We start from the raw sequence: 144,179 nt of genomic DNA, 5'->3' as shown, positions 1-144,179 counted from the left end.
AAATTATCACAATAATCAACATTTATAAATATGTTTAGCTAGTGGATAAGGTGGTTTTATTTGAGAGGAGTAAAATCTCATAAGTGAGAATAAATTGAGTGATGTGTACACTTTAAAATAAATGCTGTCAGGTCACGACAGACCCAGCAGAAATCCAGAGGATCATCAATACCTACTTTGAGAACCTGTGCTCTAATAAAATGGAAACCACAGAAGAAATGGACAAATTCCTAGATAAATATGAATTGTCAAATTTAAATGAAGAAGATACAGAAATTCTAAACACCCTGATTACAATGAGTGAAATTGAAAATGTAATACAAAATTTACCAACAAAGAAAAGCCCAGGTCCTGATGGCTTCACTGCTGAATTCTACAAGACATTTAAAGAAGAACTATTGCCATTACTCTTTAAACTCATCAAGAAAATTGAAAGGGAAGCAAGGGTTCCAAATTCATTCCTGGAAGCAAGTGTTACTTTGATTCCAAAACCAGGGAAAGACCCAACCCCAAAAGAGAACTACAGACCAGTCTCCCTAATGAACATAGATGCAAAAATCCTCAATAAGATACTGGCAAACAGAATACAGAGGGTCATCAAGAAGATCATACACCCTGACCAAGTTGGATTTATCCCAGGGATGCAAGGATGGTTCAACATTCATAAATCAATTAATGTAATACACTACATTAACAGAGTCAAGGACAAAAACCATATGATCATCTCAATAGATGCAGAAAAGGCATTTGACAAAATCCCACACCCATTCATGATAAAAACGCTACAGAAAATTGGAATAGATGGTCTTTATCTCAACTTGATTAAGGCTATTTATGAAAAACCAACAGCCAACATCACACTAAATGGTCAAAAACTGAACACTTTCACACTAAAATCAGGAACAAGACAAGGATGCCCACTATCACCATTCCTGTTCAATATGTTTCTTGAAACATGAGCCACAGCAATTAGAAATGAGAAAAAAATAAAAGGAATAAAGATAGAAAAGGAAGAAGTGAAACTGTCATTATTTGCTGATATGATACTTAACATAGAAGACCCCCAAAACTCAGTCAAAAGTCTTCTAGACCTAATTGACAGATTCAGTAGAATAGCTGGATATAAGGTCAACACTCAAAAAACAATAGCCTTCTTATCCACAAATATCAGACTCACTGAGAGAGAAACTTGGAAAACAATTCCTTTTACAGTAGCATCCAAAAAAATGAAATACCTAGGAATCAACCTAACAAAGGAATCAAGAGACTTCTACACTGAAAACTACAGCACTCTGAAAAAGGAGATAGAGGAAGACATGAGAAAATGGAAAGATATCCCTTGTTCCTGGGTAGGAAGAACCAATATAGTGAATATGGCCATACTTCCAAAACTACTATATAGATTTAATGCAATGCCAATTGAAATTCCAACAATATACTTCACAGAACTAGAGAAAACAATCCAAAAATTCATTTGAAAACAGAAGAGACCTAGAATAGCAAAAGCAATTCTAGGGAACAGAGACATGGCTGGGGGTATCACAATCCTCAACTTGAAACTATACTACAAAGCTACTGTGATAAAAACAGCATGGTACTGGCAAAGAAACAGACCTGAGGATCAGTGGAATAGGTTAGAAGTTGCAGAAACAACTCTAGACATACTCAGCCACCTCATCTTTTATAAAGGAGCCAACCACCCTCACTGGAGGAAAGATAACCTCTTTAGTAAATAGTGTTGGAAAAACTGGATTTCAACCTGCCATAGATTAAAACTATACCCATACCTATCACCATGCACTAAACTAAGATCAAAGAGGATTAAAGATCTAAATATTAAGACAGAAACACTAAAATTTCTGGAAGATAAGTTAGGTAGAACTCTTGAAGACATTAGCATAGGAAAAGACTTTATGAATAAAATCTCAGTAGCACGGGAGCTAGCACAAAGAACCAAAAAATGGGATCTTATCTTATTAAAAATCTTCTGCCCAGGAAGAGAAACCACCAACAGAGCTAAGAGACAACCTACAGTGTGGGAAAAAATTTTTAGCAGCTGTACCTCAGACAAAGGTTTACTATCTAGAATATACAAGGAATTGAAAAAAAATCAGACACCCCAAATTCAAAGAACCAATTCAGAAATGGGCATCTGAAATGAACAGACATTTCTCAGACAAAGAAGGAAAAGCACCAAATAAATACATGAAAAAATGTTCAACATCACTGGTCATTTGAGAGATGCAGATGAAAACAACACTGAGATTCCACCTCACTCCAGAAAGAATGGCTGCTATCAAGAAATCAATCAATAACAAATGCTGCTGGGGGTGGGTGTGGAGAGAAAGGAACCCTTCTCCATTGTTAGTGGGAGTGCAGAATGGTGCAACCACTGTGGAAATCAGTATGGAGATACCTCAAAGAACTAGGACTAGAGGTCCCATTTGACCCAGCTATTCCCCTGTTGGGTATCTTCCCCAAAGAATTAAAAGAATCATACCACAGCGATATATGTGCACCCGTGTTTATAGCAGCACAGTTTGTAATAGGTAAAACTTGGAAACAGCCCAAGTGCCCATCAACTGAAAACTGGATAAAGAAGATGTGGTTTTTGTTTTTTGTTTTTTTTTTATAAAATGGAGTACTACTCAGCCAGCCATAAAGAACGAGAAACTAGAGACATTTATAGATAAATGTATACATATCGAAGCCATACTCTTAAGTGAAATAAATAGGACACATGTGTAAATATGGAAGTTTCTCTAGTGTGAGAAACTGAAACTGTAAATAAGGATTAAAATGAATAATTGACAAATTTGAAATAGGAAAATGTCCAAAGGCATAAGGGTGGTGGGAGGAGAAGGGGAAAAGGAAGAAGGGAAAGGAAAAATTATTAGAAAAGAAAAAAAATGGAAATGAAATTTATGTAAATAGGGAAGGGTGGAGGAGGTGAAGGATGCACAGGCAGTGGGGAAAAAAATAAGAACTAAGATACATCATGTTCAGGTACAAGCACCCAAAGATAAATGTAAACGTATTTTATACCTAAAATGCACCAATAAAAGAATATAAAAATAAATAAATAAATAAATTCTGTCAGAATATTCCATATTCTCAAAACAATATATGTTGATGCCTTTCTCCATATTTCTTTTGGCAGTGGCTGGTTGGTTCTTGGTAGAAGTGAATTTGATTTTTTGGATATGACTTAGGAATCCAATTTCATTTTCATTTCATAGGGATAGGTAAAATTCTGATGATAGCTTATTGAAAAATCTACCTATTATGACTGATATGCAGGGAAACATCAGTATTATGTGATATATACATGAACTTACTTCCTGGCTTCATTTTTGTTGTATTTCTCTAATCCTATACCATTATCACATCTCTATTACCATAGCTTCAATAAATCTGAGGTATGTTACAAAACAAATACTGGCAGCCAGGGATTTAGCTCAGTGGTTCCACCACCTGCCTCGCAAGCGCAAGGACCCGAGTTCAATCCCTGGTACCAACAACAAACAAACAAACAAAACAAATACTGGCACCTGTTCTTAATGATTGCATAGACCAATTTTAAGTTTTTTCTTTATAAATTTTAGTGTTATCTGCCAATTCTTCTAAACCCAGTTCTATTTGACATTTTATGATGATGTCTTAACTATTCATCATGAATGGGCTTTGTTGAATGTCCTGGCTTGAAGGATTGATATCTTTCATCAATTCTGATTAGCACTCAAAGAAAATATTTTCAAGTATTACCTTCCCCCATTGTACTACGGGGCCCCCAAGAACTCTCTTTTCATAGTGCACCTTCTTTTTTAAAGTCTATTCTATCTTCTGTGTGTTTCAACTTCATATTTTCCATTTCTTTACCTTTCTGGAGCCATTTCTCCAGGTCTTTCAATTGAATCTTTTTCTCTTCAAGCATATGAAACCTGACATTTGGTCTTTTTACGTTTTAATTGCATTTGTTTTAGTTCTCATTTCCAAAAGTTTTTGGTTTTGTTTCAAGACCTTTATTCATCTTACATAATGTCAGTATCTTTAAAAGACATATTTAAATAATTGAACAATTATTTTATTTTCAGCATCTGATTTTAATGGATCTGCAAGGCAAAATGCAGATTTGTGGTTTATTTATCTTGCTGAATTTGCTGTTTCAAAAAGATCCTGGCTTTGGAAATTTCCTTGAACTTTATTATAAACTGCCCTGTGACAAGATAATAATTTTTAAGCATTTAGTGTACCATTTTAAATTATTCTTATTCAGGAAGAGTTTGCTACATATTAAGGCCTCCAGTGTTTGACAAGAAGGCTTCAGGTTTTTAAGCACTGTTATCATGGATTTTAATTTTTAAAAGTATAATTCATGGTGAAATCTCATTAATATTTTGTTATCATACTCTTGTTTAAATTGAGATATATTTTCCCTAATAGCTTAATTGCTCTAGAAGTTTACTGTTCAAGATAATCTGCTTATTTTAAATCTCTGATTTCAGGATTCTCCTTTCCCAGCCTATATATTACATAAAGTATAGGTAAGACTGGTAAAGTCTCTCAAGCAGCATTTCTACAAATTGTGGTAGATTCAATGGGTTCTAGTTCTTAAGGTGCTTAATATACAATTGCCAACATGTCTCTTCTTTAATGAGAAATCCCAGGACATTCCCAGGATACTGCTTGGCCACAGTGTTGGATTGCAGGGATGTCTAAAAAGTCAGCCTACCTAGGGGCCAGGGATTTAGCTCAGTGGTTCCGCCCCCTGCCTCCCAAGTACAAGGACCTGAGTTAGATCCCCAGTACAAAAGAAAAAAAAGTCAGCCTACCCATGTACCTTCACCAAAGTGCTTCCAAAGCAAGAGAAATTCATTAAAAAATGCCTTTTTCTTCCCTGTGTGTGAGTCTTATAGGTGAAGTTCTCCTCAGAAAAGTGTATTTTTCTGTGGATCTGGTCCCCTATGGGTGCTCCCTGTCCATCAGAGGCTGCACTAGAGTGATCCGACTTTCTTGCCTGCAGCAGAGTGTTAACCCACACACTGGACCTCCTCCATTAACCTGCCCCACTGCATCCACTCAGAAGAGGGTGGTAAGACAATAGAAGACATACGCTTGGACAGCCATCTCCTCAGAGCAGTTATTTGCCATGTTATTAAATTGCTTGTTAAATTAAACTGTTATTTTATAATAAGGACTTCATTAGTTTCTTTGTTTAAAAAAATGGTAATTTTATTATCCAAAACAAGAGTTTTTTCATCATTCATTTACTTTTCCAGATTTTAATTTTGTTGACCACTTGGTTAAAAATGATTCTGCTCATCCAGCTGTTATTTCTAATTACTTTTCCTCTTTTTTTTCTTTAAAAAAATGAAAATTTCAGTTACTGAGTCCATAGAAAAATAGAAATATTGTTACTTAGGATTTACTCAACTGTACTCTTCTCCCAGAGCTCATTTTAACCAATTTGGGCCATCTGGGACTCTGGGTTTATCATTGCAATCATGAGCGACTATCAGAACCAAATGGAGTAGACATAGAAGAAGAAGACACCTTTTCAAGGATTAAGAACATATTTATAGACATATAAAAAGAGTGAAATATTGGATGGAACATGCCATTCTACTGTTTAAATTTTAAACTTTACCCTATAAAGAGACAATAGAATGCAATGGTTGATGGCTTTGACCCACACTGCCTTGGTTCAAATACATTTTTTACCATTTATTGCATTTGTAGCCTAAATAAATTACTTAATTTACATTGCCTCAATTTTCTACCTATAAAGTGACACCTTTTACTTATTTAATATGGTTCTTATGATGATTATTTGAGCAAGCCATATATAAATATAAGTATTACTAAGAAGTTGAACATGTGAAAAATCAGTCTATCTCAGAATCCATTAGCAGAAGTAGAATAAATCTAGGGAGTCAGGCTAGAGTAAGATGCATCTAGCTTGGCATTGTGACACCATAACATAATAGCAAACCTTGGGCAAACATGTTCATTAACTCCTCTGGTCCACAATTATTTCTTCTGTAAAATATATATATAATAATATCATCTTTCTGGAATTGTTTTTAACATTAGAAACACGACCAGAGTGCTAATACTATACAACCTTGTATAAAGCAACTTTTTAAGAGGTTTCAAATTATTTTTTACCACCATCATTACCAAATGAGTGAATGAAATGTGCATGGAATGATAATCTCTTCTGTCGACTGATCCCATTGCAAGGACTCAAACAGAACTGGAAAAAGTGGTACTGCCATAATTTCTGATCTGAAATGAAAACTGCTTAAAATTGTTTTATAATAATTATTAAATGAGTTAGTAGCATACACTTAATTCCTTTCCCTTTTTATATAAATCTTGCTTATTTCAATTTTCCAAATCACGGAAGACAGGAAAAAAAGTGCAGAAAATAGGATGAATGGAGAGGAGAGAAAAGAAAATCCAGTAATGTTCATCGCACCATTGTTTTAGAATAACAAGAATTGGAAGCGACCTACATATCCATCCATAGTGAATAGGGATAGGTTACATATCTTATGGTATAAAGTAAATACCCTGCCTTAATTTTGTGTTGTGGTAGAGTATAATGTCAATTAAGTAAGAAGAATCTCAGCAGTAGGTAGAGCTTTATTTGAACCAGAATTCCACAGTGAGAAAGGAAGCATTAGGAGGTACTGCTTCCTCCAGTCTCCTTGCCAGCTAGTAGCAGGATTCTTTTTCAGAGAGCTTCACGGGAACTTAAATGTTCCCTTCACCAAACAAAGCATCACTGTTACAGATGGTGTTTTCAAACTATTTTCTTAGGGCCTGGATATTGGATGACATGTCTCCAACCTCTTGCTTCTTTTGTCTATGAGTTCTATGTCCCAGTAGTATCAAAAATGACCCTTCCAAGCTTCTTTATAACAATTTATATCTGATGCCCAGTTAAAAAACAATCATATTTCTCCACTCTACAAATTTTCAGAGCCCCAAGTAGTACCATTACAACTGATAGTCACCTATTTCTGCTCACTTTTCTCTATTTTGGATTCTTAGGTGGGAATCTGATACCAGTGTTTCATGGCTGTGTGTACTATATTTCAAAGCTTTGTAAGTGGTCTCAAATGTGCTTAGACTTTTTAATCTCTGCATTATTGACATTTTGCCTCAATAATTATTTGTTGTCTGGGGCTGTCCCATGTGCAGGATACTTAGCTATGTCCCTAATCTTTACATACTGGATGCCAGAAGTACAGCTTCAGTTATGACAACCAAAAATGTCTCGAAACATTGCTAAATGTCCTGTGGAGAGTGAAATTCTCCCATGTTCAGAAGGCAGCATCTTGCTAAGTCCTCATGGAAAAAGTCAGAGACAGCACGGCAATGTTCCTCCCTGAGTAGGAGATTGTATCAACCCACTGCTGTTCTGCCCTCTTTATCATTTTAAATCTTCCACTGTGGAGGGGTCTTGAGAATCATGGAACAGCATTACCTCATTACTACTGAAATTCAGATGTGTTTCACACTTAGGTATTGAGATCGTGGAAAGGAAAGTACAATATTCTGGGCCACATACAATACACTTGTGTTTGTATGCACCTGTATGTATTATATTTGAAAAAATTTTTCCCAAGAAAGAATGACAAAGAACTGTATTTACAGACATGGAAAGATGCATAAAACATACTTTTAAACAAACAGAGGAAATCAGAAGTTAAATACTAATTACATGATCTACTTTTTATTTTTTATTTGACAAGTAAAAATTATACATTTCTATATATCATTTAATGTTTTGAAAATATGTATACATTGTGGTGTATCTAAATCAAGTTATTTAATCTATGTATTACTGTATGTACATACCTTTTTGTTATAAAGACACTTAAATTCTACATTCTTTGCAATTTATATGTTTTGTTTTAACATTTTTAATTGATACATATTCATGGGGTACAGTGTGATATTTTGATGGAAGTATACAATGTGTAATGACCAGGTCAGGATAATTGGTACATCCATCAGATCAAATGTTCATTACTTCTTTGTGTTTGGAACATTAAAAATCCTAACACCTATTTTGAAATATAAAATTAGATGTTGTCAACTGCAGTAACCTTACTGTGTTATAGAAAATTAGAAGTTATTCACCTTCTACCCAGTTGGATCCTACATCTTTTAATTATCCTCTCTTCATTTCACCTTTCTCCCCCCGACCTTTCCCAGCCTCTAGAAGCTAATGTCTAAGGCAATAATATTAATTATTTTAGCTTCCACATATAGGTGAGATCATGTAGTACTTGTTTTTTTGTGCTGGGCTTATTTTATTTAACATAATGTTCTTCAGCTTCATCCATTTTGAGGCAAGTGAAAATATTTTATTTTTTAAGTTGAAATAATCATATATATATCACATTTTCTTTATCTTATCATCTGTTAATTTATATCTTTATTATTTTCTTGCATTGGTATTGTGAATAGTGATTCAAAAAGCTTGGAGTTACGGTATCTCTCCAATATGTTGATTTCCTTTCCTTAATATCTATACACAGTAGTGAATTGATAGATGATATGGAAATACTTTTCTAGTATTTTAAAAATGATAACCCACTTTTTTAAAGGAATAATTTCCATATGTACATACACACAGACAAATATATACACACTCATACAAATCAGAGTAATATGCATAAAACACTAATAATTCTTTTGTAGAATAGCTTAAATGTGTAATGTAATTACTAAAGATATTCAAAAATACATATTTAAATATGTTAATTTACTGTTTTTAAAATTTCCAAATTAAAAAAATAGTATAGGTGGCTGTTACTACCCAGATTAAAAATTGGAAAAAAGCATTAGATATATTTCTGAACATTATAGTTTGGTTGGAAGAAAAACCATGAAATACAGAGATCAATAGGTTATAAAACAAATGTATCTATTATATCCCTATGGTACTTCCAAGTGGTTTAGTAAAGTAACTGAATGTAGTGAAAACTTATTCAAGGTTTAAAACCAATGATATTAATAATTAATAAAAAATTTAAAAACCTTATTTTAATGAACAAACATAATATGAAAAAAACTTCAATCCAGGCTATGAAAAGCATTAAAATAAAAATTAGAAAAATAATATTATTAATATCAAACAAGGGGGTAATTCACAAGTGTCAATAAATTTGCAGCAAAATTCTGTTTAAAATTAATACTCTATTACATTTTTTTCATAAATTTTATTTTGTTTTATCCCATTCCTCTCCTCAAACTCCCTCCCCTCCCTATGTACCAAAACTTTGTCTCTAGTTTTTTCTCTTCTATTTTCATTTTTTCTTGTCTCTTCCTTCCTTTTTCTCTCCTTCCTCCCTTGTTCCCCTTCTCATTTGAACACTTTTTTCCCATTCCCCAACATCCATTATACATCTCAGTTCTTATTTCCACATTCAGTTTCTCATACGAGAGAAACAATGTGGTATTTAAACATATGGGTTTAATTTATTTCACTTATCCATTTAGCTATAAATATCTGAAGCTCATCCTTCTTTATGGCAGAGTAGTACTCCATTCTATTAAAAAAATCTTCTTTATCCACTCATCAGTTGATGGGCATTTGGTCTGTTTCCAAGCTTTAGCTATTACAAACTGTGCCTCTATAAACACGGGTGCACTATATCCCTGTGGTATGATGTTTTCAATTTTTTCAGGGAGATAACAAGAAGAGGTATAGCTGAGTCAAAAGGAACCTGCAGTTTTAGTTCTTTGAGAAATTTCCACACTGATTTCCATAGTGGTTGCACTAGTCTACACTCCAAGGTAATGTTTTATGTATTTTCAATAATCCCTCCCATTTATTTATTATGCTTATTTCTTTTTTAACTTTTCATTAAGCTTTTCATGGACCTTTGAAACACAATCTATTTGCATTTTCCTTGATTTCCTCCTTGAATTGTAACATATGAAATAAGTCAATACATGTAGTTATGCCAAATATCAATTTTTAAGTTTGGGAAATTGTTATTAAATTTTCATCTATCCACTTCCCAGCACCCAGTGAATTTGATCTCATTTCATCCTTCTGAGTGTTATAATTATTCCTGTCCCCATCTTTCCAGACTTCCTGACATAGAGTTGATCGTTTTTCTCTCACTTCTTCTATACCTTTTTCTTAGGTAGTGAGTTCCTTCAGAGAAAGGACCTGAAAATACCTAAAGACAAGTATGGAATGTATGAAGTTACTGGATTTAAATTTACTTATTGTGGGAAACTTTGGCACCTGTAGGGGCCAATTTTGACTCTAATATTCCTTGCTAACATGATGAAACTCCATTGTTTGTGCCTATATGTTGATTGTTCCCATAATCAATTTACCTTATTTGTTGCTCTTGTATCTATGCTTCATCTATATAATGATCATGATTTCTCTATTTCTTCCATATCACTTTTATCGCCAACAATTAAATTTCTATTCCACATTCTTGGGAGAAAAAATAAAAACTGACTAGTGTTTCACTTTTTTCAGTTGGTATTCCCCATTAGGTATAAGTCAGTCAACTGTTGAAAGATGGGTACTTTTTTGAATAGGACGACCACCCTTTACCCTATCAGAGCGCCTAGGGAAGTAACAGTATTAAGAAATACAAAACATCGCTTGCTAGGACAAAACTGAGTATTTCTCTGCTACTTTCCTTATGAAGGCAAAGAAGGTTTTTCAGGCAATGATTGAAAAGTCCAGTAAAAGACAAAATAAAACCTTGGCCATTATTCCTAATGCAAGCATTTTTCCAAGATCCTGTGTTAGTCTGAATAGATTATTTTCAATTTCTATTCTTTAAAGTAAATGTGACTTGTTTGAATTTCACGGAGCTCCCTGACAAGTCTCATTCTATCACGTTGTATTGTCATCTCTGGCTCTAGGACAACTACTGAACTAAAGGCATTTCTTCAAGTTCTAGATGTTTCAGATTCCATTGTCAGAAGTGCTGATTCATAGAAAAAGAGTTACATTTAATGACATTGTGTTATAAGTGTGCGAAAAATCAACATATGCCAAGTGAAGCAGAAGAAACCAAAAAGGCATCTTAATGTCAAACTTTTAACAATATTTTGCCAAAAGTGGAGAGTAGACAAAAATCTAAAAACATATATCAGCTCAATTGTTTGTTGGTATATTAAACTAAGGTAGTAGAAAAAATAAAGGAACAAATAGATAACAATAAAATATTATGAATGTATACTAAGGAGATTGGGGCAAAGCAAATACAAACTACAAAATCCTAGGTATGGCATTTAAAAATTCTTCCAATACCTAATATCTAATAGATATCTCTGAAACTACCTTTGCTCTGTTTTCTTATTTGGTATTGCTTGAATGATCTATTTATTTTATCTAATTTTTGATCTCTGAGAGAAGAACATTTTAAAAGGAATACCTTATGCCTTTTCTATAGTAGGAAATATTATGGGTGAAGTCATCTTTACATAACTTAAGATGTCATATTAACTCTTAATCCAGCTCCTCTGATATATTCTCATTAAAACATGATGTCAATTTCATAATTGACATAATTTTCTTAAAAGTGAGATTTGCATTTAAAAATGAATAAAGAATCAGCACCAGAAGGACAAATTTGTCTTGGAATTTGTTTCATAATTTAACGTGTGTTGAAGTTCTAATTTTACTGAGGTAATTTCCTGATGTTTATGCAACAAAAAACTTTGTGTCTAATTCCTAAAACCAATAGTAGCTATCATTTTACAAATGCTTTATGTTTTTCAAAGCAATTTTGTAAACATGCCTGGTTTCATCCTTACAGCACAGGTTGTATCCTATAAAATAAGTGAAGGTATATTGTTGGTGTTTTGTAGATGAGAAAATTGTGATGCAAAATTAACTAGCTTAACCAAAGTTACAAACAAGTTGACTGAGAAAAGCAGTCTGAGAGAAGAACACTTGTATACAGATACCTTATGACCTTTTTCTTTGATAGGAAAATTATGAGTGAAGTCATCTTTAAACTGTCATTTTAGCTCTTAATAGATCAATACCCTCCAAGAAGCTGGTATATTCTTCTCAGCTACTTACTGATTCCCCCCGCAGAGTTTTTCCTGATCTTCCACATGCATTCTCCATGACAGGAATAATTGTCCTGCTTGCTTATGGAATAACCAAAAGTAAACCATTTTAGAAATAAATCCCACTACTGCAGTGATACCTGTATTAACATAACTTTATCATATTATCTGAGGCAATATTTAGGCCTCAGAAGATTTTAAAATGTGAGTATGTTTTTAAAATTTCAGGAGATGTCACACACCTCTTATATCAAGTCTTTTAAAACATTAGTGGTATAGAATAATTGAATGGTATAGACAGGTAGGAATTATGGTAGTGGGAGAAGACACTTATAGAAAATTTATCAGGTATGTGATATTGTACTTTTTGATCGTGTGAGTCATAAATGATGCATTTTTATAATTGAGGAAATTGAATTATGGAGCAATAATGATTTTCTCTAGATCCCAAAACTAGTTCATACTTCTACTACAAATAACTGTAAAAGTGGTATTCAGTTTACCAATAAAGGAAGCATGCTGAAGAAACTATCTGAATGGGTTTTTCAGAAAATGGTAGTGAACCATTCTTAAAATAACCCTGTTATTCTATGGAAACATTGAGATTTTGGCATACTATAGCAGAGGAAGCTATACCAAAGATGTTTCCATTTTTCTAACTCCAAACCTTTTATTAACAGGAAAAAATGGTGACTACATATCAAAAAACTAACAAGAATCACATGGTGGTTCAATACTTGACCTTCGAAAATAAAATAGATTTGAATTTTAAAAGGTTACTAAACATATTAGGGAGGTTTAGTTGGTGATACTAAAGACATTGTTGAATCTCAAAACAAAAAGTTCAATTACATAAACAAGTATTTGAATGAAAGATCCTTCAGGTTTTCAAATTTATAGTGGAAAAATCTATATAACCTATACTATCACTGTTAAAAGTATTTATCTAGGGTAGGAAGCTCAAATATTCCTTTAAATGTAAAGAGAACAACATGTCTGCTTTGGGAGTGAAATGAGATTGAAATATGAAATGGACTGTTCAGGTAGACTCTGGAGTGAAATTATCTCTGCTTCAAATCCAAAGTCCTCTCTTTTATCCCTCCAGAAAAGTAAAGATTTTACAAAGAAAATGTTGAAATATGTTTACAAAAATAGGTTTGCTTTTGCAGAAAATTCCCTTTGAACTTTTTCTATCCTATTACACAGTTCTGTTATGCGCCAATGAAGTGTTTTCCTTATGCATCTTAAATTAGTTATGCTCTCCTTCAGGATCTTCAGTGGTATTCAATTTCATTTAATGACACAATTTATTTTGGGGTTTTTAAACTGCTTTCCTAATTTATTAATGACACTTTTCTACATTTTTGAAAATCATAGATGCCTCTATTAGTTTTACTCTTGGAAAATTCCCCAATCTGGGGGCACATGGTCTCGCTATGCAGTTCAGGCTGACCGTGAGCTCTCTATGTAGCCCATGATGGCCTCAAACTTAGAGTGATCCTCTTTCATCAGCCTTCCGAATGCTGGGATTATAGGTGTGTACCACCACACTCAGCGAACTCCCAAATTTCTTTTAATTTGATGACTTTGTACCTCAGGTTATATAAATTTAATTGTCATAATCTTAGAAATTCATTACTATATGCCATGGGCTTTTATGAGGCTACTATTCAGAAAGCTATATCAATTATGAAGGAGTCAAAGAAATAATATCCCAGAAGAAAATGGTCCAAGTGGAGGGGAAATTACAAAGGTGATCGGTGCTTCATGAATTCAAGAAGCAGCATGTCTGTGCCCATGGTTTCTGCATAAAGACTATGGCATGAGGAATATGATTGATGGGGCAATTTGATTTGGCTATGAGGGAGATAGTAAGATTTTGGAGAATTTTTTTGCAGAGGAGAAACAATTTCATTTATACTTAAAAAATAGTCATTTTGACAACTTTATTGGTAATAAATTGAAGGGATCAGGGAGAACGTATAGAGATACATTTGGAGGCAGCAATTTTAATCTAGTCAAGAGGTTGTAGTGGCCTGAATTAAGGAACATTTAAGGTATAAACCTTGGTTGAACTACAGATATGTGATTTGCTGATGATTTATGTGTGAGGTAAGAGCAGACTTGAGTCGATAGGGATTACAAGTTTATGTTTAGCCCTAACATAGGAGAAGAACAGTGTAGCCATTTACTGAAACTAAAAAGCCCACTGCACTATAGAAACTGGTTGATTGGAGCAAAAATTAAAGAGAAAAAGAAGTGTTCTTTAGTAAGCATGAAGAGGTAACATGTAATGCAAGTGAGAGAGTGAGAGTAATTGGTCTTAGATGGAGGTTTGGAAAGCTAATTTGTTGCAGGATAAAGGAAGGCAGGATCTTGGATGGCTAATGATACTATATGAAAGTTCTGTTCCATACTAATTTTCTTCTGTTTTATCATTAAAAATGAAAGCAAAATAATTAGCCAAAAATTAGTATGAAGAAGACTATATTGAAGGTATGAGAATGAAAAGTAATTACTGTGCAAAAATGAAAGAAAGAAAATAGACTAGATAAATCTGTGTTTCTCTTCAGCCATAGTGAATTATCCAGGTTCGGGCTTGAGCAGGTAAAGTGCTACATTATATAGAGCATATTTGTCATTTGTGTTAGACAATTTTTTATCACTGTGACCTTATACCTGAGAATAAAAACATAAAGGAAGGAATGTTTATTCTGGCTCATGGTTTCAGAGGTTCAGCCCATGATCAGCTAGATCCATTACTTTTAGTTCTGTGGTGAGACAGAAACATCGTGGTGGAAGGCTGTGATGAAGGGCAGTGGCTCAACTTAAATTTTGGTCTCATCAATGGATTAATCTTATTGATGATTAGAGTCCTTATGATCCAATCACTTTACAAAATGTCTATCAGCTGTCAACCAAGCCTTTAGCACATGAAATCTGGGGAACATAGCACATCACCATTCATATTGTTATAAAGAAATGGAGTAGCAAGAAATCTCAATATGAAGGCATAACAGATGAAACCACATAGGGGTAGAAATTACGACAGCAAACAGGTAAGTGGTAACACAAAGTTGGTAAGATAAATGGATTACAGGTCCTTATTTAGGCATAGAAATATTTTTTGTATTATATTCTTTTATTGGTACATTGTAGGTATACAACACAATTACATTTCTCATTGGGAATTGTACCTTTACATAATGCATCTTGGTTCTTATTTTTTCCCCATTCCTAGCCCTCCCTTCATGCCCTCCACCCTTCCCTATTTACAAAGACTTTATTTCCATTTTTTCCATTTCTCATCATTTTTTCCTTTCCCTTCTTTCCTTTCCCCTGCCCCTCCCACTACCCCTACCCCTTTGGACCTTTTGTTCCTATTTTACATTATTGATTATTCATTCCAATCATTGGTACATTTTAGGTATACAACATAATGACATTCATCATTGGAAATTTGCACCTTTACATAGTCTCTCTTGGTTCTTATTTTTCACCCTTGCCCAGCCCACCCTTCAAGCCCTCCAGTCCTCCCTATTTACAAAGATTTTGTTCCTATTTTTCCATTTTCTCATATTAATCCCATTCCCTTCTATCCTTTCCCCGAGCCCTCCCACTTCCTTCCCCTTTGTCCCTTTTCTTCCTATTTCACATTATCTATTATACATTTAGTCCTTATTTACACTTTCAGTTTCTCACACCAGAGAAACTATTTGATATTTACACATGTGTGTCCTACTTATTTCACTTAAGAGTATTCCCTCAATGTGCATCCACTTAGCTATAAATGTCTCTAATTTCTCATTTTTTATGGCTGAGTAGTACTCCATCTTATAAAAAAACAACATTGTCTTTATCCAGCCTCCAGTTGATGGGCATTTGGGCTGTTTCCAAGTTTTAGCTATTACCAGCTGTGCTGCTATGAACATGGGCGCACATATATCACTGTGGTATGATTCTTTTAATTCTTTGGGGAAGATCCCCAGCAGTGGAATAGCGGGGTCAAATGGGACTTCCAGTCCTAGTTCTTTGAGGTATCTCCATACTGATTTCCACAGTGGATGCACCAGTCTACACTCCCACCAGCAGTGGAGCAGGGTTCCTCTTTCCCCACAGCCCTGCCAGCATTGGTTATTGGTTGATTTCATGATAGCAGCCATTCTTTCTGGAGTGAAGTGGAATCTCAGCATTGCTTTCATTTGCAACTCTCGAATGACCAGTGATGTTGAGCATTTTTTCATGTATTTATTTGCTATTTCTACTTCTTTGTGTGAGAAATGTCTGTTCATTTCAGATGCACATTTTTGGATCGGGTCTTTAAATTTGAGATGTCTGATCTTTTTAAGTTCTTTATACATTCAAGATAGTAGACCTTTGTCTGAGGAAGAGCAGGTGAAAATTTTTTCCCACATTGTGGGTTGTCTCTTCACACTGCTGGTGGTTTCCCTTGCTGTGCAGAAGCTTTTTAATAAGAAGAGATCCCACTTGTTGATTGTTTGTGCTAGTTCATGGGCAACTGAGGTTTTGTTCATAAAATCTTTTCCTACACCGATGTCTTCAAGGGTTCTACCTAACCTCTGTTCCCACTGGTTCGGAGTTTCTATTTTAATATTTAGATCTTTAATCCATTTTGATTTTAGTTTAGTGCATGGCGAGAGATATAGGTCTAGTTTTAATCTTTGGTAAGTTGAAGCCCAATTTTTCCAGCACCATTTATTAAAGAGGCTATCTTTCCTCCAGTGAGGGTATTTAGCTCCTTTATCGAAGATGAGATGGCTGAGTGTGTCTGGCGTTGTTTTTGCATCTTCTAATCTGTTCTACTGGTCCTCAAGTCTGTTTCTTTGCCAGTACCATGCTGTTTTTATCACAGCAGCTTTGTAGTAGTGTTGCAGGTTGGGGATTGTGATACCCCCTGCCATGTCTCTGTTACCTAGAATTGCTTTTGCTATTCTGGGTCTCTTCTTGTTCCAAATGAATTTTTGGATTGTTTTCTCAAGGTCCATGAAGTATGCTGCTGGGATCTCAATTGGAATTGCATTAAATCTATATAGCAGTTTTGGAAGTATGGCCATTTTCACTATATTAATCCTTCCCACCCAGGAGCAGGGGATGTCTGTCCATTTTCTGATATCATCTTCAATCTCTCTTTTCAGAGTGCCATAGTTTTCAGAGAAGAGGTCTTTGATTTCATTTGTTAGGATAATTCCCAGGTATTTCAGTTTTTTGGATGCTATTGTGAAAGGAATTATTTGCCCTATTTCTTTCTCAGTGAGTCTGTCATTGGCGTAGAGGAAAGCTATTGATTTTTGTGTGTTGACCTTGTAACCAGCTGCTTTACTGAATTTGGTTATTAAATCTAGAAGACTTTTGGTGGAGTTCTTGGGGTCTGCTATATAGAGTATCATGTCATCTGCAAATAATGACAATTTGACTTCTTCATTACCTATCTTTATTCCATTTATTGCTTTCTCTTGTCTAATTGCCATGGCTAATGTTTCCAGAACTATATTGAACAAGAGTGGTGATAGTGGAAATCCTTGTCTTGTTCCTGATTTTAGTATGAAGGATTTCCATTTTTGACCATTTAGTATGATATTAGCTGTTGGTTTTTCATAGATGGCTTCTATCAGTTTGAGGTAGAGACCATCTATACCAATTTTTTGGAGGGTTTTTATCATAAATTCATGTTGGATTTTATCAAATGCTTTTTCTGCATCTATGGAGATAATCATATGGTTCTTGTCCTTGGCTCTATTGATATAGTGTATTACATTGATTGATTTTCATATATTGAAACATCCCTGCATCCCTGGGATGAATCCCACTTGATCAGGGTGTATGATCTTCTTGATGATCTTCTGCATTCTGTTGGCCAGTATCTTATTAAGGATTTTTGCATCTATGTTCATTAGTGAGATTGGCCTATAGTTCTCTTTTTCAGTTGAGTCTTTCTCTGGTTTGGGGATCAAGGTGATGCTTGCTTCCAGGAATGAATTTGGGAGTATTGCTTCCCTTTCAATTTCATTGAAGAGTTTAAACAGTAGTGGCAGCAGTTCCTCTCTAAATGTCTTGTAGAATTCAGCAGTGAAGCCATCAGGGCCTGGGCTATTCTTAGTTGGTAAGATTTTAATTACATTTTCAATTTCATTGGTTGATATTGGGTTGTTCAGAATTTTTAGGTCTTCTTCATTCAACTTTGGTAATTCATATGTATCTAGGAATCTGTTCATTTCTTCTGTGTTGTCCATCTTATTGACGTACAGGTTTTGGTAGTAGGTATTGATGATCCTCTGGATTTCTGCTGGGTCTGTTGTAATTTCACCCTTTTCATTCCTAATTGCATGGATTTGGGCCTTTTCTTTCCTTTTTCTGACAAGCTTGGCTAAAGGTTTGTCAATTTTGTTGATTCTTTTGAAGAACCAACTCTTGGCTTCATTGATTTTTTTGTATCATTCTCTTAGTCTCCATTGCATTGATTTCTCCTCTGATCTTTATAATTTCTTCCCTTGTATGAGCTTTGGGGTTGTCCTGTTCTTCTTTTTCTAGAAGCTTGAGGTTCAGCATCAGGTTGTTTAATTGGGCTCATTCTGTTTTCCTAATATGTGTATTCACTGCTATGAATTTCCCTTGTAAGACTGCTTTCATTGTGTCCCATAGATTCCGATATGTTGTATTGTCATTGTCATTTAATTGAAGGTACTGTCTGATTTGTTCTTTAATTTCCTCTGTGACCCATTGGTTATTCAGAAGTGTGTTCTTCAATTTCCACGTTTTTGAAATTTTTTGAGTTTCTTTTGCTATGGATCTCCAATTTCATGTCACTATGGCCTGATAATATATAGGGGACAACTTGAATTCCTTTGCACTTACTTAAAAATGTTCTATGTGTGAATATGTGGTCTATTTTGGAGAATGACCCATGTGCAGCTGAGAAGAATGTGTATTCTGATTTTGTGGGGTGGAAGACTCTGTAAACATCTGTTAAGTTCATCTGTTCAAGAGTTTGATTGAGTTCTAATATTTCATTACTTATTTTTAGTCTAATTGATCTATCTATTTGTGACAGTAAGGTGTTGAGGTCCCCCACTACAATTGTATTAGTGCATATATGTCTTTTCATGTCCATTAGTATTTGTTTTATATAGTTGGGTGCACTAGTGTTTGGTGCATAGATATTTATGATTGTCATCTCTTCCTCTTGGATTCTTCCCTTTACAAGGATGTAATGTCCCTCTTCATCTCCCTTAATCAGTGTTGGTTTGAAATCTACTTGATCTGCAAAGAGGATAGCTACTCCTGCTTTTTTTCAGGTTCCTGTCACATGGAGTATTGTTTTCCACCCTTTAACTTTCAGTCTATGAGTTTCCTTTTGAATGAAGTGTGTTTCTTGTATGTAGCATATTGTTGGATTTTGCTTCTTGACCCATTCTGCCAGTCTATTTCTTTTGATTGGTAAATTGAGACCATTAACGTTGATGGTTATAAATGAAACATATTGACTTGTCATTACTATGGCTTTTTCTTTTTGTTGGGTTCTCCCCCTTTACATTTAATTTCTTGTCATGGCTTTGCTTCTGCTTTGCTTCCTGGGGTTGTGATCCTCAATGTCTGTTGCTAGGATATTGTGTAAAATTCTTTGGAGTGCTGGTTTGGTATTCACAAAGTTCCTAAGATGCTCTTTGTCATGAAAGTATCTTATTTCTCTATCAATTTTGAAAGATAGTTTTGCAGGGTACATCAATCTGGGTTGGAGGCTGTTTTCTTTTAGGGCTTGGAATAGGTCACTCCGAGCTCTTCTTGCCTTGATGGTTTGTGTTGAGAAGTCTACTGTGATTCTGATGGGCTTTCCTTTGTATGTGATTTTTTTCTTTTCTCTGACTGCTTGGAGAACTTTGTTCTTCTGTTGGGTTTCTGGAATCTTAACAATTATATGCCTATGTGTAGATTTTTTTTTGATCAAGGCTATTTGGAGTCCTATATGCCTCACTTATCTGTATGTCAAGCTCTCTTCCCCTGCTTGGGAAGTTTTCTGCTATTACTTCTGTGAAGAGTTTTTTTATGTCATTTCCACTCTCTCCTGTTTCTTCATTTTGCCCCATCAATCTTTTGTTATTCTTCTTTGCATCATCTAGCAGCTGCTGGATTGATTTCTCATGTTCCCTTATAATTTTGAAGCAATTTTTCTTTTCCTGGTCACTAATTGCAATCTTATCTTCTATATCTGAAATGGTGTCCTCACATTGGCTCATTCTGCTGTGTAGACCTTCAGTGGAATTTTTCATGTCCTGGAAATCTATTTGTATCTGTTTTATGGATTCCATTTGTTTCTTATGTTGGGATTCCATCATGTTCCTGAGCTCCTCTCTAGATTTATTAATCATGTCTTGCACTAGGGGCACAATTTCTCCTGTTATCTGAGAAATTATTTCTGATTTCATTTTTTCCAGATCCCCTTTTGTTGCCAGTTCAGTGGGTCCAGGTGGTTGAGTATCAGAGTGTTCCATCTCATTTCCCTTTGGGGTTGCTGTAGGTGATCTGGAAGTCTGGTTTTGAGACTTATTTATGTGTTTTCTCATTTCGACTGGGGCAGGGGGCTGTTAGCACCTGCACGGATTACCTCCTCTGAGCTGGGTGAGGTGGGACAAGGGCCGCGAGCAGCGGTAGGGATGGTGTCCCAAAAGCCCTTTCCTGTGGGCTGGGAGCAGCGGGAGGGATGGTAGCCAGGAAGCCCCTTCCACTGGACCAGGAGCAGTGTGATGGTGGCTCAGAAGCCCCTCCCTCTGGGCCGAGAGGGTGGGAGGAATGGTGGCCTGGAAGCCCCTTCCTCTGGTCCAGGAGCAGTGGGACAGAAGGTGGCCCAAAAGTCCTTTCCTCAGGGCTGGGAGCAGCAGAAGGGATGATGACCAGGAAGCCCCTTCCTCTGGACCAGGAGCAGTGGGATGGTGGCTCAGAAGCCCCTACCTCTGGGCCAGGAACAGTGGGAAGCAGTACCTTGGTCTGGTGGTCTGGTGTCCTCTGCATCTTTGTAGTGTGGAATCAGGTGGCTGCCTGTCTGCAGCGGGGTGATTCGGTGTCTTCCGCCTGACTCGGGACCTCGGTAGGGTGTGCACAGACCTTCCTGTCTGCAGCGGGCTGACTCGGGTTGTTCTGTGCGACTCAGGACCTCGGTAGGGCATGGGCAGACCTGCCTGTCTGCAGCGTGGTGATTAGGCGTCTTCCGCGTGACTCAGGACCTTGGTAGGGCGTGCACAGATCTGCCTGTCTGCAGTGGGCTGATTCGGCCTAGGCATAGAAGTTTTCAATGTAAGTTACTAAAGGGAGTAACCTGAAAAAGAAAGTAACTTGTTATTAGCTTTTTGTCTGTTATCAAGATAATTCAAGTTAATTTATAACATTTGAAATTGACAATTGTGAAAAACACAGTTATTTATCCTTGCAGTCTCAAGTTATTCTATGCTTGCATAGGTTTTGTTAATTCACCATCTACCACTGAAATAGTTGACTGTAATGTGTACTAGAGTTCAATATCCGAGAGGAGGTAATGAATGTGCAACATATCAAATAGCAATACAAAGAGCATCTTTATGAATTTAAGCATTCTGAAAGTAATTAAAATCATTAAAAAATCTGAGGGAGGATTAGTATTCTATTTACTTATTTTTATTACTGTATGTTTGCAATAAATAATAACTATCTTCACCTTGGGAAATGGTATAATATTAAAATTTAATTGTTCTTACTTGTTCCTTCCTTCTTCACCCTCCTGACTCCTCCATAACCAGATCCCCTTTTCATCTCTACAAGGTCTACCTCCCTACTACATATCATCCTTAATTTGATCTTTAATTTATTTATATTTTGAGTTTTTATGTAGTAGTAACCATGTGATATATAACCTGTGTTTGATTTATTTCAGTTAATGTGACGGTGCCAGCCGTCACTAGTCGAACAGTACCTGAGATGAGGGGAGAGGATGAAAGAAAAACAAAACCTCTGAGGAAAAGAAAAAGGAGAGAGAGGCGGAGGAGAGACCCCTCTTCCCACTTTATTGCCCTTTATATACCTTTTCCATAACCCCCAACCCCTCCTCTGTACATAATTCGGTGACTAATTATTTTCCAGGGAAAAGGTCAAATGTATCTTTACAACTCCGGGAATAACATTCCCTTGCATTACAGACATTCGAACTCTTTCTATTTAACCACTCTCGTTACAAGTAACCATCCTTGTTTTTGTGCCAGCTGCATATCCAGGATTCATTATGTTCTCAAGAGACTCAGAGGTCTCTAAAGGTTATTTCAACCTTTCGCTCTCCACAAGTTAATATTGTTCTCAACGTACATTCATTTTCTGACAAATGACTCATATGTATCTTTCTTTAAGGCTGAACAGTAGGCTATAGTTTATATGTACCACAATTTCTTTATCCATTTATCTGCTGATGTGCCTGTAGGCCAGTTCCAAAGGTTAGCTACTATGAATTGAGCTGCTATAAGCATGAGTATGCACATATTTTTATATACTGTCTTTAATTATTTTAAGAAGTTAAGAAGTTACTTTGAAAGGGAATAGCTAAGTAAAATAGAACTTCTATTTTTTTTTTGAGGAATCTTTACACTGATTTCCATAGTGGTTGTACTGGTTTGCATTCACACCAACAATACAGAGGGATTCTTTTTTCTCCACAGTTTTACTAGTATCTGTTATTAATTGATTTCTTGATGATAGGTGTTCTTTTTGAGGTAAGATGGAATCTCACTGTTGGTTTAATTTTCATTTCTGTACTGACAAAGATGGTAAACATTTTTTTCACATACTTCTTGGCAATTTTTGCTTCTTCTGAAAAGGGTCTATTCATTTAATCTGCCCAATTTTTGATTAGTTCTTTAATTTTAGATGACTTAGTTTTTTGAGTTCTTTATATGTTACTCTGCTGTCAAAGGAGTAGCTGACAAAAAAATTTCCTATTCTGAAAGTTTTCTATTCACTATCATCTTGTATTTTTCCTATTTTGCAGGTTGTTTCCTTTGTTGTGCAGATTATTGATTTGATAAGTTTCCATTTATTGATTTTTTGGTGCTAGTCTCTGTGAACTTGGGTTGTGTGCAGAATGTCCTTACCTATGCCCATGTCTTCAAGAGTTGTACCTATGGTATCTTTCAGCAGATTCAAGATTTCTCTCTTTTTTTTTTTTTGGTACTGGAAATCAAACTTGGGACTTCCTGCTTGCAAGGCAGGCGGTGGAACCACTGAGCTAAATCCCTGGCCCTCTAAAAGTCAAAGGGAGATGGTGAGAGTCTATTCACTGCTCAAATCACATTTTTTTTGGTACCGGGATCGAACTTGGGATCTTGCGCTTGGGAGGCAGGCGGCAGAACCACTGAGCTAAATCCCGGGCCCAAGATTTCTGTCTTAATATCAAGGTATTTAATACATCTTGGTTTTATTTTAGTACAGGATGAGAAATATAGGTTAATCTTCTGCATGTGAATAACCAGTTTCCCCAGAACTATTTGTTAAAGATGCTGTCTTTTTTTCCAGGAAAACTTTTTCTCCCTTTGGTCAAAGATCAGATAAATAAGTGGAGTTAAAGTTGTTTCTGGATTCTCAATTCTGTTCTATTGATTCACATGTCTGTTTCTATGTTAGGTCCATGATGTTTTATTTTTATCACTGGAGCTTTGTAATATTATTTGAGATCTGCGTTTGTGATTGGCCTGTTTTACTCTTGTTGCTCAGGAGTGGTTTGGCTATTTTAGGTCTCTCTGATTATATCTATGTTTTAGGATTTATTTTTGTTGTTCTGTGAAGAACTACAAAATTATTATTATTATTGTTATTGTTTTGATTTGGATTACATTAAATCTATATATTAGTTTTGATAATATGAATACTTTGACAATATTAGTTCTACCTATCCAAGAACAGGGGATATCTTTTCATTTTCTAATGTCCTCTTCAATCTCTTTTTTCAGAGCATTATAGAGTTCTTTTATTTCATTGGTTAGGTAAATTCCTGGGTATCTAATTTTTTGAAGCTACCGTGAATGGGATTGTTTTTCTGATATTTTTCTCAGTGGGTTCACTGCTGAGGTACAGGAATGCTATTGACTTTTGTGTATATTTTGTATTTTGCTGAATTTGTTTAGTAGTTCTAGAAATCTTTCGATGTAATTTTTTGGGTCTTCTATGCAAAAGACAATGTAATTTGTGAAGTATAGTTTCATTTCCTCCTTTTCTGCATCTACTCATTTTACTTTTTTCTTATGCCCAATTTCTCTGGCTAAAATTTTGACTACTGTATTGGACAGGATTGGTAAGAGTGGATACCTTGGTCTTGTTCTTGATTTTAAAGGAAATACTTTCAGTTTTTCCCTTTTTGGTATGATGTTGACAGTGAGTTTGTATATATGCTTTTAGTCAGTATTAGGTGAGGTATTTCTATCCCTATTTTGGTCAAAGCTTGTATCATGAATAGATGTTGGATTTTGTCAAAGCCATAGCTATAGAGATGATCATGTGATTTTCATCCTTGCTTCTGTTTATGTGATGTATTGTATTTATTGATTTATGTATGTTGAACAATTCTTGTATCCCTGAGGTGAAACCAACTTGTTCACAATATATGATATTTTTAATAATTTGTTGCATTCGGTTTGTAAGTACCTTATAAAGGGTGTTTCCATCTATATTCATTAAGGAAATTGGCCTGTAGGTTTTTTTTTTTCTTGAACTCTTGTCCTGTGCTGGATAACTTTTTAAATTACAACCCTTCACAAAGTCAGTACTAACAACTTATATTTTTAAATGTTATACCTGGTAAGCAGAACAATGGTCAGGGAAAACGGTCAAGTTGACCTAATATATTTTTGGAAATGCACATCAATCAGTACATCTGTGAGTAAATTTTTCTGAATTCCAATATTGAGGTAAGCAAGTCATACATTATGCTGTGCAGGATTTAGAAAAAAGATAAACACTTCTGGGGCTGAGGATTTAGATCAGTGGTGTGCCCTGAAAGTGCAAGGACCTGAATTCCACCCCTGGTACAAAAAAAAAAGATAAATATTTCTGCTGTCAAAACTACCTTCTTCTCATTGTATCTCCTTGATCCCATTATCCTCTTTCTTCAGCTACTGTTCATTACTTTCAGGTCCTAGTCTCATAAATGACTAATTCAAATATCTAACCGAGTTTTCCTATTCTCCACAAATACCAACCTGTTCTAAATTTCTCTAGAGCCTGTAGTTTAGAAAATATTATGGGATATTTCATTTTAAACATCTTGAAGGAGATAAAATTCCACATGTCACAAGATGTTTTTAATTGAAAGCACAAAAATACATTATCACAACCTTCCTGTTAATTTGTCTCTGTTATTTCATTTTATATCAGTAGATCATATTTGGCAATGCAGAAGTTATTATTGTGTTTTTATCAGGAAGACCATTATTGTAAATTAATACTTTAATTTTATCAGAAAGAAGTAATGTTCAAAACCATTCCACCTTGTTTTAAAATATTATCAGTCAGAAAATTTGACACAATTTTCCATTCTTGATTCATCTCCAGAGGTATTTCCTCTCCATTGATCAGAAAGCTTACATATTGTGGAGTTCCATTATTTATCCTCTTAAAATTACAGTAAAATAGTGCAGTAATTTTCTGTTATACATAATGGCCACTGAAAGGTCCTGAGTGGAAGAATGTATCTAATTTCATATATTTGAAATTAGAGGTAAGTCAAGCCATAAAATGTTCACTTTGTGAAATATAAGCTGAATTCTTGCCAAGACTTCAATGCGTCAGTCAAGATTTGGCCTTTGGAAAACTGTTCAAATGTTGTGGATTATAGAAGAACATATGAGGTCCCGTATTATCACATCAGTAGTACAAATTTGTATTCTTGAGTTGAAGACTAATTATTAAGAGTTTTTGGTAAGTAATTTGGTAAAAAGCCTCAAAATGAAAATTTTGTGTTGGAATTCTAGGTTTTGGAAAAATTCTAACTTTGGTATTTTGAAAAATTACTTTCAAGCATGAAAATCCATATTTTCTTGTGCATATTAAGGGTGTCAAGGGTGAGCAGAACAAAATGTTTTCTGCCTGAGCTTTTAGTGATTGCTCAATATATAGCACTGGAATTGGGTGTCCCATTTTACGCAGCAGCGATAGCAAAGTTTAAGTACACATAAGATTAATTGTATTTTCTTTCCTTGACATTTTCCAACTTAATTAGAGCTTCCATAATGTCAAAGGTTACTCATATTAATTCCTAGTAATTGAAGACATGATATTCATGAATATTGTGCTTTCCTTTTCTCATTCAGTTTCATGCCTTTCAAAACAAAAAAATGGCACAGAGCCTTGGCACACAGGGACACTCAATAAAAATTTAATGTGCTTTTGATGGCAGAGACATTAATAATATTAATAGTAACATGTCTATTATGCCTACACTGCCTCTAGATTAAGAGACACTAATTTATATCTGTTTTGACAGGTGTGTGGCATTTTGCCACAGTGTTGTGACACTAAGGATATTGTAAAAGAACTTACAAAAAAAACAGAAAAAGAAAAGTGATTATAGTTCAAACATTTTGTACATTATTTAAAATATTATCAAGCGATTTTTGAGACAGATATTCTCTTGCATGTTTGGGCTTTCCAGCGTTCTTTCTAGGGCTGAGCCAGGTAAGTGGCATAGACAGGATGTGAGTCATTGTGTCCTACACGCGAAGTGACATTTGGTATTAGCTTTGCACATATTGCTTTGACAAAGACATCATGCTAAAGTGACTCAGGAAATCAACCATGACACATGTCCTGTTTTAGTTTGTGATAATGTGTTTCAAAGAGCTCAAAAAAGATAAATATTATGATTGCTCTTTTGCTATTTTTGGGGAATAACTATTCTTACTTGGTTAAAACCAAGCCAAGTTAATCCTTATACCAAAATATATGTTTTGAATCTTTTATCTTTTAGATTAGTTTCTTATATACTTTCAAAATGTAAAAGAAAACAAATTTATTAATTTTTATGACAGCTAAGAAAAACAGTAATTTTCAGAATCTGAGTGATTTGAGGAAGAATATGAATAAACAATCTTATAAAAAGCAATATTTATTAACAATTTTGTTTGAAGAGATGGTTATGGATGTCATGTTTCGGCCTCAAATCTATGGAAATCTGATAGAAAAATATAAGGGTCATTTTGTTCCAAATACTTTATTTCGTTAAAAATAAGGTCTTGGACTTTATGAACAAATCCTCAGTAGCATGGAAGCTAGCGCAAATAATCAACAACTGGGATCTCATCATATTAAAAAGCTTCTGCACTGCAAGAGAAACCACCAACAGAGCTAAGAGACAACCTACAATGTGGGAAGAAATTTTTAGCAGCTGTACCTCAGACAAAGGTCTACTATTGAGAATATATAAAGAATTGAAAAAAATCAGACACCCCCAAATTCAAAGACCCAGTTCAAAAATGGGCATCCAAAATGAACAGACATTTCTCAGACAAAGAAGGAAAAGCAGCAAATAAATATATGAAAAAATCTTCAACATCGCTGGTCATTCGAGACATGCAGATGAAAACAACACTGAGATTCCACCTCACCCCACAAAGAATGGCTGCTATCAAGAAATCAACCAATAACAAATGCTGGCAGGGGTGTGGAGAGAAAGGAACCCTTCTCCATTGTTGGTGGGAGTGCAGACTGTGGCAACCACTGTGGAAATCGGTATGGAGACACCTCAAAGAACTAGGACTAGAGGTTCCATTTGACCCAGCTATTCCCCTGTTGGGTATCTTCCCCAAAGAATTAAAGGAATCATAACACAACGATATATGTGCACCTATGTTTATAGTGGTGCAGCTTGTAATAGCTAAATCTTGGAAACAGCCCAAGTGCCCATCAACTGGAAACTGGATAAAGAAGATGTGGTTTTCTTATAAGATGAAGTACTACTCAGCCATAAAGAATGAGAAACTAGAGACATTTATAGCTAAATGGATGCATACAGAGGCCATACTCCTAAGTAAAATAAATAGGACACACATGTGTAAATACCAAATAGTTTCTGTAGTATGAGAAACTGAAAGTGTAAATAAGGATGAAAATGATTAAAATGAATAATTGATAATTTGAAATAGGAAAAGGTTCAAAGGTGTAGGGGTGGTGGGAGGGGAAAGGGAAAGGGAAGAAGGGAAAGGAAAAATTATGAGAAAGAAAAAAATGGAAATAAAATCTATGTAAATAGGGGAGGATGGAGGGGGTGAGGGGCGCACAGACAATGGGGGAAGAAATAAGAACCAAGATACATCATGTACAGGTACAAGCACCCAATGATAACTGTAAACGTATTGTATACCTAAAGTGTACCAATAAAAGAGTAAAAAAAATAAGGTCTTGGCTTTAGAAATAGAATACTTTTTAAAGGATTTATCTGTCCAGTTAATTTGACAACCTATAACTTTAAGAATACTTATTAAACTTATTCTTAATTATTTATGAATCCCAGATTTTAGGGCAGTGGCCCTAGCTTATTGCCAAGAGCTTCTATTCCATGTGCAAGGCCTAGGTTCAGGTACCAACGAAGAAAAAATAATATTTAATTGCCAATTTCTTTAAAATGTAGGAAGGCACAGACATTCTCCAGAGACACAAAGTTCAATGGAGCAAACCAGAGAACCCAAGAATATACCCATAAAATAGATAAATTTTAACAAAAGAGTAAATAAATAAACCAATCAATGTCTGAAAGTCTTTCTGATGAACGGTAATCCAGCAACAGGACATCCTTGGGGGGGGTGGTGGTCATCAAACTAAGTCACAAATTAAGTCAGAATGAGTCACTGGTTATAAGTGTGAAATATAAAATTATAAAAATTTCCACTGCAAAATAAAAAGGAAAAAAATCAACAAAGTCACAATAAATATAATAAAAATTTATAAAATGGGCTTCAACATTAAAATATTTTTCACTGCCATAGATTCATGGAATGATAAGACTCAGACCAGTGAGAACATATTTGTAAACCACAAATTTGTTAAAGGATTAGTGTCTAGATCATATGAGGAATTTCCAGTGCTCGACGGTATAAGCAACAAATACGATTAGAACATGAGTAAATATCAAGGACAGAAATTGCACTGAAACAAATATTCAGATATCTAAAATGCATTTGGGAACATGTGGAACTTCGTTAGCATTATGGGAGTAAAATGTAAAACGACAATGAGACAACTCTGTATATCAGAATGGCCAAAAAAATAAAAATAGTGATAGTACTACAGTTGGTAAGAAGTATAAAAATTGGGCCATTTAGACATGGCTGCTAGGAATATAAAATGGTAACAGCTACTTTCAAAAACAACTTAGCATTTTCTTAAAATTAAACACACAATTATAATACAATCCAGCAACTGCCCTATTGGACATCTAACATAAAGGACTTGGAAATTTTACATTCAATGTTGGCAGCTGTTTTGTCATAACCTAAAACTGGAAACAATCCAGATGTCCATCAACTGGTAACCTGTAAAAGTACTGTGATAAATATCCAGACCAGAAAACACTATTCAAGATTCCGGAAAAACAAATTAGTGATACAAGCAACAATCTGGGTAAATCTCCAGAGAAATATACCAAATTAGAAAAGCCAGTTTCACAAAAGTACATACTCTGTGACTCCATTTATATAAAATACAGGAAAAGACAAATTAATATCAATAGAGAGCAGATAAGTGGCTGTCGGAAATGGAGAATGTTGTGGGTGAAGAATAGTGTGGTATAAAAAGAAAGTGGATATAGTTGTACAGAGCAGGGTGTGGGTTTCCAGCTTTGATGGAAATGTTCCATTTCTAGACCTTTGATGCCTTACATGTTGATCGTAATATTGTGCTATAGCCTACTCCAGCACTGCCACTGGAGAAGGTTAATAAAAGGTACACAGAATTTGTTTACTGCTTCCTACAATTTTATATGACTCTTATAATTATCTCAAAATAAAAAGTTTAGCAGTAATAGTATAAGGATTAAAAATGTACACATGCTGGTTGGGAATTTAGCTCAGTGGTTCTGCCACCTGCCTCGCAAGCACAAGGTCCCAAGTTTGATTCCCAGTACCAAAAAAAAAAAAAAAAAAAAAGGATACATGCTGGACTAATCAAAAGTAAGCTTGAGGGCCAGGGATTTAGCTCAGTGGTTCTGCTGCCTGCTGTGCAAGCACAAGGACACAAGTTCGATCCCTGGTACCGAAAAACAAAAAAGTAAGCTTAAAAAAAAAAGTAAGTTTGAGTAGCTATATTAATGTCAGAAAGTTGATTTTAGGGCATAAAATGTTATCAGGGACACACAATATCATTTCATAAATACAAAGCTGCTCAGCCACTTCAGGTATATACATCTCTAAATGTTCATCCACCTTACAGAATATTAATATTTATGAAGTAACACCTGTTAAAATTGAAAGGAGAAATAAACCCATCCTAATTTATAGTCAAATATTTCCATAATCTCCTCTCAATAATTGGCAGAACATGTAGGCAAAAAACCAGTAAGATAGCACAAGATTTAATCAACACTATCAAATGAAATACCTAATTGATAATTATAGAACATGTCTCACAAGAAGAGTAGAATATAGATTATTTTGCTTTCTGTAAGTATCAAACATTTATCAAGATTTGCCATTACTAAGAAAAGTATCAAAAAGGTGTACAAATAATTAGTTTTAGCAATAATTATATTTTGTGACAAATTTATAATTTTTTCAATTACAATTTTAGAGAGGCAGGCTTAGATAAATTAAACATTTATATTGTTTTTTATTCATTAAGTTTATTGGTACATTTTAAGTATACATTATGATCACATTCATCATTGGGAATTTATACCTGTACATGATATATCTTGGTTCTTGTTTTTCCCATTCCCCTTCCCTCCCTTCCACCCTTTCACACTTCCCTATTTACAAAAGCTTTGTTTCTGTTTTTTCTAATTTTTTTCTTTCCCTTCTTTCCTTCCCCCCACCCTCCCTCTCTAGTTCCCCTTCCCCTTTTAATCTATTCTTCCTATTTCACAATATCCATTAAACATTTTGTTCCTCATTTACACTTTCAGTTTCTCACATCAGAGAAACAATTCACTATTAACACGTGTGCCCTATGTATTTTGTTAAAGAATATGGTTTCAAGTTCCATACATTTAGCTATAAATGTCTGTAGCATATCATTCATTATGGCTGAGTAGTACTCCATTTTATAAAAAAAACCCTCTTCTTTATCCAGTCACCAGTTGGGCTGTTTCCAAGATTTAGCTATTACAAATTGTGCTGCTATAAATCTAGGCAGGCATATATCACTGTGTTATGATTCTTTTAATTTTTTTGGAAAGATACCAAGAAGCGGAACAGCCAGCATTTGTTATTGGTTGATTTCTTGATAGTAGCCAGTCTTTCTGCAGTGAGGTGGAATCTCAGCATTGTTTTCATTTGAATTTCTCAAATGACCAATGATGTTGAACATTTTTTTATATGTTAGACATTTCTCAGACGAAGAAGTAGGAGCAGCAAATAAATATTTGTGTTGTTATCCCAAGGCCAATCAAGTACTTTGCATTATTATTATTATATATGTGGTTTATATTTTACAATATATATGATATAATACTGTAATTATATATGATAACAAGTTGTAAGTCAGGATGAATACTAAATTGGACCTTAGCTTTTGATATTTATTGAAGAAATAAAAAGCTGAAGACTTGTTCTTTCAGATGATAGCATTGAAAGTCCTTAGACAGTAGAAGTTTTCAAGAAAAGTATATGTTCCAGAGCATATTAATTAACTTCTCAATATCTACTATGTTCTAGGGCTTGGGGAAACAGAGATGAATACGGCTAACAAAGCCCACAACCTAAAGCAATATGTTAGCTCTATTTTTGTAAAGAAAGCACAAAATCCTTCTCCATGGGGAAAGATATAAAAAGTCAAAGAAAAGATTAAAAATTTAACCATTTCTATTCTTAATACACCAAAATAAACAAAAAATCAGAAGTAGCTTCCAAGTGAGGACTTACTAAAAGAAGATTAAATGGCTTGTCCAAGGTCACACACGCTGTTTGTGGTCATGGCAACAAAGCAGATTGGTCTCATTCCCAGGTCAGTTCTCTTTTTGATAGATTAGACTATCATTTAGTATAACTGTAAAGATGTTTGAAATTATTCTTTAATATTAGCTGAATAAGTTTAAGGCACAGTGGCATTCATATTTTATATTTCTACGAACATCTTTTAGGGATAATTTTTGAAGATTCATTTGTACCAGATAGATGGGCATGCAAAAAATAAAATTCTCAAAAAAAAATTTAAAAATTATTTTTAGGATCTCAAATTTATACCTAATTCCTTAGCTTTAAGAGTCATGACAAGAAATAGTATGCCTATTTAGTGCCAATAAAGTTCTCTTGGAGAACTCATCAATAGTTTTCCTTCCTGCCTCAGAGCTACTAATTTTTCTAGGAATCAGAGTCAAGGTGAACTGGAAGATTGGAATGAGATGAGGACTTGGCCAGAAAATGGAAAGACAGTCATACTCAGGATGAGGCCAAGCTGAGTGGATCTGAGGCTCCCTTAGTCATAGGCTGAGGAGGACAGTGGACTTCAGGAATGCAGAGTTCAGACAGCCTCCTTCTTCACAGACCTGCTCCCCTTTACGCCCTCTTCACTTAACGATCTGAGATCACACTGATCGCTTCAGCTGGAATCTGTTACAAAGACCAGATTCTATACCTGTCGCTCTTTATTTTAAAATTAATTTTTCATTTTACGTATTCAGGGAATACAGTATGATAATGTAATACATGTATACAATGTTACAACATCTCGGGATAAATCATATTTAATGAAATGTAAAGATAGGTGAAAGGAAAGAAAATGCTTAGAACATTAGGTACCAGGAGTAGTAAAGGTCATTTTAACTGTGAATTAAAGTAATTAGATTTTTGAATACTGCATGCCTGACATTGTCAAAATATAGCATCACGGAATTCTGTAGCGTCTGTTACTGTAAAGCGCACTGAAAGGAAAGCGATGCATCATAGTCTGAGTAACAGGTACAGGTGTATTTGTCTTCCAAGTTAATTTTTAGACACATACACTTTAATACTATTCCACTGATTATTCTGAACAAGGGATAATTTTCAGTACTGATTAAATCCATAGCTTTCATTTAACCCAGGCTATTTTTCCAGTTTTAATTAATGAAACTTCCTTCAGAAAAGAAAAGCCTTTCTGACATTTGGATACTGACTTGAGTCTGGAATTTGTAAAGTATGATGATTTTTGAACAAAAGGGGCACATGTTTCTAAAATAGAGGCCTTTATTGTAGCCAATTGATATTTATGGGGAAATTGTTCAGTTAAATTAATGATAGACAAGGAATCCTCAAATTCATCAAATTTTATTACCCATTTGTTTGGTCAAATCATTTTAAGTATCTGGTTATATGAAGCTGTCAAAATAACTAATAAAAACCAATAGTGCTGCATGGTTGAATTTTGGAGGTAACATCAAAAGCACCAAATTTAAAGGACACATTTTGCCCCCAATTAAGGAAGAAATAAGTTGTATTCTTTCATGATTGTATGCTAAATGTTTTTTGGAGGGACAGAACAAAAACAGCCAAAGGCAAAAAGAAAAAAAGAAAAAAGAAAGAAAACCCCCCCAAATTTCGAAAGAATTGGAAACAAAAATCAGAAAGAACAGACACTATCAATTTATATCAGAATAAGCGGAGAATTTTGAGACTCTGATAAAGAGAACAAATGTGATCCAAAGGCTTAGCTTCTACCCTAGAGGATGTGATGAATCTCAGCCCCAAACCAGTGAATGAGTCAGAGTGAAGGAGGCTGGTGCCCTTACTCGCCTTCTGCTGCAGACGCCAGCACAGGGACTCTCTCTCCCAGGTGCAGTGGCAGAAGAGTGGGTAGCACCTCAGCATCTCATTTTGAAGGGGAGTGAGGGAGATGAAAGGAAAAGATAGAACTAGAATACTAAATTGCCACCACTAAATGAAGTCAGAGTTAAGAAACTCCTTCTGTTTCCTACGATTGCTAACAAGTCAGCCTGGTCTACCCACTACTCCCCTCCAGAGTTAAGAATCTGCAGAAAGGAATTTACAGAAGAGGTAGGGCTAGGAAACAGAATGGCAACAAGAGCTGACTAAATTTAAAACTGTTGCTTCCTCAGAGATACAGATGGCAAGTTTGTTGTAGTTAACTCATCATTGGAGGTTTTTAAATAGCCCTGGTTGAGGATCAACTTATGAACATATAGCCATTAAAATGCAATAAATCTCCTCAACACAATAAATATGCAGTGAGCAAGAACTATAATAGGTGGCTTCACATTCAACTTTAACAATGGGCTCAAAAAGGATTGATTTTAATTGAGGTTTAGGAGAATTGTATATTCAAATTGTGTTGGCATGGAACACAATGGAAAAATAAAAGAATTGTGTAAAAATGATATAAAAATGAGATCTTTGTTTTTTATGACCCTGTCTAACATATTGTTTGGAGTGGTAAAAATCTGTTTACTGCAGCAATAGTTTTAGGCTTATTTACCAAAAAAGATAAAGGTCAACCTAATGCAGGAAAGTGAAACACATTAAAACTAATACATACAAGATGAAATAATATTAATTGCATTTGGGGGGGTTATTTGTCCTTTGCCAATAAAAATCACTACCTAGAAAGCATTTTTCTTATTAACAAGCAGGGTTTAGAGGATTTACAATAATCTAATGCTAGGAATTCAATATGGATGTGTTATTGCTACTCTATGCTCTGAGGTTTTCTGAGAAGGGATTAACTCTGAAGGCTTTGAAAGTGCTGAAATGGTCCATCATAGCCCAACTCCCTAGGGGTGTCATTTTACCTGGAGCTGGAACTGGTTTCTATCCAACTGGTGCACATCTCTCCTGTTGGCACAACTATATTTAGACTCTGTAGCTAGAGAGCTTAGGGCTTCTCAGGATGATATTTTTAAATGTGTCATCACTCTAGACATGTTCTTCCTCCCTCTCCAACTGCTTCAGCCTCCCTCATACTTTCACACATCCAATGGAAAAGAATCAAGAAAAATCACATTCTGAATAAACCTGTGACACTAGTCCCATCCAGAATGTTAAGCTCTGGGTTTAGAAACATGTTAATAGCTCCCTTGAGTCTTGTGCTTAGTGAGAACTGAATTCTTCTAGCAGCTCAGTGGTTTAATGTGGAGCACTGTGTTAGGCTCACTGTTCAATGTCAGCTTCAGGAAGAATATAGGAAGGTCCAGTGGATGTTTTTCTTTGGATTAGGGGGGAGTAAAGCTTTACAAAGTTTGCATGCTGGAACAGAAAATTCTGGCAATTGCAACGTATGAGTCTGCTTCTTGGTATATAAATAGTGAGGTGACATCATGGGGAAACCCAAGCCTTTCTTCAAGCTATGAAGTTATCTCTTGTGAGGCACTAGAGACAAGAAATAAAGTGAAACTGTGTACATGAAGTGTACATGAGATAACAACATTATTAGCATGTCATTGGAATGAGACATCTTTTTTGATACAGGAAAAATCTTCCCTTTAGTACATTCAGATTTTTGAAATCTGCTTAACAAACCAGCACTATTTTACATGTTTTGGATATACATGATCCTGAGACATAACAGATTTAATATTGAGAGACTTAACTCATAGCAGCATTATTAGTTCATTTATATCAACCTACCTTGTACCTGACTTGTGAACTTGTATATAGTATGTTGCTGTATACAGTGAATCTCTAGGAAAAAAGAAGATGGCTTATGTTCCTCAAGATCTGGTTAGGCAGACCAAGATATGTATAACAAATAAACCTCCAAAACAAGATTTAATGGTAACCAGGCACATCCAAGATTTGCATAATTAAGTGGTGATTGGTGGGTACCACAATTGGCTTATGTAATAAGAAAAGCTTCAAGAATATGTAAATTAAACTGGCAGAAATAGCATCCTCAAAGTTAAAGAAAATAATAGAAGCAAAAGGAACATAGGACAAGTGAGATGCAGTTTGAAGTCTGGACAGTAGATGCAGCCAAAGCTACTTGACAGCATGGGGAAATCATGACAGGACAATGTCAAATAAGGAAAGTGAAGGGTTTCCTGAGGATGGGATAAGAGCATTATATATTTAATAGCACAACGGTGGTATTGTATAAATGGGTTTTAGGCTGGTGATTTTGGTAGGAACTCATGTATAAATGGAGAGGAGAAAATCTGAGAAACAAAGATAACAGCTTGTTTTAATACAAGATGAGGGTAAAGAAAGTTTCAAGATGATTGAGGCCAAGCTAATGGAAAAGGACTATCTTGAGAACTGTTATTTCCAATGTCACCAAATGTAGAGAAAAGGTAGGCACAGTGTCCTCTGCATATACAATACTGCATAAGAGACTTAAATTCTTAGTGGCAAATGAAAAGCAATTATAATAATAATAAATAATTTTTAAAAGGCCCAAAATATGATGTACAACCAAAACTCCAATTATAACAATAACAGTAACAAAAATTTACTGAGTTCTTATCACAAGACAGCAGAATTCTACACTGTATGCATGTTTTTAAGTTCCAGCTCTCCATGAAGTATTATTTTCTGCAATGCAGAAATGAGAAAACAGAGATTAATTAAATTTTTCAAAATTTCAATCATGCCTGACTTGCTTACAAAAAAAGGAACTTCTCATCTCTAAATATATTTCCCCAATCAATAAACCCCATATGCATTCTCATATTCCCTTCAAATGTGCATTATTCTTTTATGCTATTTTTCTCATATACTGTATGTCTTTCTCATGAACTGATGCAAATCTTCCCGTGCCCATGCCGATTTGTGGTTTGTTCAGGGAGTTACGTGTTATTGGTTCAGTTATTTAAAATAAAATCAGCTCATTATATGTTTTTGAATTGTTTAAATGATATAACCTGAAGTATTGCAAGTCTGTCCTAGTATCATTTTACTTCCATATTTGTGGGGTTTTTTATTCTCTTACTCATGTTACTGATATAGAAATGAGTTGAGAGCCCACAACTAAGTCATATAATTGAAATGTATCTATCCGTTTTTCACCACTCTAGAGAATGGTTTCAATGTATGTATGCCAATTTACCTTACTTTCATTGCCTATTTTGACTGTTTTGTACACAAAGCTTTCTTAGCTTCACTTGATAGAAGTTCCAAGTGCTTCTTGACAAGTTTGAGAAACTCAAAGAGAACCCAAAACATCCTCTTGATGTCATTGTTATTAAACTTTTAACTGCCTCCATGTGTCCTTATGGTCCTTATTCTAAAAGAGCTCTCAATTCCTGTTCGGATTTGTCCACACTGGGGAAAGACAATGCCATCTTAGATGCATTAGAGGAACATTTTCCTGCAGGAATAATGGACTGCCCAGCTTCATTTTTGAAATTGCCAGCACACTTCCATTTGACTAATAGCACATCATAATGAGATGGTTGAAAATGGCTAGGTATGCAGTATTAGCGATGAAATAGAATTTTTTTTCTCCTTTATCCATGTGACCTTTACTGAAATTAAAAATGGAGTTATTAACACTAAAGTCTAACCACCTGAACTAAATGTACCAAGCGAGCTGAGCCTACGTGAATGTCATATTGCAAACTATGCATGAGGCTGTTTCAACTTTCATGAGAGAGGGCTGAGGATTGTATGATGACAAAATTAACCAATTGCTTTTCTTATGAGCTTGTCATGTAAAAAAGAGAAGAGTACATCCTGTACTTGGATTTCTGAACTGTCCAATGCCAATTGCTTTTCAAAAATCCATTTGACCCCAAACATAGGCCTGTGAATAAATATTGTCATCTCTGTTTCATGGAACAGGACACCAAGGTTCAGTTTCTGGTACTTACTAAATATGGATGTAACTATAAAATGTATATGTTAATTACAACATACACAAAATTGCAAGAAGATAATTGGCCTAGGTAATTGTATGGGAAGATTTTTATTTCATTCAAAATCAAACAAATAAATAAAGCTGCCTAAAGAACGTTTACATTCTCTAGCATTTGTTTTCCTGGTAGATATTTGTACTTTATTGGGGCTCAGTATAAATCCTCCATATCCTAGCATTGCAACTGAGCTATAATTTCCGGGGATCTGACTGCACTTTTATCATCCATGGTCTTTTCTCTAGATTTATTCAGGCAGAGCCAATGAAGGAAGGTTGCTTCTGATAGGCAATCTGTTCTGCTACCAGCAAAAACCACCTAGGACACAGATCCTTACGAACTTTCAGAACAATGTGCAGTGTAGGGTGAGGAGAGCCCCGCCTCAAGCACATGCGTCCTTCACACCACCACACATCTCAGTCTGTCAGCTTTGTAACTGTCATCTGCTCCGTCACGCTGATTTCTGTCAGCCTTTTGGGTCTCAAATACACCAATGTTTGAGCAAGAAAAATAATCATGGAAAACAAAATTGTGGCTTTCAGGCTAAAAAGACATATATAAAAACCAAAGAAGTGTTTCATGTTAACAGTGTTTGTTTTTCATAAAATTTTCTCCTTTAGGAGTATATCCCTGTAATTGCTCGACTCTCTGTCAAGGGGACTTGTCACAGCAATGAGGTGTAGTAGAAATGTTTTGCTACTGCCAAAGGTGTGAGGTCTGATATTATTATCATTAAATCAACAGTGACAACTTCTACAACTGGCCGTATTTCAATTGTCTTAGTGCTGTGGATTGAATGTGATTTATGTCTCCTAAAGAGCCATTTCCGTTAAGAATTGGGCTCTGAGAAAGCATTTGAAAAGTGGTGGAGCCTTTGGGAGTTGGGACCTAGCAGAAAGCCCTTAGCATACTAGTGACATGAAGTAGTTCTTCTGCAGTCCTTTGAGTACCTGTGAGAAGACTGTGGAAAAGGCTGAGTAAATCTAACCTCACCTGTCCTCCCTCCTTCTCTCTGCTTCTGTTCGAGTTGTGACCATGCTTTCCCATTATGATGTGCAGTCATATTTGGTCCTCACCAGAGGCCAAACCAGTGGGGCTTGTCTGATCTTTGACACTGAACCTCTAAAACTTTGAAGTAAATACACTGTTTCTTCTTACAAATTATCATGTATTTTGTTGTAGTAACATAAAATCAACAATTGCACCGTACTTGTTTGTCAATGAATATATATAAGGCATTTAGTATCTTCCAGAAACTACATCTAGAAATTTTCATGAATTATATCTTTAGCTTTTAAAATCATGCATTGGAGAAGGTTTTATAATTCTCCCTTTTAATATGGGAAAAGAAAGGCTCAGAAATTCAAATAAATGGCCCAAAGTCATACGAGTGGTAACTGATTGGGTATATTAACATCCTGACAGAGTTTTTCCTTCCTCTGTATACCACTATTCTGGGTGTTGCTGGTACCAACAAAGCAAATTCAAAGTCACATCTGTCTAATAAAAAAAACTGTGGTCATAACCATTATATTATCCTGTCCTTCATTCAGTTCTAATAATAAATATGAAGTCAAACATTATCTTTAAAATGCATAAGAAGGATGAAAGCAAGAAAGAAGAAAAGAAGGAAAGAAGAAATGAAGGAAGGAAGGAAAGAAGGAAGGAAGGAATGAAGGAAACCTTCCCAGCAAAACTTATTTGTATATAATGCAATATGATAATAGCAGAAGTTACCTATCTCTGAAAGAATACTTAAAAAGTGGCTATAAAACAATATAGTAAAATTTTGAAAATAATTGAAATATATATTTAGTCTAAGGAATTAAACATTTTCCCATTTTCACTGAGTTATAACTGACAAATAAATCTGCATATATTTTAGATATACCTATGATATTTTCATGGTCATTTTCATGGCCCATGATTCACCGAAAGTAGAAAAAGCAATCAAAGTGCACTCAGTGTTCTGTTTGCTGCATTGGGAGCCATGACCAATCATCTGCTGTGATGTGATGGAAATCAGGTTTGCAAGTCACTCCTCTTGGGAGTTAAGGCCACTAGAAATTTTCCTGTCAATAGGGTCTTCCTGAATAAGTGATATGTAACATAATTACATTCTCTCCCTCCCTCTTCTCTCACTGTCAGGGTCACTCTTGCTGTTTCACTTTTCCTGACTTTCTTTCCCTGAATTATAGAGAAGCACCATTGCACTGTAATTGAAGAATCTGTAACTTCAGAAGTTTCTAATAATAAAGAAGAGCATATATATATATATAAAACATATAAAATATACATATATACATATATAAAACAGTCTGTGTATTCCGATTATTTACATATTTATTTATTTTATTCAGAAATGGATTTTGTTAGTAAATATATATATGTCCTTATCACTTATGGCTATATAATTATATAATCAGGAAGGTTTAAAGTTAGCCTTGTGAGAAATCTTGCTACATAGAAATATGTTACCATTTTATAAGTCCTCTCTAACAAATCTGGATTTATATTCTAATGTTATTTATTATTCACAATTACGTCTCCTCTTTCAGCAATTAATGAAACAAAATTCAGAAAAACTGTAAATTAAACACCATTTCCAATCAACATGACCTAGTTGACATTTATAGATTATATCACCCAACAATAGCAGAATACACATTCATTTAATTTCACCTGGAGCATTTATCAAGATGCCCCATATGGTAGGCCATAAAACAAGACTCAATCAATTTAAAACAGATGGAACCCTTACAGTATACCCTATGACTAAAACATAATAAAGAAGAATAACAAGGATGTACTGGAAAATAAAGTTTGGAAATTAGTCAGTGAACTTCTAAATAACTCACAGTTCAAAGAAGATATCAATAAAAGGAATAAAAAATCATGTTGAATAGGAAGAAAATGAATGCTTAATGTATGAAAATTTGTGTGACATAGCTAAAGCAGTAATTAGAGAAAGCATTATAGCATTAGATATTTACATTTTAAAAATGGAAATATTAAGTCAGTGAACTAAGTTTGCTTGTTTAGGGGGCTATGGAAAGCCTCTGATCTCCTCTCTGAAGCATAGGTGCTTGACAACTCCAGCTGCCCCTCCATATCTATCACATTTCTCTTGCAGCCATGCCCCATGCTGCTTCTGGGGGTCTCAGAGCATAGTAGATGAGGCTTCCCTAATCACTGAAAATGGCTTGAGGAGTCCCCTTCAGTCTGACGGAAATTTCGTAGCACTGTATAAAAGTCTGTGACTGCCTACCCAGTGATTCTTTTTTCTCCATGGATATAAGTATCATACTTATATATAGGAAGATTCAATATTGTTGAGACATCAATTTCCTCTTAATTTATCTATATTTTAGACTCAATCCCAACCAAAATCTCAGAATTTGTGCACAGTTCTGTGTAAACCTTCACAATGTAATTCTAGAATCTTTATGGAAATTAAAGTGACCCAGAGTTGCCAATTTTGAAAAAGAATGTTGAAATACTTAACAATCTGATTTTAAGAATTACTATAAAGTCCCAGTAATGAAGTCATTGAGGAATTAATATAAAAATGGATGTGTGGAACACAATAGAGTGTATAAATTTTCCTACAGACAAATGGATACTCGATTTTTAACCAGAGGACAAAATTAAATGGGTCCCAAGTATCCCTGCCTCCTGGTGTCCACTTATGAACTGTCCTCCCATTTTTAACAATAAAATATGGCATGAGCAATGATATGTCTCTTATAAGATCATTTTGTGGTTGTGTCCTGTGCTCTTTTCTCTCTTGGCTTACTTGCTCTACGAGCAGCTAGCCACTATGTTGTGAGGACACTCGTTTCCTGCGGAGAATGTTGCTTGGTGAGGAATTGATCAACTAACTACAAGAAAATAAAATTTTCCAGTAGTGAAGAGAGTGTGCTTGGCAAGGGTCCCTCCCTACTTGATCCTTCGGATTGTGGCTTTGGCTACAGTTTAACCAAAAATTCATGAGAGACCCAGAATCAGAGGCAGTCAGCTAAAATGGTCCTGGATTCCTCCCATAAAACCATGGGTAAAATAAAAATAATTTTTTCAAACTTTGTTTCATGTTCAGCTAAAAAATTTTAGATAAGTTACATGACGATTGATAACTGACACAATATTATAAAATTATCTCTATTTCATAAATGAAAAATCAAGACTATATAAGATTAAATTAATTGCTAAGTCATGATGCAAATAAACACCACAAATCATATACAAATCAACTTTTCTTCTTATAAGAGGTTACATTTCTATATATACATATATAGATATAGTCTGTATCTATATAAAGCATATGCATTTATTATATGAGCCATACTTCCATATGTATTCATATAGTAAAAATCACAAAGCTTTATCTAAGCTTTTAAAATGTGTTCTCTCTTTTTATCTAAGCTTTTATCTAAATTTTTTAAAATGCTTTCTCTCTTTTTTCAATTTTTATTCGCAACAAGTTTTGTAATTTGTTCTGGCATTTTAATCTGAATTATTATATCAAATTAAATCCAAGTCTTGAAAACCCATCATTGAGTTTTAATTTCTCTCCTTTGTAATCCTTCTGATTTCGTTGAAATAGTAGTGTGAGAATGAATGAGGGAATACATGGGAACTATTTCAAATATGGGATAAAGTTTATATAATTCATCTCTTAGATGACTCCTGTAGGATTTTTAATTCTATTCTTCCTGTTTCAGATTGGAACAATATGCAGATTATGATTTTAGGATTCAGAAATGGGGGATGCGGTGGAAGTAGTCTATTTCTTTTTACATATTTTGGTTGTTTTTTCATCATAAAACAAGCTAAAAGATTCATGAACTGTTTCCAGGCTGGTTATTCTCAAGTAAGCCCTTTTTGGAACTAGATAATGACCTGAGACTTACTACCTACTTTTACAAGTGATTCTATCTCCCTGTGCCTCAGTTTTGCCATTGATGACAGTGGGACAACAATAACAGTACCTACTTCATAGCACTGCTGTCAAGATTAAATGAATTGATTTATAAAATAATTATAATGGATTTAATTACTGATGTAAAAACTACTGACCTAAAGACTATATTACTGTTTTTCATACACTGTATAATCAATTTCATATACTGTATAATGCAATTTCATCTGCATTCCAGTACTATTACTTCTGCCAGTCCTAGTTTTTCGTATTTTGCCTGTTTTAATTTAGCAAAATGTTAGAGACTATCATAACTCCTACTAACCAGATTCTATTTGGAGAAAGGGGTACCAAAAGTACACTGGTAAGATATTTTACACTTAAGTATAGAATCTTAACCATTATCAAATTCATGAAGAAAAATTAAAATAAAAGTATTATATGTATTGCTAGCTAATGTTGACTGGTTTAAATACTTTATGCATTAAGAAAAATTTAGATTGAGAATTCTTCCAGCCTCTTAGTCTGTTCAGTTTCAGTAGAGGTTTCCAGGAGATTCTTACTTTCATCAGCTGAAGCCTAGTGTCTATTAACTTCATGAGCGTATCCTTTCCAAGTTCTTAGAACTCAGAACAAATTTTGATATGTGTTTCTTTTCAAAGAACCAAAGGTTGTGACATATATGAAAGCTTATCACAGTAGACATCACAAAAGTAGATGGACAAGATGTATGGGTTTTAGCATTGCCAAGATGTCAGTTAATTCATAGTTTTTATCTAGAGTCCCTGCATGGCAAACTCAAATCAGGTTGTAGAACTAGTTCATCCAGATGAGAATGCAGACACAGTGAATCCCTCTCTTTTTTCAGAGGGTGACATTTGAAGCTTTTCCTTTTTCTTGTTGCAAAATTATATACTTTTCCCTTATTGCCAACTTATTTATTTTCAGTCACTGGGTTTTATTACCCTTGCTAAAAAATATTAAGACCAAAGATAATACTATTTCTTTCTCATGTTTTCCAAGTGTTGGACAATATTAATAGATAATGTGAATAGATAATGTGAAATAGGAAGAAGAGGTCCAAAGGGAAAGAGGAAGTGGGAGTGGTAGTAGAAGGGAAAGAAGGGAAAGCAATAAATATGAGAAAAGGAAAAAAAATGGAAAAGTGTTTGCAAATAGGGAGGGGTGGAGATGTTGAAGGGAGGGCAAGGAAATTGGGAAAAAAATAAGAATCAAGTTACATCATGTAAAGGTACAAATTCCCAATGATGAATTTCATCATATTGTATACCTAAAATATACCCACAAAATTAATGATAAAAAAACTCATATGAGTTCTTAATACTTGATCTACTTCTCATGGTTTTTTTCCTTGATTTTTGGTGGATTTGTCTTTATTTTTTTCTTGTTCTTTTTTTTTTCCTTTCTGATATATTTGTTGAGGTTCTCTTCCTTTTCTCCTCAATCATAGCATAAAGCAGGCTAGACTTGATATTACCCAGGATAAATACAATGAGAGAAACAAGCACTGTCTAGCCTGTCCTAGATAAGAAATTTTTAGACCAATCAAAAACTGATTAGAGAAAATTTTCCTTTACATAAGAATCACAGCTGGGCAGGGGATTTAGCTCAGTGGTTCTAGTGACTGCCTTGCAAGAGAAGGTCCTGAGTTAGATACCTGGTACCAAAAGAAAAAAAAAAAAAGAATCACAGCTAACAAATCCAAGGGGAATAAAAGATACAACTTAAATGATATAAATAATACATTGTGGTTCAAAGCAATGACAATTAATGCCTGCTAATTCATTATGTACCTGATAACTAGCACTTTGAAATAGAGGTGTGTGGCCTACATCACTTGACCCAGTTATTCAATCTTTACTTCATTAAGGGTGTTCAAATGGAATACTCTGAATCATATTTAATATCTGAATGCAAACATATCTCTGGATCAATCCCGCGAACTTATAAGATATTCATCAATAGAGGACTATGTTAAATAAAATTACTTTTCACAGAATGTGGAAAATTACACCAGAGAAGTGATCAAGTTTCTACAACACATAAAGATGAAGGTAAAAGTGGGAAAGGGAACTGTTCCAGATAAAAAGAGATCTCAGAGGGCTGGAGATTTGGCTCAGTGGCGCCCACATCTGCCTTGCAAACACAAGGTTCTGAGTTCAATTCCCAGTACCAAAAAAAAAAAAAAAAAAAAAAAAAAAGAGAGAGATCTCAGAATTGAATGTGTGGCCTTGGGTAGATCTTTATTAGAACAAACTTACATAGATGTGTTTTGGAAATTTGGGCAAAGTTGGATGTATACTGTGTAGTGGTGCCATCAAATTTAATTAATACAAAACAAGCATATAGCTAAACAATTAACATTTCTCAATTTAATAAAAAATAATATTGGGTGTGGTGTAGTATTTTTGCTAAGTTTTGAAAGTCTGTGTCAGAAATATATTTACAGCTGACATTATCAGATATTTAGGAATTACTTCACAATACTCTAGGGGAAGATAGAAACTGAGTTTCGGTGGGGCTGTCAATTAAACAAAGGCAGTTAAAAATAGGACCCAGAAGGCTTATTTTACCATCATCTCTATTTTTTGTATATGTGAAAACTTCAATTACAGAACACAAATTTAGAGACACAGCATATAAGTAACATAAATCCAAGCGGCTATCTTCTCTTTGTGCTGTTCACTAGCTGAGTTCTAAATGCAGTTCAGGAAACATCAAAAGGAACAGGATTTGGAGAAGCCTATTGATAGTTGCATCCCTAGGCTTCTCATTAATAATTTGAAACTCTCACCTTCAATATGTAGGGGATTGTATAATTTATCACCCAGGAAATACATGTTAAATAGGATGGAAAAAGGGGCCAACGTCATAAACAGGGAATGTTCCAGGCAAGAAGTCACATAGGGTACAGTATTGATATGCAGTTTAAAGTAGCTCTTTACAGAAAAACCGATAAAGAGAGGAAATTCTACCCCTAGTGCCTGAAAAGATTTAGTCAAGTCTGTTTCTTCTTTAACTCCAGGCCATTCTCCAACTGCATACTTGAAAAGCTGGCCATTGTGACTTGTATCTGATGAATGTTGTGACAGCGGGACTCATCTATTGGAGGGTCATTTGTCTTTACCTATATGATGTTATCTTACCTGGTAGGTGCCTAAAACATACCCCAAATGTATACACACATTCCTAATTGAAGAAAGCTACCACAGAGCCAAGTAAGGGTCCAAATATCATATTACCTCATGCTTTATGTTGCTTAGGCAGGATGAGGCAGACCATTAATGGAAAAAGAACCCTGCCTAGATGTATTTAACATACATATCAAACTCCTTAACATTAAGTGTGATTTTGTGGTCTAAAATCCACACATTTATTTTCCAACACTTGTAGGTTAATGTACCAAGACCCACTACTCCATTTAATTGAATTTTTCTCAAATCTGCAGCCTTCTTGGTCATCACCATTAATTGAAAAGATAATAATTTTACCCCATGACAAAAGACTCAAACACCTGTGCTCTGCAGTTGGATCCCAAGGGGGAAAAGCAGACACTGACCCCAGCAGGCCCATTTCTAGTTGGATAAGTCACTCCTCTGCCAGGGTGGGGAGGATGATAGTGTATTAATGGATGTCTGGCCACATAAAAATATTGTAATGGAAGTTTACAACTATCATCAGCAAAACTTGGAAGATATTTGAGTACTTAAACATGGTAAGCAATGATTAAATAACATTAAGAAGGTAAGAAGTAGTGGTAGAATAATTTTATACCTTTGTTCAACTTGTTTTGGTATCTTTAAACATGTCTTCTAATAAACATGTACTGGTTGCAGCTTTTGATTTGTGTCACACTTCAGTGATGATAAAACAGTCAGCTGATCAGAAAAACTCACAGTTCTTCTAAAAACAGAACTATATATTTTAGTGCTTGTAATCATCGTAACTTTCTTCAATACTCCCTGTCTTCCAAGCCCTAAAGACAAAAGTATAGGTTCAATTCTTAGCCTGAAGGAGTATCCTAATAATATAGCCAAAAAACACATTGCTATATGTACCCCAAAAATCTATAATTACATTTTCTAGGTTGTATAGAAGGATGTTTAATGAATATAAAAATGATTAGAGAAGATTAAAGTTATAATTTATTATTATAAGTCTAGTGAGCTATGTGATTATAAATTAAATAATTATTGGATTTCTGCGAGATTATCTTTAAAACAAATATGTATTTCCACCACTTCAAAAGACTTCATTTCACACTAAAGTGGAAATACAAAATGAATCTTTGTGATCCCACTAAAAGTCAATCAAACTAGAGGATCAAAAATGCTAGAGTTTGTTAGTGGGTGGATAACTAATGCAATAAACCTAATGGAGAGTGGAATGGTATCTGTCCTTATTTCTAAGGGCAAAAGCAAGCCATTTTTTCTTCAGAAGATAAATAATGCAAAGGAAAGTGTTGATAAACTTAAGAGTACTTGGAGAAAGGGCTGACAGCATTGAACTCCCCAGATCCATGAACAATAAGCTGCAGTTGTCATAAGGGAAGAACATGTCATGCATCCCATGGAGTTGAAGAGTATGTAAACAGAGAGATGGCACCTGTTTGTGTCTGAGTCCTGATCAATAGGAGGCCAGCTCATGCAGTGTATAATAGGGAGGCCCACAGAAGGCATGAGGAATGGCACCAGCCATAGGCTGGAAAAAATGTCTAAGCTTCCCTTAGCACAAGAAGGTTGTAGATGAGGTAAATATTTTGGACAATATTTGTGAGAGTATTCTCAAGACAGTTACAAAGACTTGAAGGATACTAACAATAAGTAAGTTTGAGGTAGCTGGGCAGGGTGGCACATACACACACGCCTGTAATCACAGAATTCTGGGTAGTTGAGACAGATTACAAGTTTGAGCCCAACCAGGGCAACTTAGATACCCTGTCTCAAAAAAAAAATTAAAGAACTGGGGATATAGCTCAAAGCCAAAAGCTAAGCTGGGGAGTAATTAATGAGGTGATGGGTAGCAATAACAACAACTGATTCTTCTGATACAAATACAGGGTCCAAGATTTTACTGAAATAGGTAAAATATCTGAATTTGTAAGACATTCTCCCATGAAAGCCTGATATCCAGAGATCACCAGGGAATGACATTTTTACTGCATGACATGTTCACTGCAGCTCATAATATATTTAATATGGCTCCATTCCTATGGAGCAAGGATGAACTCTCTGCTGGACATACCAGACTGTCATCAGGCCACAAAAAAGAAGTGAAAATAAAATGCCTAAATCCTGTAGCTATAATGTAATAGTAATTAACAAAATAGATTATACTTACAAACACGGAAATTTATTTTATGTAATAAGACAATTTACACTAAATTGTCAGTATTGAGTTTATGCCTGCTGTGCAAGCACAAACACCTGAGTTTGATCCCTGTTACCAAAAAAAGAAAAAAAAGAAAGAAAGAAATAGAATAAACATATCAAAGATGAAAATATAGCCTCATGAATAGAATACATTTCCACACACACGAAAAACTTAAAAATGATGAATCATTAAACACAAAACTCAAAATGAGCTAATATTAAAATAAAATACTGTAAAAACAGATAGCATAGATCAGAAATAAAGTAAAACATAGAATGATATCCATTATAGAACAATGAATAATTTAGAAACATTAAGAGACAACAAAAGGGTAGATTAAAATCAAAATATGAACATAAGTAGCTGTTTGATAAAATCATACCGACTGGAGGAAAGAAAGGACAAGATCAAAGCAACAAAAATGAAGAAGATAATTTTAAATATCAGGCAGAGATAATTCAACATAATTTTTATCCTTGAAGTGGAACCTCAAAATTAAGACAAAGTCTAGTGGCAAAAGAAATAAAAGGAAGAAATAATGGTAAAGTTTTAAATACATTAGGAAATATTTCAGAAAGAGGTGATTAAAGGACAATTTCCAGTGATGCATAATTAATTTATTCATCTTCAAACATAAAGAAAGCACTCTTTGGGTAACTGGGCAGAAAAAAAAAGTCACCTAACATGGAAAAGTAAAAATGCAATCTCAACTTAGGTTTTCCTTGAGCAACATTAAGTGCCTCCCCAAGGGGAAAAAAATAGTGCAATACTACATAGTTCTAAGGGAAGATAAAAATGTGAGCCAAGATTTTACACCTAACCAAATTGTCCTTCAAGTAAAATAGGACAAAACAATACAAAATGACAGATATTTTCAGGCATGCAGAAACCTAGGGAACATGGCATTTATGGACCATTTTTGGAAAAAAAAAAAGAAGCAAACTTGATAAATAACTCCAGTCAACTAAGTGACAAAGCAAAACAGAATAAAATCTGAAATGGAAAACCTGTCATAAAAGTACTGGTGGAGAACACACTGAATTTATTTAAAGAATAGAATTAATATCAAACATCTCTGGAAATGAAGGTTTAAAGCAGAATATGAATTTTATAAACTTTGAAAGTATAAATAATGTGAGTTACAAAAGTTGGCAGGTGAGGGAGAGCATGGGGAAGCAGAAATCTGTTCACCTAATCATTTTAAGCAGGGATCAAATAATATTCTGTAAAATTGAAACAGGCAGCTGAAAAGTCAACATTCAATTATTAAAGACCAATCATTATTGAAGATTAAAGATTAAAGATTGTCTGTTTATCTTTATTAACCTTATACATTTTAGATAGAAAAGCTTACTTAAACTATATTAACACATTTTCGTTTCACTGAAAGTATCATCTTGGCATGATGCAATTCCTATGAAATTATTTTCCATCTCTCCCTGAAATTATTCAGGTAGAGAGCAGGAAAGGCATGTCTAGATGAGGTTCATGTAAAATTAAGAATGGCAGTAGAGGAATCTGGAGAGATTTTCTACTTTCCACCAGCATTTATGCTTTTCTCTTTTACTTCAATATTTAAATTCAATTCCAAGGATAATGGAAATATATTAGGTTTTCAAAATCAATAGTCATTTAACTTAAGAATGTAAAATGATTCTTATATATGATATTTTGCTTTTAACAGTTCAATGAAATATAACTACTTTCAGCTGTAAATACTAACCCGAAAGTATATTAGATACACTACCATTCTGTTGGCTCCTTGATTCTTCAAGTTTCCCCTTCTTTCCTTCACAATGACAGGAAAAACAAAGAAAAGCTTTCTGGGCAGCACAGACTTCCTGTTGTACCACTCCTATGAGTCTTCTCGTTCCTTGGGCATTGAAATCCTCTACTTCTGCTATAAAGAGCTACTTTTGGTTCATGAAGCCAGTCATTCCTTACCATTTCTAAGTGTATTGGTGCAAGATGACTGCCTCTAAATGTGAGTCCTTGTTCTTTAACCCACTTCAGTTTGTACCCCATGAGTCTGACTCTCTTCCTCAAAATTTCACTTGTCCAAGACCTCTGTTTTTGAAGTCTTCAAGTTTCTTACCCACTAAAAAGTTTCCTTGACTGATTTTGGCACACGAGTTTCCATGTTCCCCCTTTGAATTCTAGCGTAATTTACCTGGCATTCAGAATAAAAACTTTATTCTCTTTTTCTCTTATATCTGCATCTTTGTAGAAGGAGGCCTGTATAGACACATATTTGCTCCTATGCTGCATAGACTGTGAACTCCTGAAAGACAGGGAATTTATGTCATATCTTCATGGTATCAGAATTGTATGCAATGCTGTTTACATTGCAGATGTTTAGGACAAGTTTATTAAAAAATAGTTCAAATTTTCATTGGAATCATGTCTGCAATCATTAAAATTATGCCTTCCCCACACTGACCTTGTCACAGGCAGAATATCACAGAAGGTATGTGTGTTTGAAGCCTATAAACATACTAAGTCCCTTCTTTATTCATGACTTGTTACCAGTATTATACTTTCTCAGGGACTAACCCTTGATTTTTACAAATAACCAACTGATTTTTAAAGTGTGTATTCTGTTAATGTGTGCATACAAACTGACACATAACATTCCCTATAGGACAAAATTCATTGTTCCTATAGGACAATGAATTGCCTAAAACTATTGAAAATAATCTTCATATCAGGTTTTACAAACTTGTTGATGCAATTCCTGTATTAACCCAAAATTCTCTGATTCTCAACTTTTACATATTCCCTCCAGTTTGAAGAAACAGTTCCTTTGAGGTCTGGGGAAGGAAATGTGATTGATAGTAAAATGAGAGCAAAGATTTAAATTAATATAAACCTATGCTATTTTAAGAAAGTAAAAAAAATGAATGAGGTATTTTTAATTGGAAAGTTGATTTTTGAACTTGCTAATAAAATGTTGCATGTCCAATCCCTAAGTGTCCTATTAGAGGTATGCTATTGGTTTTGTTTAGAACTTACTGGCCTTGAGCTAAAACTATCATAAATATCATTAATTATAAGATGAGTTTAAAACAATAGTAAAAATCCCAGTGATCAACTTGATGATGAAACACCTATATCCTTTTACTGACAAATCTGCATCAAAACAGTAAAAAAAATTAGCATCCTGAGTTCTTAAACTTACCTGTATAGTAACATGTCAGATAGAGTTATCCTCAATGTTGCTTAGTAGGGAGAATCTATAAGAAGAGAGATATATACACAAAAATTTCTCACTTATATTTAAATTGACCTAGAAGTTGAAAAAAGTCTCTTAATAATGGATGTGCCTATTGTATGCAGAAAACAGATGATTTAAGATTATTAATACCAAAACAAAACTAATTTCTCAATTTAGACCAAATTTCCAGTTTCCAATGCTTAATCTCTACAGTGTAAAGACTCATTTTTGGTGAAATGACATTCGGTTAAGAGGCTTCCATCAAAGAAAATGTACAAATTCTTCTAGCAAAATAGATTTAGAATAATGAAAATGAAAGTTACCAGGAAATATACTGTATTAGGTTAAAAAATAGGTTGGAACAGGAGAGGGATGGGGAGAATGAGCCTCTAATCTTATGGGATCTAAAAAGCCATATGAGATGTTTTTCTCATAACATGTTTTGTGGGCAGGTGACTTTCTAGGGTTGCTGTTTCCACAGAGATCTTGAAGAATACTTGACATTGAGTCCTCAAGTTTCACCCATCTCAATAGAAGCCATTTGAGTTGTCGGAATAGAGGAGGAGATAAGTGGAGAAATGTGGAGGTCTTGTCATGTTACATGCCACTCTTGCACTGATTTCTTTGGCCAGAAACATCCACATGGTGATGTTCACAAGGAAAGGTTCTAGAAAGAGGGAAGCACAACTGGACATGGAGAATATATAGCATCATCTCCATTAGATTCATCCTGAAAAGTGCTCATATGACCTAGAACAGAAAGGAAGACAATCTATAAATAATGTATTGTTCATCAGAATCCTTTCATCCCTCCTGAAGCCCTAGTTATTTTCCTAGTACAGAGATTTCCTCAGTGTTTTTACACATGCACATATGTGTTCTTTCCACATGTGTTCTTCTTTTAGAATCTTAGAAGTTTTTAACCTTCATTCACAGGAAATCTGAATCTTTGATTTTAAATACAGAAGAGATGATTCTCCATTCCATGACTCCTTTTCCAAATAACCTCACTGAAGTTCATCATTCTTTATGTTGGCTTTTATTGCTCATTTACAATGTATATGATATTGTATATAATATGTAGATTTATTATGTTTCCACCCCTCATTGAGTTCCTTGATATCATATAGACTATATACATACATATATATATTTAATAAATAAGCCTATAGAATTTGAAAGAAAATATAGTATTATTAAGACTAATTTTAATTTAATAATATAGTATTGCTAAAAGAGCATGGTATAGGCTACATATTTCCACTCAACATCATTTTATAATTACTGACGTTTTACTGGTTTTAAGGACAAGAATGTTATTTGGTTCATGGTGTAGAATAATTTATGCAATCACAAAGGATCTCAGGAGAGTATACTTAATTATTAAGCCACTTGATATTTATGTAAACTGATTACCAAGCTTCTAAGGCACAGTGATTAACTTTTTATTTTTATTTTTTTTTAATTTGGAGTAAAATATATATAAAAAAGTGGAGACAAAAATCCCAAAGATTGAAATAAATGTATGAATTTGGGAAGAAATGAAAAGTTAGAAATAAAATAACTTTCTTAGTTCTTTTGTTAGAAACAAACTGGAGTCACTAATAAAATGTAGAATGATTATTTATTCATCTGGTAGATGATTATAAATGTTACTATTAGCCCATGTCACATTATAGCTGCTCTTGCGAACGTAACCACGACTAACTATGTATTATCAGAAGGAAGTGACAATGCATTAGAAAATAATTTAAAAAGGAATTCCACATGTGGATTTAGGTAGAGTTCCATGGAGGCAGACCAGTAACATTATTAACACTTTATTTTTGTAAAAGAGATTAGCTATGGAACCTCATGGTGAAAGGATACTGAAGTTGAATTCATAGAACATCCATGGGGCTTTTGTAATAAGCCAAGATCATGAGATCCTAGGTGAGGTCAGTGATACTGGAGACAGACAGTACTGAACAGAGATAGATTTGAATGGTAGCACCCTCCTTAATGTCAGGGTATGGGAGAGAAGAGCCTTGGATCTAACTCAAATTCCTCTTCTGAATGAAGACAGAGATGGCTATTCCATTAGTCAGGGTAAGCACTTCTAGAGAAAAGGTGAAGATGTGTTAGTGCAGGATTGCAGGGGCTAAATATCTCAGCACAACCTCCAGACACTCTTCTACTGAGCCCTGTGCATCTGTGTGGCATCAGCTCTTCTTTTGCTATCATGGTCCAGGCTAAATAAACCTCATGACTTTTCAAAAATGCACTGGACAGTTTCATTTCTGTAAGAGATCTCCCCAACTTGTGGTCTTGAAAAAGTCGAATCTACCCTTCCAGCTTAGATTGAAAGTCCCTACATTCGGTAAAGTCTTCTCTAGCCTTTCAGTACTTGGGAACATATGGGAATAGGATAAATGATTAAATGAATACTTTAAGATAGGTGTATTGAAAAATTAATCAAGATAATAAGAGCATTACATAGGGGTATATGATGGGTCAAACTTTTTACCAGAAATAATCTTGAATGATTTCATTAAAGACCCAATTACAAAGGTGGTATGACCTGGTAACATTTTGAGCATTTTATTTGACTTAGAGGAAATGCACTAAGCAAGTCTGAATGGTAAAATATTCTAAGAACTATAGGATAATGAGCCAGACCCCCAATACTTGCAAAATGTAATCCTAATATCTGATATTTAATAAGTAATGTATAATTTTTATTTATTCCATGAATTACTCAAAAGATGATATGAAAAGATTAGCCCAACAGAGTAGACAATAAACTCATGTCTCCATATGGGCTGTACATTTTACATATGTGTATATACATATATCACATTAACTGTACATAGTTGTCTTAGAGTCAGAGTATTTATACAGTGCTAGATTTCTTTTTTTACTAATAATAATCTGTAAAGACATTTTCAATGTGTTGATCTTATTGCTTTAACACTGTTTGGGGCATTCATACCTGTATATATTGTTACTGTGTTTTGAGTGGAATATATATTGGTTTATATTACCTTGATGTTCAAGCTGTAGAAAAGGGCATTTAAGATACTGTCAGAACAATACAGTTGAAGCAAAACAAAGACTAACAAAACTAACAATTTCCCAGATGATTTTCTAAAGGATAAAATATTACTTCAAAGCAACATTAAATTAACAAAGTTTACATGAAGCTTTGAAATCTAAAACTTTTAATGAGCAGGCTGAATTATAAGAATGTTTAAGTTGGCAAAGATATTATCTCTGAACTCCTTTGAATTACAGATTAAAATAATAATTAAGTACTTTTGAATAGTGCCTTTGTAACTGTACTGACATTTTGTGATATTTCAGTTGTATTCTAGAACACTGTGCTCAACAAAAATGTGTGTTTGGAATCAGTTGCTCCAGATTCCTTGCTTTGGCTTTCTGAAGATGCTGTTTTTCCACTGATTGTTACAGGATAGCTACTTTTGATCCAAAGTAACCAAAATAGAGACATGAACATGCATACAAACAGATTTAAAATATGCTATGAGACATTATTTCATTATGCTGTACGGATATTACAGAAATTACTATGTTTAGGAAAAAAATTTCAAGAATATCAGAAATCAAAGCTCAGTAAAATTTTAAGAGGACTATTTCATTTTAGTCAGGACACCAGAATTGCATTTACTTGTTAAAACATACCATATGGCAACTAAGGTAGGGAAAAAGCATATATACATAGTATATTCTGCTTTTAATTGCAAGTTAATCTTAGTTGTAAATTGCACAAAAAAAGGAACATCACTGTTAGACATATAGGTAAACTGCAAGAATCACTTAACTTTTCTGGACTTCAATTTAATGAGACCAATTTTACCCTAAATAAGAATATAAAACTAAGTCATCTTAAAATAATGTAGAAAACCTTGCATTTAGTATATTGCCTTATTTATATTTTACAGAACATCCAATTTCTCCTTTATCTTTATCTCTGTCTTTATCTTACTATTATTGAAATTTATGTCTGCATGTTGTAAGGGCATTATGAAATCCTGTTATTTTAATCCTGGGCTTTTATCCAAGAGTAAAGGAAGTAATAATACTCAGTGAAAACAGAAGGACAAAAAATTTCAGATTGACGCCAGACTTCTGACGAAAGTGTGAAAAGCTTTGCTGTGAACTAGCATTGCTTTGGAGATAAAGGGAAGTTCACAACTCCCTTCCCTTCCTTCCCACCATTCCGGATCATTTTCTTCTTTCATTTTCTTGTCTCTTTTTATTTTCAGTATTTAAAATTGATGCATTTACTTCCTACTTAGCTATCAGGTATCTTCTGTTAATGCAGTATAAATATTTCTAGGAAAAAGGAAATTCTTATTCCTTTTTCACTGTGAAACCTCTAACACTTAGATCTGGCAAACTGTAAAAGTCATTAGATATTTGTTGAATGAGTGAATGGATTTTAGCACATTATTCCTCCAAGATTATACTTGAGTGACTTTTCTGAGTACTGTCTTTGTGGTACAAACACATCTTAAGAGAGTAACATGTTTGCTCTCTATAAGAGAGTATTTGTTAAAAATTTCAATGTCGTTAACATAAGAAGGGTAATAGATAATGTGAAATAGGAAGAAAAGGTCCAAAACAGAAGGGGAAGTGGGAGAGGCAGGGAAAGGAATAACTATGAGAAAAAGAAAAAATAGAAACAAAGACTTTGTGAATAGGGATAGGTGGGGAGGTTAAAGGGAGGGCAGGGGAATGGGGAAAAAAGAACCAAGATATGGTATGTAAAGGTGTAAATTACCAGTGATGATTGTCATCATATTGTATATCTAAAATGTACCAATAAACTTAATAAAAAAAGAAAGGTAATCTCTTTGGCAAAATGTAGGAGTACAAATCATATAGACTCAGAAAGATATTAGCTGTAGTAGGTATGTTTAACATGTCAAAACATAAGAATCACACATGACTTACATAAACATAAAAATAATTACACAAATAAAGCCCTGATCCATGGAAGTATTAAGAATTCTTCTCTCTATACTTAGTTGTAATTGTCACCTGCGGAAATGATAGCAGTTGTTCAATGAAGGGCAAAAAACAGTATTCCTCAATGTGAATTCATTTGCATGAATGATTTTCAGATGTTCAGATGTGTATGAATCAAAGGGTAATCTTAAAATGTAATTTCTAAATTAGTAGGCCTTAGCAGTAGGAATAGGACCTCGGGATCTACATGTCTAAAAAACTCTTAGGTGAAGTCCTTCAACTACGTTTTGCATAGTACAGAAACAGCCTTCAAAGTACATCAGTGTTTTTTAAGTTTGTTTTTTTTTGTTGTTAAATTCTTTTATTGGTACATTTTAGGTGTACAATATGTTTACATTTATCACTGGATGCTTGTACCTGTGCATCATGTATCTTGGTTCTTATTTTTTCCCTGTTACCTATGTGTCCTTCACCCCCTCCACCCTTCCCTATTTACATAGACTTTGTTTCTGTTTTTTTCTTTTTGCATAATTTTTCCTTTCCCTTCTCTCCTTTCCCCTTTCCCTCCCACTTCCCCTACCCCTTTGGACCTTTTCTTCCTATTTCAAATTATCAATCAGCCCAAGTGCCCATCAACTGGAAACTGGATAAAGAAGATACGGGCTTTTTTTTTTTTTATAAAATGGAGTACTACTCAGCCATAAAGAATGAGAAACTAGAGAGATTCATAGCTAAATGGATGAATATTGAGGCCATACTGTTAAGTGAAATAAATAGGACACACATGTGTAAATATCAAGTAGTTTCTCTAGTGTGAGAAACTGAAAGTGTAAATAAGGATTAAAACAATTAAAACAGAGTTTTATTTTAATAGTTTATTCCTGACTTCTGTATATGTACATATTAACTATGCTAAAATACAGTGAGTCTAAATCAGGATTTCTGCCTTGGATACTGAAGTGGATCTATCTCTAACCAATCATGTATCAACTGATGGTAAAAATAGGAGCTCCTGGGATAAGAGGAAGATCAGTTTATGCTGTGGAACCAAGGACATAAAATGGGAGTCATGTGAGGCTTTGAATGCTGAGGAAAATTCTCTATGTTATTTCAAAGCACCTCTCTAGGAAGTTTGAAAATATTTCTGGTGAAATTGATGGGAATACTTATAGAGCAATTCAATAATATTTGTCAAGAGCTGCACATGAATCTATGATTATATGGAAGTTCTACTCTTGGGAAATTATCTTACATATATTTGAAAGCTCTAGAAATACAAATGTTAAATGATTACTGATAATAGGGGACTTTCAAAAGTTAATAGATTTTTTGTGTGTGATGGTACTAGGGATTGAATCAGGGCCTTCACACTGACCTTCATCACCAATACTTAATTTTTATTTTGAAACAGAATCTATTGAAGGTGCTAAATTTCCCAGTCTGGGTTTGAATTTGCAATCCTCCTGCCTCAGCCTCCTAGAGTGCTGGGATTATAGATGTGTGTACCACATACAAATAATTTGTAATTTTGAATAATTAAATGTGTAAACTAATTATATATTTTAACATTTATTACTATTACTTACTAAGAAAGATATCTGATTTACCACCCCATCTAAACTTTCCACATAAATATTTGACCTCTCCAAGTTAAACCACTTCACTTCTGTATACTGAATGTTCTCCTACATCAACAGATTGCATAATCATCAATTATAGAGCACACTCCAAATTGAAATATAAAAAAAGTTTCAAAAGTTTAATACAAATGTGAAACGAACAAAGCTATAGTATTGAGTCTAATTATGTCTTAGCCAAAGCCATGTACTTTTTAATTGAAAATAAAATTTAATGCGTTTATCATATATGACATATTTTGAAATGCATATACTTTGTGAAATGCCTAAATTGATCTATTACATCTTAAAATTAATGTAGTTTACCATGAGAAGAATTTATAGCAATAGTTCCTACCAGACTCCAGAAAAGAAAATGCTATTTCAGTGGGCTATTGTACTCAGGAAAGATACACCCACCACTTAGAGAAAGGAACATTTGAAGAACATTCAAAGCAGAAAAAAATGCTAAGAATTAGTGAAAGAAGGCAATTGAATCAATTAAGGTCTGATTGGGAGAGTTTGAAAGGGAGTTGTTACTAGAAGAAAAGGCTTTTAGAAATAGGTCACAAAAATCTCTTATCAGGTAAGCCCTGGACATAGGAAAAACCATTCTTGGAAAAAGGAGGGGTAAATGATTCATATCTCTCTATGTATTTTTCTAATTAATAATAAAGAGGAACTGAAAATAGCCAACAATCATTTATTGAATATCTACTCTAAACTATTGCCTTCAAATGGGGCATCACTGTCTTTTCATCTACTCCTCACAACATCCTGCCAGACACACATCCTACAGATGGTATTGTGTCTTCGGCTGGGCTTTTGAATTGGCCTACTTACTCACCGATGACCTGAATTTTGACTACAAATGTATCATATGCTGAAGCAGCTCTGCACCCTGAAATGATTTCAGCTGGCTACGTTTTCCCCTCCTTGTACCTCCGCTACATAGCACAATCAGGGGATGCTAGGAAAGACAGAGTGACTCTGAATACTTCTGATAGAAGCATGGAAGGCAAAAGCTCTGACTAGAAGAAACTGGCTTGAAATAGAAGATAACATCCAGACAGAGTGAGCTTTGTCCTGGAGAGAGAATGAAATTCATTTGAATTTCCGGTGCTATGTCTTTGGATTTTCCCTGTTTTTTGTCTTTGAATGGCTTAGTTATCTTTTGACCCTTGAATATGTTGTTATCCTCGGATCATTTAAGTCTTAGTGATCTTATCAATTCACTCTCAAAATTCCAGGTTAATATGACACTAAATAGATGAAAGCAAATGATTTTGTCAAAGTTATCTAACTACTGACAATGGAGCTGAGATTCAAAGTCACCTGTAAATGATACTCTTTCTAGTCCACCCTCATTGTCCTATAGCCACTAACTATATATAGCTACTGAGCTCATTATATGTGGCCCTTATTCTGATGAATTAAATTTTTAATTTTATCCCATTGTAATTTATTTACATATGATTGGTGGCTATCCTCCTGGACAGTGTATCTTTATACAATACCATGTGCTTTCCTAACAGTTACTTAATATCTATTTTCTGATGGTTATTGTGGTAGCCAGTCTCTACTGGACATTGGGCAAGATGTTTTTCTCAAGAAAATTGTCATAATAATTCAAACAAACATATGAGTTATAATCATACATATCAGGAATTAATATAATATTACATATAATTATGTAACCTATGTAATATAATATCTAATATTATAATGGTTGAGAGAAGTGGTAGAGGTGATATGGAGTACGGATTATCAGATTCTACATCTTTGGCTTTTGTAACTGTCCGATGTTAGTATATAGGATTTCAAATCAAAAAGGAGTAACAAAAATGTTTACTTTAGTTTTCTTAAATCCACCTGAGCTTTGACTATAAAACCTTACATACTACTGAGGACAGTGTTTCACCTTGGCTAGACAGATTCACTAACTTTTTGGTACTGGAAGAAGTTATTTTAACTCTTCAATGACACAGGGTTCACATGGTCTCCTTGTAGATAAAGTGGAGTTTCATAAAAGATGAGATATCTCTACTTGTTGAACATAAAGGCAGCATACTGTTTATGGAGAAGAAACATTACAAATGATTATAAAAAAGAAAGGAAATGATTGCATATCAGATTAAAAACTAAGCTAACATTGATTTTCAGCAAATTACAAATAGTATCATTAGAAGGGAGAGTGACCAGTGGTTGGGAATTGAAATCAATAATGAATTTAAAAGTGGTGTCAGGTTCACAAAACAGTGACCACAGTCACACCTCAAAATAAAGGGTCCTCAAAAGCAAATGCAGAGGACTCCATTGTAATGTTTCATTGGCATTTGTAAAAATCAATTATTTTTACAGTGAGCTAAAACTCAAAAAGGCTTTGGCAGCTTCCACAAGGGAAACACTGTAGGTATAATGTGAGGAATTTGAATTTCAAAAACTTCTGTAGGAAGAAAATCTAGCAAGACAAAAATCTAGTGTGTCTGCATAGAGATGTAGTAAATGGAAATTTATCAGACATGGTATGTGAGAGACCATTTGAGTTTCTAAAAGGCTCCATTATCACTGAAGCAAAAAAGGAGGTTGACAGAGCAAATGGTTTGCTTCACCTAACAAAATAGTATTCAGTCTCCTTGATGGATCTTCATTGCTCCCAAATGTACCCATTTCAGGGACATTCCTCAAAGAGAAGCTCAAGCTTGTTACCGTGATAAAAAGTGCACTGCTAGCAAAATGTCATTCCTTATATTCACGGGTGACTTCAGAAAAGACCTGGAACCGTTTGACAGAGCAACTGAAACCAAAAAAATGTGTGGTTTACAAATATAGAGTGATTCACATAAAATCTGAATTTGAAACCTTTGAGAAAAATATGTGAAAAATAAAAATCAGTAATCTATCATTATGCTGTCATATATGTTGTCAAATCAATTTTGTTTTCTCAAGCTAAAGAAATAGTTGAGAAATGTTGCTAATATAAGACACCCTTTGGCTTTTGCAGGATGGATTCACCTGGTTCTAGACAAGACCACTGAATGGAACAGAATTGGACATTTGGAATAAAACGGGCAGCAAGATAGTCTACAGATCAGTCAAGCTGTGTATAAGTACAAAGTACATCCAGTTACAAGGAATTTAAAAATCTTCTCCTCTATGAAGGTACTGTTTATATCTTTAATTATTTTAATATCTCTATTATGAGTCTCAACAGTGCACATTTAACCTCTAAGCTTCAAGATAGTCATAAACTGAGCTCTTGAGTCTAAAATATTTTGTATTGAAAAAGACTACAGGAAATCACCAGCAATTTCAAGTTATATAAGTTGAACTTACACATACAACAGAGAGAGCTATCTTTTGACAGAAGTCTGGGTAATTATGCATATAATTACATTTTGACATGTCATCAATGGACGATAACTTGCCCATATTCAAAGAACATTTTTACTTTCTCTTAGGCACCATTTTATTAAAAAGTTTACATCATGTAGGTATCAACAATAATTGCCTACATTCCCATAAATTTGTAGTGGAGAAGTGCTGAAATATTCTTTTGAAGACTGAAAATATCAACCCATATTTTTTATATGCAATTAGCATTTTACAAGAAAAATATAATATAATGACATTCATCACTGGAAATTTGGACCTTTACATAATCCATCGTGGTTCTTAATTTTTCCCATTCCCCTGCCCTCCCTTCAACTCCTCCATCCCTATCTACAAAGACTTTGTTTCCATTTTTTCTTTTTCTCATATTAATTCCATTCCCCTCTTTCTTTTCCCCTTCCCCTTGGCCCCTTTTCTTCCTACTTCACATTGTCTATTACACCTTTTAGTCCTTATTTACACTTTGAGTTTCTCACACTAGAGAAACTATTTGGTATTTACACGTGTGTTCTACTTATTTCACTTAAGAGTATCATCTCAATGTGCATCCATTTAGCTATAAATGTCTCTAGTTTCTCGTTCTTTATGGCTGAGTAATACTCCACTTTATAAAAAAAACACATTTTCTTTATCCAGTCTCCAGGTGATGGGCAATTGGGTTGTTTCCAAGTTTTACCTATCACAAATTGTGCTGCTATGAACATAGGTGCACATATATCACTGTGGTATGATTCTTTTAATTCTTTGGGGCAGATACCCAGTAGGGGAATAGCTGGGTCAAATGGGACTTCCAGTCCTAATTCTTTGAGGTATCTCCATACTGATTTCCACAATGGTTGCTTGTAATGTACACCTTAAATGCACCAATATAACTAATTAAAAATGTATAATTTTGTCCTCCTAAGAATGGAGAAATGATTCTGTAAAATGTGTGACTATAGAATAATAAAAAATACACACTGACTATATATAGCCTAGGAAGATTTGAGAAAATGACTATAGAGTAGGCCATTGATTTATGCCTCTTGAAGCCAATACATGCTAGAAGGCCATGATGAAGTAATAGAAGTATCAAATGACATAAAGACAGGAACCTGTATGGTAACAATTTTCTCTGTCCTTAACAATTTATAGATATTGATAAGATCATATTAACAATGACAACACAAATATTTCTGACTTATATGATCTAGATATTTAAAGACAGCCTTAAAATCCTGCAGCATGGAACCTCAGTATATTTAAGGAGCTGGAGGGAAAGTTTCACGTGGGCTCACATACCCCCTCACACCCTGAGAGACTTGTTACGCCAAATAGCCACTGCTGTACCCACATCCAGCTCAGGTATGGAGCTCTTATCTTTCCAAAGCTATGAGTATTCTAAGTTTCATCATGTTTCCCATTATAGAATAAAGATATATTTCTATTTTCAATATATTTGGCTATTTATTTATTTTTTATTTATTTTTGGTACCGGAAATCAAACTCGGGACCTTGTGCTTGCAAGGCAGGAGACAGAACAACTGAGCTAAATGCCTGGACCAATTAGGCTATTTATTTTAACAAAAATAAATAATAAATTTATAATAGTTAAAAATTTGATTATTTATTTTAACTACAATGAAAGATCTATATACATTCTCAAGGTCTTACCATTTCATTGAAGCTCGGCAGAGAAATGATACCATCATGACAAAATTTTAGGAATATGAAAAAGTATAGGGGTCATGGAGATGAAAGTCTGAATGTCATAAACTTAAAATATTTCATTAGATTCAAGACACACAATGATGTGAGGTGACCTTGATTAGTAAGAATTTGAGAAAGTATATTATTTCCCCAGATTCAGAAATATATTTTCTCTGAAAATATCTTTTTAATTCTTAGTAAAAAAACTAGTTTAGTGGTTGTAATCAATCCAAAGATGGCTAACACAATTTGTCACATTAAAGTGGTTAAATGACTCTTCAAAGGAAAATGAATCAGTAGAGATTAGGTAATTCATATAGCAAATATTTATTATAATTTAGTCATGAACAAAATAATCTCTATGTATTTGAGGTAATAATAATTGTACTTGGATTCTAGTTAAAATTGTATAATCTAACAGAAAACATACAATATGATGAGGTAAAAGCTTTTGACTTTTGACCTTTTGCTCCTCTTACATAGTACTCTATTGAATACTAATAAAATAAAGACAGATAAGTAGTATTATCCTCATCTTACATTAATACACTAAATAATTCATACAGTGATTAAATAGTAGAGACAGATTGTAAACCAAGACGTATTCACTTTAGAGAGTTTATCATTAACCACTAGCTTAAGAGTAGATGGCAAAGGAGCCAGGGATTTAGCTCAGTGGTTCCACTGCCTGCCTCGCAAGCACAAGGACCCAAGTTCAATCCCCGGTACCACCCCCGCCCCCCAAAAAAACCAACAACAACAAAAGAGTAGATGTTAAAAAGGGGGAAGATCCAGATTAGAGAATTTAAATTAGTACAGAAAAAGATACAGTATTAAGTATATGACATACAAAGGAAAGTAAGTTATTCAGTTTTGACACTGAACAGCAGCATAAGGAAAAGGGGTAGAAATTATTACAAAGGTCTAGAATATAGATTCTTTTGAATAACATCTTTAAAATATAGGATTCCTTTCTAACATGAAAAGGTTAACCGTGTTTATTTGAAGAAGATAATCATGAGATTTAACACAGGTACTCAGAAGGTTAAATTCATAGCTCTTTTTAAGAAGAGGGAGAAGAAGAGAAGAATCTGTAAGATTCAAGACCAGTTAGAAGGTCTACATAGCCAAAGCAGGAGGAAAGACTTCATCAATGAGTCCAAATATGACAAGGATCAGAGGGCTAGAATTGAGAAGCACTGCCGACTGAATGCTTGAGTAGAAAACTAGAGCCATATGGTTTTAGTTTAAGTAAATGGTATGATACAAATGCTACTGGAAAACATAACACTCAGAGAGGGAATAAACTTGGAGGTAATGTGATGTGTTCAGCTTTAAAAGCATTAGGTATGAAGTGGTTACAGATATTTCATGGTAGTGCCAGAAAATAGGAACATGAGCATGGAACTCTAAGTTGAAACAATATTGAAAATATTTTTTGGCCACAGCTATAATAAATAATTATAACCTAAGAAGAGAGAATATGAAGAAAGAAGACAAAGAGAAAATCACTGGATAAGGAAAAGCAAAGAGACTGAGATGGAAAAGCATAAGGTCAATGAGACAGGCAAAAAGATTACTATAATAGAAATATTGACACTACTGAATTTTGTAGAGAAACCATGTGTTGACTGATAATATGGGTTCATAAGAACAGGATGTCAATGGCAAACTTCAGCTGAGTGGTGGTGAAAGTAGATGTACTACAAGGGACATTGTAGTGAAGGAGTGGTTGGAAAATATTTCTAGATAATCTGTGGACCAAGCCTTCAATAACTGACAACTAAAGGGAAGGAGATTAGATACTGTTTTGAAAACACTGAGGAAAAAATGTACATATCAGTAATTGGATAAAAGTTTGAGGTGCTCCTTCACTCTGCACACTAGTAGAAACTGAAATTATTACAAGAACCCCTAAACTCTGGTATGGAAACCTTATTTAATATTATGAGAACTCATTCATAAATTCCCTTCATGAATAGGGACACAAGTATCCTTAAAACCATCAAAAAATAGAATCCAGTGATACATAAGCACATCATAAACATGTAAGGTTTATACTTGATCACATTAACATCAATTCAGTTCATCATATTAACAGAATAAAGGAAGAATATACAATTTCTCAATGGCTGCAGATGCATAAAAAATTAACACTCATATGTGAAAAAAATCTGAGTGATCTGGAAATACAAGGGCACATTCTCAACATTATACATGGCATAAAAATAAACCAACCACAAATATGTAGCTAATGATGGACGACCTCTTTCTAGTCAAGAATAAGCCAAATATGTTTACTTCTACTGCTTCTACTTCATTGTCTGTCTGAAGCTCTAATTGGTATAATGAAGCTACAAAGAAAAATAAGACAAAAGGAAAGAAAAAGAGTAGAAAAAAGAAGAAAGAATTTTCCTTTATTTTCAGACCACATAAAAATTTTAAGGAATTTACCTAGGAACTAATATATGTATTTGGCAGTTTCCAAAGATGTAAGGTCAACATTATAAAATCATTAATTGCTTGTCTACAAACCAGAGTAAGTAATTAGAAAGTAAAAACATTGATTTAGAGTAAGCAGTATGTATATCAAGAGAAGAATCAGTAAGAACTTTTGATGCACTTAAAATATATAATTCTCAGCAATAAAAATGAAATATTACACATAACATAAATTTAAAATTACATTTACTAAAAGAAGCCAGTGTTTATGTACAGTATACTTTTTTAAATTTCATATAAGAAAATAATTTATGTTGATAAAAACCAAGATTTGGCAGCTTAAGGTAGGGATTATGAACTGGAAGGGAGGAATGCATGAACCCTCTGTGGACACGGAAAGACTCTATGGTCTTGTCACTCTATGGTCCTATTACAGGTGTATATATTTATCAAAACACTCCAACTGCACACTTCAGATGTATGCATTTCACTGTATGTAAATTTTACTTTGGTTAACAAAGATTATGACTTGCCTTTGTGTAAAAATTAATTTCTAAAAGTCAATGTATGAATCAAAGTAATTATTGCAATCAGAAGAATAAAAAGTTAGATAAAAGCAAAAAAATCTTCCTTTATAAGGAAGAAAACAATGGAGTTGAAATATATTTTCTACTAACTTAAACTATGCAATAATTATCAGATAATTAAATATATTTTTAGTAAAAAGCTTAAAGAATATTTGGCCAACAAAGCTTGGCTATAAAAAAGAGACATAATTTGTAAATTCCAAGCCCAGTAATGATTTTCACCCAAATCCTAAATGACTTAGCAAACTTCAAGGGCAGAGGCTGTGGTATTACCCAGGAGACTGAATCTTCCACAGGTCACCAATTAGATACTGTCACTCTGATATATTTCTGGGAAAACCAGAAAGAAGCTATAAAAAACTCAGACATGGTAGGTAAATAGAATGAAGGGAAAACAGCGAAATACATGTAAGTCATTTCTGGTTTCCTCTGCTTGTCTACACATTCCATACACAGAAAAGATTGCAATGAACAAACTTCATTGATCCTTGGAGCCATAGGAAGGCACACATGAATTGGTACAGACTGACATATTTCCCAAATTAGAATTACTAGGGCATTTGGGTCATCAGAAGAAGAAAATAATGTTTTTTTTAAGAATAGTTGCAGGTCAAAAAAGAAGAATTAAAGCCCAGCGTGACAAAAAGAGGCCACATGTAAAAGTCTCTTTGGCTAATAGAATAGCAGGGAACAGTATAAAAAAATCTACTACATCCTCTGAAATGAGGCAAAGGGACAGCTAAGACATGACCTCAGATATGAGGTCAAAGTAAAACTGAAAATAAAAAGCACACTAACCTTCAATGTAGCAAATAGCCCACCAGTTCCTGCATTTTTATAAGCCCTTTCACCTGCATCTACAATGAACTCTGCTCATAATCATGGGTCAAGGCAAAGAGCAAAGGTGAGAAATTATAAATTCTTAGAATGTATTCAATCTCCCAGAACTGAGACAATATTTATCAGTGCTGGAAATAGAAAGTACAAGAATAAATATCGAGAAATCTGGTCTAGTATGTATGCCAAGAACTATGCTTTTTTAATAGCTGTATATAAAAGGTGAATTAAATTTTCAAACTTCCAAGTGTTAAATTAACAAAATTATAAATTAGCTGCAAATAATATTTTGTGAAATATATATTATAAACATTGCAAATTAGAAAGTTTATCTCAAAAATAAATAGAAAATTGTAATTTAAAAATATTGAACATCAATATAATGGCTGACTAGAGCTGCCTGGTACACTTCCCTCCACAAAATAAGGATGAAAATAAACAAAACTAAACGTAGAACACAATTGTTTCACTGGAGTGTTTGGGTTGTACTGTCAGGATGTCTTGGGGGTGTAGCATAGACATTGTGAACACAGAGACTCACAGTGACCTTATAAAAGGGGAACTAAGCACACAGCATCTATCATCCTACTGCTCCAGGAGAGATCAACTCTGAGCTGAGAGGGAATGGCATGGTAGAGAAAGGGTAGGCAGAAGGCCTCCACCAATCCCTAGTAAGGTCATGGACAGCTCAAATATTTACTGGTAGAGAGGCCTGACATCCTTCACAGGCCCTCAGATCAGTTGGGGATCTGCTGGAGAATCTACACCAATGTGATGCCCTAGAGAAGCCCTACCTATGTGTATCATTTTTTACCAAGGCTCCTGTCACACAACATAATCCTGAAACTCCCTCTGCTTAGAATGTTGCACAGTGGAGTGAGTGGATATCCTAAGCAGCCTGGCTGACCTGACTCCGGGAATAAGCTGGGTGACATTGTCTATCCTTGGATGCCCCCAATCTGTCTTTTGCTGCCCTAAAACATAGTCAAGTGGCCACACCTGTGTACCCTCACTGCTAGCATTTTTGAGCATTTTGAGCAAAAATTCCCAAAGGCACTGGGAAGTGGCTAGGAAGTCTGCTCTGGATAACCCAGCCCACTGAGGATTCACAGAAAACTGCTAGACCGACTGCCCCGAGCCAATGCATTTCTTCTGATGCCTCAAGAAAACACAGGTAGCTTCTGGAAACAGATGCACATCCCACCTGGAGTAAATGGTAATGCCCGGCCCCTGTACGTCCCTCAGTCTCTCACAGGTGCTCTGCCTGCTCTTGAGAACACTGCATCATGGCTTTCCAGACTCTGGTGCAGCTGGGCCTCCATCACATGACCCTCAGAAACTGACTGCCCAAGAGGGTGATCCTGCTTCCACAAAACCCACAGAAACTGTTGGTCACTTCACACTCACAGCAGGATGCACCATCCAATGGGTCACCCAAAAGAGTTGCAGTTTAGATTGGGGACTTAATGAATCCACAAACTAGAACACAGCCACACCACTCAGACATCCACAGGCATCATCAGTGTTGATTACAGTTGAAAGAGCTACAAGGACACTACATTACTGTGCCCACCTGGAATCAAAATCAAAGTAGTTCTACTCATCCTACACTTTAGAACATATCTCTAGGAGAAAGTCTGTTACAATGAAATCTGGCATAAAAACTGTTAGAAGCATAAATATCAAGTTAGAGAAAAAATAAGCATGAAAGAGCAAGATAATAGAATGCCTTCAAAGAAACATAACAACTTTCTAGTTTCCAAATAAAAGGAAATTGATGAATTATTTGAAAAAGAATTTAAAATGATTAAAGGAAATCAGTGGCATACAAGAAAATGGACAAATCATTCAAAGATTAGGAAAACAACTCATTGTCTCAAAGAGAAATTAACTAAGAGGTAGGGATCCTAAGAATCATGCAGAAATCTTGGAGCTGAAAAATTCAGTAAATGAAATTTAAAAATAAAGTTGAGAGTATCATCAAAACTTCAGAACATTTCAAAGAAAGAATTCCTGAGAGAGAAGACAGTTTTTTAAACGACAATGTCATACCAAAACAAAACAAAAACAAAAAGCAAGTAAATAAAATCCTAAAAGATAAAGAAACCATTTAAAAGAACAAAGCAAGCATACAAGAATCATGGTACCCACTAAGCAAATAAATGTCTATATTATGATGTTCTGTGTCACTGAGTTCCTTTAAATTATTATTTTTGAATTCTGGTTACAATGTTCTTGATTGGCATTTTTTTTTCTTTTTTCAGTACCCTGAAAATGTCATGGTACTCTCTCATGGCCCCTAAGGTTTCTGTTGGGGAATTTGCAATCAGGTGAGCTAGGTAACATTTATAGATTATTCTTCCTAGTTGCCTTGAGAATCTGTTCTTTATCTTTCACCTTTGAGACATTGATTATAATATGTCCTTGAGGTAGATTTCATTGAGGTAAATTTAGCTGTTGATCTTTAGCCTTCCTGTATCTGGATATTTATAGTCTTATTTAACTTTGAGAAGTTTTCTGTTAGGCACTCTTCAAATAAACTTTCTACTTCTTTAGCATTCTAAAGTTCCTCTTCAACCTCAATAACCTGAGTGTGTTCTTTTCAATGCTGTCCCAATTTTGTGTCTGTTTTCTTCAGTCCTTTTTTTTCTTCTGACTCTCCTACATATTTTCAAATAAATTGTCTTTGACCTCACTAATTCTGTTTTCTATTTGATTGATTGTGGAGTTGATGCCTTCTATCATATTTGAATGCCACTTAGTGTGTTTTTCAGCTCAAGAACTTCTTACTTTCTTTTTGTAGAAATTCTTTCATTTCTGTGCTCAGTTTCTCTGAATATTAAGTCTGAATAGACATTTCTCAAAAGAAGATACATAAAAGGGCAAGAGGTATGTGAAGAAATGTCAAGTGATCCTGAGGAAAATTTAAATCAAAACCTTAACTTAGATATTGTCTCATTTAGTTAGAATGGCTCTAATTAAAAATAAAAAAATGTAGGACATGCTGATGAAGTTGCAGAGAAAGGAGAACTCTTATACATTATCGGTGGGAATATAAATGTGTACAGCCAACAAAACATTACAGAAGTCCCTCTAAAAAATGAAAATATAACTACTATACCATCCAACTAGCCCCTACTAGGTAAATATACAAATGAAATGAAATTATTATGTAAATGGGCTACCTGGACTCCGTATATATATACTGTAGCACTATTTACAATTGGCATGATCTGAATCATCCAAAACATCTACTGTCAAGTGAATGGATAAAGACAATATGATATATACACAATATAGATCCTAGACTATTCAGTTATGAAATAAAATGAAACTATTTCATTTGTGGCAACATTATGTGGAGTGAAATAAGCTAGCCATAGAAAGACAGCTAGTGCAAATTCTTCTTTATGTGTGGTAGCTAAAAAACTTTATTTCAAAGAAGTAGAGCACAGAAAAGAAGTTATTAGATGCTAAGAAGGAAAGTGGGAGGGAGGAGATTGGTGGAGATTAAATAACAGCAACAAAATATAGTCACATAGGAGAAATAATTTCTAATGTGCTGCACTATATAGAATGACTACATACAGTTTAAAACACTTTATTTGAAGGATTACAAGGAACTAGAAGAAAAGTGTTCAAAGCTTTACAACATGAAAACATAATGTTTCAGGAAAAACAAACGTGAATTACCTTAATTTGCATTTCACATTACATACATGCATTGTGTAATCACATGTATTATTATTACATTAATTAAAAATTATAATAAAAAGAAAAATAGCCATGGAAGATATTAAAATACTATTATGTTGGCGTTTCAGTGTTTTCACTGAAAAGAAAAACTATATTACACACATGAACACATATATAAAATATACACACGCACACAAACACACACATATATATATGTATGTACTTTTAGAGCATCTTGAAACAGAAAGCTGAAACTGAGGACAGGGCAAATGTTGATGCATACAAACTTAGGTTTTCACATTCATACATTCATGGATAGATTTTTAACCATTGTTTTGCAATTGTTCACATCATAAACTTGGACAATTTAATTCTCTAAAATTTTCTGAACTGTATAACAGACCTATTAAAATCTAAGTTGCATGTATATGTGTGTGTGCATCTGTGTGTGTAGAAGACAGAAAGAGAAAGAAAATAAAAATTAATATGAATGATTTAATCTGGGCCTGAAAAACAGTGATTAGTAAGCCTATGATAAGTATAGAAGTTATATATCTAATGATATTGGACTAATACCGATGAAGAAAGAAATGGTGAAATCCTATATATTCTTAAAAAGAATTTACAGAAGCCACTGAATATTGTGCATACACTTGCACCTGCATACATTCACTATGAACTAATCTGAAGGGATAGAAAAATTCTATAGGTAGCATTATCAAATAATATACAATAGTATAATCAAACAATAGATCCAAATAATTGTTTATTTTTACAATGTAAGAAAATTTTCAAAAATGTATTTTTAAAATATTTAATTTACTAATTAGTGCAATTATTACTAATGTTTTACTGTATTAAAATCTTTTAAGAGAATATTAAACATTTATATTAATTATAAGATGTTATGTTGCATATAATTTTTATATTGCTACTATATATCTACTATCTATCCACTTCTCTGCCTACCTACCTTCCGAACTGCCCATTAGCTATGTATCTCTCTTTCTCTCCATTTTATGTCACACAGTAATTGACAGTTTGCAGTAGGCTGCAAAGGTAAATTGCCTGGGTTGGATTTTAGCCTCTTAATAACTGTGAACTTAGGTGAATTATTTAACCTTTTTGTGAATAAATTTTCTTATTTGCAAAATAAACATAGAAAATAAAGCCTGCATCATAGGAATTACATGAGGATAAATGATTTTATATACTTACAATTGCTAAAACACATATACTGTTTGTCTTGGCACATACATTAATAACTCTATTGTTATTACCAACACAGTTATTGCTATACGTTGAAAAATATTATCAATTAAAATTACAACAATGTATAATAGCCATTATATGCTGAGAGAGATAAACATGGAACCTTAAAAAATTTAAGAATGGTAACATTTTTATGAAGTTTTAAAATTTTTTATTCAAATACATCTGTTTTCATAAAAATTCATTATTCTTTGAGGAAGAAAAGGAAATTAACTTCAAATTTACTACTAGTAAACACAGTTCAAATGAAATTTCAATATTGAAACATCCTGAACAAATCTATTAAATAGGAAATAATATTTTACAAAATGAATTCCCCTAACTGAAAGATATATTCATACACTCAGATGTTGAAATTGTAAATTAGTCCAAAAGCCCTTGAAAAGCAAGTTCAGAATGATTGAATGGTTATATTAACGTGGGCAGGATTTATGCCATTTTAAAATTGGTGATTTCTTTTCATATGTGGCATAGATATTGGCATCCATTTAATACATAGATATTTCATTTAAATAATTTTTAAAGACAACAGACTAAAAAGGCTTGAAATTTAAATTGATATAAAACATATACTGAAATGTACTCAAATCAATCGTTTTTCTTAGAAAGAACATTCCCATATTTTCATTATTTGAGTAAAGAATTGCAGTAGAACATTACCAGAACAAAGAACCCCAGCCAGTTTTATCTTGCAGTCTTCCCCATTATGTATCATTAACACAAAATTAACACAAATCTAACTTCTTTCATTACCTGTTAGTTTTGCCTGTTTTAGGATTTTACATAAATGGAGTGTTATAGAATGTATTCTTTTGTGTCTAACTTCCTTCAAATCTTTAATCTGAAGTCATGTGCCTTATATTACGCTGTGCTCTTTCATTTTTAGATTGCCAACCAAAAATATATATATATTGAGTGAGTTTTTCCTTAAGACATTTTTCTTGTATTATTAAATTTCATTATGATATTATTGAAGTTCCAGTACATTAATTATTTTTACTTATTGAATTATTCCTTTCATTTAAAGATGGAATTCACACTCCATTTGTCTTTAATAGTCCACATTATGGCAGACAAGATTGGTACCCAGAATAGCCATTCTCACGGTCTCTGTGAGAGGATCTATGGGTTTGTTCAAATGTCTATTACTGCCATGAGAGTCTGAGACACACTCTAATTAATCTGAGCCAATTACAGCTGTCCTATATTAGCCAATGATTGGTTTATGGATGGGTACTGAACTTTTTTAACCTCAAAAGGTATGAAAGATTATTTGCTAAATAGGAGTGACTTTGCTGGAAAGGAGAGGAGGAGAGGAGAGGAGAGGAAAGGAAAAAGGAGGAGAGGGAAAAAAAGGGAAGGAGAGAGAGAGACTTGAGAGACTTTCTAAATGCAGCATTTCCTTTTCCATCAGATATCAACATTCCCAAGTGTGAAGCTTTAGATTTCTGTGAATACCCCATAACTATACAAGGAGCTGACTTAAAGGCAAGCCAGTGCTTTGTTGACTATAGAGAGGAAAAGTGAAAAGAATGGTGTTTGTTGTCTTTGGTGAATTTACCAGTTCTTGAATCAACATGCCTTTAGAATTCTTATTATATATAATAGCAATTAATCTTTATTTCAGAGAATAATTGTTCATTACTTAATATGGAATTTATTCTTACTATATAAATGTTATCTCATATTCATTTCTTAGAATTTTAAATATGTAGCAAAACACAGAGAATGATGAAATTAATACTTCTATAATCATTACTTATCACCACTACTATTTTTCTATATTTTATACAGGTTTATTAAAGGAAAAATATGGAAAATATTTTATTCTGACCAGAAGAAATTTATGTACAAGTGTTATTTTAATTGTTTTAGACATTTACTTAATTCATTTGTGAAGAACTCCTTCCAATTTATTTTGATTAGCTATTTTTTGAGGAAAAAATGAATATTGTTAAGTAAGCACATGTTTATCATTATTCATTGCAACAGGCTATGGCATGTTCAATAAACACATTGTGCTTTTGATACTCATATCAATAAGGTAATTGCAGAATTCTCATGAAAAGTAAAAATACTGGGGCCATGGATTTAGCTCAGTGGCACTTTGCCTGCCTTGCAAGTGCAAGGTCGAGTTCAATTCCTGGTACCCGAAAAAAAAGTAAAAATATTATTTTAGTAATACAGAATTAATCTATGTTTACAATAAATTCTTGAAAATAAGTCTGTTGAGCTAGAATGGGAACTGCAGTAACTATTCTTTGAGGTAAGTTTATCATATTGCCTTTTCATCAATTTCATTTCATCCATAAAGAAGAAATTAAATGAATTATCAAGGTATGGAGATAGTAGTTGCCAAAGTGAAATATTTTAAATCTTAGACAGTATACTGTAGTTTCCAAAGTTCCTTAGAGTAAAGTAAATACATCAATTTTAGAAAGTGCTCCAAACATGACAACGTTAGGTTTTCTCTAAAGTGCTCCTGAAGTTAAAGCTGACAGGCTAGGACAATCACATTGGATGTCTTATTAAGGTCTCACTGGATAGGAAGTTATGTGGAATTTAATAATGTATATCTGACACAATCTTTTAAAATCATGCTAGACATAAAGTTTATTTTCCTGTTAGACCTTTCTCAATATAGACAATGTTCTATGAATGCTTTATCTTTTCATCTGACAAGACTATTTGTCATAAATCTCTAAAATCTAAGTAAAAAAATACAAGTGTATTTAAAATTTTATTCAAAATTTATTATATGTCTAATTCTCTACCAGTAATTTTTGTTGTTGTTTTAGTATTGAAATACAAATCTCAGGTATATCATTTTACCTAGAAATATTTCTATATATAATGAACATATAATGATCAAAATGCCACTTCACCAGACTTGTAACACTTTAATAATATCAAAACTATCCCATTTTCAGTGATCTCAAAGTACATTTTTATAATTCATTTAATCAACTTGAGAGGCAAAGTCTACATAAGGATTTACTTGACATAAAAGAAAAACTCCCACTTTTAACTCAGTCATTCTGATTGAATTTTCTGATTGCTTCTTCATTTACTCAAGTGATAAAACAAGAGTCTTGATACAAGCACATTTGTGGTGTCACAATATTTCTTTATAGTCAATGTATTCTTTCTGACATCCTGTCAAGAGTTTCACAATGTCTCTCTATCCCTTTAATTAAGAAGTTAAGATTGTTAGTAGGTTCAGGTGCTTCAACCTGATCCATTCAATATGAAGTTTCCCATTAACATTTCACTTACCAATTTTAACATCCCTTGATGATTGTTGCCTCGATCTATTGTCTATAGAGGATTGGATAATGTTGATTTTTCTAATTTTATCATTCCTTATGTATCTATTAGTTGTAATTATGTAATGAAAGGCAAGAGATGACTGTCAATTATTATAATGCTCACCAATACAGTTTGTTCAGAAAAAAAGGGAAAATCAAATGCTTCTTTTTTTATTAATTTTTCAGATAAAATATGGTGTTATAGAAACTTGAGAGAGAGAGAGTTTTCTTCTCCTACTTTTTCATTATAATGGCACTCTCTAAATTTTTTCTGTACGTCACTCCTCCATAATCGTATAGAATTGGTACACATTCACATTTAGTTGTCTTTCTCCTAACTTTTACTGTTAACTCTTACTCTCCTTTAAGTGAAACTATGATATTTTAGTCAACTAGTCTATAGTGATTGATGTATCAGTGAAAGACACTGCCATTTCAATACAAACAATAGATGTTATGAATATAAGCTGTACTATGTTTTTAAACTTTTATTACTTGGGAATTAAGAATGAGAACTTATTTTTTAAATGATTAATAATTCTAGTCCCCAAAATAAAGAGATAAAAGTTGACCTTCCAGTCAGGTAGAAGGAAGGAAAGAGAGAAAAAATCACAGAAACAATAAATTTTATAATTCTAAAATATTTGGCATTATATCACTCACATTATGTACCCTATGTCAATTTCAGTTCATGGGTATTTTATTTCCTATATGAGCCTTAGAAGATGCATGGGAAGAATTGGGAGATGTTTCCAAAATTAATTTTTCCTCGCAAAAAACCCTAGGAATATTGTTTATATTTCTGAGATTGATTTCATTTGAAAATATCATCAAAAATAATCATTTTACTGTTTTGGAAGTTTTCTGCTAGAGCAGAAAAGAAATGTGGAATATTACCCTGGGACACTGTCAGTTTTGAGCTCATGGCTGACATCATTTGTTGCTGCAGGGATGGCTCTTTAGCACTGATCCTATAGGAATACCCATGGGAGATCTAATATCCACCACTCACATGACATCAGTAAGAATGATTCCAGGAAATTTTGATTGTGACTGGGATATTTTTAGCCAATCATCTTGGAACACTTTCTGGAGTTCCAAAATAGTGGTAATTTGAGGAGCCAGGCCTTCCTTGAAAGAATAATCCTAATTATATCTGTAGTTGGAAGACAGGGTTCTTCTTAGTGATTCAGGATACTGGAAAGGCAAAGTTGACTTATATCATAAAAATACTTGCATTGTGCCACTCAAAACAATGAGAAGAACTGAACAAATAATTCTCAGCAGAAAAACTACAAGTGAACAATAAATAGATGGAAAATGTTTGACATCTTCAGGAATTTTCACATCTAAACTACATTGAGATTCCATCCCACCCAGTCAGAATGGGTATCATAGAGAATTAGAAAAAGTGCTGAGGAGGATGTGAGGAAAAGAAACCATTATACACTGTTTTTGGAAATGTAAATTAGCACAGTCACTATAAAAATAAACATGGAATGTTCTCAAAAACTAAAGATAGAATTACTTATGATCCAGCTACACCATTTCTCAGTATATTCCTGAAGAAATTAAAGTCAGCACATTATAGAGATATCCGAATCAAATCATGGCACAATTTGAAAGAGCCAAGAAATGGAGTCAGCCTAAATGTCATCAAAGATGCATAGATAAAGAAAATGTGGAATATATACACAGTAGGGTGTTAAGCCATAATGAAGAACAAAATCATATCATTTATAAGGAAATGGATGGAACTGGAGATCTTTATGTGGAAGAAAATAAGTGATATTCAGAAAAACAAGTATCATATATTTTTCCTAATAGATGGACTCCAGGAAAAAAGATGATATGAAAGTAGAAGGGAGATTATTAGACAAGAGGAAGGGGATAAGAGGGAAGGGGAGTGGATTGTAAAGGAGGTCATGGGGGATGGATATGATCAAAATATGTTATAGGAATGTGTGAAAATACCACAATGAAACTCAATATTTTAAAATTAATATGCAATTGGCGCCCTACCAAGGTCGCGAGTTGTGCAGAACACGCCAAATCAGCGTGTGCCCCGGCGACAATCCACTGGACACCCCCCTCCCCACCACGCTCCTCTGTACAGCCACCTGGTTCCACATTACAAAGACACAGAGGACACCAGACCACCAGACCATGGTACTGGGTCCCGCCACTCCCAGCCCAGAGGTAGAGGCGTCTGAGCCGCCATCCCACTGCTCCTGGTACAGGGGAAGGGGCTTCCTGGCCACCATCCCTCCAGCTGCTCCAAGCCCAGAGGAAAGGGCTTTTGGGCCACCTTCAGTCCTACCGCTCCTGGACCAGAGGAAGGGGTTTCTGGGCCACCATCCTTACCACTGCTCGCTGTTCCCGGCCCCTGTTCCACCTCTCCCAGCTCACAGGAGGTGATCCTCATGGGCACCAACAGCAACTCCCCCCCCCTTTGAAATAAGAAAACACATAAATAAGTCTCAAAACCAGACTTCCAGATCACCTACAGCAACCCCAAAGGGAAATGAGATGGAACACTCTGATACTCAACCACCCAGACTCCCTGAACTGGCAACAAAAGAGGATCTGGGAAAAATGAAATCAGAAATAATTTCTCAGAAAACAGCAGAGATTGTGCCCAGAGTGAAAGACATGATTGATAAATCTAGAGAGGCACTGAGGAACATGATGGAATGCCAACATAGGAAACAATGGAATCCATAAAGCAGATGCAAATAGATTTCCAGGAGATTAAAAACTCCATTGAAAGTCTACACAGCAGAATGAGCCAATGTGAGGACAGAATTTCAGACAAAGAAGATAAGACTGCAATTAGTGACCAGGTAAAGAAAAATTGCTGCAAAATTGTAAGGGAACATGAGAAATCAATCCAGCAGCTGCTAGATGATGCAAAGAAGAATAACATAAGACTGATTGGGCTCAATGAAGAAACAGGAGAGAGTGAAAATGACATAAAAAACTCTTCACAGAAGTAATGGCAGAAAACTTCCCAAGCAGGGGAAAAGAACTTGACATACAGATAAGTGAGGCATATAGGACTCCAAATAGCCTTGATCAAAAAAAATCTACACCTGGGCATATAATTGTTAAGATTCCAGAAACACAACAGAAGAACAAAGTTCTACAAGCAGTTAGAGAAAACAAACAAATCACATACAAAGGAAAGCCCATCAGAATCACAGCAGACTTCTCAACACAAACCATCAAGGCAAGAAGAGCTGGGAGTGACATATGCCAAGTCCTAAAAGAAAATAGCCTCCAACCCAGATTGATGTACCCTGAAAAACTATCTTTCAAAATGGATGGAGAAATAAGATACTTTCATGACAAAGAGCATCTTAGGAACTTTGTGAATACCAAACCAGCACTCCAAAGAATTTTACACAATATCCTAGGAACAGACATTGAGAATCACAACCCCAGGAAGCAAAGCAGAATGAACCCATCTGGCATGACAAGAAATTAAATGTAAAGGGGGAGAACCCAACAAAAAGAAAAAGCCATGGCAATGACAAGTCAATACGTTTCATTTATAACCATCAACGTTAATGGTCTCAATTCGCCAATCAAAAGAAATAGACTGGCAGAATGGGTCAAGAAGCAAAATCCAACAATATGCTGCATATAAGAAACACACTTCATTCAAAAGGAAACTCATAGACTGAAAGTTAAAGGGTGGAAAACAATACTGCATGCGACAGGAACCCGAAAAAAAGCAGGAGTAGCTATCCTCTTGGCAGATCAAGTAGATTTCAAACCAACACTGATTAAGAGAAACAAAGGACACTAAATCCTTGTAAAGGGAACAACCCAACAGGAAGAGATGACAATCATAAATATCTATGCACCAAACACTAGTGCACCCAACTATATAAAACAAATACTAACAGACATGAAAAGTCATATATGCACTAATACAATTGTCATGGGGGACCTCAACACCCCACTGTCACAGATAGATCAACTAGACAAAAAATAGGTAATGAAATACTAGAACTCAATCAAACTTTTGAAGAAATGAACTTAAGAGATGTTTACAGAGTCTTCCACCCCACAAAATCAAAATGCATATTCTTCTCAGCTGCACATGGGTCATTCTCCAAAATAGACCACATACTCACACAAAGAACATGTTTAAGTAAGTGCAAAGGAATTGAAGTTATCCCCTGCATGTTATCAGACCATAGTGTGAAAAAATTGGAGATCCATAGCAAAAGAAACTCAAAAAATGTCATAAACACATGGAAACTGAACAACACACATCTGAATAACCAATGGGTCACAGAGGAAATTAAAGAACAAATCAGACAGTTCCTTCAATTAAATGACAATGACAATACAACATATCGGAATCTATGGGCCACAATGAAAGCAGTCTTATGAGGGAAGTTCATAGCAGTGAATACACATATTAGGAAAACAGAACGAGCCCAATTAAACAACCTGATGCTGAACCTCAAACTTCTAGAAAAAGAAGAACAGGACAACCCCAAAGCTCATACAAGGGAGGAAATTATAAAGACCAGAGGAGAAATCAATGTAATGGAGACTAAGAGAATGATACAAAAAATCAAAGAAGCCAAGAGTTGGTTCTTCAAAAGAATCAACAAAATTGACAAACCCTCGGCCCACCTTATCAGAGAAAGGAAAGAAAAGGCCCAAATCCATGCAATTAAGAATGAAAAGTGTGAAATTACAACAGACCCAGCAGAAATCCAGAGGATCATCGATACCTACTTCCAGAACCTATATGCCAATAAGATGGAACACACAGAAGAAATGGACAGATTCCTAGATACATATGAATTACCAAAGTTGAACGAAGAAGACCTAAAAATTCTAAACAACCCAATATCAACCAATGAAATTGAAGAAGTAATTAAAAACATCAACTAAGAAAAGCCTGGGCCCTGAAGGCTTCACTGCTGAATTCTACAAGACACTTAGAGAGGAACTCCTGCCACTACAGTTTAAACTCTTCAATGAAATTGAAAGGAAATCAATACTCCTAAATTCATTCCTAGAAGCAAGCAACACCTTGATCCCTAAAGCAGAGAAAGACCCAACCAAAAAGGAGAACTATAGGCCAATCTCACTAATGCACATAGATGCAAAAATCCTTAATAAGATACTGGCAAATAGAATGCAGAAGATCACCAAGAAGATCATACACCCTGATCAAGTGGGATTCATCCCAGGGATCCAGGGATGGTTCAATATACACAAATCAATCAATGTAATACACTATATCAACAGAGCCAAAAACAAAAAAAAACATGTGATTATCTCCATAGATGCAGAAAAAGTATTTGACAAAATCCAACATGCATTTATGATAAAAACCCTACAAAAAATTGGAATAGATGGTCTCTACCTCAATCTGACAAGAGCCATCTATGAAAAACCAACAGCCAGTATCATACTAAATGGTCAAAAACTGAAATCCTTCACACTCAAATCAGGAACAAGACAAGGATGCCCACTATCACCACTCCTGTTCAATATAGTTCTGGAAGCATTAGCCAGGGCAATTAGACAAGAGAAAGAAATAAAAGGAATAAAAAAAGGAAATGAAGAAGTCAAATTGTCATTATTTGCAGATGACATGATACTCTATATAGAAGACCCCATGAACTCCACCAAAAGTCTTCTAGACTTAATAACCAAATTCAGTTAAGTAGCTGGTTACAAGGTCAACACATAAAAATCAATAGCTTTCCTCTAGACAAATGACAGACTCACTGAGAGAGAAATAGGGCGAATAATTCCTTTCACAATAGCATCCGAAAAACTGAAATACCTAGGAATCAACATAATGAAAGAAATCAAAGACCTCTTCTCTGAAAACTATAGAACTCTGAAAAGAGAGATTGAAGATGATATCAAAAAATGGACAGACATCCCCTGCTCCTGGGTAGAAAGGATTAATATAGTGAAAATGGCCATACTTCCAAAACTGCTATGTAGATTAAATGCAATTCTAGTTGATATCCCAGCAGCATACTTCATGGACCTGGAGAAAACAATCCAAAAATTCATTTAGAATAAGAAGAGACCTAGAATAGCAAAAGCAATTCTAGGTAACAGAGACATGGCAGGGGGTATCACAATCCCCAACCTGCAACTCTACTACAAAGCTACTGTGATAAAAACAGCAAGGTATTGGCAAAGAAACAGACTTGAGGACCAGTGGAACAGATTAGAAGATTCAGAAACAATGCCAGACACACTCAGCCATCTTATCTTCAATAAAGGAGCCAAATACCCTCATTGGAGGAAAGACAGCCTCTTTAATAAATGGTGCTGGAAAAACTGGCTTTCAACTTGCCCAAGATTAAAACTAGACCTATATCGCTTGCCATGCACTAAACTAAAATTGAAATGAATTAAAGCTCTAAATATTAAAATAGAAACTCTGAACCAGTTGGAACACAGGTTAGGTAGAACTGTTGAAGACATTGGTGTAGGAAAAGATTTTATGAGCAAAACCTCAGTTGCCCATGAACTAGCACAAACAATCAACAAGTGGGATTTCTTCTTATTAAAAAGCTTCTGCACAGCAAGAGAAACCACCAGCAGTGTGAAGAGACAACCCACAATGTGGGAAAAAAATCTTCACTTGCTTTTCCTCAAACAAAGTTCTACTATCTAGAATTTATAAAGAACTTAAAAAGATCAGACCTCCCAAATTTAAAAACCCAATCTAAAAATGGGCAGCTGAAATTAACAGACATTTCTCAGACAAAGAAATAGAAATAGCAAATAAATACATGAAAAAATGTTCAGCATCACTGGTCATTTGAGAGATGCAAATGAAAACACACCTGAGATTCCACCTCACTCCAGAAAGAATGGCTACTATCATGAAATCAACCAATAACAAATGCTGGTGGGGCTGTGGGGAAAGAGGAACCCTGCTCCACTGCTGGTGGGAGTGTAGACTGGTGCAACCACTGTGGAAATCAGTATGGAGATACCTCAAAGAACTAGGACTGGAAGTCCCATTTGACCCCACTGTTCCACTGCTGGGGATCTTCCCCAAAGAATTAAAAGAATCATATCACAGTGATATATGTGTGCCCATGTTCACAGCAGCACAGTTCATGATAGCTAAAACTTGGAAGCAGCCCAAATGCCCATCAACTGGAGACTGGATAAAGATAATGTGGGGTTTTTTTATAAAATGGAGTACTACTCAGCCATAAAAAATGAGAAATTAGAGACATTTATAGCTAAGTGGATGCACATTGAGTCCATACTCTTAAGTGAAATAAATAGGACACACATGTGTAAATACTGAATAGTTTCTCTGGTGTGAGAACCTGGAAATATAAATAAGGACTAAAATGTATAATAGGTAATGTGAAATAGGAAGAAAAGGGGCAAAGGGGAAGGAAGTGGGAGGGCTAGGGGAAAGGATAGAAGGGAATGGGATTAATATGAGAAAATGGAAAAATAGGAACAAAATCTTTGTAAATAGGGAGGACTGGAGGGCTTGAAGGGAGGGCTGGGCAAGGGTGAAAAATAAGAACCAAGAGAGACTATGTAAAGGTGCAAATTTCCAATGATGAATGTCATTATATTGTATGCCTAAAATGTACCAATGATTAGAATGAATAATCAATAATGCAAAATAGGAAGAAAAGTTCCAAAGGAGTAGGGGTATTGGGAGGGGCATGGGATAGGAAAGAAGGGAAAGGAAAAATGATGAGAAATGGAAAAAATGGAAATAAAGTCTTTGTAAATAGGGAAGGGTGGAGGGGGTGAAGGCAGGGCTAAGAATAGGGAAAAAATAAGAACTAAGATGCATTATATAAAGGTACAATTCCCAATGAGAAATGTAATTGTGTTGTGTACCTAAAATGTACCAATAAAAGAATTTAACAATAGAGGAAAAAAAATTAATATGCAGTAAGATATATATGTATATTACTATCCCTCTTATCTATCAAAGTGCTTGTATTGTATAGATGCTTGGCCCAAGCACCTATGATACTAGTGGTTTTCAATGATTAATCAATCCTAACATTTGATATGTATAATCTCATAATTCCAAGAAGTTGAAAATCATGCATCTCATGCTGTAACTATGGAGGGCTAAAGAATCACAAGACCTAATCTCAAATTAGGCAAATACCACAGTATTAATGAGAAGATAATGGTACTCTCCATGGCTAGCAAACAGTTAAAATTGGAAAATATATTGCTAACTGACAATATGTGAAATGATTTTCTATAACAATAGAAACTTTAAATGAGTTGGGGCTACCTCATGGAGTCCACATGTGTAAATAACATGCTTTTGACCAATTTGGGATATGGTAGTTGGTTACAGTTTACTGAAAACTATCAGAAATTAACTGATTAGTTCTCAAAGCTGGAAGTACTTTATAAGATTCTCCTTTAAGGGTTAAACACACCCTTTTTATATATACTTTATTATACTGCACTTTGCATATAGATAAATATATCTGAATAGGAAATATTAAAACATAAATAATTATTTATCGTATCAGACATAGTGAAATTGTTATCGGATAAAGGTCAAATATTAATAATTTCATCTATTGATCATGAGGATTTGATATGAAGCACATGGAAAAAATAGTTTGGTCTTTGGAAATAGGTTGTTGGATTAAATTGTGCTTTCTTGTATAAATCTCAAAGTAGTAGGTGATTAATGTCAACGATGTGACTTGTAATATAGTCACAATATTTTAAAATGTATTTCAGCTATATGGCAAGTGTCTCAGAAAATACATCAAAGTAATGCTACTGTGACAAATGTTCTGCTCTAAAGCTGCATGAAGTTTTGTATCAAAGATAATGGACAAATATGCACCTTTTAGGGAAAAATGGTGGATCAACAATCTAGACAAATTTCAAAACTTAGCAAAGAATGTTTGCTAGTGGAAAATATCTGTAAGGAAGTTTTGGAATTTTAACACACCACAGAAGAGCCCTGAGATTTGTGATTATTAGTTTGCATTGTTTGGAGATAAGGAGCACACTCATTTATTTGTCATACAATGTTGTAATCAAAGTAAATAAGGTGTCTGATTCTCTTGGAAAATATGCTTCCACTTACTGAATTTTTCTGGTTTTTGTATCATTTATAACCCACTTCTAACCAATTGGGTGAAATTTTCCAGGATGTATAGCTGTATGTTGAACCATCTTTAAATTGTGAATTTTGTCAGTGCCTCTTAGAATTTCTTGATATTTGAAAGAGACAAATTTGTCTGAACAGTCAAAAATGAGAGGCACACAAATGAATCAGAAAGTCAGTATGGAAACATCTGGTTTGTTGAAGAGCTTGAGAAAGCAGAGAAGAGAAATGAGGGGAAATTCTGCAGGAAGTGATGCAGTCCTCCAGTGTTGTCTCAGATTCCTCAATGGAAGGAAGTTGGATGAATTTACTTTGTCTTCTGTGTGCTTTGCCAAAAGCTCAAGGTAGTGGACACCCTAATGGGAAGATAATTACATGATGGAAGAGAAGAGACTATGGTGATTAATTCTCTCTTTCATTCCATATGTGGGCTATTGTGAGACTCCAAGTACATAAACATGACCAGACGTTCCCAATTTTGTCAAGCACCATTTTTCCACAGTAGAGAGCAGCTATAGAATCCATCCTTCTATTGTCTTTTTTCCTTACTTTGTAAAATTTTCTCAGTCCTTTACTCCTATGCCATAGGAAGATTTTGCAAAAGAAAAAAATTACTACATCCAAAACCTTGTTTCTGCTTCTCTTTTTCCAAGTTAATTCAAATACTCTACTCTACCAGAGAAAAATCTTAGAAATACTAAATAAAACAAGCAAAAAGTCATACTTAAAATCTGGTGGATAGGTAGATAATAAACAAATGAGAAAATACATATGTAGGGTAGTGAATTAAAACAATGCTAGTATGGGAACTAACTTTTGGAGAGAAGACAGCTTTAAAATATAATTCATGTACTGTATAATTTATTCATTTAAAATATGCAATTCAATGATTTTTATGGAATACTCACAGTATTGTGCAATCAACACCATAATGTAATTTTGGAATATTTTTGTCTCCTTTAAAGGAAAACTTGTATGCACTACCATTTACTTCCCCATTGCCAATCAGTGGATAACCTTAAGCAACAGTCTGCTTATTCTAGATAGTTCATGTAAATTAAGTCATACAATATGTGGTCTTTTATAACTTCATTCTTTTAGCACAGTGCTTTCTGGATCAGCCATGTTGTCACACATGTTAGGTTTTTCTGCAGAATAAAATTCCATTTTGCAGTTATATACATATTATACCTACCACTCATCAGTTAAAGGAAAATATTATTTAAATATTTTGGCAATTATAAATTAAACTACTATGAACATTCATGTATAAGCTTTGGTATAGATATATGTTTCCTTTTATCTCAGATACACATGTTACAGGAAATTTATACCTGATGAAGTGAAACAGACAAGAAAAATTCTGTTCACAATACTTATAGAATAGAGATTGAATCACACTCTGATAAAAATAAAAGGGAAGGAACGTTATTTTTTAAAATCTAGCCTGGGCCAATAGAAAAGAATTGGGCAACATTTATGTGATTAGGGCTCTATTGAAGTTGGGCTCTCCCCGCCCACAGAGATGGGGAGTTAAGTGTACTATCTCTTTCTATGAGATGGCATCCAAGTTCCTGAAAAAGATATACCTGCATTCTAAAACTAGTAAGAGCATGAGAGAAAATTTATATCTCAGAAAGGCAGAAAAAAATGCAAGTGAAAGTTTTCTTAAGTAAATTGTCTCACAAAATGGGAGAACACTTGCCATAGAAGAAACCTATCTAATGGTTTGTCAAGATGAAGGTAAATTTAAGGCTATCTAGGTCACAAATCTAGGAGTGGAATTCTTGAGCAATATGATAACTCTAGGTTTAACTTTTTGAATTAAAACCAAAATGCTTTCTGAAGCAACTACACCATCTTACATTTCTACCAGCAGAATGGAGGAAATACAGTTTCTCCACATTTTTACCAGTTGTGAAGCAACATTTGTAACAGCCTGCTCCTATAGTTTGAATGTTTTCTCCCCTCAGTTGTTGCCAATGGGATAGTACTAAGATGCAGAATCTTTAAAAGATTAAGCCATTGTTGTGGTTTGTGTCTAGATGTCCTCCTAAAACCTCATGTAATCATAGTTGGGGTTTTTCAGAGGTAGCTGGATCGATTCACAGTGCAATGCTAGAATTAAGGGTGCGAGGATTAAGAATGTGAGATAAAATATAAGGGACAGAAAGAGGCTTGTTGCTTGTCCCTAGTCACTTGCTTGCTACTTGCCATCTGCCTGCCTTGCTTGCCCCTCTGCAATGCCCCTTTGCCAAGCCACCTTGCCTTGGAGCCAGCTGACTATGGACTGAAGCCTCTACAAACTGTAGGCCAAATAAATCTTTCCTCCTTTAACTTTGAGTGTCAAGTATTTTGTGTCACCAATGAGAAAAAGTAACTAAGACAGCCATGACAAGTCCTTAATCTTTAAGCTGAAAGCTTCATATGGGATTCTCTTGGCAAGCTTGTCAGCTTGTCCATCTACCTTCTGCCATGTGAAGACACAGACCAAATATCAGTGCCTTGATATTGGACTTTGGAGCCTCCAGAACTGAAAGAAATTTCAGTCTCAGGTATTACAGCCACACAAAATGGACTAAGGCACCTGTCTTTTACCGTTCTTACTATTTTATAGCCTTCTTGTTGAGTATGATGTGTTGTCTTATTTTAGTTTGATTTCCATTTCCCTAGTAACTAATAATATTGAGATTTTGTGTTCTTACTAGACATTTGTGAATCTGCTTTTCAAAATAATACATTCAGAATCATTCCACATTTCCAAATTGTATTTTTTTTATTGATTATTTTTTCTATTATTATTGGTTGGAATTTATACATTCTGTAAATCTTTTGGTTTATGTGTTGTAGGCAATGTAGATGATAGGAAAGTAATCTATCCTCTCAGATCTCCATTTCACTTTGCACCACGTGGATACTGAAAATGGTGAAATAGAATTGCCAAGAAGTGAATGTTTGCCATATCAAATTAATGGTATAAAGTTACATACTATGATTACATCATATGAAATTTAAAATTTGTTTAAAAGCCTCTGGATAAAACAGGTATGCACTACTGTCCTGAGACTCAAGATTATCAACCTGGACTAGAAACTCTGTCTAGTTTCTTAGAAAAGATTTATATTGACCCAGGAGCATGACTACAGTTTCACATTGGTCAGTGACTCTAACATTGCCCTGGACTTTCTAGGCCAGACACTAAACTTACCTTTCCTTCTGCCTGTTCAGGTTTCTAAGATCAAAATCTTGACCTTCTGCTTGGCCAGGAGGGTGGAGAGGAAATTAGAAATAAGACAAGTGTGTGTTAGATGGAAACATTACAAGAAGTGGAAGAATGATAATATAATTACACAGTGATAGAGAATATGGAAATAAAAAGTCTGAGCTTATTTTTCCCTTAACTTTTGATTTCTTTTGTATGTAGACACTTTCATTATCAGCTTGCAAGAACTCCACAGTATGCAGAGATCATTAGAACACAATGCACATCACATGGGTAGTGTCCACATTTTGAATTAACAAAAGTATAAGATCCCTTTGTTTGTAGTAGCTTCTTTGTTATCCCCCATGTGGGTTTCAATTTTGTCTGGTTAAGTACTGTGAAAAAGAAGAATTTAGCTTCATATAAAGATCCACAATCTCTCTAAATTCTATTTTGAACTGTTAGCAAAGCAATCTTAAGAATCTCTGTTTTTCTATGTTGGAAATATTGGGAAACACTTACTGGATAATCTTTCAGGGGAGAATCCATACTCAAGGAATGTTAGATAGATAAGTGACCCAAAGAAATGCCTCACAGGTGATTTAGAAAGTAAAAATGAAACCAACTAATAGGGTTATTTACATATTATGACCAAAAATAAGAAATGTTATCTGATCTGAAATATAAGATATAGTAATATAGTAACTGCTATTTACAGTAACAAGTACACATAAAAATATATGACTTGTGCTCGCTTCGGCAGCACATATACTAAAAATACACAACTTGATGGTGTTTAATAACAAAAATTAATAACAAAACATGAAGCTTTATGTGACCAGTCAGGGCAGTTCATTAAAATATGGCAGTAAGCAAGCTCAGATCACATAATTCCACTTTTAAAAATGACTTTTAAAATTATCAATACAAGCCATATTTCATATAAATGAGAAAAATAAGACAAACAAGAAAGTAATCTTTTAAGAATAAATTTTTATTAGTGCCATCCTACAATAAGTTCTATGTTATTTTCTTTATTTCATTCTTTTTATACTTTATTTTCTTCATGTATCCTATTCTTTAGCAGATTTTAATGTGTCACATTTTTCCTATCAAGTATAGGCCAATTTATTCCATGTAATGCATTCATTACTTTAAAAAGTGATTATTTCAAAATTACTCGTTTTATTTCATGTCCCTATTAAAGCTGAAGAAACTAATCTCAGAATTGTGCAGATTTCCTGAGATCACAAATCTAGTAAGTCTCATGACTAAAATTCAAATACAAATAGAGTGCTATCAGCCATGTTCACTTTGGCGATGACTTTCTAGCTTTAGGTCTGCTAAAGAACAAAGGGAATACTAAAGAAAGGTAAAACAGTAAAAGCCCCACTTTAGTTTGGTAAATATGAATGCCATTGTTCTAAAGTAAATATAGTTACTAGTTTATGTAAGTAGGGAAAATGATTAAGCAAGCCATGGGGGAAAAAAAGAAACAAAACTAAGCCAAATCAAATCTCAGCCATATCCTTTGGAAGCAAGCTTTAGTGGCATTTGGTATTTCATAATTCCTTAAGAGGTTATGAAAGTGAATGTATGTAAGCTCCTACTTCAGGCCATGAGTTTGAACAAGCATTAGATTTACCTTCCTATATTAATGAATTAGAGAATAGAAAACTCTATAAAATGAAGGTTTTCAGCTGTTGGATAGCAGATATTGCAGGACTGTTATCCCTCAGAGAGTGAAAACAAATGAGATCAGTCCTATATTTGCAACAGTTTACATCTTAGAAATGGTTTCTAGGCAACAAAAGTAAGAAGAATGTCAAATAAACCTCAGAAGTCTCCATTAATGGAGAAAAAATACTAAAGTTTAGGGATACTGAGGCACCCATAATTATTTGTGAGAGAGAATACTAAAGGAAACACACACACAAACATACATATATGCGCACACACCTACACACACACATACACCAGCTAGGAATAGGCCAAACAATTTCTTGGAATTGGTACAGGAGTGGGGTTAAAAATCATGTAATTAGTGAGGCATCTTGTAGAACCTCAGAAGCATCTCATCTTAGATATGAAGAAAAATTAACACTAAAGAATGCTTTGGCTGCATTCTAACTAGGTAGAAAAACAAGCCTGGAAAGGATCTAAACAAACTAATAATTCAGTTACATAATAGAACAAAGAGTGCAAGTCTATTCAAAGGAAAACTATACAGCCTAGAAACAAATAATGAAAATAACAAATTGTGTACTATACATTAAATAATTACCAGGCATGCAACAAGCATAAAAATACAGCTAATAATATAAAGAAAAACCAATAAATATAAACAGATCTAGAGATCAGATCAATAAGATATAATCACAAAAATAGTTATTATTTTTATGCTGCAAAATTTCAAGGAAATAGGTGAAAATAAGAACATGATGAAGAACTGGAAAATATTTTAAAAGTGGCACTTTTAGAGATGAAATTGCAATATCCTAAAATATATATTAATGGTAATAAAAACTAATCATTTTAGAACAGAAACAGTTAAACTTGAAGATGTAGGAAAATAAAGTATCTAAACAGAGAATAGAGCCTTGGTGACTTGTGAAAAAAGATCAGGTGTTATTAGACTCATAGAATGAAGAGATGATACAGAAGTGTGCAAACCTTAAATGTTTAGCTTGACACAGCTTTATATATGTGTGTATCAGTGTACTCATCACCCAGTGTACATCATGATAGAAATCATTCTTTCTAGACTTAATTCTGCCTGTCAAATATAGATTAAATTTTGTCTGATCTCAAACTTTATATGAATGCAGTCATAATAATAAAGTCTGGGTTATTTAATTAATTATATTATCTGTAAGAATCATTTATGTTTTTGTCTTTTTCAGTGATAATTGATTATTGACTTAATAAATGCGCTAAAATTTATCCAATCTCTTTGATAAATGCTTGGGTTGTTTCTAGTTTTAAATTACAGTAATATAAATGAGGACTCTAGGAATGTTTTATGTATACTATTGATTGATGTTTTCAATTGTGCTTTTGTGGTGTATGCCTAGGAGTGGAATTGTTAGGTCATAAAATAGGAAGGAGCCTAGCCTTGAAAGACTTTGCTAAAAATTGTCTAAAGTTGTTGGGGGCTCATCAGACCCTTGGATATCTTGAGGGGGTATAATGGGGAATAAAAGAATACAGAGACAAAATTTTAAATATAAAGGACCAGGAGAAATCTTCCTCTAGTGAACAAGCTCCCCAGTCTCTGCGATTGTCCCACTTTTATTAGCCAGCAAGAAGCACAAGGGGAGGGTAGTATACTTTTCCTTTTCCTGGAACAATTTAAGAATGGGGCAATAAATAATGAGGAACAAGTTAAGCCTCACAAAGGGAATGAGTTAATGGGGATTACCCTCTTACTCATGCCTGGACTCCTGCATTTTTTTTTTTACATTGTCCTCAGCAGATATTATCTTACCTTAGGAGTGCTGCAATAAGGAGCTTTCCCCCCACAACCAGGAAGCATGCACCTTTCCACACAATTCCCTATTCCTTAAGCAGGTCACACTGGCCTCAAGGCTGTGGGACCTAAGTCACGTAGGTTGGTGCCCAACACAAAGTAGTTAAATCATTTTGCATTCTTGCCAACACGCCATGAGAGTTTTAGATGTTTCACTTTCTCACCAACAAGTGCCATTGTTTGTCTTCTTAATTTTATCTTTTTTGTTCAGTGAAATGAAATAACATTGAGGTTGTAATTTGCATTTCCCTAAGACATAATGATGTTAAGCACATTTTATAAGCTAATTTTCATGTAGATGTATGCTTCCATCTTATTCAAGTTTCCCAACTTTTAAAGTGTTCTTTGTTCTTCTATTAATAGTGCAATTCATTTATATTCTGAATATATATTTTTGTTAGATATATTTACTTCATATATCTTCTGGTTTTGCAGCTTACATTGTAATGAAAAAAAAGATCTCTATTTCAAAAATTTAGCATATCGATAATTTCTTTTTCTGGTTAGTTCATTATTCCCTATTTAACAAATATTTTTCCTCTTCAAAGTCATGGAGTATTTTTTCTACATATTATTCTTGAAGATCAATTGTTTTACTTTATCTTTAGATCTGTGATTTTTTACAATTAATTTTGTACAGGGCAAGAAGGATAACTCAAAATTATTTCATTTTCTAAAATATTATCTAATTGCCCTATTGCAGTTTATTAAAAAGATTGCTTTCATATTCTAGCTGATTGACTCCTATTTCATAAATCAAGTGAATGCATGTATGTAAATCCATTTCTGAATTATATTTTATGAAATTCATATTTGTATTCATATGCCAAATACTATTTTGGTTTAATATAAAATTAAGTGTTGAAGTCTTATACAAATTTTAGTTATGATATTAATGTGTTTTTATTTTTGTTTTATATGATATTTAATTGACATTTTTAAAGGGTTGTGTTAAATAATATTTTTCACTTTTATTGATGCATAGAAATAAAACTGAGTTTTGTACACCTTAGTAGTTGTCAACCTTAGTAGTTGGACTACTTTGTTGTGGGGGTGTATGTTTTGATTCATGTCACTGACATAGGCTGAACTTTTAATCCACTCATTAATATCTTTTATTGAGTCACAGGTAGTTAGATATTGTGACTTGATGTTATCCTTGTAGCTCTATATTTAATATTTTATCTTAGTTCTTTCCAGTATTTTCTGTTTCTGTGTTTTAATGTAGAATTTTTTAGAAACTTTACAATATATTTTTCTATACTTGGTTGAGTTTTAATTTTGTTTTTAGTGTTTTGTTTTATTTTACACTGAAATATCAAGAAATCATCTTGATTCCATTGATATTTTACTCCAGGCTGTGTTCTATTTTTGATTTTCCTTTACATCTAGGGCATAATTATTTAGGGGTCATGACTTGTACACTGATTCTTCTATGGGGTTTCTAAAATCCAGACTGGATTCTAACAAGTACCTTAGGACTGGTCTGTACTAGGAGTTCAGTTATCTGCTCTCTACACATGCAACTTGGTCAACCAACTATTTAAGAGAACTTTTATACTTACTTTTTGAAGGAGTTTCCACTACTACTATGTCCTGTACCTCAAATTTTAAATGGGTCAGCAAGCCAGATCACTGTATTTCCTCTGACCAATAAAAGCTTTATAGTATTTTATTTTACTAGTACATGTGCATAGTACATGATGTTTACATTCCTCGTGTGAAGTTTATACATGTACATAATATATTTTAATTCCCTTTTTCATAGCTCTTGAATAAATGTCTTGTTCCCCAGAAAGAATGTATTGTGGGAAATAAGCATTTTATGTGTAGTCAGTATTTGCTGCTGAAAATTTGCACAGCACTGGAAAGTGTAAAATGTTTATATAGAAATTATTGATTCAGTAGATTTTATTTTGAATTGAAAAAAATTCCAGAATACTTAATTTTATTTTTATATTTTTCAGAATACCTAATTTTAGAGACACACAAAGCTTTTTTGGTCATTAATCCAAGACTTCATTTTAAAAGATGAGGAGGCAGTGCCAGGGACATTTAAGCTCATCTTTGACTGCATAGCTATTCACTGGCAAAGATGGTACTTCAAGCTAAACTCTATAGTTCAGCACCCCTTCCACTACACACACACACACACAAACACACACACACACACATGCACACACACACACACAAACACAAAATCTGCATTGCGAAGAAAGGAAATACGTGGTTAAATGTAACACCTTCTGTTAAAAGAAAGAGACTGAGGTTATATTGCAAGACAGTGGCAGAACTTGGAATGCAATCAGGTCTCTTTATTAACAGCAGGTGGCTCCTCTGAACTCGAAACTGCATACCCCTGCCTCAGCCTTCCAGAGTGCTGGGATTACAGGCAGGTGCTACCACACCTAGCTGTGACTATTATATTTTACTTTCTTCTCCTTTGCTTTTGTGACTATCTGTTTCTACTTTTCAGTCTGTCTTACCATAACATGGGAATTGGTTCCTTGTGGCAGCTTTTTTTCTTCATATCATTCCAGATATCTTAATCCTGATACAAGTGTCCACCTATCCTTGGACTTACTGATGCTGACAGTCTGATGTTTGAATGTCTTAGGTTTTTCTTTTATGTGTTCCACTGATAGACATCACAGATATCACACTCAGAAGAGCTTAGCCTGACAGAGTCTGTGTGCTATGGTTAGACTATGTTGATACTACGGTTTATTTTTATAAATAAAGCATTGCTGGAACACAGTCAGGACCATTTACTTTACGTCTTCTTCTTTTTTTTTTTTTTTGGAACTTCTATATTAGAGCAGCTAAGTTGAGTTGTGATGGAGATGATGTGGGACATAAGGCCTAAAAAATTTCCAACATTTTTTTTTTTTTTTAGTATCAGGGATCGAACTCAGGTCCTTCCACTTGCGAGGCAGGTGCCAGAATTACTGAGCTAAATCCCCAGCCCTATTCTTTTTTTTTTCTTCAATTCTTTTATTGGTACTTTTTAGGTATACAATTCATTTACATTTATCATTGCGTGCTTGTACCTGTACGTGATGTATCTTAGTTCTTATTTTTCCCCCATTACCTGTGCTCACTTCACCCCCTCCACCCTTCCCTATTTACATAGATTTTGTTTCCATTTTTTTAATTTTCTCATAATTTTTCCTTTCCCTTCTTCCCTTTCCCCTTCCCCTCCCAACACCCTTATGCCTTTGGAGATTTTCCTATTTCAAATTATCAATTATTCATTTTAATCCTTATTTACAGTTTCAGTTTCCCACACAAGAGAAACTTCCATATTTACACATGTGGCCTATTTATTTCACTTAAGAGTATGGCCTCAATATGCATCCATTTAGCTATAAATGTTTCTAGCTTCTCATTCTTTATGACCGAGTAGTACTCCATTTTATAAAAAAAACACATCATCTTTATCCAGTTTCCAGTTGATGGGCACTTGGGCTGTTTCCAAGCTTTAGCTACTACAAACTGTGCCTCTATAAACATAGGTGCACATATATTGCTGTTGTATCATTCCGTCTTTGGGGAAGATTCCCAGCAGGGGAATAGCTGGGTCAAATGGGACCTCTAGCCCTAGTTCTTTGAGGTATCTATATACTGATTTTCAGAGTGGTTGCACCAGTCTGCACTCCCACCAACAATGGAGAAGGGTTCCTTTCTTTCCACACCCCCACCAGCATTTGTTATTGGTTGATTTCTTAATAGTAGCCATTCTTTCTGGGGTGAAGTAGAATCTCAGTGTTGTTTTCATCTACATCTCTCGAATAACCAGTGATGTTGAACATTTTTTATATATTTATTTGCTGATTTTACTTCTTTGCCTGAGAAATGTCTGTTCACTTCAGATGCCCATTCTTGAATTGGGTCTTTGAATTTGGGGGGGGGGTCTGATTTTTTTCAGTTCTTTGTATATTCTCGACAGTAGATCTTTGTCTGAGGTACAGCTGTTAAAAATGTTTTCCCACATTGTAGGTTGTCTCTTAGTTCTGTTGGTGGTTTCTCTTGCTGTGCAGAAGCATTTTAATATGATGAGATCCCAGTTGTTGATTCTTTGTGCTAGCTCCCGTACTACTGAGGATTTGTTCATAAAGTCTTTTCCTATGCCAATGTCATCAAGAATTCTACCTAACTTATCTTCCAGCAAGTTTGGCATTTCTGTTTTAATATTTATATCTTTAATCCACTTCAATCTTAGTTTAGTGTATGGTGATAGGTATGGGTCTAGTTTCAATCTTTGGCAGGTTGAAATACAATTTTTCCAACACCATTTATTAAATAGGCTATCTTTCCTCCAATAAGGGTGGTTGGCTCCTTTGTCAACGATGAGGTGGCTGCATATGTCTGAAGTTGTTTCAGCATCTTCTAATCTATTCCAGTGATCCTCGGGTCTGTTTCTTTGCCAGTACCATGCTGTTTTTATCACAGTAGCTTTGTAGTATAGTTTCAAGTTGGGGATTGTGATACTCCTAGCCATGTCTCTGTTGCCTAGAATTGCTTTTGCTATTCTAGGTCTCTTCTGGTTCCAAATGAGTTTTTGGATTGTTTTCTCTAGTTCTGTGAAGTATATTGTTGGAATTTCAATTGGTATTGCATTAAATCTATATAGTAGTTTTGGAAGTATAGGCCTAAAATATTTAATATCTTGCCCTTTATAGAAAAGGAATTAACTGCTCAAAGTCCCATCTGCTGGGAGGTGACTGTTCCTACAGTTTGTTACTGATGATGAGTACGTAAGTACAGAAACTGACAGTAAACATTTTGGAAACTTGTGTTGTGACTTAACAGGCTAATAGTATGTTTTGAATCCACTTAAAATAAAGTATGTTTCTTTGTATTTTTTTCTTTTAAATTTTTTTTACTATACAGACAATACATTTATCATACTTTACACAAGTATCAGTCCTTAATAGACTGAAATGAACAGAAAGAAAATACTTTGACTTCATCATACTAGCAACAACTCTGAATTATTTCTCTTGTTATAGACCTGAACTTCTCTTTGTTTTTCTTTAAATATATTATCTAATTTATTTCTAGACTAGTCTAATTTTTTCAAGGAGGAGCCCTAGTGGAGCTGGAGGAATTTGGCTGATGAGCTAAACATGTAACCATGTCCAGCTGTAGATAATTAAATCTTTTTGTTATTTAAATGGGAATCCTATGTCATATACTGAGCATTTAACTTTATGACTTCAATCTTCTTCTATAATTTCTTTCACCAAATGGATCCAACTGTAATATTGATGCTTTGTACACATTCAAATATCAAAATTATAATATCTAAGGTAAATACATGCTTTACTTTATCTTTTGTGAATTTTTTATTTCTTTATTTTTTGTACCGGGGATCCAACTTGGGTCCTTGCGCTTGCGCAGCAGGCGGCAAAACCACTGAGCTAAATCCTCAGCCCTATTTCATGTTTTTGAGACAGGATCTCACTATGCAGTTCAGGTTGTCCTTGAACTCACTATGTAGCCCAGGCTGGCCTCGAACTTGTGGCAATCTTTCTGCCTCACCCTCCCAATCCCAAGTGCAGGGATTACAGGAGTGCATCACCATGCCCGGCTGCTCTTTTATGAATTTTTCTTAAAAGAATACTTTTATTAACAAGTACAAATTGCTATCGATTTCTTTTCAGGATAACTGTATGTTCTTACATTGACTATGGCAATTCTTTTAACTAAATTTACATTCCAGTTTAATGCATTTAGAAGAAACATGTTTGGATTTTGTATCTTTATACATTGCTAAATTATCAACATCACCATCGTTATTTCTAGAAGTATTTGGTGGAATTTTTAGGATCATGGGTGTGGACCAAGAAATGGAAGGAAGGGGAAGAAGATTAAAAAAAGAATTAAGAAATGAACAGATATTTCTCAGACAAAGAAGTAGAAATACCAAATAAACATATGAAAAAGTGTCCAACATCACTGGTCATTCGAGAGATGCAAATGAAAACAATGCTGAGATTCCACCTCACTCCAGAAAGAATGGCTGCTATCATGAAATCAACCAATAACAAATGTTGGCAGGGCTGTGGGGAAGGAGGAACCCTGCTCCACTGCTGGTGGGAGTGTAAACTGGTGTAGCCACTGTGGAAATCAGTATGGAGATACCTCAAAGAACTAGGATTGGAAGTCCCATTTGACCCAGCTATTCCCCTGCTGGGTATCTTTCCCAAAGAATTAAAAGAATCATACCACAGTGATATATGTTTATCCATGTTCATAGTAGCACAGTTTGTAATAGCTAAAACTTGGAAACAGCCCAAATGCCTATCAACTGGAGACTGGATAAAGAAAATGTGGGTTTTTTTTATAAAATGGAGTGCTACTCAGCCATAAAAAGTGAGAAATTAGAGACATTTATAGCTAAGTGGATGCACATTGAGGCTATACTCTTGAGTGAAATAAATAGGACACAAATGTGTAAATACCAAATAGTTTCTCTAGTGTGAGAAACTAAAGGTGTGAATAAGGACTAAAAGGCATAATAGACAATGTGAAATTGGAAGAATGGGGGAAAGGGGAAGGGGAATTAGGAGGCATAGGGGAAAGGAAAGAAGGGAATGGAATTAATATAAGAAAATGAAAAAATGGAAACAAAGTCTTTGTAGATAGGGAGGCATGGAGGGGTTGAAGGGATGGCAGGGGAAAGGGGAAAAAATAAGAACCAAGAGAGACTATGTAAAGGTGCAAATTTCCAATGATGAATGTCATTATACTGTATACCTAAAATGTACCAATAAAATAAAATTTAAAAAGAAAAAAAAGAATTAAGATGTGTTTTATACATGTATCATCACTCCACGAAGAATTTAATCATTATGTGCTACAAACATGTACGAATAAAAAATAAAAATTGTAAGAAGAGAAATGTTTCACTTCTGACCAAAATAAGCGAAATTATGTTTTTCAGTAAATAGCTAAAGCTATTGTTTACATTATGTTTACTATTTGCAAAAATCCTTCATGTGTGGTCCTCTTTGATTCTAAAACATTAAATCCTACTTCACAAAAGAAAGGCAGAAGTAGCTATTGATTTATGCAGTATCATACAACTAGTATGAGACCTGAGACATGAACCTGTGTTTTCTAAATTTAGTCTCCTCTCTTTCCATTATTCAACTTTACATTGCTGCCTTATAGCCCACACCCTTGGCATACAAAGTTTTGCTAGGCTTTGTTTATTGCATGTCTACTTAAGGAAGCTAGTATCAAATCCCTCAGTTATCAGCGGGTAAAAATTCAAACTCTTTCATGAATATTCATTAATTGGAACCACTACCAAAACATGCTGTGTTGTATCATGCTCTGAAGTACAAAGAGGAGAGAAAATTCATATATATAAAAGATACTGAAACTTCTCTCGAAAATATTGAAAGTAATTGTCATCGCTTAGACAGGGCCACCTTCCAAGTTTATCTGCATATAACCTCATAATACCAGAGTAATCACATTACCATAAAATGAAGCATTCTAAAATTATAGGAAAACAGGGAAAAGACTCTGGCACTGGTGGGTTGATTATAACTCTATAGAAAATGCAATTGGCCTAGAGAAAACTTTTGATATGGAAAATAGCTCAGATTTATCCCAATGCCTCTCACAATTAGCTCTTTTACTAAATGGGCCTATTAATCTCAGTATTTCCAGGATAATTGTTTGTGGCTCAGTGATAAATAGCAAAGTACCATCTGCACATAAAATCTCTTTCTATTCCTTTCATCTTGTTATTGTATCTTGATGCTAATGTTACTCTTACATCATACATTTATTGGTAAAGAACTAGGTACATCTCATTCAGTTTGAATAAATTTAAAATGCCAAATGGAGATTCTTAACATCGCCTTTTACACCAAACTTACCTGCTAGGAAAATTACCTTGTACCAAGAACATAGTGTTAATAGTTGAATGGTTGGGTGGCAGAATACTAAAGATACAGCTGGGCATGATGGCTCATGACAGTAATCCCATGACTCTGGAAAACAAAAAGAAAAGGATGGCAAGTTTGAGCTCAGCCTAGACAACTTAGTGACTAAGCAAGACTGTGTCACAATAAAAAATAAATATGGGAGAGAAGGTAGATGAGTGGGAAGGTCCCATGTTCAAACCCCAATACACAACAAAACAAAACAAAACAAAACAAGATATACCTTATCAGCAGATTGTTTATAAAAGCCAAATTGTATAATACTTTCAAGTGATTTTGAAATGTGTGACTTCTAGGAAAGGAAAATTTAGCTAAGTAAGGAAAAGAACTTATACATAATTTATGACCAAATAATACATTTAACCATTTTGTAATTCCACCAAAATAACTGCAAAATATTCATAGATATAGCTACATCCACAGCTTTTTTTACATTTTATTTTTTATTTTGAGACAGAGTTTTATTATGTCAATAACTGGTCCAGGATGAATTCAAACCTGCAGTTCTTCTGCCTTAACTTTCCAGAGTGCTGGTTTTACAAGCATTCATCCCACCCATCTCTAAAACTGTCTTGTAAAGATTAACAGAATCGATAATAGTTGAGAAGCACTGACAAAGAAAAAAAGAAAAAATTGAAATAATTAAAATCACAAGTTAAAGTGGAGACATTCTTATCATCCTTAAAGAAATGAAAAAAATTATAAGAAAATACTATGAAGAATTATATCCTAACTAGTTAACCTTGATGAAATGGAAGAATTCCTAGAATTACCTTTATTATTTAGTTTGATGCAAGAATAACAATTCTCAAGATACCTATATAAGAAAAATAACTGAGTGAATAATCAAAATTTTCCAGAAAAAAATTCCAGAACCAAATTATTCACTGATGTGTTCTACCAATCATTTGAAGAAGTTTTTGACACAAATATATTTCTATAATAGAAGATAATATAAACTTTCTATATATCTCATCCTATCAAACCAGCATTTTTCTGAAAAGGAAATAAGTTATGAGCCTTTATCACTTATAATTACAAAAGCAAACATCAGCGAAATATTAGAAAAGTAAATACATCATCATATTGAAAGGATTACATGGCTTGCCAAAGTGGAATTTATCCTAAGAATCCCCTCGTGGTTTAAGTAAATTAACTTAATACATCTCGTTAATAGAATATAGGGGGAAAGAGGTCATCTTACCTGATATGGAAAACAAATTGATAGAGAAAAATTAGACCATTTTAAGACCATATTCTTTTATCATAGAAAGCATCAGAAAAGGAGGGCTAGACAGGAACTTTTGCAACATGATAAAGGGCATCTATGAAAAACCACAGCTAACATCATACTCAATAGTGAAAGACTAGAAGTTATGATCTTATATGATCAGGAACAAGACAAAGATATTTACTCACACCACTTTTATTCAACATTATAGTGACTCTTCTGGCTAGTGAAAATACAGAAGAAAAAGAAGTAAAATATATTAAACAGAGAAAGAAGTAAAATAATCTCTACTCACACATGAAATAATCCTATATTTATAGAAAATTCCATCAAATCCATGAGAAATGAGTAAATAAATTTATCACTTACACAGTATACATAAGATCAGTATGCAAAAGAAAACTTGCAGGGAAAAAATATTTTCAAATTATGTATCTGAAAAATCGTTAACATACAAAACATACATATATAGAACATCTAAAACTCAACCATAAGAAACTGACCCATCTTAGAATTGGGCAAGAGGTTTGAACAGACATTTCTTACAAGATCTATAAATTTCCAGTAAGTACATGAAAAAATGTTCAATATCTTTAGTTGTTAGGGAATGCAAATATAATAAACCACTCATTCACATATCCATACTGATTAGAGTAATAATAATAAAATAATTTTCAAATAACAGAAAATAGTACTGATGGGAATATGGAAGAATTGTAAATCTTATTTTATTACTTATAGAAATATAACTAGCACAGTTACTATAAAAATGTTTTATGTTTTCTCAAAAAACTGTATGTAGCATTATTATATTATCATGCACTGACACAAATATGCATATGCTCAAAGATTTTTGAAAAGGAACTCAAGTAGATACATGGATAGCAATGTTAATTTCAGCATTGTGCAGAATAGTTGCAAGGTGGAAGGCAGTGTCTAAATGTTCATAAGCAATTGTGAAAATAAAGAAATTGTAGGATATCCCTGCAGTAGATCTTTAGCCACAAGGAAGAAGGAAGTTCTGAAAAATGCTGTAGCATACGTGAGATTTGAAGATATCATATAAAGTGAAATGAGGCAGTCAGGAGATAAGTGTAATATGACTCCACCTACAGAAAATACGTAGAATTGGCAAATTAATAGAGACACAAAGTCAATTAGCAGTTACCAGAGACTAGGAAGGGGAGAAATCAGGCATTATTTCTTAAAGTGTATAGAATATCTGTTTGGGATCTTGAAAAAGTTTTCAAAATATGTGATGGTGATGATTACAAATATTATGGGTGTAAATAATGCCACTGAACTACAGTGGTACCTCGGTTCACAAACTTAATTTATTCCAGGACTCTGGGGAAGATGGCTGCGATTGTGTTATGAGGGGAAGATGACCGTCGTCGTGTTCCTCATCCGATGCAGAGTTTGCAAACAGAAGCAAAACTTTGTTGAATGCTTCTGTTTGCAACCGAATTGTTCGTGAATAGAACTATTTATGAACTGAGGCATTACTGTAAATACTTAAAATGATTTAAATAGTAAAATGTTATGTATATTTTACAAAAATATTTTAAAGCGCTCCAAATATCTACATTTGAGATCTGCTTGAGTCTGATTATAAAGCTGCAAATGTATGTATACACTGCTAATGTTTTATCTTTCACAAGGAAAATTTAAAAAAAATAAATAGGGAGTTAAAACGTAGCAATTTTTAGAGATAAGTTTGGGACTGGTCACTGAATTGATAGCCTAGCACAATGGAGATTCGTCTTTAATCATACAGAATATTTATTGAATACCCCAGAAATGTTAACTGTTAGTTGGAGTTCTACCTGATCAGCAAAGCTTAAAGACAATCCTAGTAAAATTTAAACTAGTGTAAGTAAATAAATTTCTTGGTAGAACAAAAATCCAACATTCTTTGGGAAAAAAATAACAAAACCCAGATACTTAAAAATGTAACAGTTATAATTTCCACCATCTAATCACAAGAGGCGTGATAATGTATCAGCTGATAGAGATGTACCAGGAACTAACAGAGATGGTAGAATTATCAGGCAATGGCTTTAACACACCACAGATGCACACACGTGCACACATGCAAATATTTAAAAGGATATAAAATAATGAGTGTAAATACTGAAGTCCCATTAAAAACAAAATGGAACTCATAACAATACAATACAATATGACATGGAATACTCCACAAACTACAATGCAAAATATAGTGAAGAATAGAGCAGATCAGTCCTGACTAATATAACCTACTTCATTAATCAGAATTATGTTACTGTAATAAAATACTAGAGATAATAAACTTATAAAGAAAGAAAATTTATTTGGGCTCACAATTTTGGAAATACCAGTTGGCCTCTTTACCTCAGGCCTCTGGTGCTACATGAGGTTGGAGTGTGAGACAGACCAAACTGCTCACCCCATAGGTAGAAGTGAAAGAGAGAAAAAGAAAAGGACTTGAGTTCCATTGTCCCCTTCGTGATTATACCTCCAGTGATCAGAAGACCTGTCCCTAACCTCTACCTCGTAAAGATTCTACCCTCTCACCATACCATATTCTGGGGATCAAGCCTCCAAAATATCAGCCAGTGAAAGATTTTTGAGATCTGATTCATAGCACCTGCATACAATTGAAATAGGATTGGGATTAAGTGAAGAAAAAGTGTACAACTTTTCCAAATTTGATTAAAAATATAGATCCGATGCTCCAAAATATTAAATGACTTTTAATGAGGATAAATAAAGAGAAAATTAACAAAAAGAATCAAATTTCTAATGATCAAAGATACTAAGAAAATTTTAAAAGAAGTTAGATTCAATGAAACATCATATGTATAAAATAAAAATAAGGGTGATAGGGAACATTTCTTTAGAAACTATGCCAGCCACAAAATAGTATGACACAATACTGAAAAAAAGCGCAAACCAAAAAAAATCAACATATAGTTTTATTGGGACAAAACATCCCCAAAGACCTCATATTATTAAAACGCTTCTGCACAACAAGAGAAATCATCAACAGAGTGAAGAAACAACCCACAATGTGGGAAAAAAATTTTTATCAGCTGTTCCTCAGACAAAGGTCTACTATCTACAATATATAAAGAACTTTAAAAAAAAATCAGACCTCCCAGATTTAAAGACCCAATCCAAAAATGGGGCATCTGAAATGAACAGATATTTCTCAGGTGGAGAAGTAGAAACAGCAAATAAACATATGAAAAAATTTTCGACATCACTGGTTATTTGAGAGATGCAAATGAAAATAATGCTGAGATTCCACCTGACTCCAGAAAGAATGGCTGCTATCAAGAAATCAACAAATAACAAATGTTGGCATGACAGTGGGGAAAAAGGAACCCTTCTCCATTGTTGGTGGGGGTGCAGACTGGTGCAACAACTGTGTAAATCAGTGTGGAGATACTTCAAAAAACTAGGATTAGAGGTCCCATTTGAGTCAGCTATTCCCCTGCTGGGTATCTTCCCAAAAGATTTAAAAGCATCATACCACAGTGATAATGTGCACCCATGTTTATAGCAGCACAGTTTGTAACAGCCCACATACCCATCAACTGGAGATTGGATAAAGAAGATGAGTTTTCTTTTAGTAAAAGGGAGTACCACTTAGCCATAAAGGATGAGAAATTAGAGAATTTATAGCTAAATGGTTGCACATTGAGGCCATACTCTTAAGTGAAATAAATAGGACACACATGTGTAAATACCAAATAGTTTCTCTGGTGTGAGAAACTGAAAGTGTAAATGAGGAACAAAATGTATAATAGATAATATGCAGTAAGAAGAAAAGGTCCAAAAAGGAAGGGGAAGTTGTGAGGGGGTAGGGGAAAGGAAAGAAGGGTAAGAAAAAAATATGAGAAAAAAAGGAAAAATTGGAAAGAAAGGTTTTTTTTTGTAAATAGGGAGGGATGGAGGGGTGGAAGGAAGGGAGAGGGAATGGGAAAAAAGGACAACCATGATATATCATGTAAAAGTACAAATCCCCAGTGATGGTTGTCATTACATTTTATACCTAAAATGAACAAATAAACTTAATTTTCAAAAGTCATGAGAAAAGACAACTGGGAAGAGGAAGGAGAATTAGCCAAGTTCTGTGGATAAAACACTAGAGAAAGTATCAGAAAATTTTCCTAGTTTACCTCTATTCTCTGAGAGCAGAATATAAAGTAATATATTCACCATATGTTATTAGGTGACAGCAACAACTCTGTAATATGTAGTGAATATTACATGTATTTATCATTATTTACTCTATTCCAAGCAAAACAAAGACAATTACCCCTGTAGAAAATGTCTCACTTGCAACATAAAAGATCAAAAGGCAATGGAAAATGGGAGTATGAGATGAGTAATAAAGAAATAATATGAATAACTTGCAAACAAGAAGGAGAAGAAGCTAAAAATAAAAACTGTAAACAGGAACAAAGCAAAAATTAAACATAAACATGCAAGTAAGCTACCTTTCAGTCACCCTCTTTAATGGATAAATAAATCTGTTTATATTGAATGGATGAAAAACAAAAGCTAGACAAGGTCTTTATAAAAAGGTACACCTAAAACATAATGACACGTATAAGCCAAAATAAAAGATATACTAGACAAGTAATAATAAAATTAGTATCAGGCAAAACAGAATTTAAAGGAAAAAATTTTAGTAGGAATAAAGCAGGGCCTAACTTGACAATAGAAAGAACAATGAATAAGGAGCTATACTACTTTTGAACCTGTGAGTACTTAATATTATGATTTCAAAGAATATAAAACAAAATTTGTATAACAGAATTATCATCATAGGAGATTTTGCTTAACTTTTCTTAAAAAGTTATCACTAAGGTGTGAAATAATATGTTTAGTAAGAAAATCCACACTAAAAACACAGCTTTATCCAAGTGTTTTATTTTTATTTTATTTTTATTTTTTTGGTACCGGGGATCGAACTCGAGTCCTTAGCTTGCGAGGCAGGCAGTGGAACCACTGAGCTAAATCCCCGGCCCATATCTAAGTGTTTTATATGTAGCATTGCACTCAACAAATAGAGAATATGTGTTCATTTTGAGATCATATTAAATACTTAAGAAAACATTGGCCAAATATGAAGTAGTTTGTGAAGAGAATCCCTCCAAATCTATAAGACATTGACCTTACATTACTGGTGGAGAGAAATCTACTAATATTGCTGGCTCTCTTTAGTTCAAGGCTGGGTCAGTCTCAGCCTCCGTAAGACCAAGTCAGGAGTAGCTGGCTACCTGACCCAAACTGAGATCATGTCAGATTCCAAGAAGGCTTTCTCACTAATCAGAAAACATGATTCAAACTAAGTCATTGGAAATTCCATATTTTGGAGTTCAGAAACAAAACAATTTAAAAATATTACAATGAGAAATAATCATTAGTTTTATTTTCTAGTTCACTGCTCTCATCAGTTCAATTTTCTATCCAGTTGAAAACTGTCAAATCATTTCCACTGCTCCCTTTCATTACTGTTGCAGTTTCACAGATATTGTCACTGTAATTTGTTTGATCCTCACAATAACCCTAACAAAGTAAAGATGGTATTATCATTCTCCTTTATCAAATTCAAGTAAATAAACATGCTGCTTATTCATCACCAGAAAAAATTTTTTGGTGGTAAATATGTGAGATTGTGTTGAAAAATATGTTATTCTGGATATCCAAAAGTATCCTTATAACACTCACCCATCCCCCTAATCTACCAGCATAATGCCCATTTTGCTCCCAGGGAAGCATACTAAAAGTGCTCAGAATTAATACTCCCTGTGTTAGTCAGCTGTCCTTTATTGTAAGAAAATAACTGAGATAATCAACTTATAAAAAGGAAAGGTTAACTTCTGAAAAAAAGTCCCTAAGGCATGGTGGCAAAGAAAAGCCTTTTTAACACAGAGAAAAAAATGAGAAAATTAATCAACAGTAGACCACACTAAAATAAATTTTAAAGAAAGTTATACATAGAAGGATGGAGTGAGAATGGAATAAATTAAGAGCTTAATAGTAAATATGTGAGTAAATGTAAAATGATTTCTTGCTACTATTTAAATTCTTTCAAAAATAACTTCAAAAATATTAGCTATGTGTTCTGAGATTTATTTCACATGTAGAAATTCAGTGATTGTACTGACACACAGAATATGTGAGATGGGAAATGGAAGTAAGTTTTTTCAAGACTTCTATTTTACATAGGAAGCTGAGTAATATTTTCTAAAGTTAAATTATGAGATATTAACAATATTATCAAATGTAAACAATAAGGCAACAATAGGAAAGAAAAAAATATTTTTAAACCAATAGAATAAAAATTGAATCATAGAAACAAGGTTTTTAAAAGACATTATAAGGGGAGAAGAGGAGAGAAGAGTAAATGAAAGAAAGGAAAAACATGTAATAAGAGTAGGCTTTAAAATCCAACAATATCAATAATTTCTAAATGTAGCTGACATAATGGTACAATTAAATAGCAGACGTGGCAGTACAATAAACATTAAACATTATCTCAGTAAGAAATACATTCTAGCTACCAAAATAGAGCTAATTTAAAGTCAAATGATGATATTATAATAACATGAAGAAAATTTTAAAACTCCCAGTAACAATTGCATTAATATCAGGAAGAGTACATTGAGCGATAAGGAATATTAACAGTGACCAAGGGGTATTCATAAACTATGTCAGTTCATATAGGAGATACAACAATTTTACATACATTGGCTTCCATTTATATGAAGTAAATTCTGCCAAATTTAGTCTCTAGTAAGAGTAAACAGATTGACCACTGTCTAAAGCAGGAAAGCTGAGTTTGTTGACACGGTGGGAACAAAGGAAATCTTATTTGGGTGATTAAACAGAGTTCTATGATGTCTGTAGTAGTACTTACATGGCTGTATACATTAGGCAGAATTCACTACAATATGTTATCATGATACTTTATATTATCAAATATCCCACAATGAAATTAATTTTTAAAAAGTAGTCTAAAATATTTTCTCAGGTGAGACTGCATTTTAAGATGAAAATATTAGGTATGAGCAACAAATATGGTAAATGTTTAAATTTTAAAAATTTATTACATTAAAAGACACATTGCCACTAATCCCCCTCAAAATATTCCCCTTCAATTTGCACATATATCACATCATTCTTGCCACTTTGTTTTGCACATTTACATAAACTCTCATGGTTCTTATATTTTTCCCCCTTCCCTGTCCTCCCTTCAACCCCTCCATTCTTCCCTATTTACAAAGTCTTTGTTCCCATTTTTTCATTTTCCCATGTTAATTTCATTCCCTTCTTTCCTTTCCCCTACCCCTCCAACTTCCCCTTCCCCTCTGGCCCTTTTCATTCTATTTCACATTATCTATTATACCTATTAGTCCTTATTTACACTTTCAGTTTCTCATACTAGAGAAACTATTCGGTATTTACATATGTGTGTCCTATTTATTTCTCTTAAGAGTATCATCTCAATGTGCATCTATTTAGTTATAAAAGTCTCTAATTTCTCATTTTTTATGGCTGAGTAGTACTCCATTTTATTTTTTTAAAAACCCACGTTTTCTTTATCCAGTCTCCAATTGTGGGCAATTAAGTTGTTTCCAAGTTTCAGGTATTATAAATTGTGCTGCTATGAACATGGATGAACATATAGAACTGTGGTATGATTCTTTTAATTCTTTGGGGAAGATAACCAGCAGGGGTCAAAAGAGACTTCCAGGCCTAGTTCTTTGAGGTATCTCCATACTGATTTCCACAGTGGATGCACCAGTCTACACTCCCACCAGCAGTGGAGCAGGGTTCCTCTTTCCCCACAGCCCTGCCAGCATTGGTTATTGGTTGATTTCATGATAGCAGCCATTCTTTCTGGAGTGAAGTGGAATCTCAGCATTGCTTTCATTTGCAACTCTCAAATGACCAGTGATGTTGAGCATTTTTTCATGTATTTATTTGCTATTTCTACTTCTTTGTCTGAGAAATGTCTGTTAATTTCAGATGACCATTTTTGGATTGGGTCTTTAAATTTGGGAGGTCTGATTTTTTAAAAAAATTCTTTATATTTTCTAAATAGTGGACCTTTGTCTGAGGAACAGCAGGTGAAAATTTTTTCCCACATTGTGGGTTTCCTCTTCACACTGTTGGTGGTTTCTTGTGCTAGGTAGAAGCTTTTTAATAAGAAGAGATCCCACTTCTTGATTGTTGTGCTAGTTTACTTGCAACTGAGGTTTTGTTCATAGAATCTTTTCGTACACCAGTGTCTTCAAGAGTTCTCCTTAACCTCTGTTCTGGCCGGTTCAGTGTTTCTGTTTTAATGTTTAGATCTTTAATCCATTTCGATTTTAGTTTAGTGCATGCTGAGAGACATAGGTCTAGTTTTAATCTTTGACAAGTTGAAACCCAATTTTTCCAGCACCATTTATTAAAGAGGCAATCCTTCCTTCAGTGAGGCTGTTTAGCTCCTTTGTTGAAGGTGAGATGGCTGAGTGTGTCTGGAGTTGTTTCTGCATCTTGTAATCTGTTCCACTGCTCTTCAGGTCTGTTTCTTTGCCAGTACCATGCTGTTTTTGCCACAGTAGCTTTGTAGTATAGTTTCAAGTTGGGGATTGTAATACCCCTTGCCATGTCTATTTTACCTAGAATTGCTTTTGCTATTCTAGGTCTCTTCTTGTTCCAAATGTATTTTTGAATTGTTTTCTCAAGGTCTGTGAAGTACGCTGCAGAAATTTCAATTGGAATTGGCCTGAATCTATAGAGCAGTTTTGGAAGTATGGCCATTTTCACTAGGTTGAAAACCAAGAGGAAGGGATGTCTTTCCATTTTTTTTTTCTTTTTTTTTTCTTAAATTCTTTTATTGTTACACTTTAAGTATACAATACATTTACATTTATCCTTGGGTGCTTGTACCTGTACATGATGTATCTTGGTTTTTAATTTTTCCTCATTACCTGTGGATCTTTCACCCCTCTACCCTTCCCTATTTACATAGACTTAATTTCCAATTATTTTCTTCTCTCTTAATTTTTCCTTTCCATTCTTTCCTTTCCCCATCTCCTCCCACCACCCCTACTCCTTTGGACCTTTTCCTATTTCAAAGTATCAATTATTAGTTACTAATCCTTTTAATCCTTATTTACACTCTCAGTTTCTCACACTAGAGAAACTATTTGGTATTTACACATGTGTGTCCTATTTATTTCACTTAAGAGTATGGCCTCAATATGCATCCATTTAGCTATAAATGACTCTAGTTTCTCATTCTTTATAGTTGAGTAGTACTCCATTTTATTAAAAAGTCACAACTTCTTTTTCCAATTTCCATTTGATGGGCACTTGGGCTGTTTCCAAGCTTTAGCTATTACAAACTGTGCCACTATAAACATGGGTGCACATGTATCTCTGTGGTATGATTCTTTTAATTCTTCATCTTCAATCTCTCTTTTCAGAGTGCTATAGTTTTCAGAGAAGAAGTCTTTGATTTCTTTTGTTAAGTTGATTCCTAGTCATTTCAGTTTTCTCAATGCTATTGTGAAAGGAATTCTTTGCCCTATTTCTCTCTTAGTGAGTCTGTTGTTTATGTAGAGGAAAGCTATTGATTTTTGTGTGTTGACCTTGTATCCAGCTACTCTACTGAATTTGGATATTAAGTCTAGAAGACTTTTGGTAGTGTTCTTGGGGTCTTCTATATAGAGCATCATGTCATCTGCAAATAATGACAATTGGACTTCTTTGTTTCTTATCTTTATTCCTTTTATTTCTTTCTCTTGGATAATTCCTGTGGCTAATATTTGCAAAGCTATATTGAATAGGAGTGGTGATGGTGGACATACTTGTCTTGTCCCTGATTTTAGTGTGAAGGATTTCAATTTTTGACCATTTTGTATGATACTGGGTGTTGGTTTTTCACAGATGGCTTTTATCAGATTAAGGCAGAGACCATCTATTCCAATGTTTTGTAGTTTTTATTATAAATGCATGTTGGGTTTTGTTGAATGCTTTTTCTGCATCTACTGAGATGATTATATGGTTTTTGTCCTTGGATCTATTGATATACTATACAACATTTATTGATTTGCATATGTTGAACCATCCCTGCATTCTTGGGATGAATCCCACTTGGTCAGGGTATATGATCTTCTTGATGATCCTCTGCATTCTATTTGCCAGTATTTTATTTAGGATTTTTGCATCTATGTTCTTTAGTGATATTGGCCTACAGTTCTCTTTTTTTCATTGGGTCTTTCTCTTCTTTGGGGATCAAGGTGTTGCTTACTTCCAGGAATGAATTCAGGAGTATTGCTTCCCTTTCAATTTCATTGAAGAGTTTAAACAGTAGTGGCAGTCATTTCTCTCTAAATTTCTTGTAGATTTCAGCAGTGATGCCATCAGGACCTGGGATTTCCTTAGTTGGTAAGTTTTAAATTACATTTTCAATTTCATTGATTGATATTGGGAGATTTAGAATTTTTAAGTCTTCTTTGTCCAACTTTCATAATTCATACTTATCTAGGAATCTGTCCACTTCTTCTGTGTTGTTCATCTTAGTGGCATATACGTTCTCAAAATAGGTATTAATGATCCTCTGGATTTCTTCTGGGTCCATTGTAACTTAATCCATTTCATTCTTAATTACATGGATTTGGGCCTTTTTTCTCCTTTTTCAGATAAGGTTGGGTAAAGATTTGTCAATTTTGTTTATTCTTTCAAAGAACCAACGCTTTGCTTCATTGATTTTTTTGTGTCATTCTCTTAGTCTCCATGGCACTGATTTCTGCTCTGATCTTTATAATTTTCTCCCTTGTATGTGATTTGGGTTTGTCCTGCTCTTCTTTTTCTAGAAGCTTAAGGTTGAGCATCAGATTGTTTAATTGGGCTCATTCTGTTTTCCTAATATGAGTATTCACTGCTATGAATTTCCCTTGTAAGATCACTTTCATTGTATCCCATAGATTCCAATATGTTGTATTGTCATTGTCATTTAATTGTCGGAACTGTCTGATTTCTTCTTTAATTTCCTCTGTGACCCATTGGTTATTCAGAAGTGTATTGTTCAATTTCCATGTGTTTATGAAATTCTTGTGGTTTCTTTTGCTATTGATCTCCAATTTCATCACACTATGGTCTGATAATATACAGGGGATAACTTCAATTCCTTTGCACTTACTGAAACATATTGTATGCATGAGTATGTGGTCTATTTTGGAGAATGACCCATGTGCAGCTGAAAGGAATGGGTATTCTGATTTTTGTGGGGTGGAACACTCTGTAAACATCTGTTAAGTTCATTTGTTCAAGAGTTTGACTGAGTTCTAGTATATTTTTTTAGTTTAGTTGATCTATTTGTGACAGTGAGGTATTGAGGTCCCCCACTACTATGTATTAGTGCTTATTTGATTTTTCATGTCCATTAGTATTTGTTTTATATAGTTGGGCACACTAGTGTTTGCTGCATATATATTTATGATTGTCATCTCTTCCTCTTGGATTGTTCCCTTTACATGGATGTAGTGTCCTTTTTTATCTCTCTTAATCAGTGTTGTTTTGAAATCCACTTGATCTGCAAAGAGGATAGCTACTACTGCTTTTTCAGGTTCCCGTTGCTTGCAGTATTGTTTTCCACCCTTTAACTTTCAGTCTATGAGTTTCTTTTGAATTAAGTGTGTTTCTTGTATGCATCATATTATTTGATCTTGCTTCTTGATCCATTCTGCCAGTGTATTTCTTTTGATTGTTGAATTGAGACCATTAACATTGATGGTTATAACTGAGATGTATTGACTTATCATTGTCATGACTTTTTTTTTCTTGTTGGATTATGCCCCTTTGCATTTAATTTCTTGTTGTGCCTGATAGATTCCTTCTGCTGGACTTCCTAGGGTTGTGATCCTCATTGTTTTTTCCTAGGATAATTTCTAAAATATTTTGGTGTGCTGTTTTGGTATTCATGAAGTTCCTAAGTTGCTCTTTGTCATGAAAGCATCTTATTTCTCCATCAATTTTGATAGATAATTTTGCAGAGTACATCAATCTTGGTTGGAGGCTATTTTCCTTTAGGGTTTAAAATATGTCACTCCAAGCTCTTTTTGCCTTGAGAGTTTGCATTGAGAAGTCTGCTGCAATTCTGATGGGCTTTCCTTTGTATGTGATTTGTTTCTTTTCTCTAACTGCTTATACAATTTTGTTCTGTTGGGTTTCTGGAATCTTAACTATTATATGTCTATGTGTAGATTTTTTTTTTGATCAAGGCTAGTTGGAGTCCTATATGACTCTCTTATTTGTATGTTATATTCTTTTCCCCTGCTTGGGAAGTTTTCTGCCATCACCTCTGTGAACAGATTTTTAATGTCATCTGCACTCTCTCCTGTTTCTTCATTGACTGTGATCAGTCTTACGTCTGCTTTGCTTCCTGGGGTTGTGATCCTCAATGTCTGTTCCCAGGATATTGTGTAAAATTCTTTGGAGTGCTGGTTTGATATTCTTGAAGTTCTTAAGGTGCTCTTTGTCATGAAAGTATCTTATTTCTCCATCCATTTTGAAAGATAGTTTTTCAGGGTACATCAATCTGGGTTGGAGGCTGTTTTCTTTTCAGGCTTGGAATATGTCACTCCAAGCTCTTCTTGCCTTGATGGTTTGTGTTGAGAAGTCTGCTGTGATTCTGATGGGCTTTCCTTTGTATGTGATTTGTTCGTTTTCTCTAACTGCTTGTAGAAATTTGTTCTTCTGTTATGTTTCTGGAATCTTAACAATTATATGCCCATGTGTAGATTTTTTTTGATCAAGGCTATTTGGAGTCCTATATGCCTCACTTATCTGTATGTCAAGCTCTTTTCCCCTGCTTGGGAAGTTTTCTGCCATTATTTCTATGAAGAGAATTTTTTATGTCATCTCCACTCTCTCTCCTGTTTCTTCATTGAGCCCAATCAGTCTTATGTTATTCTTCTTTGCATCATCTAGCAGCTGCTAGATTAATTTCTTTTGGTCCCTTATTATTTTAAGAAATTTTTCTTTTCCTTGTAACCAATTGCAATCTTATCTTCTATATTTGAAATTCTATCCTCACTTTGGCTCTTTCTGCTGTGTAAAGTTTCAATGGAGTTTTTAATCTCCTGGAAATCTGTTTGCATCTGTTTCATGGATTCCATTTGTTTCCTATGTTGGGATTCCATCATGTTCCTCAGCTCCTCTATTTTTTTATCTGTGTCCTGTCTAAATTTATTAATCATGTCTTGCACTATGGGCACAATCTGTGCTCTGAGAAATTATTTCTGATTTCATTTTTTTCAGATCCTCTTTTGTTGCCAGTTCAGGAAGCCCACATGGTTGAGTATCAGATTGTTCCATATCATTTCCTTTTGGGGTTGCTTTAGGTGATCTGGAAGTCTGGTTTTGAGACTTGTTTACGTTTCTTCTCGTATCAAAGTAGGGGAGGTCTGCTGCTGGCACTTGTACAGCTCATCTCCTCAGTAATTGGGGTCGGTTGTATGGTGGGCCAGAAGGCTCCTCCTCAGCACTGGGGGTGGCTGTGCTCTTTGGGGCTGGGGACAGTGGTATGGGGGGCCAGAAGGCTACTCCTTAGTGCTGGGGGTGGCTCTGCTCCTCAGCGCTGGGGCCAGTAATATGGTGGCTTGGAAGGCTCTTCCTTGGCTCTTGCCACTTTTTGAAGCAACTCTGGGAGGCTACTTTCAGGAGTATCTCGCATTGTTCTGACATAGGTGACTTGATGCCCTGAATCAATTCACAGCATTTACTTTTCATAGTCATTTTTACTTTGGGGAACCACCAGAAGTTGCAAGGTGCCAGATCTGGTGAATAATGTAAACTTGGATATGCTATTTTTATAAACCTGGTTTTCTGTTGAATGACACTAAGAAGCTGCATTCACTGTATTTTGATCATACCTCATATTCTTATCTTAAATTGCAATCTCACCTAACAATTAATATCTATATTTTATAAGGAATTAGAATATATATGTATGTTCTTCAAGACTAATTTATTAGTTTATAAATGGATGTACAATATTCATAAATTCAGGTGAAAAACAAGACTCATTCACAATGTCAGGTTTCTTGAAAACATATTACCTCATTATTTATTTATTTATTTATTGGTACCAGGGATCAAACTCAGGATCTTGCACTTGCGAGGCATGCAGCATAACCACTGAGCTAAATCCCTGGCCCTAACCTCGTTATTTAAAAAATAGGGTAGAAGTAGGAGGTGAGATGAGAGAGAAAAAGAGAGTAGATAATGACAGAAAGAGAATAGAAGAAAGAAGAAGAAAGATTGAGTGAAATAATCAGAATAATGAAACAGTTTTATACAAAATTAAGCTTGATAAAGTGTGCTCAGCTTATATAATGTAGGACTTATTTTTTTTTTTCTCATTTACAATTTCTTAGAAAACATCATCATGGGCAGCAGTTGAAAAAACAGGATGTCTCAAGTTGCACAGCCCTATAAAGTTAAGAACAATAAAACTTTTGGAATTTTTCTGTGTGGATTTTTTTTCCAGTTCTGAGGATCAGGCTCAGGGGCTCACATATGCTAAGCAAGTGCTCTATCTCTGAATTTCCAGCTCCCAACAATCAGTTTTCAAAAACTTTTACTGTCAACTTAATTTGAGGAAATACAACAATATATGCTATGGTTTATATCTAGAATGTCCCCTAAAGGAATCATGTGCGCATGAATGGAGCTTTACAAAGGCAATAGGCTCATGGGGCACTGTATTCATCAGCGGGTTAATTTCTAGAATGCTTGGAGGTAAGTGTGCTGGCCTTGGGAAGCTGGCCTGGTTAAAGGCCAGTCACTGGGTGTGACCTAGACGGTAATACTCCCCACTCCTTCCTTTTGGAGATTTCATCTGCCCTGCTCTCTACTTGGGTATTTCTGCTTTGGATCCAGCTGACCATGCAAGGACTCAGAAACCATGAGGCAAAATCAACTTTACTTCCTTTGTGTTGTGGGTGCCAGGTATTTTGTCCCATCAATGAGAAAGTCACTAAGACAATATCTTAGCACAGCTGGAAAGGGTACAGTATTTTTTCTACTAAATTCTCAGTGCTTTAGTTGAAAATTCCTGAAGATATGTCATGGCTTTTAGCAGTGGATGTGAAAAGAGTGTCAAACTGAAGGAAAAAATGGTTTAAACCTCGCTCTTCACATTTCTTGTGCTGAAATACAAATTTAATATAAGATGGATGACTTCTTGCCTGTCCAGGATATTTTGGTCAGGCTGTCTATTTATCTTAGCTACTATATATGTCTTTAAAATGTTCTGTTAATTTTCTTTTATTTAGCATTTCTGAAAATATTTATATATGAATTGGCTGTGTCAAAGGTCCTCTTAATTTCATGTAAAGCTCATCTGATTTGGTTTACTTCAAATCAGCACCACGTACTGTAGTGTGTGTACACTAGAATATACCAAAAGGTAACAAAATATTCTGAAATAAATTTTAGAGACAAATGTTATTGCTTCCATCATAATAATTTTTGAGACTTCTCTCATTGCAAACCCATTCACTAGCTCACAATTATTTGTTCTCTACTTTATTTCTGTACTATATGTCCTAAGATTTTTTAGGCATTTGATATTGTTCACTAATATTGTACCAATTGAAAACATGCTAAATATTCCCAAAGGCTACCATTTAAATAGAAATGTGACCATGTCATCACTATGCTCAAAATAATGCAAATAAAATACTCAAGACATCCAAATTTTGGCACAATTTTATTATTCTGAACACACAATTCCCTTTGGATCTGGCTCAGACATATCAAAGTGCACAGTGTTTCTTTAATTGCAGAAAGGAAAACAAATTCATTCTCAGAAGCATTCCCTGTGTAACAGGAAATACGCTAAGCATTTAAAAAATTATATTATATAACCTTCATAAAAGTCTGTAGTTTAGACATTATTGCTATATACATTGTTATGTTCCCAGCCCTTGCAGTTTATCCCAGTTCCTGGAGTGTGAGTTCCAGGATTCTAGCACCAATAGCCTGAGAACTGATCCTCCTCTTCCTTCTCACAGCAGTTCTTGCATCATTTGTTCTCCATTGTTTATATCAGATTGGTTTCAAGGCCCAATTAAAATACCACTTCCAGCTTGATGCCCTGAGTTGAAATTCAATTCTTACTCTATGTTTTTGTATCTCTTCATACATCCTATATAGCAGTTTATGTATTATTTTCTGTGCTATTGTCAGGCATATGTAGGTCTGCTTTCATAATGCCAAGCATATTTATATTCTTATTAATGTCTACTTTCTAAATATATCCATTAAGTATTCCTAAAAGCATTCTCTTAAGAATCTGAACAAGGAATGTAAAAGAAAAAAGAACCCAAACATTTCAGTGATATTTTCTAAATTTCTTTTGCTTAAAAAAATCAAATGTTCATATAATGAAATGTCAGAACTTAAAGAGAATAGCAAGAGGGAATTATTCTCCTCTATTTCTAATAACCTTAGCTGGAATCTTGGGGAGGCAAAAAGGCAATTTGCAAGTTAAATCACTGATAAACCCAAACCCAATATTGTAATCACTTTTCCAGAGCAGATAAGCTAGGGGCTCATGTGAAAACATTTTCTATTTCCTGGCAGGCACCAGGCAACACCCAAACTGTCATTCTGTCCTTTACCTTAAATCCTTCACTTAAATAGAATAAAATAAGGAAAGACATTTTGTTATACAAGAAGGAAGAAGGGGAGGAAGGAGGGAGGTAAAGAGGAATAAAATCAAAGAAGGTATCCAATTAGCCTTCAGTATCTGGGGATTTTGCATTGGTAGATTCAACCGACCACAGGTAGAAAATATTTTTATTTTTGAAGTTATTCTGTACTGAATGAGATTTTTCTTATCTTTAACCCCTAAACAATGTAGAATAATAACTATTTACATAGCATTTATGTTGTAATATTGCACTAGTCACCTTTCATTACTGTAAAAATATACCTGAGAAAAAAATTTATGGTAAAGAAAGGTTTACTTTTGACCCATGGTTTGAGAGATTTTAGCCTGTGATTGATTGACCCCATTGCTTTTGGGCCTGAAACAAGGCATAACATCATGAGAAGAGCGTGTGGCAAAGAAAGCTGCTCACCGCATTGCTTCCAGGAAGTTAAGAGAAAGGAAAGACAGAGAGTTCTAATATTCCCTTGAAGAACATATCCCCAGAAACCTTTCTTCCAATAGGCTCCACCTCCTAAAGGTTCTACCACCTCCATAGAGCACCATGGGATGGAAATCAATTTTCAAGGCATTGGGCATTTGAGGAACACTCAGATACAAACCATAACAATTAGGTATTGTAACCAATTGAGAGATGACAATGTATATGGGGGGTTTATATGCAAATACTACCACAAACTTTGGTGTCTTTGAGAGGGGTTCCTTAACCATCCCCTAAGAATACTAAGGGATGACTACATAAATCACATAGGAGAAGATGGGGAGAATTAACTTGTGCTTTGCATTCTGGGTTCAATGCCAGTGCTATGGAAGAAACCTTAACAAATTTCTTCTTATGTATCTGTTAAGTTCCAGGTAATCATTTATTGTCTTATTTCATTTGGACTGTTAAAACAGAATACCGTAGAGTAGGTGGTTTACAAACAGGAAAAATTTATTTCCTGTAGTTCTGAGTCCCTGGAAATGTGAGCATGAGGTCCCTGGCATATTCATCTGGAGAGACCAGCTTCCTGGTTCATAGATAACATCTTCTAACTGCAACCCAACATGGTGGGAATGTAGAGTAGCTCTCTGGGTCTCTGTTATAAGGCTCCAATTCCATTTGTGAAGGTGCCATCATTGAATGGCCTGACTCTTCCCAAAGTTCCAACTCTGACTAGGATTACCTTGGGGGTTGAAATATAATATATGAATTTTAGGAAGAACAAACGTTCAGTGTATAGTACACAGCATGCTATAAAGTTGTAGTAATTGACAAAAATACATAAAATCTTGTCTCAACATTTGTGTCTAGACAAGTATTTTGCAGTGTGCTGTGTGGAACCTTAGTCTCAAGTGGTACACACTGCGTTAAAGTATTTCTGAGGAAAATTTTAAAAATACAGCTTTTCCTATTCTACATATGCACTTTAATAAAAGACATTAAATGAATTCCTGCATAAAGCACCTATTTCTGATTGACTGTGAGTTTTTCAAACTTATTGAATCAAGTAATATCCTCTTGTATGTTTTTATATTTACAAAGCACCTACAACAAAGCTGCATGGACCTTGGAGGAAATCTTGTCTTGTAGTGCAGATGAATTCTATTCATCTTTAAGACAAGGTCTTCTTTTAGTGGTAAAAATGTTAAAGTACAGTTTATATAAAAATGTTCTATAAGCTATGCCTTATTTCTAGCTGTTTTACCAGACAATAAAGCAAACACAAAATCTTCCACTTCAATTTTCACATAAAATATTTAGTTTCCTGTTATCCTGAAAACAAACCACTCTACAAGGCTTACTAATGATTTTTAAATGTCACCCCCTCATACATACCCCATGCAAAAGATCACCTGTTAGATACTTACAATCAGGAATATGCTTTAACTAGTTCATTCTTACATGTGTGATCACTCAGTACAGCGGTAGAACATTGACTGAGTGTTATCTTTAGTGACTCTTTCCCCATAGAAAGGAGTGACTCATAAAGGAGAGTAATCAGAGACTGAGCTTGGACAATCGTTTTTGTATATCCTGGGGTAATTCTTTGGTGAGTTTGGACACTAAGAATCCGAAAGTATAATCAATAATGTGGAGTTGTTACCTAAAGAAAAATCCATCACATTTGAAGAAAAATGTCTGCATTAATATAATGTCAACAATTGATTAGAGTTAGATAATTTCTAATAAAATAAACTAATGTCTAACAAAAAAAGATGCAACTTTCTTTAGTTTACTAAAAAATTGAGAGTGTTAGACATTGGGGTTTATTAAAGGCCTAATCAACATTCAATTTTTAAATATTTTATGTATTTAATATCTCTGTAATTCTATGATAGACCTACTTAATCATGACATATTATATTACAGTTATTCTGTGAAGTTCCACTTGGTGACATTTGATTAGATATTTTTGAAACTATATCCATAAATAGACAGGTTATAAATAATCCTGTTCCTTATTAAGTATATGTTAGTTGTGTGATATACATAGAATATATTTTTTCTCTTGAGATTCAAAAAAGTTTCCAAATTTGGATAATTTACTGATTAAAACTATCACATCCCAATATCATTTTGGGAAATAATGTGACAGTTAATTGAGATATGTCAACTTGAATGGATTAAGAACTGCCTGTTAGATTAGCAGAGCACAGTTCTGGGGTGTCTGTACACGACTGACCAGCAGACTGCAACTTGAAGACCCATTCCAGATGTGAGTGGACCTAACCAATATGTTTGCGGCCTGGATGTAATAAAATGGAAAGAAGGAAGGCTTTTCTTTGCTCCTTCTATGATGCTGAGGCCTTCACCATTGCCTTAGGATGTTCATCTCCAGTTCCTTCAGGCTTCCAATGCCGACCTCTTGGCTTTCCAAATGGATTCACGTTTGATTTTGTTGTGAAATCCAGACCTTTAAACTTGCACTGGGTCCTGTGGCTTTCCAGTTCACAGAAGGTCATTTTGCATTCTTCCACTTGTGATTCTGCAGTTGGCCATTTGAGTCCACTTTGTAAATCATATATATACATGCTTTTTTAAAGCTTATGCTCTAGTGAACCCTAACTGATGCATAATGCAACATTTTATTAATTCCTCATTTGGGTATTGATAAATTCAGCTATACTGTGTTTTCTGAAGTAAATTTTAGCTGTTTATGTCTTTAATAAGCTGTGTTTTCCACTGAGATTTTTCAAAATAAGCAGAGCTGTAGAGTCCAATTATAGTTTAACTCTCCTAAAATTATTAGTGATTTATGTTATGTCTTCTTATTTTGATTAAACTTTCCAAATTTGTGTTTATATTTCAATATTCAAAGATCTGTGTCTAACATTTTCTTTTTGTCATTTCTAATTAATTAATATTGATTTTTTTACCTTTATCATTATCCTTCTTAGAGTTAATTTGTACACTTCTACTTATTTCTAAGATTAAAGACATGGCTTTTTTAAAATAATTTTTTTGTACTCATAAAATAATGTATAAATTTAATTTTATATACATGATCTTTAATCCATCTTAAATATATTAAAAATGTGGTTCTCATCTATTAGTTCATAAATAATTGGTGCCTTAATTCCATATTTTCTTTTTGGCTCCATAGTTACATAAGATGTTTCTTAAAAACTACACTGTTTTGCATATCATTTAAATAATTCATCTTGAATTACCTCATAGTGAGATAATTAATCATTTTCTACTTTTTTGTGCATAAATACAGAAATGTGCATTATGCATATATACATAAATATACATTTTAAATAATCATGTATAATAATTGATGTAATAAATTTGTTAGGTGGGTTTACCTTTTTAACTTCAACTTTTTATCATCAAACTTTCTATATCATTTTGGTTTAAATCTTGCTTTTATAGATACAAAGAGCTAGATAGCAACTTTTAAGCTAAACTTTTACAATTTTAGAGGTGATTCTAGCTCATTTAAAATTGTAAGGGATGGGTTATTTTCTCCCTGAAATTTGCATGAGATTTTGTTTTTGTTTTTGTTTTTCTCATTATAATTCCATTTTTATTCCTAGTGCTTACTCCCTCTTTATTTCCCTAGATATTTGGTATTTGTACACTAAGCCATTTAAGACACTCTTTTAATTAGAAGTTTTTCACAGATTACTTTGAACAAGGTTTCCTCTTATTTCTGTAAAACAAAAATTAGATATTAGTTGTGTGTAGCATAAAATGTGTAATAAACATTTATCTTTCTCAAAATCTCATTATCAGTTTTTATAATCTATCATATTACCTTGAAAATTTGTTTTTTAAAAAGTAAATTTGCTTTCTTTCAGAAGTAAAACTTACATCTACATATTGTGTTTATATTAATAATCACTCATATGTATATATATACACATTTGTGTGTATACATATGAATGTATGTCTAATGCTATTGATTTCAGAGTATTCATGTTTTAATTTTTTAATAAGTGAGTGTTTTATAATATAAATATGGTTAAATAAACAAAAATGAACATCTTATGTATTTTAAACTTCAGTATATAATAAAATAAGTGTGGCATGTATAATTATAAGGTTAATAAGTTTTTATATGGTAATTTTAATAGAAAATTACAATATCCCAGCTAATTTCTCATGTATAAGCATCTAGTTAATTATTTGAATTGCTATAAATTATATTTCATACATGAAATGGATATAGCATACTGAGTTTAGTCAAGACTACTAGTATGTATAAACTGTTGTTAAAAATTTAAATATATTCTAAAATAGCTATTCTTGGCATATCCTCCCTGTACCACTGTAAATTATTCTTGATGATAGTATGCAACAAATGGACTAAAAAATGTGTTCATTTTCAGATTTTGTATGGTTGTTGAATGGATTTTGCTGTACCTTTGCAGTCTATACTCACGTCTGCATTGTGGAATACCCACAGATTCATAAGGATATATTTAATTTAATAAAATTAAAATTGGAAATGGATGTGATTGTAATTAGTAACTATGCACTTAAGAGCATAGTTTTGGATTCCTTCCTGTGTAGTTTACATTCTGTGTAGGGAAATGCTTCATACATTTTGTCAAACAGAACACACAAGTGTTTCCAGCCTTTAGCTTAAGAAGGGCCCATTTCCATCATCTCAAAAAACATTTCATGCTCCTAGTTCACTATAGTTAGTTACTAGTTACTAGTCCCAGTAAAGACAACTAGTACCCTCATTTCTAATAGAATAAATTAGTATGACCTTTCTCTAAATGGAATTGTAAAGTATTAATTACTCTGTCTTGCTTCTTTTGTTTACTTTGTTTTTCTAAAGAATCCACATTGTTTGTAGAGTTGTTGTTTATTCACTCTCATTGTTATACAGCATTCTGTTGTGTGTCCATGGCACAATACATTTATATTCTGCTATTGATTCATGTTTACATAGTTTCCAGCTTGAGTCTGTTATGGATGATTATGCCATGGCTATTCTAATAGATGCTTTTAGGTGAATATGTGCAAAAATATCTGTTGAAAATGTACCTATGTGTAGAGACGTCAATAAGCTATTCTCCAAATTGGTTTTACAAATACAGCATTCAACTAATTTCTTCACATCTTTGACAACACTTGGTATATTCAGTGTTTTTCACTTGAGGTTTTTATTAGGTGGATAGTGATTTCTCATAATTTTAGCTCAAATTTCCTTGATGACTAGTAAAATTGATCACCTTTCTTATGTTTATTGACCATTTGTGTAATTTTAGCTCACTTTTGTTATTGACATGTTTTTACTTTACTCTTTATTGACTGTTAGTTTTTATTAGGAAAGAAAGCTTTGTTTAGCAAATGTCTGCTCACAGTTCCTTGATTTTGTTATACTCATATATAATCTCTGTCTCTCATGTTGGCTGGAAGTGTTTCTTGCTTTAATATGCTTTTCCTTAGTTATTAACATCTTGGCTATTTTATTTTCCCTCCAGTGAAATGTCTTACAAACTTTTGCATTATTTTCTTCAGTTATTAATCTTTTTTTTTCAGTAATTTAAAAGTTTTACTTTGCTCCTATCTGTCACCAAGCACTAAACTAAAATCCAAGTGGGTTAAAGATCTAAATATTAAAACAGAAACACTAAACTTGCTGGAAGATAAATTAGGTAAAACTCTCAAAGACATTGGGACAGGAAAAGACTGTATGAACAAATCCTCAGTAGCATGGGAACTAGCAAAAAGAATCAACAACTGGGATCTCATCTTACTAAAAAGCTTCTGCACTGCAAGAGAAACCACCAACAGAGTTAAAAGACAACCTACAATGTGGGAAAAATTTTTTACCAGCTGTTCCTCACACAAAGGTCTACTATCTAGAATATACAAAGAGCTCAAAAAAATCAGACGCCCAAATATAAAGACCCAATTCAAAAATGGGCGTCTGAAATGAACAGACATTTCTCAGACAAAGAAGTAGAAATACCAAATAAACATATGAAACAATGTTCAACATCACTGGTCATTCGAGAGATGCAGATGAAAACAAATCTGAGATTCCACCTCACCCCAGAAAGAATGGCTGCTCTCAAGAAACCAACCAATAACAAATGCTGGCAGGGTTGTGGGGGAAAAGGAATTCTTCTCCACTGCTGGTGGGAGTGTAGACTGGTGCAAGCACTGTGGAAATCAATATGAAGATACCTCAAACAACTAGGATTGGAAGTCCCTTTTGACCCAGTAATTCTTCTGCTGGGTATCTTTCCAAAAGAATTAAAAGAATCATACCACAGTGATATATGCTCTCCCATGTTTATAGCAGTATAGTTTGAATAGCTAAAACTTGGAAACAGCCCAATTGCCCATCAACTAAAGACTGGATAAAGAAGAAGTCGTTTTTTAATAAAATGGAATACTACTCAGGAATAGAGAATGAGAAACTAGAGACATTTATAGCTAAGTGGATGCACGTTGAGGCCATTCTCTTGAGTGAAATAAATAGGACACAAGTGTAAATACTGAATAGTTTCTCTGGTGTGAAAAACTAAAAGTGTAAATAAGGTCTAATTGATATTGTGAAATAGGAAGAAAAGGTCTAAAGGAATAGAGGAAATGAGAGGGATAGGGGAAAGGAAAGAAGGGAAAAGAAAATATATGAGAAAAGGAAAAACATGGAAACAAAGTCTTTGTAAATAGAGAAGGGTGGAGCGGGTGAAGGGAGGGCCGGGGAATGGGGAAAAAATAAGAACCAAGATGCAGTATGTAAAGTACAAGATCCCAATGATGAATGTAACTATATTGTATTTTATTGTATTCCTAAAATGTACCAATAAATAAACAATAAAAAATAAAAAAGTTTTACTTTGGATATTAGATTTATTTCTTTTCTGATGCAGACATTTATCAGTCTATGCTAATAATTTAACTTAAACTTCTAAATAACAAAAGAAAGTTAGCAAATTTAAAGTTAAATTCAAAACTTTATGGTGTTTACTGCTTGTGTGTTGGTTCAGATGGCCTTATGTGTATATGTAAACAACAATAAAGCATTTCTTACATTTTTTGTAAATGATTGTTCTTTTCCTCTCATTTACTTTTTTGATTTCTGAGATAATCTTGAATTTACTTTCATGAATTGTGATAATTAAGCTTAATTGTCTATTTGATTGGTTTGAGATCTCCCTAGAGAATTAGTAAAGTATACTCCTGAATGTGTCTGGGTTGGTCATGAAGGCCTGGTGTAAGTATTACAGCTGATCCATGGGCCTTTCCTGTCTGATGCTGTTCCATTGTTCTGCTTCCCTGGCACCATAAGGTGAACATCTTTACTCTACCACATCTTTCTGCCCATGATGTTTCTATTTTGGATCCAGCCAAATACGGATTGAACTCTCTAAAACCATGAGCCAAATAAACCTCTCCTCCTTTAGCTTGTTCATATTAGGTGTTGTTTTTCTCCTAAAATTGGAAAACTAAGACATGAGTGATTTCCTTCTGTAACTCTGATATTTTAATTTTAATTAATTAAATGTAACAATTTATATTCATTTATTTCCTAACTGTAGATCAGCTTTGCATTCCTGAAATAAACCTAATAATTAATTACTTTTGTGTTTAATTACATTTTACTTAACGTTTTTACTTTTTCCTAAATTTTGAAAAAAAATTCAAATGATTTGTATTGTTCATTGTTTCCGTTAAAAATTTTTAGAAAGAATTATACAAGATTTGAATCATTTATTTAGAGAAAATTCTGGTAGGAATTATGGGTGAATTCATCTGGGCTTGGAAGGGTATTCTGGCAGTGGTATTAATTTTAACATTTATAACTATTAATTAAATTCCTCTCAATATCATAGAACTATTTAAAAATTTTATTTCTTGTATATACAAATTTGCAGATGTATCTATTACCTAATAAATTATTCTCTATGACTATTTGAAGTTATTAGCATAATATTGTATATTTCTTTTATCTTTTTAAGTCTAGGAAATTTATGCCCTCATCTCATTCATGATAGCATTAATTATCTATTGCTACAAAACTAATTACTGAAGATGCAATGGCTTAAGAAAACATACACAATTACTTTGTCATAGTCCCAGTAACTACAGAATCCTGAAAATAGCTTAGCTAGGTCCTCTACTTAAAGGTATCTCACAGACAATAATCAGGTTGTCCACTAGAATGTAGTTACTTACTTAACTGGGAAATGATCCACTTCCAAACCAAAATGATTGTTGGCATAAGATAGTTCCCCACTGCTTCTTGACTAGAGGCCATCAATAAAACTTTGTCTTCTGAGTTGCTTTAAAATATACAAATGTAAAATGGAAGTTGATACTTTGTAACCTAACTGCAAAGGTGATATCAAGTTTGCAGTATTCTACTGTTTAGATGTAAATCATAGTGTCCAGCTCACAACCAGGAAGAAAGGAAATTACACAGAGAGGCAAGAATTACTGGGGGGCATCTTAGAAGTTTTCCCACCACAGTCTATTCCCTAGTCTCTCCTGATTCACATCTTTCTCATGTATATCATACAGTGATCTTCTCCAAAGGTCTCCAAGAGTCTCATCTCATTTCAGGATCATCTTAAAAGTCTAGAATTCATCTTCTAAATTAGGCTAGTAATCCCTGATGTTGTTTAGTTATAACTCCTTGAATATAGCTTCAAGAGCACAGAATACAATATACAACAATCATACCTAGTTCTAGACTCAAGTAACAATTAGAAATTAAAAAGTTAAAATCAATGCCATTTGTGATCGTATAAAATACAGTATATGAAATAATTAGTACATTTGACAAAACTAAGGACAGTAAGTTTTATAGGTCAACTTGGACAATGTTTTTGAATGAAACATTTTGGGTAAAGTTTGAGTAAGGAGACTGCCAGCATAACTTAGGTGACTCTCATCCAGTCATCTGGAGGCTTGAATAGCACAAAAACACTAGCGTCAGTGTGCTAGGTGGAATTCTTCAGCAGAGTTTTTTGAAATCATCTCCTGGGTGTCCAGGTAGCTGGAGCACAGATTAGATTTGTCAGCCTCAACAGTGGCACGAGCCAGTTCCTTATAATAAATTCATCTTTTTCTTCACTCTGCCAATCTATCCTATTGATTTGTGTCTCTGGAAAACATGAATACAGAGGTCTACAGTAAAAATGAAATAAAATATTGCTCAGCGCAATTAAAGTTGTGAATAAATGGAGGGTAGACTTCATCCATAGATCAAAGTCTCAATATTATTAACATGTTAATGCTCCTCAAGATAATACATATTTGATGAAATGCAAATAAATTTCCAGTTGACTTTTTTGTACAAATTGATAAACTCATCCTAAAATTTGAAAAGGCAAAGGAAATATAAAATTATCATTATAAAAGAAGAGCAATGTTGGTAGATCTACACTACTTGATCTCAAGATTTTTATAAAGATACAATAATCAATATAGTATAGCTCTAATGCTAATGCAGTCTCATAGATCAATGAAACAGAATGAAAAATCCATGCATAAACCTGTGTATATATATATATATATAATTAATTAATTACTTTATGACAAAGATGCAAAATTAACTCAGTGGAGAAAGTATAGTTTTTCAGTAAATTATGCTGAAATAATTGATGTATGCTACAAAGTTTAAGTTGATCTATATATTTCACTAGCAAAATTTACTCAAAGTAGACCTAAATATAAAAATTTAAATTCTAAAACTTTCAGAACAAAACACTGGAGAAACACCTGTGATCTTGAATTAATGTGGTCAATAAAAAACATGATTCTACAAAAGAAAAGAATTGGTAATTGTACATCATCAAAATTAAGTTTCTGAACTTTTAAGGAAATTGATAAAAGGCTAAATAAAAATTGAAACAACATATTGGGAAATGCTGAGAGCATACATCTCTATTAAAAACATTATATTCAAAGTGCATATAATATTCAAACACAAGAATAAACAAAAACTTGTAGCAGACAGTACTCAAAAATGGCTCTCAAATTTCCAGATTTCCAAGGATCTGTCCTCCATTGACTTCCCCCCGAGGTATGGCAGAACCTGAGACAAATGTGAGATATTCAGCTCATTAATTGGGTTATATTACAGAGCAAAGGTGTAAAGACTTTGCTGATGCTATACAATTTGATTTCTCAACTAGTTGACTTTAAACTAATACAGAGTTTATCATTAGGATGCCTAGTTTCAGGGAGAAGTGTAGATGGGTGAGGAAACACATTTTCTTGTTAGTCCTGAAGAAGTAAATTATCTCTTGGAGAGGATCGCTGCAGGCAACAACAGGCAGCCTCTGGGAAGTAAAGGTTTTAACTGGGCAGTTTCATGAAGCTGAATTCTGCTAACAATAGTGAACGTGGAAGAGGCCAGTGATCCTTAGGTGAGAATTACTAACTTAATTTCAACCTGCTAGCTACATCTGTTAGCAAATAGGGCAGTGAGTTAGTGTTCAAGTAACCTGTGTCTGGATCGTCACCAGCGGAGAAAATAAGGTATTATATGTTTGTTATTTTAAGGTGATAAGTTTGTGGTAATTAAATGTTTTAGTTGGAAAAACAAAACAAAACAAAAAAATGTTTTAGTCGGGGTTCTCTGGAGAAACAGAACAAATAGGATGAGCATGCAGACACATAGAGACTATGCATGCAGCATTCGTACCTGTACAAGTGTTGAAATATTCTCTTCCTTTGGAGTCCAAACACTCCTTCGTGCTGCTCTGTTCTTTTTAATTTAGGCCTCAAATTTCTGTTTATTCTTTCCATTTTCCCTGAATTATGTTTTCGAGTTTTCTTCTCAATCAACCTGTGTTTTCATATTTCACATATATGTGTGTGTGTGTGTGTGTGTGTGTGTGTGTGTGTGTGTGTGTGTGTATATATATATATATATATATATTCTTATATCTTATTCTACCTACAGTGAGATGATCTTTAAATCCATGAGACCAATCCAGCTCTTTCTGGGTCAAAACTCATAACCTTAAATACTCCTGTATATCTTTACTTAGAGACCACATAACCACCAACCCATATGTAAGGTGTTGAATATTGTGCTCCTAATTTATTTACAACATTTTCTTCTCTCATGCTTCTATCAACAATATTTATCACCTCAGAGGAAATATTATTTACTCTATAACTTTTTTCAATTTTCTTGTCCTATGTACACAAACATCTACAATTGCTAATTTAAAAACTATATTACTTAATTGAGATTCCAAACTTGACAGAGGGCATATTTTTTCTATTTTGAATCAATAAAACTAAACTATTATTTAAATATTTCTTCTGCAAATACTATGACTAAGTGAATACCAAATTAAACTTTGACTTTTGTAATGATTGTCAATGATACATAAGCTATACAGAACCAAAAAGGATTTCTTATAAGCTCCAAACCAAGAACAGTTTGTTGTTTTGCCTTTGTCCCTTAGAAGCAGTCCTACTAACAACTCACAGAAACAGAAACTGATGGATAGTTAAGATGGAGAAGAAGGTTTGCAAAGTCTATTCTTTGGGGCGGGGGGGGGGGTACTGGGAATCAAACTCCGGTCCTTGTGCTTTCGAGGCAGGCGGTGGAACCACTGAGCTAAATCCTCGGCCTTGCAAGGTCTATTCTAAGGTTTGCAACTTTTTGAAGAAGTTCTGCAAGCCATTTTAATTAATGTCAATTAATACCTACTGTTGGCACTGTAGGAGCTCTCCCTTAGTCTCCACACTGGGCAGCTGTGATTTTTCTCACCAGCTTTGATTTTTCTCCTTTAACCATTTTAGGAACCAGACAGCTGAAGACAAGAACAAAGCAAACTACATGTACAGAGAAATTAGAATATCATTGCGCACACCCGGAAAAAAGTATAAGTTTTAAAGATAGGAGTCAATTTAAAGCTTAAACTTGAAACTGATTCCTCTCATTGACGCAACGAACAGCAACTATAAATTAATAGCAATATCCTGAAAATGCCAAGGAAAGCATGAAATCTTATTTCCAGATTTGCTAGATTCAAAATCTTGTTTTCAACAAAAAACTAAATCAGAAGATATACAAAGAAACATGAAACTGTGATACAAATTAAATAGATAAACTGAACTGTCCATAAGGAAGACCAGGTGGCAGACTTTCTAGATAAAGACTGTAATGGAATTTTCTTAAATATGTTCAAAGAATTAAAGGAAGCTGTGAGGAAAGTCAAAGAAAAATGTATGAACAATGCAGAAAGATTAATAAAGAGGCAGAAAATAAAAACTCTTGGAGGGAAAATTATGATTACTGCAACAAAAACTTTATGAGAAGGAATAGGCAGAGGACTTGAAGACAATTTTTTAAATTATTACATCTAATGAATAGGAAAAAAAGTATAGTGGAAAAGAGAGCCAAGCCTAAAGGACAAAAAGTATAGAACATAAAGGACAAATGCACCAGGTGTGATTAAAATATATTATGAATGCTTAAATTGACATTTATTACAGTAAAAGATACACTGCCATTAATCCCTCTCTAATTACTCCCCTTTGCTTCAAGTATAATTCCCCTTTACTTATCTCATTATTCTTGCCACTTTCTGAAGCAGTCCTCTTTCATAAGTGCCTTTATAAGATATGGTCAAAAATACGGTGAATGCTAGTGTTGAGTGCCATCCAATAGAAAGATGTTATGGTGTCCCCTTATCCAGCCTAATCACCAGATCTGTTACGGAGTGACTTTTGGCTTTTTCCCAAAGTCGAAATGATCATGAAAGGTAGATGTTTTGAATCAGTTCTGGGCATCAAGGCAGCCACAATAGCACAATTAAAGATACTCATTAAATAAGACTTCCAGGACTACTTTAGAAAGGGGCAAGAATGATGGGATAAGTGTGCTTGAATTTTGGGGAGATTAATAACAATGTGTCTTTTACTGTAATTATTTTTCATTTTTAAAAATTCATTGCACATTTTTTATCATGTCATACATTTCATGGGAGTTCAAGAAGGAAGAAGAGAGAGAAAGGGGGAGAGAGTTTCTAATAAAAATAATGGTCGGAAATACTGGGGATTTGATGACACATATGAATATCAACATTCAAGTGGTTCACTGAAATCTAAGTAAAATGAACTTAGAGCCACACTAGGACATATTAAAATTAGACAAGTGATCCTCAGAAAACCTGCAGTTTTCCCCTCAGAAAGTTAGAAGGCTACAAGCAATGAGTTGATTCTACATTCAAAGCACTATTTGGAAAACAAAACAAAGCAAAACAAAAAAAAAATTGTTAACTAAGAATCCTGTATCTGATAACACTACTCTTTAAAAGTAAGGAGAAATTAATATACTTACAGATAATTGAAAACCGAGGGAGTTCGTTACAGCTACACTTACCTCTGAAGGATGCAGGTTGAAGTGAAAGGACACTAGAAATGAACTTAAGGTTGTATAAAAAATAAAAACATGATTAAATGTAAATATCTAGACAATTACAAAAATTAGTATTATGTTAACTGTGGTTTGTAAATTCTCTATTTGTATTCTACATAATTAAGACTAATGGAATTTTTTAAAAATATTAATTCAAAAATAACATTTGTTATAAATTTACTTTCTAACTTCACATTTTGTTTTCAATGTAATTTAAGAGACTAATGCATAAAACTTTCAAGATAATAATTTTTGGATGCAATACATAAAGGGATGTTTCTGTGAGGAAAGGTTGAATAGGAGGAGTTTATTTTATATCATTGAGGTTAAGCTGTTATAAATTCAAGCTGAAGTTTTATTAAGATGTTAAATGTACTTGCTACATTAACAAAGAAAAAATAGCTATAGACTATATACATATAAAAGTAAAATGAGAAAAGAATTAAAATATTTTACTGTAAAAAAAACTATACATAAAAGAATACAGGAATGAAGGAAATGAGGAACAAAATGCATTGAAGCACAGAGAGAACAAACATCACATGGAAAACGAGCAATTTGGTTCCACATATGTGCTATACCTACAGTAGTCAGATCCTTATAGACAGAATGCAGATTGTGCTTTCCCTAGACTTGAAGAGGGAACTAAGAATCAATGTTTAAGGAACAGAGACTTTCAGCCTTGTAATGGGAAGACTTGTGGAGATAGTTTTGATAGAAACAAAATAACATAAAAGTACTTACTGCCATTGAATTATACACTTAAAATGGTAAATTGTGTGCTATGTATATTTTATACCAAAAATATTGTTATAAAATTTTTAGAATCAATCCTATTTCATGTAGAAGAATTTGGTTTACAAATGTACACAATACTTAGCATTTACTGTATTTAACATGAGAACCACACAACTATATCATTACTTTTTCAGCTGTAATATTTTAAAGGATAATATGTTATTTTATAATATAATGTATTTTCAAATACAGAGTTTAAGAAAACTATTGACCTGTAATTAAACATCTTTGATATTACCTGAATGCATCTGTTCTTCTCAATCCTAAATGCCACTGCTCTGGTTCAAGAACTGATAATTTTCTTCCTCAATTATTGAAAATTATCATAATATCAAACCTTAGTGCTTCATTTTTTCTTATATCTCTTCATATAATTCACATCCTAGTCTGCAATTGTTTTTTATTAAATGTTTTTTCCTTTCCCATTGACATTGGAATAAAATAAAAATTCATTAAAGTGCCTCTCCACATTTGCCATTCACTAGCTTCTCTGCTGTCTCTACTTGACCAAATGATTAATTTAAAATCACAAATATACAATGCATTTTTATGGCTTGTATGGCTGTCAATAGTCCATATTTTCTGGAATGTTTTCCCTTTTTCACCCCATATGTGTTTTTTTAAGATTGGATTAGCCAAATCATGTACCACCCACACCACAGTAGCTTGAGAATGAAAAGGGCACAACTGGTAATTATGCCAGAGCAAAAAGTATAAACCAAGACTTTCCCGGAAAACAAGATGTATGGTAATTTTAAAAACTTTAACAACTTTGTTACAATTATAAGGATCACAGTACCTTTCTATCTTCTTTCGTGTACTTTGTTCACATCCTTCAACAAACTATAATCAAACTGTGATTTCAGTCACTAACTAGAATCTTAAACACATGCTGCTTAACCAAGAATTTGACACATATTGAGTATTGCATTCGTATTTTTAAAATTAGAGATCTCTAGAAAGTTTCTGAAACACACTATTTCTATATAGATTAATTTATTATATTTTGATTAGTATTATTTCTTTTCTACTATATATTTCTATCACTGCTTATCTCCTACTTTATCAATATTAAGCTCAGAGACCCAAATGAATTTGCCATATGGAAAGCCTACCAAATTCTGTAGAGCTGTTTTCAAGAAATATAATGCGATATCTTCAATTTGGAGCAAAAATTCCCAAACTGGAAAATATTTTCCAGAAGGCTGAATTGGGAAAATTTCTAATTTATCTCAAATGAATTCAGAACTATCCTGGCTGATCTAAAGTGTAAAATCCTTGGTTATAAGCAGCGTCTTTCTTTATATTCAATCCCCAAAGCCTTTGGTAACCAAAGTAAAAAAATAAAGACTGAAAGCAAAACCTTTTTGATCAAATAGGAGTTTTGACTTTTAATGTGTAATACTGTGATTGCAGAAAATGTGTCCACAATAACTGGAAAGTGTGTTAACTCCAGAGAAAAATGCACAAGCCTCATCATGCATGGCTATAGTTTACTGAAAAATCTTAAGAAATGATTGCCAGTGCTATCTTATTCTCAACCAGTACTTTCTTTGTGTTTCATTTGTAAAAATTGTCCCCTAAGATTAACGTGATGTCTTCTTTTTTAGGAATTTCATTGCTCTGAGTTTGACATCACTTGCTAACAACCCCAAAAGAGACAATAGATTTTAAAAATCATTGATTCTTTATAAATATAGAGATAAAGCACATACACTGTTGTTATGAGTGAATTTCAAATTGCAAGATCTCAAAGTGAAGTAGTTAACATTTCAGGGAAGAATTTGCCACCTAATATGGCTGACCTGAAAATATCCTAGCAGTTTAAAACATAAAATTGCTACTGTATTTCCTGAATATATTTTCAGTTAGTAATTGTGTAAGTGTAAAATTGGTAACTTACATGAACAAGAACTACAAATTTACAGGGGGATAACATGGGCTGGATAAACCTTACCTGGTAAAATAAGATTCCTTCAAGTGAAAAATAAAATCTCAGCTAAAATACTTTGGAATTGTCTCCAAGGAAAGAGTATATATTTATACTTATAACCTAAGTAATGTTTCCTGTAATGTTTCAAATCTAAATAATGCAAATCTTGATATCAGAAGGACATAGTCATAATGAAAAAGTTACTCAAAAGGAAATAAATTAGTAAACCTCAAAATTTATAAAGGCAAGTGGGATAACACATTTTTACTGCTCTTTTCTAATTTCTTTTTGTGACAGTCATACTTTTTTCACTTTAGGCTACACAGGTGGAAAAGAACTACAGGACAGGAAACTTACCTATTCTGACATCTTCCATTTTCCAGTTGTATATCCTTGAACTTTAATTCCTTCATCTGTAAAGTGGACAGGATTGTATGTGACACATGTCCTAGCTCAGGCATTAAGCAATTACAGAATATGTTTCCTATAATACTGCTTGGATGATATCCTATGTGGACTGCTCCATTGATTATGCCCAAAGCAGGCTATAAACAGTGACGGTGTAAAGAGTTAACCCTGCAATTGGCATGTTGTAAAAAGTGAGTCCAACTAAAGCTTATGTGACTCATGGGGCATTGCAGATGGCATGTGGGCCAATATCAGACCCCTACCCCTATGGCAGTGGCCTAGACCAGAGAAATGGTCTGTGAAGCTATGGGTATTAATATTAGATAACACAGCCAACGTCAGAGTGACTCACATCTAAATTCCATTTCACAAATTAAAACCTTAACTAGAAGGAGAAGGTTGTTTGCTAACCCCATCTATATTTTGTCTGTTATGTTCCTAATTCAAAAATGCGTTGTCTCTTGCTTAACAAGCCTTGCCTGCATCAACAATGTATCCCTAGCAATGACACATAGCCACTTTACTTTGACCTAACTGGAATGTCACCAATAAATATCAATGACTTTGGATGGCCAAGGTCTTTTGCTGCTTGCTCAGCATTGGCCATCCTGGCTCCCCATTTCTCTGTCTCCTTAACTCTAAGTCTTTCTTCTTGCCTTGCACTGTAGCACCAAACAGGATAGTGGAACACACCTTGGGGGTCTCCAACAACATCCTACAAAGTCTATAGCAGGAAAGAAGAGGCCCTGCTGCAGACAGGCAGCCACCTGGTTCCACACTACAAAGACGCAGAGGACACCAGACCACCAGACCAAGGTACTGAGTCCTGCTGTTCCCGGCTCAGAGGTAGGGGCTTCTGAGCCGTTGTCCCACTGCTCCTGGTCCAGAGGACGGGGCTTCCCAGTCACCATCCCTCCCACTGTTCCCAGCCCAGAGGAAAGGGCTTTTGGGCCACCTTCTGTCCCGCTGCTCCTGGCCCAGAGGAAGGGGCTTCTGAGCCACCATCCCTCCCAGGACTCCCTGCCCAGAGGGAGGGGCTTCTGAGCCGCCATCCCACTGCTCCTGGTCCAGAGGAAGGGGCTTCCCAGCCACCATCCCTCCCACTGCTCCCGGCCCACAGGAAAGGGCTTTTGGGACACCATCCCTACCCCCGCTTGCGGCCCCTGGCCCACCTCACCCAGCTCAGAGGAGGTAATCCCTGCAGGTGATAACAGCCCCCTGGCACAGTCGAAATGAAAAAAAAAACGTGTAAATAAGTCTCAAAACTAGACTTCCAGATCACCTACAGCAACCCCAAAGGGAAATGAGATGGAACACTCTGATACTCAACCACCTAGACCCACTGAACTGGCAACAAAAGGGGATCTGGAAAAAAAGAAATCAGAAATAATTTCTCAGATAATAGAAGAAATTGTGCCCCTAGTGCAAGACATGATTAATAAATCTAGAGAGGAGCTCAGGAACATGATGGAATCCCAACATAAGAAACAAATGGAATCCATAAAACAGATGCAAATAGATTTCCAGGACATGAAAAACTCCATTGGAAGTCTACACAGCAGAATGAGCCAATGTGAGGACAGAATTTCAGATATAGAAGATAAGATTGCAACTAGTGACCAGGAAAAGAAAAATTGCTTCAAAATTATAAGGGAACATGAGAAATCAATCCAGCAGCTGCTAGATGATGCAAAGAAGAATAACATAAGACTGATTGGGCTCAATGAAGAAACAGGAGAGAGAGTGGAGATGACATAAAAAATTCTCTTCACAGAAATAATGGCAGAAAACTTCCCAAGCAGGGGAAAAGAGCTTGACATACAGATAAGTGAGGCATATAGGACTCCAAATAGCCTTGATCAAAAAAAATCTACACATGGGCATATAATTGTTAAGATTCCAGAAACATAACAGAAGAACAAATTTCTACAAGCAGTTAGAGAAAACGAACAAATCACATACAAAGGAAAGCCCATCAGAATCACAGCAGACTTCTCAGCACAAACCATCAAGGCAAGAAGAGCTTGGAGTGACATATTCCAAGCCTGAAAAGAAAACAGCCTCCAACCCAGATTGATGTACCCTGAAAAACTATCTTTCAAAATGGATGGAGAAATAAGATACTTTCATGACAAAGAGCACCTTAAGAACTTCAAGAATATCAAACCAGCACTCCAAAGAATTTTACACAATATCCTGGGAACAGACATTGAGGATCACAACCCCAGGAAGCAAAGCAGAATGAACCCATCTGGCATGACAAGAAATTAAATGTAAAGAGGGAGAACCCAACAAAAAGAAAAAGTCATGGCAATGACAAGTCAATACATTTTAGTTATAACCATCAATGTTAATGGTCTCAATTCACCAATCAAAAGAAATAGACTGGCAGAATGGGTCAAGAAGCAAAATCCAACAATATGCTGCAAACAAGAAACACACTTCATTCAAAAGGAAACTCATAGATTGAAAGTTAAAGGGTGGAAAACAATACTCCATGCAACAGGAACCCCCAAAAAAGCAGGAGTAGCTATCCTCTTTGCAGATCAAGTAGATTTCAAACCAACACTGATTAAGAGAGATGAAGAAGGACACTCCATCCTTGTAAAGGGAAGAATCGAAGAGGAAGAGATGACAATCATAAATATCTATGCACCAAACACTAGTGCACTCAACTATATAAAACAAATACTAACACACATGAAAAGTAATATATGCAATAATACAATTGTAGTGGGGGACCTAAACACCCCACTGTAACAAATGGATAGATCAACTAGAGTAAAAATAAGTAATGAAATACTAGAACTCAACTGACCTCCTTAACAAATGAACTTAACAGATGTTTACAGAGTCTTCCACCCCACAAAATCAGAATACACATTCTTCCCAGGTGCACATGGGTCATTCTCCAAAAAAGACCACATACTCACACATAGAACATGTTTAAGTAAGTGCAAAGAAAGTGAAGTTATCTCCTGTATATATCATAGTGCAATGAAATTGGAGATCCATAGCAAAAGAAACTCAACAAATTTCATAAACACATGGAAACTGAACAACACACTTCTGAATAACCAATGGGTCACAGAGGAAATTAAAGAAGAAATCAGACAGTTCCTTCAATTAAATGACAATGACAATACAACATATCAGAATCTGTGGGACACAGTGAAAGCAGTCTTATGAGGGAAATTCATAGCAGTGAATATGCATATTAGGAAAACAGAACAAGCCCAGTTAAACAACCTGATGCTGAACCTCAAGCTTCTAGAAAAAGAAGAGCAGGACAACCCCAGAGCTCATACAAGGGAGGAAATTATAAAGATCAGAGGAGAAATCAATGCAATGGAGACTAAGAGAATGATACAAAACATCAATGAAGCCAAGAGTTGGTTCTTCGAAAGAATCAACAAAATTGATAAACCCTTAGCCAACCTTGTCAGAAAAAGGAAAAAAAAGGCCCAAATCCAAGCAATTAGGAATGAAAAGCATGAAATTACAACAGATCCAGCATAAATCCAGAGGGTCATCAATACCTACTTCCAGAACCTATACGCCAATAAGATGGACAACACAGAAGAAATGGACAGATTCCTAGATACATATGAATTACCAAAGTTGAACAAAGAAGACCTAAAAATTCTGAACAACCCAATATCAACCAATGAAATTGAAAATGTAATTAAAAACTTATCAACTAAGAAAACCCCAGGCCCTCATGGTTTCACTGCTGAATTCTACAAGACATTTAGAGAGGAACTGCTGCCACTACTGTTTAAACTCTTCAATGAGATTGAAAGGGAAGCAATACTTCCAAATTCATTCCTGGAAGCAAGCATCACCTTGATCCCCAAAGCAGAGAAAGACCCAACCAAAAAGGAGAACTATAGGCCAATCTCACTAATGAACATAGATGCAAAAATCCTTAATAAGATACTGGCAAACAGAAAGCAGAAGATCATCAAGAAGATCATACACCCTGATCAAGTGGGATTCATCCCAGGGATGCAGGGATGGTTCAATATATGAAAATCAATCAATGTAATACACTATATCAATAGAGCCAATGACAAAAACCATATGATTATCTCCATAGATGCAGAGAAAGCACTTGACAAAATCCAACATGCATTTATGATAAAAAGCCTACAAAAAATTGGGATAGACAGTATCTACCTCAAACTGATAGAAGCCATCTATGAAAAACCAACAGCCAATATCATACTAAATGGTCAAAAACTGAAATCCTTCACACTCAAATCAGGAACAAGACAAGGATATCCACTATCACCACTCTTGTTCAATATAGTTCTGGAAACATTAGCCATGGCAATTAGACAAGAGAAAGAAATAAAAGGAATAAAGATAGGTAATGAAGAAGTTAAATTGTCATTATTTGCAGATGACATGATACTGTATATAGAAGACCCCAAGAACTCCACCAAAAGTCTTCTAGACTTAATAACCAAATTCAGTAAAGCAGCTGGTTACAAGGTCAACACACACAAATCAATAACTTTCCTCTACGCCACTGACAGACTCACTGAGAGAGAAATAGGGCAAATAATTCCTTTCACAATAGCATCCAAAAAACTGAAATACCTAGGAATCATCCTAATGAAAGAAATCAAAGACCTCTTCTCTGAAAACTCTGGCACTCTGAAAAGAAAGATTGAAGATGATATGAGAAAATGGACAGACATCCCCTGCTCCTGGGTAGGAAGGATTAATATAGTGAAAATGGCCATACTTCCAAAACTGCTATATAGATTTAATGCAATTTAAATTGAGATCCCAGCAGCATACTTCATAGACCTTGAGAAAACAATCCAAAAATTCATTTGGAACAAGAAGAGACCCAGAATAGCAAAAGCAATTCTAGGTAACAGAGACATGGCAGGGGGTATCACAATCCCCAACCTGCAACTCTACTACAAAGCTACTGTGATAAAAACAGCATGGTACTGGCAAAGAAGCAGACTTGAGGACCAGTAGAACAGATTAGAAGATGCAGAAACAATGCCAGACACACTCAGCCATCTCATCTTCGACAAAGGAGCCAAACACCCTCACTGGAGGAAAGATAGCCTCTTTAATAAATGGTGCTGCAAAAATTGAGCTTCAACTTGCCAAAGATTAAAACTAGACTTGTATCTCTAACCATGCACTAAACTAAAATCAAAATGGATTAAAGATCTAAATATTAAAATAGAAACTCTGAACCAGTTGGAACAGAGGTCAGGTAGAACCCTTGAAGACATCGGTGTAGGAAAAGATTTTATGAACAAAACCTCAGTTGCCCGTGAACTAGCACAAACAATCAACAAATGGGATCTCTTCTTATTAAAAGTCTTCTGCACAGCAAGAGAAACCACCAGCAGTGTGAAGAGATAACCCACAATGTGGGAAAAAAATCTTCACCTGCTCTTCCTCAGACAAAGGTCTACTATCTCGAATCTATAAAGAACTTCAAAAGATCAGACCTCCCAAATTTAAAGACCCAATCTGAAAATGGTCATCTGAAATTAACAGACATTTCTCAGACAAAGAAGTAGAAATAGCAAATAAATACATGAAAAAATGTTCAACATCACTGGTCATTCGAGAGTTGCCAATGAAAACAACGCTGAGATTCCACTTCACTCCAGAAAGAATGGCTGCTATCATGAAATCAACCAATAACCAATGCTGATGTGGCTGTGGGGAAAGAGGAACCCTGCTCCACTGCTGGTGGGAGTGTAGACTGGTGCGACCACTGTGGAAATCAGTATGGAGATACCTCAAAGAACTAGGACTGGAAGTCCCATTTGACTCTGTTATTCCACTGCTGGGGATCTTCCCCAAAGAATTAAAAGAATCATACCACAGTGATATATGTGCACCCACTTTCATACCAGCACAGTTCGTAATAGCTAAAACTTGGAAACAGCCCAAATGCCCATCAACTGGAGACTGGATAAAGAAAATGTGTTTTTTTAATAAAATGGAGTACTGCTCAGCCATAAAAAATGAGAAAGTAGAGACATTTATAGCTAAGTGGATGCACATTGAGTCCATACTCTTAAGTGAAATAAATAGGACACACATGTGTAAATACTGAATAGTTTCTCTGGTGTGAGAAACTGAAAGTGTAAATAAGGACTAAATGTATAATTGGTAATGTGGAATAGGAAGAAAAGGGGCAAAGGGGAAGGAAGTGGGAGGGCTAGGGGAAAGGATAGAAGGGAATGGGATTAATATGAGAAAATGGAAAAATAGGAACAAAATCTTTGTAAATAGGGAGGACTGGAGGGGTTGAAGGGAGGGCTGGGCAAGGGTGAAAAATAAGAACCAAGAGAGACTATGTAAAGGTGCAAATTTCCAAAGATGTATGTCATTATATTGTATGCCTAAAATGTACCAATGATTAGAATGAATAATCGATAATGTAAAATAGGAAGTAAAGGTCCAAAGGGTAGGGGCAGTAGGAGGGGCAGGGGAAAGGAAAGAAGGGAAAGGAAAATGCTGAGAAATGGAAAAAATGGAAATAAATTCTTTGTAAATAGGAAAGGGTGGAGGGTGTGAAGGGAGGGCTAGGAATGGGGAAAAAATAAGAACCAAGGTGCATTATGTAAAGGTACAATTCCCAATGAGAAATGTAATTTTGTTGTATACCTACAATGTACCAATAAAAGATTTTAATACAAAAAAAAAAAAAGGAAAGAAGAGTATGTTTTCTGATCCAGATGAAAGTGGTTTCCTACAATTTGGAACACTGTGCCACTGTGACACTCAGAGGGCACAATTTTGCGCTACCTGAGCCTTAACTCTACCTTGCAGCAAGAATGGTAAGCAGAGAGTGGAAGGGAGCCAGTATTTTAAAACTAGCAGGGATCAAGAATTGATTCCTCAGTGGACACGGGTCCACACAGAAAATTGATGCTTCTGATTGGTTCTACACAGAGCTTTTACTGTAATCTTTCTTTGAATTTTTATTGTTATTTTATTACCATCATTATAGTTACTCTTGTTGTTTCTCTTGAGTTCATAGTGAATTGTTCTAATATTAAAAATTTGATTTGGTCTTTAACAGAACCATAGTTAGATAGGAAGATGAGTTCCCTACTTTACAGCAAAAAAAAAAGAAAAAAATCACATCAGCAGGATAAGCCTTCCTCCTGGGAGGTAAAGGAAAAGGAAGAGGTGAAATTTTCCTTCTAAAAAAATCTTCTTTGAGTTATAGTTATTATGTTCTATTTACAGAAATTTTCATAACATTTGCTATTCTCAGAGAAGTTGTACCTCTTTCTATCTAACAATATTGTAAAATAGATGTAAGTCTTTGATGTAATGAAAGGGAAAATATATGTGTCTACATAAATATATGCATATATTATGTACATATGTAAATTACATGTGGAGTGGACTTTAAAAAAGGTTTTATATATTAAAGTATTTTTGTATTTTAGAGCATGTGACTATAAATAATTATTTTTATTTTTTCTTGTAAATGTGGAAGATCCACATTGGGTAGATAAATTCTGAACTCTTGCAATGGCAACACAGGCTTGACTTGTACCCCTTTTTACATTAATATCTTTTTAGAACATAGGCTCCTAGATTGTGGGGTCATATATTTTAATGGAGCTAATAGAAAGTAGAGGCAGGACTGTGTGGAAAGTGTTACTCTTTAGTACATACAATCCTCTGAAATATATTGAGAACTTAGTATGTATACCATCTTAAACATAACTGAAATCAAAATTACTTTAGTAGAGTAAGTGATCATGTTAGTGACTAGCAGTAAACAAAATTGAAGGGTTTCTTTTGCTTTCATAGGTTATGATGATTCAGGTAAGTTTTGAACAATATTATCATCAATAAACGTTTTCAATCCTGGCTATGTTAACAATCTATCTTTAAACATATTTTTAATATGTGGGAGTGTATCATATATCTGTGATTAGTAGACACGGAGCTTCTTTCAACTCAAAAGGTTCAGAATAATGTTCTCTACTCAAAAATAAATCATTAATTTTCTATCTTTACAAGCTAGTTAAAGATGCTATAAAAAGTTAATCTAAAATTTTTGAAGTTGGTGGAATTTATTTTGGAAACTAAGTGAGACAACATAGGTGACAGGATAAGGAAACATTATCATGAATTTAAGGAATTAAAGATAACACCAGTAGAATGTCATGGAAAGTGTAAAATAATAATAAATCTTATCATTAAAGATGTATAGAATTTGGAAAACTTCAACAACCTGAACTGAAATCTTGCCTGTAATATAACCTAAGTTTCATAAATTAAAAACTATTCAATGCCTCAGTTTCCTCACCTTCAAAATGACATAATTGTACCTGAAATGAGGGCCTCCTGAAGTTTTCTACGGAACATTATGTGTGAATGGCTTAAATGAATGTTTAATAGGACAAAATACACATTAGTTATTATTACTGAATTCCTGATTGATCTCTGATAAATCATTTTTCTAGATTTATTTTCCCTAAATATGCCTGAATAATTTTCTATAATCTTGTGTCCTAAAAGTATTTATAGATCATAATATTGCACAAAGAAAAAGTAGTTGAAAATTCTTTGACTTCTCAAATGACCATCCACATTATTAGTAACACAAAAAAATATGTATGTAGGAATTACATCCACAGCACAGGTTACACTATGGGTATCACTGGAACTGTTACTAAGTAGGGATTTGATTAAAGAATGCCTTATTCATGTAATATATTGCCTTAGTTCCTATGTAGTAGTGATAGGTCTTTGGAAGTTTGTTTTATTATTAAGCTTCATAATGTAGATTTGCTGCATACATACTCTTCCATATGTTAGATCTTATGTTTAGAAATATATTTAATAAAAATGAATAATTCATTAAAACCTGAGGCTAGTCTATCATTTTATAAATCACAATTCAGAAGCATGAATTGTCAAATTTCTCTACATTATTTAGACTGAAAACCTGAGCATTTCTTCTTTAGAAACTAAGAAGAGTCAGAGTGGATTAAATAATGAAATTTTATTTTGCTTAGTTTATGTCCACCCATAAATTTAGGATCACTCACAGTGATCGCTCTTTTTGCCCACTACTGTAAATGTGGTAAGGAAGGCGTTATTCTCAGAGCTTGTTTTGAAATAGACCTTTTTTATTTTATAAATAGAGAAAGGCTACCTAATTTCCCTTGGCTTCAGATGTTTTTCTCTGTATTCCTCATCCTTTTGTACTCGTCATAACCCATTAAAGAGATCTTCAACTGACCCAAAGATAGTTACAAGCATTACATAAGATAGTACAGCAAGGTATGAGGTGTTCTGTATAAAAATTCTACTCAGGAAGGACAGTGGAAAGACATGTGTATATATGGAGAAATCTAAAGTCAAGCAAGGTAACAGTGAAAGCAGAATGCATGTGTATAAAGTTGTGATCAATCACAAAAAGTAAAATTAAATCAAAGGTAAAGAAATAAGCCTGCACAGTGACTGGTCAAAACAAAGAGAATTCAGGTTCTGAGTGAGCCATCACTCGAATAGGAAGAAAAGGAAGCTCACTTCTAAGAGGCCATTTAGAACTGAGTCTAGGGTTGGGTATGCAGCTCAGTGGTGGAGCTTTTGTGTAACAAGTGAGGCTCTGGTGTGGTCCCAGCCTACAAGAGATTAAGATTTTGAAACTACCCAATGTATCTTGGTGAGTAATGAGATTCTTCATTGTCCAGAAATCTTACTTTCCATCCATGAGTGATATTGCTTTAAATTGCATGTGCAGCTGAAATTTTGTGATTTTGCAGTATGTATGTGTTTGCTGAGCCAGTCTCCATGTTAACTTTTGGTAAATTCCCACTACTTGAGGTGAATAGAATTTGTTCCTGGTCCTTGTAACATAACAGATCAAATTAACACCACAATTCACAGACAAATGACTTTCATGCTTGAAAGAAATTATACAAGCAGATTACTTTACCACTTTCATATTTAAATATTTAAT

Source organism: Heterocephalus glaber, unplaced genomic scaffold, assembly GCF_053883595.1.
Source record: "Heterocephalus glaber isolate CG9 unplaced genomic scaffold, H.glaber_assembly_v1.0 deba00001457, whole genome shotgun sequence".
NCBI classification, from domain to species: Eukaryota; Metazoa; Chordata; class Mammalia; order Rodentia; family Bathyergidae; genus Heterocephalus; species Heterocephalus glaber.
This window is presented reverse-complemented; position numbering follows the sequence as displayed.